Source organism: Haliotis rubra, unplaced genomic scaffold (assembly GCF_003918875.1).
Source record: "Haliotis rubra isolate DU_JTF1 unplaced genomic scaffold, ASM391887v1 Scf653, whole genome shotgun sequence".
NCBI lineage: Eukaryota > Metazoa > Mollusca > Gastropoda > Lepetellida > Haliotidae > Haliotis > Haliotis rubra.
Window position 1 is genome coordinate 215,702 of NW_025767361.1, and position 144,179 is coordinate 359,880.

Consider the following 144,179-nt stretch of genomic DNA (forward strand, 5'->3'; position numbering starts at 1 on the left):
GAACTCCATGGTGACAATCTTATCACAACATATGTGATCGTATCTGAACGGGAGATCAGATCGTGACAACAGCGCATCCAAGCGCACCAAATCGTATCGTATCACATCACCTCGTATCCAAACCAGAAATTTCAGAGAGGTTCCACCATCAGCTGCGAATGGCCAATCGAATCGTCGGACAGTGTGAACCTAGCATAACTGAGCATCAAGTGAATGATGACAAATCAACAGGCGTAGATTATACCACCAAACAGCGGAAGGCAATGGAGTAACTGATGTTCAATTTAGTTGCAAGAAACGCTGAAGAGTCGTTGATGTCTTGGGATTATGAACGAAACTTCATTGTTGTCAAATATATAACGTACACGTATGTGCCGTATACTAAAGTGAGTGAGTGAGTTAATATTTAACGTCACATCGGCAATATTTCAGCCATATCGTGACGAGAACATTTGACATTTAAATAGAATGTATATACAGATATTAGAAAAACCTGCCGACGAAGAACAGTAAAACTACTAGTGTATCACAGATATCCATTTAAAACTAGCAATGAAATCTAAAATATTGGAACTAGAAATGACAATACAATATAAAAACAGGCTGTAGATTGCTAACGACTGAAGGTAGATCACCATACTAGGGACCATGGGGACTTACAGTACATTTGCTTCCTGCATGGACCCTAGCTGGATTTACACCATCCCTTCAGCCGTCAGCAAGTTTAGACAAATTAGCCATAAGTTAAAATAACACATATTCTACGATTAAAACTAATGGTATGTTTAAATTTAGTTTGAATGTTTTGGGACTTACGTACCCCCTCAGGAGGACAATACTTTTACAGTGCTTCAACCCCCTGTGAGGATACAGCCACTAACAATCCCAGCTGCTCAATTAAACTACCAATCATAAAATATTTACGTATACTAAAGTAAATCTGTTTTACATTAGCCATAGGTCACTGTCCCTTTAAACCTTGGTTCTATACCATTACCAGCTGATTTTATGGCGAAACAATATTTGGTACGGGGTTCGCGCTAGAAAAAGGTCCTTGTCCGAAATCATGGTCACTGAACCCCACAATAGTCCGGTACTGTGGTCAGCAGCCTCCAGATGACGTCATCGTACAAGATAAAAAGTTTAATTTACGCATGAAATTTAACGAGTACAATAAACCTAGTGGTCACGTCAAAGACCCGGGTTCGATTACCCACATGGGTACAATATGTGATGCCCCAACCTCCCCCCATCTCTACAGATATTGCTACAGGGGCGTAAAACCATACCCACTCACTCATTTATCTCCCAGCATACAACAAAAGTGCGGGTATCATGTGTTCTGCGTTAATCTACTCATGTATCGAACTCCTAAGACTGCGATGGGCAAAGATTAGTCTGTGCCTAACAATCTAGTGACAATCATGAGTATCGGTCTAAGCACTTGTACACAAGAAAAACTACTAACTAACACACTGAACTGTAATAATCGTCTATTTATATTTTTTCTGAAAATATATATACAGCGATGCGTAAAATAATATTCCTTAAAAATATCAATATGGTTGAAAGGAAGCGGAAGATGTTTTTCACAGCTTTAAATTCGGTTTTCTCTTGATGATGCGAAAGCGCACTTGATTCACGTGAACTTGGTGAACATAGTTCGTCACAGTTCGTGACTCTTGACAGTTATCACCCGCTGCGTATATACAAGTACGATGAATCAGCGACATAAACAAACATCTCTTTGTAATGCTTCTATTTCCTGGTAATAATTACATGTTTTGGCGGCACATACTGGAGGTCCTATGGTATATTTCAATACACGCCACGCCTTCGCTACGGTTCAAGAGCGCTAGCGCATCATCATGAGGAATTTGAGAGGAAACTAGGTCATTGTTTGAATTTGAAACGAAGGTGATGAGGAAGTAATTTTTAGTAAACTGACTGACTGACTGAGTTTGGTTTTACGCCGCTTTTAGCAATATTCCAGCAACATCACGGCGGGGGACACCAGAAATGGCTTTACACATCGGCGTGACGAGCCAACGCTTTAACCATAAGGCTACCCCACCGCCCCTTTTAGTAAACGAGTCCAACTGTGGACAGAAGAAATGTTGGTACTGCGGCACGAAACAATATCCGTACACATTCAAACATTTCAGCATCAAGAAATAAATAAATCTGAAGTCCTTATCAAAACTTTAATCTGAGTTTAGTTATGTATTTTGAAACTCACTTTATATATAAAGATTTCACTTATATGTTATTATTATTATTATTATTATTATTATTAAAACAGTCCAAGCCACTTAACACCATTTTAGTTTATTTTTTCAACTAATTCTGAAATGTAATTAATCGTATTTCAATTAAACTGAAGTTGATAAACTGCGAAGGAGGGACATAACATTGAAAGTAAAAGATTTCCTGCTTAGTGAATAAGTTTTTAAACACCATCAGTTGAATCAGAATGCGGAATCAGAATGATGAAAAATATCAGTCAGCAATGATTCAGGGTGCGCACTTCCACCCACTCCTTTTGTTTCTTGGGCATGTTAGACACTTTCACATTTAGATGTTATCCGGAAAGGGGATGCACGGATGTGCAACCCAACCCCTTTCTTTGTTTCTTGAGGAATGCTAACACATTTTTTGGACGGTAATAAGGAGGGTGTATAATTGTAGACGTATATTAACACTGTAACATACACGTCAGGGTATGTAGTAACCCTTTATTTGCCAAAGGTTACATCTGTGCGTCATCACCATTTATAGATAGGACAAATATCGATGTCGTAATCAACATAAACAAGCCAGTTTGAAATTACAATGTATACGTTTGCTTCTCTGTGGCAAATACGATTTAGGAAGGACTTGGATTTTTACCCATTACTTTGTCGTTTAACGCCGCACTCAGCAATATTCCAGCTATATGGCGGCGGTCTGTGAATAATTCCGCCATGTAGCTGGACTATTGCTGAGTGCGGTGTAAAACTAAACTCACTCACTATAAATGATCGAGTCTGGACCAGACAAACTAGAGACCAACAACATGAGCATCGATCTGCGCATTGGGGATACGATGACATGTGTCAACCAAGTCCCATTACGTCGATGCATGGCATCTCCATCATTTCTGAGGGGAGGTGGGGTAGCCTATAGTGGTTCATGCGTTCGTTCGTCACGCCGAGACCTTCGATTCCCCACATGAGAACAATTTTTGTGAAGCCCATTCTTGGTGTCCCCCCGCCGTGATATTGCCGGAATATTGCTAAAATCGGTGCAAAACTTAACTCACTCACTATCGTTTCTGAGAAATACTGAAGATAAACAAAATAGTTTCTAATTTAATGCTTATTTTATTAATTTCTAAATCGCATAATTAGACCTTCCCATCCATAGGCGCCCCACTCTGATATATTTTTTTTTATAAGCATGACCTATATATATAAGATATAATTCTATATATAGGTCATGCTTATAAATACATTAGAGTCGGGTGCCTATGTTCCCATCTCATTGCAACCAGTGTCTATGGCAGCATGCAATGCCACGAGATGGCAACGGGTGTTTTACGAGCTGTTTACTTCCTTATTTGGTTAAAACGCACAGCTACGATTACTTAATTAGAAAACATGCGTCATTATCCATAACACGATTTGCGAAATCATTTGCTAAATATACGGTATTATCTATCCATTTTTAGGTTTGAGTCAAAGCTTCTTGTTAGCAATCCGGCAAAACCGTGACCTATGGCGAATTTCATTATGCTACTATCTAGTCGACTGCTGTTAATATCATGTTGTGTTTACAGTACTTCATTCGACTTAGCTTTATTTTGGTGATGGGCAGTTAAAAAGACATCAAGTGTTAATTTACTTGGTTTCCTTAATTGCAGTGTGTGTCATGTAATTCCTATTCAACTGTATTAACGAATGAATTTAAACTGACAATTGGAAAGAAAATGAGAACAATATTAACAATACATATCAAGATAAAATAATTTGAATAGAGTAGGTGAATAGTAAGACAAGACAGGTGATGTTTTGTCAGAAGGTCTTCAGAATGTATAGTTTTTGTTTGGCATTACTTTAACCACACATATAAATGACAGTCCGGTGTGAAATGCATAACGGGTGGGTGTGGGTGTGGGTGTGGGGTTATATGTGAGGCAAATGGTGAAATATGACACAGACCCACCATCAGTCAGTCCTTTTTAGGATTATTTAAAGTTTGTTAGGGTGAGTCCTATCTATTGAAGAAATGGTTCGACTGAAGTTGTTTATCAATGGAGTTAAGATATGTGAATAGTTGTAGGGAAATTAGTACTCACTTTGACCTATAAATTTATTCACTGTCCGCTTACGTACAAGATCATTTTGAACTGTTGTTTCCTTTGAATCGGTAGCTCGGGAGAGACTCTATTAATACGTTTTGTGCTAAATTATCTGTAGACAATGTGAATACTGTTTGTGTATGCGGAAAGAAACACTGCTGAGATAAATTATTCTGATGTCGCTTACATCATAGAGGGTCGTCGTATTTCCGCCATGCCGAATATATAAATTTTTAGTCTAATATCCCACTAAAAAACTGTCAAAATGTCGGGAAACGTGGGTATGGAAAATTTAATTCCTATTGTGAACAAACTGCAGGATGCGTTTGCTTTACTAGGAGTCCCAATTTCCCTGGATTTGCCTCAGATCGCCGTTGTTGGAAGTCAAAGTGCAGGAAAATCAAGTGTGCTTGAAAATTTTGTTGGCAGGTAAGAACTGTCACTTCCGTCTTCAAATAGTTATGTTTTGATAAAATTAGACTGTGATTTGCCATGTCATTTATTGTAGCTGTTAATTGTTCTTCCATTAGCCATAATATCACATCGTATACAATGTATGTTTATTTACATCATCTCTAGCATTTCAAATGGCGATCTTTACGAAGGGGCGTCTCCTTTGAAATCGATGTCGCAAGCCTTGTAAGACGCGCATACGCTTTCAGTGTCGGATACTATTTCAAGTTTGTCGTTGTTTATCATTTTGTCAGTGCTTCAATAATATCGCAAATATAACTCTGATTCTTTTAAAAGAAAACACTTTGTGGGTGTATATGGTTTGATCAGCTGCTAATGTTTGCTGTTCATTTTGAAGGCTTTGATATTAAACATTGTGTAACTATGGCACAAGACAAAAAATATGACACAATTTTTTCAGTAGCAGTTTGACAGCCCTCAATAACTACACCAAATTTAAAACAATATCTTCAGCATGACTGTCATTTTATGTCCAAGAAAAATCATCTTGCAAACGGAATATTGTTTTGCCTTTTTGTATAATCTGTACACAGAAGGGTAGAAACAAGTTTTTATCCAGAGTTAGTTTTCATGATATGCTACAGTGATTCTGTATACCAAATAGGACACTTGTGACCTGTCCTTCCACTGATAGTCTAAATCCAACATACTTGTGATTAGTCAAGTTTGACCACTGCAAGCTGCAAGAGGAGGATGATGTGACTGACTGTGATGGTGATTCAGCATTGTATCCTGTTTCGAGGACCAGGATAGGCTGATACTTTGAGTCTATATGCTCTAATTGTCTTTGTTGATTTAAGTATGTGTCAAAATCATTTCCATTTCCATGTGAAAATATTCAGGATACAGATAAGAGGAGGCACAAGTGACCCAGTTGTCTAAGGCATAATTCACCGTGTGACTTTGGCATGCCAGAAATCTATGATCATTGATTCACATCCACATTCGCCCCAATTTGTAGGACCGCCTCCGTGGTGTAGTGGTTAGAGTGTCCGCCCGGAGAGCGGAAGGTCGTGGGTTCGATCCCTGACCGCGTCATACCAAAAGACGTTAAAATATGGTACTTGTTGGTCCCTGCCTGGCGCTCGGCATTAATGGGTACAACAAGGACTGGTCGGCTCGGAGTCAGTATAATGAGTCAGAGTGGGGTATTCATGCTTCACTGCGGCATGGTATCTCAGTGGGCTAGTACTATAAAACCAGCTTAAGTCTGGGCTAGTACAAGCAGTCGCACCTACACATACACACGCATGCACATCGTCATATGAGCGAAATATTCTCAAGCACGACGTAAAACCCAATTTCACCTCACCTCACCCAATTTGTAGGTTTGTCCCTGCCATGCATGTGATTGTAAGTTACAATGAAAGGGGTAAATGTCTTAAGACCAACATCACTTTATGCTCTCCTGGAATTGAAAATAGCTTAATTTGCATGCCATGGCACAGTAAATATTGAAATGGCACGGATGAAATATTTTCAGTGTGTCCTATCGGCATGACTAAATTTATAAAAATGAGACTCATTTAATGGAAAATCTGATAAATTTGACGAACCCCAAAATTCAAAACCTACTTTAGCACCCTGTCAAATTGTTTATCTGTGGCATTCTCAGTCTCACAGCTTAACATGGGTGTGGCCATTTTTAATGCCAGAGCACATAACAGAAAATGTGGGTTTGTTTATGGGTCCAAGACAAATGAAACTCAACTATTCTTTCAGTCTTGATAGTATTTAAGAAATCCAGCTCTCAAATGTTTAGGTTTAAGTGATGATAACTGATCTATTAAACAATGAATTGAAATAAGGAAGAAAATTTCTATGGACTCCAAAATGTCATGTTTCTCCTAATAAAGAAGTTGACATCCGTAAAAATTCTTCCTTATTAGTATCGCTTTTAAATGCCATTCAAAGACCTGAATGAAGTGAAAAAACATATTTGTTGTGATGTTTTAAGTTTAATTGGATTGTCAAAAGGTATAGACATATAGGCATGCTTTTTTTCTTTAAAAGGCACATCTTAATTATCTGTCTGGTGCCCTATGGCACCCTTCAAAAAAATTGCATTTCCCTCTCAGCTTTCCTCTTCATTATGCTGACACTCGTTAATCCAACTTGAATACTGTTCATGCAGCATTGAACTCACTGAAGATAAGAAACAAGTTATGGCTATTAACAATGATAAACTTGTATTTGCTCAAGAAACTGGAACTGTAACTAACACAGATGAAAAAGACAGTTATTTGTACAGAAAATTTGATTTATGAGTTGTTTGTCAACCAATGTTCTGGTTCTAAATATTGGTCTTATCTTTTGTAAAATTTACAGTCGATTCTTATGTACTCAATCAGGAAATTTAATTTATGAGTTTTTTGTCAGCCAATGTTCTGTATCTAAATATTGGTCATATCTTTCGAAATCGTAAAATTTACAGTCGATTCTTATGTACTCAATCAGGCAAGGGCTGACATATTGTCAATGTCATTGTCATAAAAATATTAGCTATGTTAGTTACCTTGGTAACAGGAGAGGAGTTTTTGTTTCAAACATGTAACTTATCAGTTGGCTCAGCAGGTCTCCAGGAGACATTCACCAGACATGCTAAACTGTAAACACTTGTTTACAAACTATCTCTTTATCGTCATGTTTGAATTCTGTTAAATTGTGATAAGTGATTAAGATTTAGTCTGACAGTCAGATATGGAGGTAAATATTACCTTAACACCCGTATCTCTGTGACCGCCTCTGTGTTTACCATTGATACTCTGTGTGCGTGCGTGCGTGCGTGTGTGTGTGCATGTGTGCATGTGTATGTGTCATGTTTTATTTCAACTGTATAATATTATGTAATTTATTTTAATAATTTTATCCATCTCACTTACTTTAATGCTCTTTAAGTCTCCTATAGCCTTCTGGCAGCTTGTTCATGCACAGCTCTATGAATTTATGTATACATTATTTGTATGTACAAGATGAGACTAAAATAAACAAACAACTTTTACTATGTTCAGCAGTAGTTGAGCTTCATAATGAATGCTGATTGTGTGCTAACAGCATGATTGACAGCTATTAACACAGTGTGACTGGTGCTACCTGTTGATAACGAGCTTGCCTGACACCTCAGTAGCTGAAATGTATATCCTTCATGTCAGAGGATAGATCAAGAACATGATAAAATGACATTACCTTGCAATATAATACCACTTTCATATGGAATGAAATAATGAAAAGCTTGCATTTTAGTTATGTCCGTCTTTTTATCATGTTTGCAGTGTTCACTGAATCGTGTTTCAAAGGAACAGGACATTGGGTCCTGTAAGTTTCAGATGTCTGTCTGACCCATTGAAAATTCACAGGACCCATGGAATAAAATTAAACACACATTTCAGATTTAGCATTTCTTATAATTGGCACTGAAATTATAAATCAACATAAGATTTATTAACAGCAAACAAGTGTCACATGTCCCATATAACAACTTCTGTCAAAGTCATTGTGAAATATACAGTCAGACACTGGGGCCGGCGGGTTGTAGACTTCGATCGGACCGTTGGCAAATCTGCCGGATTTGTCAGAGGGTCAGACGCTATTCGTGAACACTGTGTTTGGTCGAAAGGACACAATTAACTCTTGTTTCCAATCATTATTATGAGATATGTGTTCCTTGGTTCATTAGTATAAGGACTGCTTGGTATCACGTATACACCAGTAGCTAAAAACCTTTTTCAAATGATACACATTACAATATTTTTTGTGTGTACCAAGTATAGGTGAAAAAATATGACATGTTTTGTGATTATCACTATGGTTTAAATTAAAATTTACACAGACTTTCATACACATCTGATGTTTCCCTTTGTAGTTCAAAACAGCTTACTTTACATTTTGTAAATTGTATAAATATGAAGGAAAGAATTCCTTATCAACCTAATTTTGAGATTGCTGTTATGATAACCAAAATATATTTTATTGTCCTTAGTATGTAGAAAAAAAGAATCTTTGTGTACAATGTTTCAGCTACCAATACATCACAATACATCAGTGTTCACAAATAGTGTCTGACCCTCTCACAAATCCGGCAGATTCGCCAACGGTCCGATAGAAGTCTACAATCCGCCGGCCCCAGTGTCTGACTGTATATTTTACAATGACTTTGACTGAAGTTGTTATATGTGACATGTGATACTTGTTTGCTGTTTATAAATCTTATGTTTGTTAATAATTTCAATGCCAATATAAGAAATATTAAATCTAAAATGTGTGTTTAATTTTATTCTATGGGTCCTGTGAATTTTCAATGGGTCAGGCAGACATCTGAATCTTACAGGACCGAAAGTCCTGTTACTTTGAAACACCATTCGTGAACACTGTACATATTGCAACATATATCAATACAATTCATTTACCAAAAACATACCTTGTCAGTATTATACCAATTCTCATGACTTTCATTGAGGTGTTAGACATGTAAAATATGGTTAGGCTTTTCCCTCAACATGTTGAAAGTATTTGAGTGTTTTGTGATGGTGTGTGGACTTGTGCATAGCATGCAGATCACAAATCAGGCAATGTCAGTCAACGTTGGGGCACGGAGAGTACTTGGATGGGTGACCGTGTTTGGCAGCTTGACTCCTGAGAGTTTCTAGGACTTCTGTCCTAACCCACAACGATGCACCAATGCGGTAACACCTTAGGCAAATTACTAAGATAAGATAAAATAAGATAAAGTTTATTGTCCCGTAAGGGAAATTTGTTTTGCATTCAAAGAGCCAATACAAGCATCTAACAGCAAATAATTTAAAGTATATATACACAATGCCAAGCTAATCAGAATATAATGTTGAATTATATCATAATCAAAGTTCATGATATAATAATCACTCGTGCCTCATCATAGATTTCACTATTACAATTTTGAAGGAAGATTTAGAAGTTTTATGCTGTATGGGACAAATGATTTTGAAGTTCTATTAGTTTTGTAAGACATAGTTTTTGAAACTGCGGCCAGAAGGCAGAAGTTCATAACATTCATTTAAAAAGTGTGATGGATCCAATTGAATGGCCAGATTTCTTCTTAAGTTTTGACTCATACTGAAAAGGTAGAAGTTCGAAATTGAAGCCGCAATTTTTTTTGGATATGTTTACAATTTTGTCAAGGCACACTGGATTGTTTGGTCCAGACTCGATTATTTACAGACCGCTGCCATATAGCTGGAATATTGGTGAGTGCGGCATAAAACTAAACTCACTCACTCACTCCAACAAATGAGCTAGAGCCAAGTTCAGAGAAGTAATGGAAAGGTCACATGGTTGCAAGACATGATGTATTTGGACCTCCACTTGTGGACACAACAAAGAAAATATTTACACTGTGTCAGGGACAGGTTGATGATTGTTTTCGTCACTTCATTAAGCTGAAGACATAAAACTTTTTTATGGGTAACGGTCGATATTCTTTGTAATTCGGTTTCAGGACTTCTGCATCAAGGTGTTCTTCAAGGTGTTGGCTTGTTATCCCCCGCAACTCGTTTTGCGGGGGGTATTAAAATGGACTCCGTCCGTGCGTCCGTCCGTCTGTCCGTGCACATTTGTCTTTTCCGGAGCAGAACTCTAAAACCGTTCAATATTTCTTCACCAAACTTTGCACATACATGGATCTGGTGGTGTACTGGTGCCTTTTGGTAGTTTTGGAATTCTGAATAAAATATTTTTGGCGTTTTCATGGCAACAAGTTCGACTTAGACTGAAATTGGTGGTAGTGCTCTTTTCCGGAGCAGAACTCTAAAACCGTTCAATATTTCTTCACCCAACTTGGCACATAGATACATCTGGTGGTGTACTGGTGCCTTTTGGTAGTTTTGGAAGTCTGAATAAAATATTTTTGACGTTTCCATGGCAAAAAGTTTGACTTAGCCTGAAATTGGTGGTAGTGCTCTTTTCCGGGTCAGAACTCTAAAACCGTTCAATGTTTCTTCACCCAACTTGGCACATAGATTGGTCTGATGGTGTACTGGTGCCTTTTGGTAGTTTGGGAATTCTGAATAATTTTTTTTTGGCATTTCCATGGCAACAAGTTTGACTGAAATTGGTGATAGTGCTCCTTTCTGGAGCAGAACTTTAAAAACCTTTCAATACTCTCCTTCCACTTTTCTATATTCACACCTAAATATTTGACATAATCATAACTTGTAGACATAATCATGAAGAGTATTTTGCCTTTGCGGGGGATATTGATGACTTTGTCTTCTTGTTTACAATGCTTTCAAGGTGTATCAATCTGTTGTTAGACATTGCCATTTTTAAATTGCTGAATAGAACTGGATTTAGTAGTTCAGATGCAGTTGGTTTCTTGGTCTGGAGAGGTAGCAGGAATATTGTTGAAATTATCATGATAAGTATCCGTTCAACATATCTCAGTGTCTACATATTGCAGTGTGTGGGTTAGAGGAGTTTTACGCCGCACTCAGCAATATTTCAGCTATATGGCGGTGGTCTGTAAATAATTGAGTCTGGACCAGACAATCCAGTGATCAACAGCATGAGCATCGATGTATACAATTGGGATACGATGACATGTGTCAACCAAGTCAGCAAGTTGACCTCCCGATCCGTTAGTCTTATGACAAGCATGGGTTACTGAAGACCAATTCTAACCCAGATCTTCACTGGTCTGCATATTGCAGAAACTAATTTGACAAATATTGCACAATTTGCAACAGAGTAAAACTATATTCACTCACTAAGAACCAAGAACAACTGATTTCCATTGCCTGCACTCTGTTCCATGTAACCATGGTAACCAAAACCATGATTATGTATTTAAGGGGAACACGATTCCTTGAAGTAGACTGGTGTGCTTGAATCACAACAATTATCATGCTAAATATTGAACTTTGACATTAGGATCACGGCAGGGATATCCTGATCTTCCTGTTTTAGTTCAAACATTGCGGAAAGATGATTGATCTTTTGAGATGAAAAGAAAATAATTCCCTTTCATATTATCTTATTAGATTACATTTAGAATGAATTGTGACTTTAATCTACAACTCATTTATCAGTATCATTGTGTTTCTGTCAAACCGGCATGAGACTGCCGTCAGTTTCTAGAGAGTAGAGCACCTGCCTGGAAAGAGAAAGGTCAGGGGTTTCGATTCGTGGTCATGTCATGATGTTAAAACATGGTACTTGTTGTCTCCCTGCCTGGATCTTGGCATTAGGGGTAGAAGAAGGATGATTTCAGAGTGCATGCAGTTTGTGAGAAAGCTGTCATGGAACTCACCACAGATAGCTAGTGTTTTGAATAATGCCTATCTGAGATATTTCAATTTTGGCGCAGTCTTAAGAAATTGCCGATAATAACAGTAATTTTCAAGCTTGATTGATGTTGATGATCATTGATCTGAAATGTGCGTGAATTACGGATCCCTTTAGCTTGAGTGACAGTTGTGTCAGTAATCAGCAAGATAGTAATCAGTAATCAGGACTTAATTGTTTGAACTGCGTTGTTGTTTATTATATGAATCTGTTTATGATTTGATAATTCAGGCTGTTCAGTTGTCGAGAACTGTTGTCTGTAATCAGGTAATTGTGATGTTTATTTATTATTATTATGATTATTGAGAAAAGATAGCCATAATACATTTGGGATTGATTTAACAAACAGCGTCTAAAATCCGAAATACGTATAACAGATAATGGTAATAATAGCAATGAAGATAATCATGATGATAATCAGATATAATGTGTGAGTGAGTGAGTGAGTGAGTGTTGTTGCTTAAGTTTGCAGTATTTTAGCAGTTTCAGTAAGTGGCATATTAATCTAACGCCACCAGTCCGGGTTGTAGACGCTGTTTGTTAAATCAATCCCAAATGTATTATGGCTATCTTTTCTCAATAATCATAATAATAATATATAGCATGTGGAACTATCAACTCCATGTATATTATCTGCCACACTTGACCACTTGATCCTTTTGGGAATTGGTTGGTTAAGATGGAGAATGTTCCTCACTGCTTCCAGGAAATGGTTTGTTGTCTTTTTTAGGAATTAGTCAATGTATTCGGTCAGCTTTCTTAAACATCATGATGAGGTTAACAGTTGCCATTTTTTGCAAGTTGTAGATCGCTCCTCTGAGGAAAAGGTTACAAACTTAGATGTGAATAAGATATTGTCGGCATGACACCGGTTTCATCATTAAGCTGCTAATTATGATGAACATTTTTCGGAGAGAGTGATGTATTTACAAAATGACCCCATGAAAATTCACCAGCCAAATGGGCCAGTGACTGTGGAGATTTACTGGCCCGATTGGATTTTTACTTGCCATGGGCTAGCGGGTGAGTTGCTATTTCGTACCCTGCTCCAGTCCACTGATTCTTGATCTTAGAAGAAACACAGGTGGTCTGGACATGTAGGCGTCACAATTTGCTATACAGAGTTGTGTACCTTGGCATTCCAGAAACCTACAACTGTGGGTTTGCCGGTTCATGCAGGTTTTACTTTCGCTCGCTCGCTCGCTCGTTACAAGTATGTTTTAGAACAATGAGAAGACCTTGAGTTTCCGGCTATCAGGCCAGTACAAACACCATCAGAGTCACGACTTTCACTGTACATCTTCCTGAGCTAATATATTTCCTGCACGGTCCAGATTTCTTTCAAAAGTGAAGTTTCATCTCAACAGGATGTGTAGCAAGTGCCAGAATCTCATCTGATGACTCCAGTTTCCTCCATACAAGGTTCTGTCAGGAGAATCCTGACCCCACTTTGACTTCCTGGTGTAGATGATGAATGTATTTTGAGCTGACCAGCCGTCAAGTTTCTTAAATTTCTGGCTACTATTTTTTTGCAGCCCTGATATCAGAAATTTCAGCCTTGGTCCTTTCAGAGCACAAATACAGTCGAGCACCGTTGTGTCGAACTCTGATAACTCGATATCTCGGTTATCTTGATATAACATCTCGGTCCCGGCAAAATCCTTTATAATTTATCACTATTCAAGCTCTTTTAACTCGATACGGAGTCTCAATATTTCAGATATCTCGATATAATTTCATGGTCCAACAAGCAAAATTATCCTTTTAACTCAATATTTACAAAGCAACTCGATATTCACCTACCTTTCATGGGCAAGTATCCCTCTGAACTGAGGTTGTTTCCACGCGTTTACACACGGTGCGGCATGAATCAAAGGGATTCGGTAATGTAAACTAATTAGGGTTAATTGAGTTGAAGGTGTCACTTGTTTGTTATTATCCCCCGCAACGCGTTTTGCGGGGGGTATTAAAATGGACTCCATCCGTGCGTGCGTCTGTTCGTCCGTGCACATCGTCTTTTCAGAGCAGAACTCTAAAACTGTTCACTATTTCTTCACCAAACTTGGCACATAGATAGATCTGGTGGTGTACTGGTGCCTTTTGGTAGTTTTGGAATTCTGAATAAAATATTTTTGGCATTTCCATGGCAACAAGTTTGACTTAGCCTGAAATTGGTGATAGTGCTCCTTTCTGGAGCAGAACTTTACAAACTTTTCAATACTCTCCTTCCACTTTTCTATATACACACCTAAATATTTGACATAATCATAACTCGTAGACATAATCATGAAGAGTATTGTGCCATTGCGGGGATATTGATGACTTTGTCTTCTTGTTTAATTTGTATTAATTACGAAGGAATTAGTTAGGAAGTACTCACTGTTACGACTAAACCTTACTGATAACGGATTATAGTTTCGAAATCAAAACATCCTGAGAATCCAATTAGAGTTTTGTGTAATCGCAGTTGAAGCGACGAATCGTTCACAAGATTTGTGGAATCGAGATGGAGGGTGAGATGAGGTATCATTCAAGATGGTCACTAACATGAGCTGTAACGTGTTTGACTGCGACTGTGAGTAAACATGTATGTACAAATATATATACATGAAATCTACTTTTGTTTTGTTTTCTTTCATAGTGATATGTGATGATATGTCCTGGTTGGGATGTCTCCGAAAGTTCGGATAACTTCGATATTTTTCTTGGTCCCATGAATGCTCGAGACAACGATGCTCGACTGTATACCTTCAGTGGCTCATAATTTTGAGTTTAGGTGTATAATATATCCACAGTATAAGGCTTGTATTAGTTACATTCAGAACTGATGAATTAAGTTCATTTTCCAGATACAGGAATCAGATGTGTTTGTCAGAATGGTTTGCTTATTACAGAGGAGGCGGAAGCCGCATTTTTTCTGAGTAGAAAATCCCTTGGAGGTATTGTGAAATTTTGAAGAGGTTTTGTATCAGAACAGAATGTCTGGTTTTAATCATGTTAATCAGGTGTACCACTTCATTTCACCGACCAACCTGTTTCTCTTCTAAACCACAACCCCTGACCAACCAACCTGTTTCTCTTCAACACCACCCTCAGTTCACCCCCCCCTACTGTTTCACTTCAACACCACCCTCTGTGCCATCCCCTCCTTCACACCACCCTCTGTGACCTTCAACACCACCCTCTGTGACCTTCAACACCAGCCTCAGTTCTATCCCCCTGACCCGTTTCACTTCAACACCACCCTCAGTTCACCCACCCCCACCCCAAATCCTGTTTCACTTCAACACCACCCTCATTTCCACCCCCTGCCCCGTTTCACTTCAACACCACTCTTAGGTCCATCTCCTCCTTCACCATGTTCACACACCCTCTGTGACCTTCAACACCACCCTCATTTCTATCCCCTGACCCGTTTCCTTCAACACCACCCTCAGTTCACCTCCCACCCCGACCCCCTGCCCCGTTTCACTTCAACACCACCCTCAGTTCACCTCCCCAACCCCCACCCCCACCCCCTGCCCCTGTTTCACTTCAACACCACCCTCATTTCCACCCCCTGCCCCGTTTCACTTCAACACCACTCTTGGTCCATCCCTTCCTTCACACCACCCTCTGTGACCTTCAACAACAAATGAAATGTAAACTAATTAGGGTAATTGAGTTGAAGGTGTCACTTGTTTGTTATACATCCCCATAACAGCGTTTATGGCGGGGGTATTAAAATGGACTCCATCCGTGCGGCGCCGCCTGTTCGTCCGCGCACATTGTCTTTTCCAGAGCAGAACTCTAAAACTGTTCACTATTTCTTCACCAAACTTGGCACATAGATAGATCTGGTGGTGTACTGGTGCCTTTGGTAGTTTTGGAATTCTGAATAAAATATTTTGGCATTTCCATGGCAACAAGTTTGACTTAGCCTGAAATTGGTGATAGTGCTCCTTCTGAGCAGAACTTTTACAAACTTTCAATACTCTCCTTCCACTTTTCTATATACACACCTAAATATTTGACATAATCATAACTCGTAGACATAATCATGAAGAGTATTGTGCCATTGCAGGGGATATTGATGACTTTGTCTTCTTGTTTAATTTGTATTAATTACGAAGGAATTAGTTAGGAAGTACTCACTGTTACGACTAAACCTTACTGATAACGGATTATAGTTTCGAAATCAAAACATCCTGAGAATCCAATGAGAGTTTTGTGTAATCGCAGTTGAGAACGGCAGATGCGTTCACAAGATTTGTGGAATCGAGAGATGGAGGGTGAGATGAGGTATCATTCAAGATGGTCACTAACATGAGCTGTAACGTGTTTGACTGCGACTGTGAGTAAACATGTATGTACAAATATATATACATGAAATCTACTTTTTGTTTTGTTTTCTTTCATAGTGATATGTGATGATATGCCCTGGTCGGATGTCTCGAAAGTTCGGATAACTGGATATTTTTTCTTGGTCCCATGAATATCGAGACAACGGTGCTCGACTGTATACCTTCAGTGGCTCATAATTTTGAGTTTAGGTGTATAATATATCCACAGTATAAGGCTTGTATTAGTTACATTCAGAACTGATGAATTAAGTTCATTTTCCAGATACAGGAATCAGATGTGTTTGTCAGAATGGTTTGCTTATTACAGAGGAGGCGGAAGCCGCATTTTTTCTGAGTAGAAAATCCCTTGGAGGTATTGTGAAATTTTGAAGAGGTTTTGTATCAGAACAGAATGTCTGGTTTTAATCATGTTAATCAGGTGTACCACTTCATTTCACTGACCAACCTGTTTCTCTTCCCGCTTCACCACAACCCCTGACCAACCAACCTGTTTCTCTTCAACACCACCCTCAGTTCACCCCCTACTGTTTCACTTCAACACCACCCTCTGTGCCATCCCCTTCCTTCACACCACCCTCTGTGACCTTCAACACCACCCTCAGTTCCACCTTCAACTCCACCCTCAGTTCCACCCCCTCCCCGTTCCACTTCAACACCACCACCCTCGCTTCCACCCCCTCCTTCAACACCACCCCTCATTTCCACCCCCTGCCCCCTCGCTTCACTTCTTTCAACACCACCCTCAGTTCCACCCCCCTCCTTCAACACCACCCTCATTTCCACCCACCTGCCCCCGTTTCACTTCAACACCACCCTCATTTCCACCCCCCCCTGCCCCTGCTTCACTACTTCAACACCACCCTCTATTTCCACCCCCTGCCCCCTGCTTCACTTCAACACCACCCTCAGTTCCACCCTGCCTGCCCCCTGCTTTCACTTCAATACCACCCTCAGTTCCATCCCTTCCTTCACACCACCCTCTGTGACCTTTCAACACCACCACCTCTGTTCCACCCCCCTCCTTCAACACCACCCTCAGTTCCACCCCTCCTGCCCCCTCGCTTTCACTTCAACACCACCCCTCAGTTCCACCCTCCTTCAACACCACCCTCATTTCCACCCCCTGCCCCGCTTTCACTTCCTTCAACACCACCCTCAGTTCCCACCCCTCCTTCAACACCACCCCTCATTTCCACCCCCCTGCCCCCCGCTTCACTTCAACACCACCCTCATTTCCACCCCCTGCCCCGTTTCACTTCAACACCACCCTCATTTCCACCCCCTGCCCCTGCTTCACTTCAACACCACCTCAGGTCCATCTCCTCCTTCACCACCCTGTTTCACACCACCCTCTGTGACCTTCAACACCACCCTCATTTCCCTATCCCCTCCTTCAACACTCACCCTCATTTCCACCCGCCCCTCGCTTCAACACCACCCCTCAGTTCCACCTCCTTCAACACCACCTTCTATTTCCACCCCTGCCCCTGCTTCCCTCTCAACACAGTCATTTCCACCCCTGCCCCCACGCTCACTTCAACACCACCCTCAGTTCCACCCCTCCTTCAACACCACCCTCATTTCCACCCCCTGCCCCCGCTTCACTTCAACACCACCCTCATTTCCACCCCTGCCCCCCCGCTTTCACTTCAACACCACCCTCAGTTCCATCCCTTCCTTCACACCACCCCTCTGTGACCTTCAACACCACCCTCTGTGACCATCAACACCACCCTCAGTTCCACCCCTCCTTCAACACCACCCTCATTTCCACCCCCTGCCCCCGTTTCACTTCAACACCACCCTCAGTTCCACCCCCCCTTCAACACCACCCTCATTTCCACCCCCTGCCCCCTCGCTTTCACTTCAACACCACCCCTCAGTTCCACCCTCCTTTCAACACCACCCTCATTTCCACCCCCCTGCCCCCGTTTCACTTCAACACCACTCTCAGTTCCATCCCTTCCTTCACACCACCCTCTGTGACCTTCAACAACAAATGAAATGTAAACATTCACCATTGAAGTCTGCGCCTGCTTCAAGGTGCTATTGATTTCTTGACATATCCAGTGTTTTCCCGTTTGGACACGACCCTCGATGCCGATCCAGCCGTTCCTCTATCACGTCTATTGATCTCATTATGAAGTCCCAGATTTCAGTGTTGTGTCCGAGATTCCAGGAGGGTATTTGTGGCTGTCCCACACGGAGGGGGCTAATACTTAGAATTAATTGCAGGCTTTTCAAGTCCTTTTCAGTGGACTCAGAATAGCTGTGATCATCCTTGGAATTGGGTGTTTATAGCTGAGGATCATGACTTCATATAAACATGGGATTTTCTTGGGATGCTGCCTTTAGCCTCCCATAGAGCCTCCCGTACAGCCTCCCATCCAGCCTCCCGTTCAGCTGCATACGGGACATCAGTTCTGTTAACTTTGGTCAAAACTGAAAATCAATAACCCAAATGTCGCAATTCATGTTTTTAAAAAAAAGATAATTAATTAATGACTTTGTAGATATGACTTGTATTTCACTGATAACATGAATAATAAAAAAAAGATCTTTAAAACAAATGTTAAAATATTCTTGAAATTACAAAAGCACTTAGTGATAAATCCCAATTTTGAAATATTTGTTGTTTCAAATCTAAAATCTGCCAATGTGGGCAATGACACTTTATTTTATAAATCCAGATATTGACTGTTTATTGGAGTTTGTCCCCACCACTGTTGTCTATTCACATTCTATGAAAGACTATGTTTAGAAGCTTTTAACAGTTAAAGTTAAAGGACCCGTGAAGATCTGTGTTAGAATTCATCTTCAATAACCCATGCTTGTCATAAGAGGCGACTAACGGGATCGGGTGGTCAGACTCGCTGACTTGGTTGACACATGTCATAGTATCCCAATTTCGTAGATCGATGTTCATGATATTGATCACTGGATTGTCTGGACTCTATTATTTACAGACTGTCGCCATATAGCTGGAATATTTCAGAGTGCGGCGCAAAACTAAACTCGCTCACTCACTAGGTAAAGCAGTCAAGTTGGCCATAGAATACATTTTATCAAGCTCAGAAGGAAGTCTGGACTCTAAACATTGTTTAGTAAGTAGGTGTGGGACAGTAGCAGTAATGACCTAGTTTGAAATGACTAATTACCGCATGCTGTGTGTCTGGTCGCTAATCTCATTAATCAGCGACGGTAGCCTTGTGTGACCTTCAAGTAAATGTTATTGGGTGCTACAAGTGATTGGCGTGTTCATTGGTCAGTTGAGTGAACAGACATCCTCGCCTTGATGCTAAGAGATGAGGCGGAGAGATGGTATTTGTCATCAGCTGGACCATGATTAGGGCTGTGAGGATTTAAAGATACTTACGATGTATCCGAGCTTACAGTCCGTTTGAGTCAGAAACGGACCGATGAATTGCAAATTTTATCATTGTACAAAATTGCCACATAAATATAAATAGCACACATTTTTCTCATTTACTAATACCCAACAGCTTTCTTATATATGAAAATTTTCTGGACTCCACCAAAAAGTTTTTTAACAAACAATCATTAAAATATTGACACAGTTCACTATTTCTTACGAGGGAGGAGTGCAGAGAAAGGGACAGCCAGGTGTTAGAGAAGCACGTGCACAAGTGCCGACAAAGTTATTGATTCATTAACCTGTGCTGTGCCGTCTCCATCCTTTCTCGCACACCTGGCTGTCCCTTTCTCTGCACTCCTCCCTCGTAACAAATAGTGAACTGTGTCAATATTTTAATGATAGTTTGTTAAACAACTTTTTTATTTTTAGGACATACATTCTGCAAAAAACTCACAGAGTTGGTCTGATGTTTTGATTATGATCAGCGTTTCATTGAGTATTTTATGTTTATTAGTTTTCGAGTTAGATTGCAATTCATCGGTCCGCTTTTGAGCCAAACGGACTTTTGGTACAGAGCTACTTGAATCGTTAGTTGGTGAGATCCTGGTACATAAAGGTTACATGGAATGATGGAAATGATTACTATATTGATGGAGGTAGCACAGCACCGTCTGTAACCATGGCATCCCAATAAGCTGTGATGATAATGGTGGACAGATACAATAAATCAAGAGCATTTCAGTTGTATTACAATGATATCATCATTTCTGTTTGTTGCGTATCATGATATCAGTGGTGTTGTCATCCTTATTGCAAGGGCGGAGGGGTGGACTAGTGGTTATAGCTTTCGCTCATCACGCCGAAGACCTGGGTTCGATTCCCCACATGGGTACATTGTGTGAAGCCCCGCTGTGATATTGCTGGAATATTGCTAAAAGGGGCATAAAACCAATCACTCACTCACCCTAATCACGATATTGAGAGATATCAGACTACACTTGTCCGTAATCCTGTAATAATTTTTCCCTTTAGCATTGTATTTGGTCGCAAACTGATTCTGTCATTGTATCCATAGCAGACCAAAAAACAAGTAAACAAATGATAACTCTTTGGTATAAATGTGGATATTCTCTATATTCTAGAATTCCCAGTACCTGTAAATATATCATGTATTAATGATAACTAATTTTATGGTTTGTGGAGAAAACGTGTATTTCATTGAGCACAGAACCAATAGATCTGTAGTAGTTTTGATAGTTAGTTTTACACTATTACATGAAGAAATTTAGAACCTAAACATGCTTAAGAAGTCCTAATTTGGAACAAGATAAATTTTTTTTTTCATTTGGCCTGTCCTGCATCTTGATACTTCAAAGTCAAGGTCCTTTTTCAAAACCTTTAACTTAGAATAGAATATGTACAAAACAATGGCAGAAAACCTGAAGGTCCCCAGATTGTGCTTTTCATTTTGACCCGTTTTAGATAACATTGCAGAGCTGAATGGAATCTGCATATAAGCGTAAAATACACAAATTAAGTCACCATAAGATAGTTAATTTTGATTTCATCCACATGCATGTGAATAATAACTCAATAGTAGAACAACACTACAATATTACCCAATACAGACATGTCTACACTTCTGTCAGATCTTTTATCACTGACATTATGCTGGCACCTGTCTACATGAACTCTACTGCAGTGTATGATGCACAGATGTGCACCTCTCTATTACTGTAACTATGACCTGTATCACTGTGATGAGCTTTGGTGACATGTGACTCATAAGGGGCAGTTCATCAACACAGGCTTTACGCCGCTTTTAGTATTCCAGAAGCTAGAAGCTACCTGAGACAGTAGAGTTATTTGTTGAAAAAATCTTATTGTTTTACAAAACTCGATAGACAAGAGATACAATTTTATGAAATAAATTGGAAAACTCTCAATGCACAATGGAAATAACATGTAAATAAATACTCAATAGGTAAAAGTATCATCTGGAGCCAAGTAGATACATATATATTACTGGAAAAATCGTTAAGAAAGATTAAAACTATTGGGATACAGTTACGCCGACAATCAGCTGAGACTGATTAGAACCTGACAGTCTGGTCCTGATTAGCTCTAGGAACATGGAGGACAGCAGTATGGACTGGGGACCTGTTGTGACCTGAACATGGAGGACAGTGTGGGACCTGAAGTAAGTGAGTGAGTGAGTTTAGTTTTATGCCACACTCAGCAATATTCCAGCTATATGGCGTCGGCCTGTAAATAATTGAGTCTGGACCAGACAATCCAGTGATCAACAGCATGAGCATCTATCTATGCAATTTATTCAACTTAGGATAAAAGTTGTTTACAAATGATCATAGTATCAAATCGCTATTATTGGTTTGTATTACAGGACAAGAAGGGTTGGTTTCTATGGTAGTCTAAGTTAACGCTCATCACGCACTGCACGTGAATTAATTTCACTGTTCCAACTACTGCGCATACCTCCTTGTAATACAAACCAATATTAAATAGTGATTTGAAGTTATGATCGTTTGTTAAAAGGAGGGGTGGGTTTCGTTTCCGGAGCATAACTCAAGAACCATTGAATATTTTTCAACAAAACTTGGTAGATATATCAAACAGAACCTTAAGTGGTGCCTTTTGCTATTTGCAGATTTTTGGCATTTTTATTTTTCCTGGTTTCCATGGAAACGATTCGGACTTAGTCCCAAAAGGGAGGGGTGGGCTTCGTTTCAGGAGCACAACTCGAAAACTTCTTAATATCTTAAAAAAAAAAGTCAAGCTGGACTTTAAGTAACTGTCAGATGATTTGTTCTTTCAAATATCTGGGGGCCGGGGGGATATGTCATCTTCTGATGACTCTTGTTTGTTAAAGGGAAATTCATCGGTATGTTTTCACTGCAAACAGACCCGTGAAGGTTCGGGTTAGAATATTGGCCTTCAGTAACCCATGCTTGTCGTAAGAGGCGAGTAACAGGATCGGGTCGTCAGGTTTGCTGACATGGTTGAGACACGTCATCGGTTCCCCATTGCGCAGATCGATGGCCATGTTGTTGATCACTAGATTGTCTGGTCCAAACTGGATTATTTACAGACCGCCACCATATAGCTGGAATATTGCTGAGTGCAGCGTAAAACTAAACTCACTCACTCAGTTCACTGCAAACAGACTATAACCCCACTTCTTGAACCTAATACCTAACCCCATTTCACCTCACCATGTTCACCACTCGAAAATATATATTTTTGTTATTTTTGAGCGAGTGAACAATGCTGAACGATACATCAGCAAATTTGCATCAATTCACAGAGATGATTTTATTCTAGGAAATATTGTTTGTGTAATTTTCACGTGATGCATGTGATAGTCTAATCCATGAGTTTGGGTAACTTGTTTGAGAGGCAGTTACAAGTTTGAGCAATAAGGAAGGATAACAACATATAGATGAACATTGTTCGAACCTACACCCGGAACATCTCTCTCACTGTAATACAGAAGTTGTTAATCCACATATTGTTAACCTCCCACGAGTTTGGGTGTTGACAAGTCTGGGACCATCGTCGGACAAAGTGTAATTCAAACCCACAGTAATATGTCGCTGGTGTTCCCAGAGGTTGCAACTTTCCAGTGACTTCGACTGTTGGTTTGGCAAAGGCCCGACCTTCTTATTAAGATCTTTCTCTTGAGAACCTCCTCTCACCCAGAAACTGTAACAGCCATCTTGTTCCAATTACAAGAGTATGCAAATGATTGCTTTACATCAGTTTCACACTTACATCATCGCCACTTGGTTGCTGAAGACGCACCTTTCTCGCATCATGATATTCAGTCATTGATCAGGGCTTCCAGACGGCAAGTGTTGTCCGTGTGGAGTATATTTGATCATAGATTGCTTCTTTTGGTTGGCAAGGTCTGTTATGATTACAGAAGCGGCCATAACGGGATGATGACTCGGTTTGAATTGCTAATGCATTTTGTGAAGGGAAATTATTTTGATATGAAGGGTATAATTTGAGGGAAGTATTTCGAAGTGGGTTAGATGCTGCACTTATCTGTCATGGTCGGGACTGGCTTGGAATTATAGGAAAGAAACGTTTTTGAATGTATTATGGTTCAAAAATGATGTTTATGTTTCTTGAGATGTATTTAAGGATTGTGGAATGTTTTTTTGTGATTTATGGAACGATAGCAGTTATATGTTGTATAAAATCGCGTTGCATTTCAAAACAAAATGTTCCTCAGATTAAATTTACAATAAATATTTTTCCAAGAATGTTTAATCAACACAAGCATGTTCACTTAGTCAAACTGGCACACTAAACAGAGAAAACTTACCAAAAGTCACCTCAAGTCGTGGCCATTTTGTCTTTTGGTGTGTCCAGTTTGACTTGTTTCCGCCCCACAGACCTATTCAGAAGGTCTCTCATTGTTGTGGCCACTGTTATGACAAAATTTCAGGATTATGAATACACAATGCCATTGGTCAAATGTAACAAATGTTATATTTGGGATTACACTTTCTCAGTAAAGTACAGATGTTACATTTGACCAGTTTCTAAATGGCATTGTGTAATCATAGCTTTTGGCCGTGGGAGCTGTGACAATTCACACTTATCAGAGGGGTACACAAAGTCCACAGTCTAGACTACCAGTTGTCCGACTTCCATTTTTGTGGAAGTCATGGTGGCTGAGCGGGTTAGGCGGCTGACTTTGTGTGCTGGCGATTAGGTGCCTGACTCTGAGGGTGTGGGTTCGACTCCTGATGGGACTCAACCCAAGAAAAGAACTAGCATCTCTATTTTACTGAGAAAATGTAATCCCCAAAATAACATAAGTTACAACTAACAATATACCCTGTATTTGTAGGACTAATGTGACCTGTACTCTGTTCCATTAAGTTTTATGGGTTGGTGTGTATGTGGTACAATATTATTGTGCATCCCTGGGGACAAAATATGTATTTTTGGTGTCCTTCCTGTAGGTGCAATGAGACGCACTTTGCCCCCTACTCCAGTACTTACCATGCGAAGTTGTGAGTAAGTGAGTGCATTTGTGGTTTAGCAATATCTTTTAGCAATATTCCAGCAATATCACGTCGGGGGACACAAGAAATGGGCTTCACACATTGTACTCGTGGGGAATCAAACCCGGGTCTTCAGTGTTACTAGCGAACGCTTTAACCACTAGGCTAACCCATCGCCCCTTAGTAACCAGGCTAAATAAAAAAAATGTTGTTCCAAGTACACGTCTTTAAAATTTAGGGTTGGTCGTTAGGATTTTCATGTTATTTTTTACATTTCTTTTAGAAGTAAATTGTTTATTCAATCAAGCTTGCGGCCATCATGGTGGCTTTCTCTATCAGAATGACCAATGTCCGTTGGTGCCAGGAAACAACAATGGTATCTGAAAGCATATTTTATCCATACCGCTTAAAAAAAATAGGGGCAGAATTCAAGAGCCGGTTGGGGAATCGGAACCACAATGGGTTTTTTTAGGCCCCATGCTGATTAACAAGTTAATATTAACACTTTCAACCAGTGAACACTGTCAATGTCAGGCACGTTATGACAGGTACATTTCTATGCCTTGATTACTGGCATTTTTGAAGTAGAAATTCCAAATTAATGGCTTCATTTTTAGGCCTCTTAAGTCCCACTTTGCATGGGGACACTCTTAGGACATGAAACCACATTGCAGTCGAGTGACCACATGGGGGACCCAGCAGATGTGGCTACAGCCAGTGATGTTTAATTCTATCCCAGTTTGATGAAGTGATTTTCACACTGAAACTCAGGGGAGCAATCTTTTAATGCTGATGACTTGTTAGATAAAGCATTGGTAGAATACATCTCAATGTGTAACTGTGAAATACTGTTCTCTGTCAGGATCCATCACTTCAACCGAAATACACGGTTACCATTGTTACGAGTGACTATCCTACTTTCCAGGGGCCCAGCAAGTGAAAGTTTGTGAATATTTTTAGATTGGTTTCTTTGCGGGGATGGTCGCTGAATCTTCGGGAAGATCCGGGTTAGAATTGGTCTTCAGCAACCCATGCTTGTTGTAAGTGACGACCAATGGGATAGGGTGGTCAGACTTGCTGAATTGGGTGATGCAGGTTTTGGTGTCCAAATTGTTGGTTATGGACTTAGTAAGGAGTTGACTGTGCTAATTGACAGGAGTTGACTGTGTTAATTGACAGGAGTTGACTGTGCTAATTGACAGGAGTTGACTGTGTTAATTGACAGGGTTGACTGTGTTAATTGACAGGAGTTGACTGTTCTAATTGTCAGGAGTTGACTTATGACTGTGCTAATTGACAGGAGTTGACTGCTAATTGACAGAGTTGACTGCTCTAATTGTCAGGAGTTGACTGTGTTAACTGACAGGAGTTGACTGTGCTAATTGACAGGAGTTGACTGCTAATTGACAGGAGTTGACTGTTCTAATTGTCAGGAGTTGACTGCTAATTGTCAGGAGTTGACTGTGACTGACTGCCTGCTTAATTGAGGAGTTGACTGTGCTAGGAGTTGACTGTTCTAATTGACAGGAGTTGACTGACTGTGCTTGTCATTGACAGGAGTTGACTGTTCTAATTGTCAGGAGTTGACTGTTCTAATTGTCAGGAGTTGACTGTTCTAATTGTCAGGAGTTGACTGTTCTAATTGACAGGAGTTGACTGTTCTAATTGTCAGGAGTTGACTGTTCTAATTGACAGGAGTTGACTGTTCTAATTGACAGGAGTTGACTGTGCTAATTAATTGACAGGAGTTGACTGTGCTAGGGAGTTGACTGTTCTCTAATTGAGGGAGTTGACTGTGCTAATTGACAGGAGTGACTGTTGACTGTGCTAATTGTCAGGAGTTGAGTTGTGCTAATTGTCACAGTTGAGCTAATTGACTGTGCTAATTGTCAGGAGTTGACTGTTCTAATTGTCAGGAGTTGACTGTTGACTGTGCTAATTGACAGGAGTTGACTGTTCTAATTGTCAGGAGTTGACTGTTGACTGTGCTAATTGACAGGAGTTGACTGTGCTAATTGACAGGAGTTGACTGCTAATTGTCAGGAGTTGACTGTTCTAATTGTCAGGAGTTGACTGTTCTAATTGTCAGGAGTTGACTGTTCTAATTGTCAGGAGTTGACTGTTCTAATTGACAGGAGTTGACTGTTCTAATTGACAGGAGTTGAGTTGACTGTGCTAATTGACAGGAGTTGACTGTGCTAATTGACAGGAGTTGACTGTGTTAATTGACAGGAGTTGACTGTTCTAATTGTCAGGAGTTGACTGCTAATTGTCAGGAGTTGACTGTTCTAATTGTCAGGAGTTGACTGTTCTAATTGTCAGGAGTTGACTGTTCTAATTGTCAGGAGTTGACTGTTCTAATTGAAAGGAGGAGTTGACTGTGCTAATTGACAGGAGTTGACTGTGCTAATTGACAGGAGTTGACTGTGTTAATTGACAGGAGTTGACTGTGCTAATTGACAGGAGTTGACTGTGCTAATTGACAGGAGTTGACTGTGTTAATTGACAGGAGTTGACTGTGTTAATTGACAGGAGTTGACTGTCTAATTGACATGAGTTGACTGTGCTAAGTGATGAGAGTTCACTGTGTTTGTCCGTCACATGATTGTCTGGTTCCATCTCAATTGTTCACTGGCCTAAAACTCAAATTCTGCACAGATGCAGCATTAAACTGTATACCAACATAATCAACAAGCCTTATGCAAAATAGATTTTGATTATTCCAGCAATATCACACATTGTACCCATCTGCTTAATCGAACCCAGGTCTTCTGTTTGATGAGCAAATGTTTTATCCACTGGGCTACCCTGATGCCCCTTAATCAGTTGTGGTAAGACTCGAGTGCATTCAAGATTTGGGAGTCTACAACATATTTGACTGAAAAATGTAACTCGTAACTTATAATGCACAAACGGTAAACATCCTTCCCTTTTATACCAATAATGCTGAATAAATATATTTATTTCTCAAATAAGTGAAGCAACATCAACAAACTTATGCTGAATAAGATGAAGTAAAATGAGCTCAAAAAAGAAAAATTGTTTTCGTTGAGGATTGGTAGTATGTTATGAAATCATAGAGCTCAGAAAAGTTTCCAACCTTTGAAGAAACATATGAAACAAACTTATCTTTTCCTATCAAAATCTTTATGGAAGTATCAAGAAGTGAGTAAAACAAATTCTTTTGAAAATTGATCCAGAGTTTCGTCTGTTGAAGTGGTAAAGGACGGTAGGAAATACTGGAATCCTGTTAAATGAATGGACCTGTTTGTGTCCCATGATAAAGTGGGACGCTGTTTCAACAAACAAATTGGAATTCTCATTTGATGAATTGAAGAACTTGCCTAGCGGCAGATAAACTTGGACAGAGTCTTCAGTATAGTGCCAGACATGGCAGGAGAATGAAAATTCTGTGATGCAGAAAAAGGTGGAAGAATTTTGGAGGAGATTATTGATTAGCTGACTGATTAACGTAAACACCCCCTGCATAGCAGAACCCACTTAGAAAATTAACACTGATGCTATAACCTACTTGAAAGAAACTACTGGCATAAATAAATAATCGTGGGGAATTTGTAAAGGGTTGCCAGTGATATTGTCAGTTCAAGGATTCACAGGATCTAATTGTCTGATTAGGGAGATTGAGAATGTTATGGCTGTACATATTGATTCTTTAGCAATTATTTTTGTGTCATTAAGTTCTTTTGTATGCATGGATTTATTAGTCATATTGACCAGAGTAAATAACGGGGGAGTTGACTGTGTTAACATAGAAATTGACTGTTAAGTAACAGAGGAGTTGACTGTGAACTAACAGAGAAATTGACTGTTATAGTGTTAACAGAGGAGTTGACTGTGAACTTACAGAGAAATTGACTGAACTAACAGAGAAATTGACTGTTATAGTGTTAAACAGAGGAGTTGACTGTGTGAACTTACAGAGAAATTGACAGAACTAACAGAGAAATTGACTGTTATAGTGTTATGTAACGGAGCGCTTGACTGTGTGAACTTACAGAGAAATTGACTGAACTAACAGAAATTGACTGTTATAGTGTTAAGACTGAACTGAACTAACAGAGAAATTGACTGTTATAGTGTTAAGTAACGGAGCTCTTGACTGTGTGAACTTACAGAGAAATTGACTGAACTAACAGAGAAATTGACTGTTATAGTGTTAAGTAACGAGCGCTTGACTGTGTGAACTTACAGAGAAATTGACTGAACTAACAGAGAAATTGACTGTTATAGTGTTAAGTAACGGAGCGCTTGACTGTGTGAACTTACAGAGAAATTGACTGAACTAACAGAGAAATTGACTGTTATAGTGTTAAGTAACGGAGCTCTTGACTGTGTGAACTTACAGAGAAATTGACTGAACTAACAGAGAAATTGACTGTTATAGTGTTAAGTAACGGACTGTGTGAACTTACAGAGAAATTGACTGAACTAACAGAGAAATTGACTGTTATAGTGTTAAGTAACATTGACTGTTATAGTGTTAAGTAACAGAGCTTGACTGTTATACTGTGAACTTACAGAGAAATTGACAGAACTAACAGAGAAATTGACTGTTATAGTGTTAAGTAACGGAGCGCTTGACTGTGTGAACTTACAGAGAAATTGACAGAACTAACAGAGAAATTGACTGTTATAGTGTTAAGTAACGGAGCGCTTGACTGTGTGAACTTACAGAGAAATTGACAGAACTAACAGAGAAATTGACTGTTATAGTGTTAAGTAACGGAGCGCTTGACTGTGTGAACTTACAGAGAAATTGACTGAACTAACAGAGAAATTGACTGTTATAGTGTTAAGTAACGGAGGTCTTGACTGTGTGAACTAACAGAATTTGACTGAACTAATAGCGATTGACTGAATCAACCGAAAACAATGATAGATAAGAAGTGGACAAATTGACTGTGAACCAACAGAAATTGACCGAAGTAACAGAGAAATTAACAGAACTAACTGAGAAATTGACTGTTAACTAACCGACGACTTGACTGTGTGAACTAACAGAAATTGACTACAAAGTAACAGCTATGAACTAACAGAGGGCTCGACTGAAATGAGAAACAGAGGAATAGATGATTATGTAACAGAGAAATGGACAATGCTAACTAACAGGAGTTGATTTAGCGCTAATGTTGAATATGAAAATGAACCCCATGCTTGATACATAGCTTCCTGTTTTAAGACTGAATTACCTAATATGTTGTAATTTTAATGTTTCACCCGGCTGACTGGATGAAGCTCTTGCTATCATCTATTGGTGTGCCAGATTCTGGTTGTCTACAATAACATTGTTGTGTGTGCCATGAATCCTGGCAGTCCTGGTTGTCGTTAGTGTTGTATCAATAACTTGTATAAATAATTGATTAATCTCAATTAATCTTAATATAATAATAATAATAATAATAATGTGTCCATTTATATAGCGCCAAACTCCACACTAGGTATGCTCATAGCGCTAACAATCAAGGCACAGCACATTATTACCCCGGATAACCCAAGCTGTCTGTTAGGCGCTAGAAGGTTATAGTCACATGACCTTTTCCACCGGGTACCCATTTTCCTCCTGGGTGAACAGAGACAATTTTGAACAAACTCACTTGCCTAAGGTGAGACCACATGTGTCACATGTGCTTTGTTGTGGGGCAGGACTCAAGTCCTAGACTCAGGAGTCAAGCTGCCAAACACGGTCACCCATCCAAGGACTCTCCAAGCTCGACGCTGCTTAACTTCACCGATTTGTGACCTGAGCTTTGAGCACAGGACCACACGCCACCACAATATCCTGACCATAAAGTCAGTGATTTGTTTCCATCATCATGTTCATGTGATGTGAGGTTATTTTTAAATTTTAATAAATTTCTGTGTAACTATGGTAACACAGGAATTAGAAACAACACTGCTGTCTGATTGAGTTTAGTTTTACGCCGCTTTTAGCAATATTCCAGCAATATCACGGCGGGCGACACCAGAAATGGGCTTCACACATTGTACCCATGTGGGGAATTGAACCCGGGTCCTCAGCGTAACGAGTGAACGCTTTAACCACTAGGCTACCCCACCGCCCCGTGTGTGCTAGACACAGGTGCTGTTGGAAATGTTGTGATTTATTGTTATGATGATTATCATGTTTATTGCTGCATTTTGATTCACATCAGAAGGATCAGTGGCTGTGTGGTTTATTCATGTTCTCATGACGCTGCAACGCATCCACTGAGGCAAAGGCGATGCGTATAATGAATATTAGATAACAAATACGAATATTTGGTAATGAATACAATTACATGTCAGGATTGATGTATTATTCATTAAGTTTAGTGAAACAACAACAAAATAAATTATTTGACAAGTTTTGACCATAATGATAGTGTTCATTTATCATGACAGTGACCAGTGACAACATTAGTGTCAAAATAAACCTGTGAAAGTGTTTCCAAGTATCCTGCCTGGCTTGGATATATTCCATTTTTCACGTCTCGCTTTTGATAAATAAAACCCAAATTCAAGTAAAAACACTCCTTTGTTAACAGGCCGCCTCCGCTATGGTTTTATTCACGAATGGTTGAGTGAATTCGATCCCATGGTAAAAGTCCTAGTTCTCAAAGACTATTAAAATAATTAAAAGTCACTGGTTGGTCCCAAACTCTGAAATGCTATTTACATTAATGGGTACAACAAGGACTTCTTATGATCATTTGCCAGAGGCAGTATAATGTATCTGAGTGGGTTATTCATGAAATGTCAAATTATGCATTGAAAATAATCTCAGTGGGCTAATTACTATTTAAAATGTTGGAGTCTGGGTTTAAAACAAATGCGCCGCGGAATATATTTATAAAAATGCCGTGCCATAATGAAATGACATCGATATTCTCGCTCAAGTTGTACTGTTTCAGTATCACCTCACCTTTGTTAACACTTCATTAATATTCAGTTCTTTTATGATCATGATTATATTTAACTTGGTTATGGTTTTATTCACCAGAATCATTGAGTAAATTGTAAACATGGTAAAAGTCCTAGTTCTCACAGACTATAAGGCAACTAATTAAAAGTCACTGAAATATCCCAAACTCTGAAATGGAGTACTTACATTTCGATGTCCAGGAAATCCACTTCTTGAGCTCATTTGCAATGATGATGTGTGTTTTTTACAAACAAAATGTTATTAATGAAATATTGTCATGTGATGTGATAATATGTTTGACTGGAAGATCATGATCATGGTTGAAACATTCAATTACACGTTGTTTTAGTTTTTGTATTTCTCTATCTAATGATGCTTCCAAGATAGTTAAAAAATGACTTTTATATCAAACTCTGGTTACCATGGTAACTGGACATGCTGGAATAAGAACCTTCTGGCAAAACCAGACTATCCTTTTTCTGCTCCAGCTTGAAGTGTTCCACGTGAACACGATGAATAATATATTGTGGTCTATTTTCAGAGATTTCTTGCCGAGAGGTTCGGGCATTGTGACAAGAAGGCCATTAGTTCTACAGCTCATCAACAACAGAGCAGGTATGTGCTGTTTCCATGTTGTTTACCCTGTTGTTGTAATTACTGTGGAGAGTTCCGAACCTGCCCTCAGACATGCTTCCAGCAGTTTTGATGCCATCTTGTTGCCTGTTATTCTGCACTCTCTTTAGTGTTTCCATGTTACTTTGGAAATAATATTCTCCAGGGTGGAGAGAATTTTCCTGCAGTTTCATTCTTTTGAATTCATTTCTGAAGATTTCCTCATTGAAAGCCATTATAATGTTAATCTATTTATGGCGTAATAGGCGTGTGATATGAATGAACTTTGTCAAAGGATTTGCTGGAATATCAAATATTATAAGTTACCATGTGTTCGTGAGCTTGATATGGAGATTTATCATGTGTCCGAGTTAAATATCAAACAAGAACGAAGTTGATATGAATGAACTTTGTCAAAGGATTTGCTGGAATATCAAATATTAATGTTTATCACAGATAACAGAATAATCTGCTGTCATTTGTTTCCTTAAAATTATTTTCAATTCTGAATTAAATATGTCAAAGACATTAAGGGTTTTATCTGGAATATATTTAAGAAAGATTATTTGAATTATCATGGCTGATCATCTCTAGTGTCTGTAAATAAAACCAGTCGTTAGGTTATTAATACAAAGAAATTAAACTGTTCGTGCGTCCTGGTAAATGTGGTTTGCTGGGGTAGCCTAGTAGTTAAAGCGTCCGCTCGTCACGCTGAAGACCCGGGTTCGATTTCCTACATGGGTACAATGAGTGAAGCCCATTTCTGATGTCCCCTGCCGTGATATTGCTGGAATATTGCTAAAAGCGGCATAAAACTAAACTAAACTCACTCACAACTGGTTTATGTCTGATTACAAACAGAAAGGACATGTCATATGTTTGAGAGTTTACTGTTTAGTAGCAATGGTTACACAGTCAAATGCCACAAATTTCTCTTGCTGTGACAGCTAGAATATTGCTGACTGAGGCATTGAAACGTTTCTCCCAATTCTCAAAAGAAAGGCATTGATATGAAAACATTAAATAATAAAAATACAAAATAAGACTGGAATAAGCAGAATGATGTTAGACATGTTACGTCATTTCTGTCACAGTATTAGGGTTGATAACAAATATTGTACTTTGACTCCACTCAGCACTGACCATGCTTTGTTGCAGCAGGTTACCCGTGACGGTCCGGGTTAGAATCGGTCTTCCGCAACCCATGCTTGTCTCAAACCGTGACGGTCTGGGTTAGAATCGGTCTTCCGCAACCCATGCTCGTCTCAAACCGTGCCGGTCTGGGTTAGAATCGGTCTTCCGCAACCCATGCTTGTCTCAAACCGTGACGGTCTGGGTTAGAATCGGTCTTCCGCAACCCATGCTTGTCTCAAACCGTGACGGTCTGGGTTAGAATTGGTCTTCCGCTACCCATGCTTGTCTCAAACCGTGACGGTCTGGGTTAGAATCGGTCTTCCGCAACCTATGCTCGTCTCAAACCGTGACGGTCTGGGTTAGAATTGGTCTTCCGCAACCCATGCTTGTCTCAAACCGTGACGGTCTGGGTTAGAATTGGTCTTCCGCAACCCATGCTTGTCTCAAACCGTGACGGTCTGGGTTAGAATTGGTCTTCCGCAACCCATGCTTGTCTCAAACTGTGACGGTCTGGGTTAGAATTGGTCTTCCGCAACCCATGCTTGTCGTAAGAGGCGACTAAAGGGATCGGGTGGTCAGGCTCGCTGACTTGGTTGACACATGTCATAGTATCCCAATTGCGCAGATCGATGCTCACGTTGATCACTGGATTGTCTGGCCCAGACTCGATTATTTACAGACCGCCGCTATATAGCTGGAATATTGCTGAATATAAACTAAACTCACTCACTCATGTTGTAGCAGGTTGATTGGATAAGAACTGGACAGGGATTTACAGGATGCGAATCCCTGCGTCCTATACACATTAAAATTGATAATGGATGCATAAAATTTATTAACGCATCCACAGGGACTCAGAAAAAGTCCAAATACTTTTTGTAAAAGTTCCAATCAAGTGACAATAAGTTATCACTGAGTTTGCTACAAGCTGGGTTATGGTATCTTTTGCAATTTATTTACTGTAACAATGTGGTGATCATGATAGACAATACAATATGATATTTTCGGTTTCCATACCGTCATTTTATGAACCTTTTTAAACCTTTTCTAAAATGTCTAGAAATCGACAATTTTGTCAAAATCTATGCATTTCTTCGCTAGATGTCAGTACCGAAGTCATTGTACCACAATATGTCCCGTACCGGTTCACCCGTAGTGTGTTGTATTTTTACAGAAAGTCGCAGACTGAATCCTTGACGTAACCTCACAGTCAGATGATTAGTCTTCAGGAATCAATAGTTTCAAATATTGTAGCTGCAAATCTCCAGGAACTTGTATTTTGGACTCTTTCTGATACACAGTGGCTGGTACACCAGGATTCTGTACAGGAAGTTTACAGAAACAACACAGGCCATTTCTGCGATTCTTTTCATCGTTATTTTTTATGTACTTTTTTTTCTCAGAATATGCTGAATTTCTACATCAGAAGGGACGGAAGTACACCGACTTCAATGATGTACGGAAGGAGATCGAGGAGGAGACGGACAAAGTTACTGGCAAAAACAAGGGTATCTCCAACATTCCAATCAACCTGCGGGTATACTCTCCAAACGGTATGTAATAACGAGTGCCATCTTTTAACTACTATTGCAGCCCAGAATCTAACCACACACCTTCCTCTTGAGAAGCAGAATACCTCCAATTAAATGATAAGGAAAAACATCCTATATAGGCTAGAATTGGTTTTCAACACCCATGCTTGTGGTAAGAAGCGATTAACAGGATCGAGTGGTCAGGCTCGCTGAATTGGTTGACACATGTCATCGTATCCTAATTGCATAGATCGATGCTCTTACGACAAACACGGGTTACTTAAGATCAATTCTAGCCCGGATCTTCACGGGTAGAGTGTGGTGTTAAATAACAAACGAATCATTGATAATGAAAAGTTGAAATAAAAAACGTGAGGTGATGAGTGCAGTAAAGTAAAAGTTTTGTCTTCAAGCATTGACAGAAATATAGGTCGAAGTTAGTCTGTGTTAGTTTATTTTGCCAAGGTTGAAGGTTGATTTATCTACCATATTAGTAGATAAGAGTGTTAAAATTTGTTTGATTTAATTTGATTCCCCACTTGGGTAATCAAATGGGTGAAGCCCATTTCTGGTGTCCCCGGCCGTGGTATTGTGGGAATATTGCTGAAAGCGGCGTAAAACTAAACTCACTATTTATGAAATCATGAAAACTATACACAGTTTGGTTTCAGGGATGTTATGGGTTTGTTTTGTTGTTGTTGTGTTGTTGTTGTTGACAGCGCTGCTCCCTGTTTCAGTGCTCAACTTGACCCTGATTGATCTGCCGGGTATGACGAAGGTCCCAGTTGGCGACCAGCCAGTGGACATTGAGATGCAGATCAGGAGCATGTTGTTTGAATTCATCGCCAAGGAGAGCTGCCTCATCCTCGCTGTGTCACCAGCCAACACAGATCTCGCAAACTCCGACGCTCTGAAAATTGCCAAGGAAGTAGATCCACAAGGTCAGATATTACTGAAGTTGTGTCAGCCGCCTGGATTATATTTGTACATGACATTCCCATTGTTCGATACTGAGCTCGAAAGACAGGGGATATCTTTCCATGGCGCTGGGGTAGCCTAGTAGTTACAGTGTTCGCTCATCATGCCAAAGACCTGGGTTTCGATTGCCAACATGGGTACAGAGTGCGAAGCCCATTTCTGGTATCCCCTGCCGTGATGTTGCTGGAATATTGCTAAAAGCGGCATAAAACCAAACTCTCTCTTGTCGTAGCCCAGTGGTTGAGTTGGAAGATTGGGTTGGACCAGTAGGTTCAAATAACATGAAAGAAAAGATCATAGTCTTTAGGGCTCCCCTTAAATTCAGAAACTGAATTCTATTGATGATACATGTTCTAGACATGATCCTGGACCCATCCACGAAGCGTTCGTAGCACTACGACATGTGTTAGCCAGTGATATAGTATAGAGTTACGATAGGTCGTAACATTCCGAAAGCTTTGTGAATCAGGACCCTGTACTGTAGCTTCCTTTTCTTTAGAAATGATGGTGAAGTTTCTCCTCTTACTCACAATACTTCCTTTCAAATATGTCCTCCCGGAGAGCGGAAGGTCGCGGGTTCGATTCCCGACCGTGTCATACCAAAAGACGTTAAAATATGGTACTTGTTGGTCCCTGCCTGGCACTCGGCATTAATGGGTACACCAAGGACTGGTCAGCTCGGAGTCAGCATAATGTGTCTGAGTGGGGTATTCATGCTTCACTGCGGCATGGTATCTCAGTGGGCTAGCACTATAAATCCAGCTTCAGTCTGGGCTAGTACAAGCAGCCGCACATACACATACACACGCATGCACGTCGTCATATGAGCGAAATATTCTCAAGCACGACGTTAAACCCAATTTCACCTCACCTCACCTCCTTTCAAATATAATCAGCATAGGCAAGTGCAGAGCTTCTTCTCAGAAGCATACTGAACATTCAAATGACTTAAATACTATTCAAGGAGGCATTAGACGTTTGATTTGTATTGACAACTAATTCTAATCGTAAACTTTCAGGAACACGAACGATTGGTGTGATTACTAAGTTGGACTTGATGGATGACGGGACGGATGCTCGGGATATCCTAGAAAACAGACTTCTGCCGCTACGGCGAGGTGAGTAGACTGGATACATACTGGGAGATACTGTGGGGCTCAGGGCCATGTTTTACTGTGAAGAGCTGTGTCCCTTAGTGTGCCAAAAATCTAAGATGGGGTTCGAGATCTTGGAATTGCCAGGAATATGTTTCCAGATATGTTTGTCAGCACCATGCTTACACTGAAGCAGCAAATGTCCAAAATTACCGAGACAGCATTCTCTCTGTTAATGACCATGAAGGTCTGGGTTAAATGAACCTTCAGTAACCCATGCTTGTCGTAAGAGGGGACTGACGGGGTTGGGTGGTCAGGGTTGCTGGCTTGGTTTACACATGTCATCAGTTCCCAATTGCGCAGATCGATGCTCATGCTGCTGATCACTGGATTGTCTGGTCCAGACTCGATTCAGACCGCCGCCATATAGCTGGAATATTGCTGAGTGTGGCGTAAAACTAAACTCACTCACTCATTCTCTCTGATAATACTGAAATAATCTCCGAAGTGGCCTCAAACCCATCTCACTCACTAACTCTATCTCACACTGACTTGTTTCACAGGATACATCGGTGTGGTGAACCGCAGTCAGCGAGATATCGAGGGCAGGAAGGATATCAGGGCCGCTCTGGCTGCTGAACGCAAGTTCTTTCTGTCTCATTCATCGTACAGGTGAGTGAGGAATACTTCCTGGGTTCTATAACCACACTGGTAAAATCTTCTGTACCGTAAACCACATTGGATGACCAAATTATTTGTTTACTTTAATAGTGGTAATATGGTTATCATGTGTCCTTCTGGCAAGGGAGGTAACTCCCACCAATACCACAAGAATTGTGTACAGACTGAAGTGCTTATGAAATTTTGTTAATAACTTGATATTTGATAGCAATAATCAACTCATCTAGATTAAGGATATTTTACTTTTTCTGATGTATGAATACAGATTTTAGAGATACCAGAAACTACATTTTAGAAATGTACATGTTAGGAATCCAGATGATAAGTGTGCATTGTGGTGCTCAGTGTGGACTGAGAATTGAAAAGGTTACTTAATAAGTATTAAGTTTTTAAAATGCTTTCACAGTATGTTTATAAGAAATTTTATCGGTGTAAGTTTGTGCATGATTTAGCATATATTTACGAAATATATGAGCAGCTTCACTCTTTGAATACACAGTGCATTTTAGTCAATTGAAACATGATTAGACTGTCAGTTGTTATATTTTCATGGTGGCTAAGGGGGTAAGATCGATGACTTTTGTGTGCAGATACCTTGCCCTGTGGGTTTGAATCCTAGATTGTGCTCAACCCAAAATAGTACTAGAATCTTTACTTTACTGAGATAACGGCTGGAATTTGATACCCTTTCGATGGATTTGTCACCATCAGTGGAGAGTAACCTCCCTTCCTCTCATTTAAAAAGAGCTCAGACTAACTGACTGATTTAATGTGTTTGTTTCAAATGACTTCTGATATCCAAATTATTATTACTGGTGAATATGTTGAAACAGCTGGAAATTGTGTCAATACTCTTCTTCAGATAATTTCAAGATTTTTTTTTCAATTTTTTGAAGTCATCGCAGACGTGTTGTGAAAAATATGCATTGACAATTGGACTGGCTACTCAAAGCTACTACCATTACTTGTTCTAAGATTCAAAATGGCAGCCATAGTTTCTGTAATAGTTTAATCTATGACTTCTTACAAAGCCATGTTTGTTTTAAGATAAACTTCATGGTTATCACGGGGCGTGGGGTAGCCAAGTGGTTAAAGCGTTCGCTCGTCACGCCGAAGACCCGGTTCGATTCCCCACAAGGGTACAATGTGTGAAGCCCATTTCTGGTGTCCCCCGCCGTGATGTTGCTGGAATATTGCTAAAAGCGGCGTAAAACCGAACTCGCTCATGGTTATCACACATCTTGGTTGTCTGCTATTATGCTGCTTCGGTGTCTAGTTTTTGTCAGACTTTTGCTTGTCAGAGCAACAATTACTGAAGACAGCTGACTTCAATGTGAAGACATCTTACTGCATGCAAAACTCTCGGACGTTGTAGGGAACACAAATGCATTACCTCCCCTGATCTGTGTGATTATTTCAGACACATGGCTGACCGCATGGGCACGCCCTTCCTGCAGAAAGTGCTGAATCAACAACTGACCAACCACATCCGCGACACACTGCCGTCGCTGCGCAACCGTCTACAGACACAGATGTTGTCCATGGAGAAGGAGGTCGACGAGTACAAGAACTTCCGGCCTGACGACCCTTCACGCAAGACCAAGGCCATGATGCAGTGAGTATGTTGGATACGTTTGGGACGAGCTGTTCAATTTTATGAAGGTGGCCAGTATGTATTTTTGTCAGCACTTGAAGAATGTTGATCATTTATCATAAGTCTTTCCCAATTTTGATCATCTTCTGACAACCAGTTTGCCCTCTCCATTTCAGAATGATCAACCAGTTTTCCACGGACTTTGAGCGTGATATTGAAGGTAGTGGGACCCATGTGAATACAGAAGACTTGTCTGGTGGCGCCAAGATTAACCGAATATTCCACGAACGGTTTCCCTTCCAGTTAGTGAAGGTAAGGTTAAATCTGCCTCATGAAAAATAAAGTATTCAAAATATTAAACCGTCGACTATCGTATGGAGTATACTGGGTAGTTTATTATGCGAGAAAGTGATTTATGGATCTTCAAACTACCTGCAGTGAATAAAAGAGATCGGGCCGGTGGGGTAGCCTAGTGGTTAAAGCGTTCGCTCGTCATGCTGAAGACCCGGGTTCGATTCCCCACATGGGTACATTGTGTGAAGCCCATTTCTGGTGTCCCCCGCCGTGATATTGCTGGAATATTGCTAAAAGCGGCATACTCACTCACTCACTAATAAAATAAATAAAAAACCCTATTATGCCCGCTAAGCTGTATATGATGACATTGGACATACAATATGATGAACCAGAAGACGAGCTGACACAATTCTGTGTGGGAGCAAAATGTGTGTGTGTCACTGTGTCTTCATTTTTGAAGTATTGCATAGTTTAAACAAAAGGCATTTGATAAACAGAATGTGAAGGTGTCAGTCATTGCTGTATGCAGGTTCACTTCTCTCTCTAACCAACAACAAAATGAGTCCTTAGTCTACCAAATGCGCGAAGTCGGAACCATATTGCTCAACTCCTAATAGGGATACTGTGCTTGCTTTTACTCTTTAGTGGGACAATGTATTTTAATGTTCATTATTTTTTTATTAAATAATGTCTCACATGATTAACACATCAAGTCACGCAAAAACTGCATCAAATTTGTATGCAAGCATCCAGATCAATCCTTCATCTTGAAACTCAGAATATCCCTATTGAATGTTGAGTAGTGTATTTTGTAACTGTGCATCATGTGCTGTGTTAATACTGATCGTGCGACAATGTATTTCCCTTTTGTTTTCAGATGGAGTTTGATGAAAGAGAACTGCGTAGGGAGATTGGCATTGTCATTAAAAATATCCATGGTATTAGGTGAGTAGTCTGAATATGGAGACATCTTGAAAAGAGAAATGTTTCTGATATGGTGCTGCTATGAGTAGTGGTGTTCCGATTAATTGAATGTTCGAAGATTGGCCGCAGTGGCCAAACGACCAAGCAATCGATCACATTTTCTCATAATCGAACACAAACGATTTTGGAACCGCTGTAATAGAGTTTGAAATAATTGATGATGGAACATATCTAGGACGTTGTCAGGGCCGGAAAACGTGTTTAATTCTTAGAAAACTCACTTCACTTTCTGAAAAGTCATGACTGAATATTTCTTGAAGAATCTTGGAAGTTTATGTTACAATGGAACTGAATAAATTTTCCACTGGATGTGAAATTAATGTAATTTGTGCAGTTTCTAAATAAAACAAAAAAACAACAGAGAACCAAATGTTTTTTTCTTTATACTTATCTGCAACTACAACCTGAATAAGAAAATTAAAAAAATGACGCTAAGCAATTTTTTTCGCTGATTGATCGTTGGTATCGAACCAATCATCAATTGTGAGATTTTAACCAATTCCCAACACTAGTTATGAGTTTCTGATCCCTGGTGTTTATTTGTGGTTTAATCCCGTTTACATCTGACCGTTACATTGAGAGATATTTCATAAATGACTTGAATACCCTGGGCCTCATTGCACAAAGCAGTTGTTGTGTCAGACCTGTGACAGATGTTTTGGTATATAGTCCATTTGGCTCAAAAGCGGACCGATGACTTGCAATCTAACTCGAAATCTAATAAACATAACATACTCAATGAAACGCTGATCATAATCAAAACATCATACCAACTCTGTGAGGTTTTTGCAGAATTTTTGTCCTAAAAATAATAAAGTTGTTTAACAAACTATCATTAAAATATTGACACAGTTCACTATTTGTTACGAGGGAGGAGTGCAGAGAAAGGGACAGCCAGGTGTTCGAGAAGCACGTTCACAGACAAAGTTATTTATTCGTTAACCTGTGCTGTGCCGTCTCCAGCCGTTCTCGAACACCTGGCTGTCCCTTTCTCTGCACTCCTTCCTCGTAACAAATAGTGAACTGTGTCAATATTTTAGTGATAGATTGTTAAACAACTTTTTAATTTTTAGGACAAAAATTCTGCAAAAACCTCACAGAGTTGGTATGATGTTTTGATTATGATCAGCGTTTCATTGAGTATTTTATGTTTATTAGTTTTTGAGTTAGAATACAATTCATCGGTCTGCTTTTGAGCCAAACGGACTATAGGTGATAACGGTGTTAGCATCTACACTGAAATTGCATCTATTCGATAAAGAAGTGAACTTGTTCTTCATGGAATTGGGTGGTGAGACTAGATGAATTTATTTATCGGATCCCAGTATAGTTGTTTGTTGCTGGCAGTCACTTGATTGTCTGGTCCATACATGAATATTTACAGAATAGCTAGAATATTGTTGAATTCAGCATTGGGAAACAGACAAGCAAGCGAACCATGCCTTGATGTGACTTACAGACTGAAATCAACATGCAATCCTAATTCACTCATTCCATCTTCCTCAGAACCGGTCTGTTCACCCCTGACATGGCTTTTGAGACGATTGTAAAGAAACAGATTCAGAGGCTGAACGTTCCGTCCGTGCAGGCTGTGGACATGGTGGTCACCGAACTCTCCAACGTGGTCAAGAAGTGTACAGAAAAGGTGAGATGTCACGTCCTAATAGTCGGTCAAAACACATGACTATGAACATCGACCATCAAGACATATTGAACCCTTGGAGTTACTCCTTAGCTGACCAGTAATGGGCATTGGCCCTACTTCTGTATTGCAATATACAGCAACAATGATCCATATCTGTGATACTTAACGCCAGAGGCCCAGATAAGCTGCATATCCGGGTAAAATACGCATTTCCAATTACGCATTGAAAAAAATAATTGTTGCGTACTAATTACGCATTTAAAATGTTAGATACGCAAAAAGTTTAAAAAAAGTGCGTACGGAATATATTTATAAAAATCGCTTGCGTAATGAAAAAGACATTGATTGCTATCAAGTTGTACTGTTAGTATAGAACAAGTGTTGTACTGTCAGTATCGGATAAGTGATTTTTTTTATGAAATCATTTCCATTATATTTAAGTTGGTTTTGATTAGGTATGACATAAGGCAGAACATACCTGCTTAGTAAACTTGCTCAATGACATAATACTTAGGTGAGTAAAATGACTGAAATATGCACATATTTGAAAGCAGTGGGTAACAGAAAATGAAATACCCACTCAACATTCATAATACCCACTCCAAAAAAATACAGTGGGTGCAGTACCCACATGAGCTAAATCTTATCTGGAGCTCTGCTTCCGCTATTTATTGCAAGCTTTCTTTCAAATCTTTGAAGGGCATTTTGAAGTGGAATGCATAAGAAAGCAAGATTTATGGTGATTAATTATTGTTTAAGTTTTTTTACTGTTCTTATGCTTTCTTTCATCTGTAAATAGTATAAACCTGACAAAAAATAGTTTCATAGTCAGACTTCCCCTGCACAGTTTAGACAACTTTGTAGTTGTCTGCCACATCTTACACAGAAATTACGGGGATGGTTACTGCAGATGTTTCCCAGTGAGATACTTCAATAAAATATGATGGCTTTGGCCGACCTTGTTTTCTGCCCTGAAACATTTTCACCACCCAGCCTATATTTATAACGTACTCGCTGTCTCCTGTTTCAGATGAGTCGCTACCCACGGTTGCGAGAGGAGATCGAGAGAATTGTAAATACAAAGATCCGGGAACGGGAACAGGTCACTAAAGACCAAATAAAGAGTCTGATTGAAATCCAGCTGGCGTACATGAACACGAATCACGAGGATTTCATTGGTTTTGCCAAGTAAGTTTACTTTTTGTCACTGACTCTAATAAAAGACTGCCTACAGCTTGTTCGGCTTGACCTGATCAAGTGAATACTAATGAATTGCATGACCGTGTCACAGCTGGTTGGGTCTATTATTGTGAAGGGGTGCACCTTTGTCAGTTGATTGTCAACATGTCCGAACAGCCGAGACAAGGTCGCCGTTTCACACCGCCAGTGTCGAGAAATCGTCAGCAATATCCTAACTTTCTTTTAAAATGAAGCTACAAACATATTGGAGTTGAACATGAAATAGAAAAAGAAAAAGTGATAATTGAACTGGGTGTAGAGAGTGACAGCGAGAGTGAATCGGATTGTTAAAGTAACTGACGTCTGTAAGTTGTAAAGTTAGTAAACCAAACTAGATAGCATATGACTGTATAAACAACTCGGATTAAAACATGAAATGATTGTGTTTTTTCAGAAGTGTTGTTTTCCGAGACAAGTTTTGTAACGAATCCATGCATGCATGTTTTGCACGAACACAACATTAATAACCATCTTTGCTCCCCTATTTAATGAAGTTAACTCGACCTGCCGTTTGTGCAATTTGACCTCCCGGGTCATGCATGTGTAGAGTAGCTCAGGTCAAGCTGAGCGAGCTGTAAGTAAGTTGACACACTGCCCTCGACTCTCCAGCGAGTCCAAGTAAGTTTACATCATGCAGTTTAATGTAGATACATTAAGATATTTGTATCGTGTGTGTGGTCATGTACATAGAGCTCAGGTCACAAATCAGCCCAAGTTATACAACATTGAGTGCGGTGAGTCCTTGGACTATTAACCTTGACTACCTTACAGGCAGCTTGGGTTATCCGGGGTAATAATAATCAGGTTCTGATTACAGCATCCAGTGAGCAAATACTCAGATGGATACTAGGCGCTATGTTAATGAATTGTTATTATTATTATCGACTCTGAGCTGGCCAGTCCTTGTGTACCCATAAAACCACGATCCAGGTAGGGTAACAACAATTTCCATCTTCTAACATTGTTGGTACACTGCAACCAGGGATTAAAACACAGACATTATATCCACAAATGTAAGAATGATTCCTGTTGCTGTGACCAGGTAAAGTGCTTGTGTTAGGGAACTTGAGAAATATAATATGCTGGATCTATCCAGTAACATTGAGGCTCTGTGATCAGAGTGCTAGTAGACAAGTATTGAGCATGCCTTTCAAAGTGTTGACATAAATGGTTTTGTGTTACAGTGCTCAGCAGAAGTCAGAGAGTCAGGTCAACAAGAAGCGATTGGGCAACCAGGTAGGCAAAAAGTATTCCTTTCTACCACTGGCAGAAATGCCTAAATAATTGACCATAAATACCGAGTTCTTTGGAATTATATTCTTTGGAATTATAAGATAAAGCTACTCTGTTTTCAATTTTGCGGTCCTTTATCGTTGATTTAAGACCGCTAAATGTAATTTAAAACCGTACAGCGTTAGCATTTAAATATTTTCGTTATTTTTTCCTGTGGAAATTCTGTGAACTTCATTGGTAGTGTGACTCCTGTGAAGGTCTAGGTTAGAATTGGTCTTCATGTACCCATAATTGTCGTAAGAGTCTAACAGGATTGGGCGGTCAGGCTCGCTGATTTGGTTGCATGTCATCGTATCCCAACCGTGTTGATCTATGATGTTGATCATTGGATTGTCTAGTCCAGCCTCAATTATTTGCAGAGGACCACTATATAGCTTGAATAGTGCTGAGTGTGATGTTAAGCAAACATGGTTGTGTGGCTGTATCATTTGTATTGTTACGAGAGTGTGTTTTTTGTAATTTGTAATAACATTGGTTAGGTGATAATAATTATGAGTCACAATGTTTAAAGTTTTAAGTGTTGGTTGTGGGTCACATTTCGTGTCATATATGTTCAGTGGCAACAGTATTTTAGCGGCACGCTTTTATGATAGCGCTCCAGAGTTACCTCCCTTGACCGGATGTTTATGTGTTGACATCGTCGTGTCGTATGTTCAACATGTTTCGAGAAAGATCTAAGTGGTTAATGATACAGCAATGCTTTGCTGGAAAGTTCAGAATCTGTGTCAGTATACAATGTATATAAAGGCTGGCTGTTGTGTGGTGCGACACACGGACTAACACATGGAATTACACGGGACTTTTCGATATCACTGGAGTTGCCCATCGTTGTTTGCCTTTCGTCCTTCGTCACATCGCCATCGTCTGACCCTGACACTTCATGCCTGACTGCTCTCATTTATAAACAAGCTCCATTTAGAATATCTGATCTCACTGTGGTTACCACGACTCTGGTGAGTTAATATTTTATATGTGACCCATTACTTTAGATTTGTGACTCAATGGCATTGTACTAGAAATCTGTATTGTGATTCATTGTAGCTTGCTCATTGTTTGCTCAATATATTATTGAATATTTTAGACTTGTCTGTGTTTTATTTTGCTGGTTCAATGGGGAGTTCTTATACCTGTTGTCACGGCAATTTATTAACCGTAACAAAATTGGGGGCTCGTCCGAACAAAATTTGTGAAAGTTTGAGAATATTTCCTACAATTGTTTGATCTGTTGCAGGTGATCCGGAAAGGCTGGCTCACCCTACACAATGTCAGCTTTATGAAGGGAGGGTCGAAGGATTTCTGGTTTGTTCTCTCTGCGGAGAACATGTCGTGGTACAAGGACGAGGAGGTAAGATCGGACCTGATGATGTAAATTATGTAAACACTGATGTCATCAGTTGACAGTAGTCATAATAATCATCAGAATAACATGGGGAGTTGTGAGGTGGCCCTGTGGTTAAAGTGTTAGCTTGTCACGCTGAAGGCCTGGGTTTATACCTCACATGGGTACCTAGTGAAGCCCATTTCTGGTGTCCCCTGCCGTGATATTGCTGGAATATTGCTATTAGCGGCGTAAAACCATACTCAGGATAATCTGAGAATTGGAAGATCATTTTAAGGATCTGCTTTCAGTTTGTATTGTAAAGTTAAAGTGATATTTAAATGTATTAAGGAACCCACATTTGTACCTGCTTGGATGGAGATTGCTGTAGCTCACCTGAATCAAAGGTTCATGATGAGATCTTTTGTAATGGCATGCTGTCCTTCATCTGGAGAAAGTAATTCATCAGCAGACTGACGAAAAAAATATGCTGCCACCAAAATTCATCGTTCCAAGATGTCTTTTTCACCCCCTAATATTTAGACTCATAGTTGTAAAAGTGCCTGGTTTTGCATCTCTAGCTGACTATATTAAGTCTCCAAACACAGTCATCTCTGAAGAATATTGAATACTGTAATCGTAGTTATTTTCGCGTGGGATTAATTTTCGCGCTTTTAGCACAAGAAGATCATGCGTCAATAATCATACCAAGCGAAATATTCATAGTCAAGTCATGACAAATTTCAGACAAATACACAAGTAGGAACAACATGCAATTTGTTTAATGCAGCCAATCAACGATTTGACCATGTGAACAACACGGGTTCATAAACAACAAACACTACTTTATGATTTCTATGTTTAATTATTGTAAGTACTGGTATACACTCTTCCTTAATTGTTGTCAGGTAATCTCGCATATGGGACAGGTGTTGTCATGTTGACACAAGTATAATCCCACCTCTCTCTCTCTTATTGTTTTAGTAAACACGATTCAATTATGGCGGCTAGCTTTGATCATTACATGTCTATTGGTTGTGAAAACTTTGTGATGGATACCATCACTCAGGTGTTTGAAATGCGCGAAAAAACAACTGCGCTAACCGGTCTTTGGTGAACTTTCCACGAAATTTGCACCCCGTGAAAATATATACGATTACAGTAGTCTGTCCCTGAAATTCTGTTTCACGGCTGTACTGTAGGTCAACTGTTCGTCACAGTGGAGGAGTAGCCTGTAGTCACTGTCGAGACCAGGTTCTGTTCCCTACACGGGGGCGGTGGGGTAGCCTAATGGTTAAAGCGTTCGCTCGTCACGCTGAAGACCCGGGTTCGATTCCCCACATGGGCACAATGTGTGAAGCCCATTTGTGGTGTCCCCCGCCGTGATATTGCTGGAATATTGCTAAAAGCGGCGTAAAACCATACCCACTCACTCACTCACTGTTCCCTACACAGGTTCAATATGTGAAACCTGCTTCTGCGGGTTCAATAAGTGAAAGCTGTTTCCCCGGTTCAATGAGTGAAACTAGTTCACATGTCTGCTGAACCTGCCGTGATATTATGGCATAAATTATCACATTCAAGTGTTCTGTATTCCCAGTGTACCTGTATGCAAAATCGCGAAATAGTACTTACATAACAAGTTTCATGAATAATTATTGAGTTTTGGAATCATGCATATTTATTCTTGTTGACGTAGTTCACATAAGTGACAAGTCAGAGTTTTGACATTTGGAAATTTGCAGTTCTGGTAAGAAAGCATCACTATTTAGGACCGGCCTCCTGTATGTCAAGTGTTAATTACATGTGCACTGTAACCATAGCAACATCCAACAAAATGACTACAGAAATGTTAGAAAAGTGTGTTCTTATTACTTCTGTAAGAAATTACAGATGAATGAATGGTTGTTATATATTATGGAATCTGAATCACTCTTGGAATAAATTGCAAGCACCCATTCCTAAATGCATCTGAACTTCAGAAAATAAAGGTGAGCTTCAGAGCCTTGTGACTCCTCAATACAGTCCAAAGATCAATTTCTGAAGATAGTGAAGTCAGTAATGTTTAATACCAAATGAGGGTTCTTTAAACTTGTGTTGGTGTGGTTTTATTTGAACTGATTGATAGATAGCAAGATGCATGAATCATTCAGTAGTAGACATTTCTGATATGAGCAGTTAACCAGAGATACCAACTATTTTGATTTTGGCATAATAGTCAAATTTTTAGCCCAATATTACACTATAGCACTTGTCCTCTTCCAAATTAATGTTTTATCACATTTTCAAGGTCTAATGCATGAAATACCATAGACAGATTTTAAGCATTCTATGCAAGACTGTACTGACCAATGAGAGCCTTGCTTTCAGTTCACATTGTGTTAAAGTATCCATTATACAGTGATACAAGGCTTCTGATTGGTTGTTATGTTTAAACACACCCTGGTCATCATATTGATAGATCTTTGTGGATTCAGGCAGGAAACTAATTGTGTATACATTGTATTCATCCCAGAACCCAAAATACTTCCTCTTTGTGGATAAAATAATTGAATAAATATCATGAAGGTTTTAATAGTGTGTGCAGCTGAGGCCAATGAATCACTTATGACTAGGCTTAACACACTCATAGAAGCAAACCTCAGATTAGAAATTCGCATAAGTTAGTCATGAAATTAGTCTTTCTTAGACAGCTGGTTACTCTTAAACTTCGGGGCGGTGGGCTAGCCTAATGGTTAAAGCATTGGCTCGTCACGCCGAAGATCCGGGTTCGAATCCCCACATGGGTACAATGTGTGAAGCCCATTTCTGGTGTCCCCAGCCATGATATTGCTGGAATATTGCTAAAAGCGGCGTAAAACCAAACTCAGTCAGTCAGTCAGTCTTAAACTTCAGTGAGGGTTGGTATCTCTGAGTTAACCAACCATGCAGAAATGAACTGTCAGAAGAAACGAAAAGTATTTTTGTTTGTTTATTTGACACTATTATTTTTGTCTGTTTAACACTCTTCACAGTAATTTTCCATCTAAATGATGATGATCTGTAATAATCAAGTCTGGACCAGACAATCCAATGATTGACATCAAGCAGCATGAAATGACTTGTATCGGAAGATGAGTTCATTAAACCACACCAAGTTACTACACACATGCTTTATTCAATTATGAAAATTATTGCAATTTATGAATAAAGAATATTTTTTAAAGTCATAAACACAGGTAAATTAACCTGAAAATGTAAATTGCAAACTATGAATTTTTTCTTCTTCTTGCGAACATGGTGGAACACTTGTATCTCCTAATTGAAGCTCCTTCAATTTAAAATCACTAATTAGTATTCACCACGAGTTACCTCCTTTTCACAAGCTGAGGAGCGAGAGGCCCCTCTACCCATGTGCCTCACTCTCTCCTTCTTAGCCCAGTGAGCTGGGCGTGAGGCGCCTGTGTCTCCGACACACTATATCCTTTGAAATATATTTAGTTAGTTACCTCGTTATAGACATCTATAGAGGTTTTAGCTAGTATCCTTCAGCGATTATATATTGATATTTAGTCGTTTTCTACAGTTTATTCACGGGGCGCCGTGTTTGTTTCAGTGGATTCACGTTGATGAAAATTCTGTACTATTGCAGATTACGTTTTATGCTGCTGCTGATCCGCCTTTAATATGATGTACTACGCCATGTTTATTATATTCACATTGCAGTTCGCGGTACTAATTTATCAATTCTACCTTTTATTAATATTTGCTGCGTTTGTACGCTTTAGCAGATAGGTCGCGTGTATGCAGACTCTAGTATGACTGATACACGGAACCCTCGCCAGTCTACTGCTGTTGGCCGACTCCCCTCCCGTGTGGTGTTCGCTAGAGTGGTGGAGAGGTGTGGGGCGTAGTCCATCGCATCTCCAAAGCATCCTGCTTCCCCAGACATCCCATCGTCGCAGCAGAAGACTAGAGGGTTTTCTACCACATCTCAACAGCCGAGACCGTTCCCATCGCGGTTTGGGCCTGTTTGATGATCAGCCGGTCATCATACCAGATGTACATCAAAGATTGACCCGATGTCGGCTCAGATCAGCATGCAGCCTGATGTACCAACGCGAGATATCGCGATGATCGTCCTGAGGGGTCCCATCATTACCAACACTAACGCAGAGCGTCGCGACACCCAGGGCAGCGTCGACCTCTGAGGAAAATCAGCGAAGTCTACTAGGACTTTCTCAGCGAGATTGTTCCAGCCGATGACCTGGACCTCTCACGATGATCAGCTGATCATCATCCCCTCGCGTCGCCACAAGAAGCGACCGGTGACAGCTACAGCGACATCAGCAGAGATCACCATGCAGCCTGATGCCTCTACACTGATGTCGGACGATTTTCCGGTGGACCCCTCCATTAACACCGCCAGATAAAGCACCCGGCGACCTCGCGTGCGCAGACCATCCCAGAAGACATGATCGCGACAAATTATGAACATCATGGATGACCACTATATCTCGCGGTAGCAGGGTCGAGCACGCCGGCGAAGGCTCCAGCGTGAACAGCACCCCAGAGGCACCCCCGTCAGCGTAGCAGCCAGGGGCGATGTCACCTTCAGCGAAGGAAGTCGCGGACCACCTTGATCTGAAGGACCTAGATGTACAGCCTTCGAAGGCCTTGGCGGAAAGGACCTAGATGTACAGCCTTGGCGAAGGCGGAAAGAACCTAGATGTACAGCCTTTCGCGAAGGACCCGGCGAAGGCAGGATAGAATCATCACCTTATCGCGGTTTCATCCCTAGATGTGGACTCGGACCATCAGACATCCACGGAAGCCTTCGAAGGTCATATCGTCGTTCCCGGACGGACGCCTTGAGGAAGCTTCAGCGAAGGCATCGCGAAGGACACCTGAATCCAGATCATCATCATCTAGAAGGACATCGAGGGACTATACAAGAGCTTCGGCTGAAACTATCAACGTTCCCCTCACAAGTCTCGAGAAGATCAACCCATAGACAAGTTGATCATCGATATCAAGTATAAGAACTACAATCGATATATTGGTTCTGTTGAATCCATGGCGAGGCGTATGTTAAAGCTGGCCTAAATAGATCTAGAGCGCGATCAATTAGACACTTATCACCAGACTTACGTAACCGACTTCTGAATATGATAAGATGATCCATGCTGACCCTACTTAGGCAAAGCGCTTACGCCGATCCACATCCTGTTAAACACAGAGGCTGTTCACGAAGCAAAGCTCATATATATATTTATATATATATATATACTAATCGAGACTTTGACTTCGACACCTTCGCGATGGTCGCCGAAGGCTAAAGTGTTCTCCAAGTCTACTTCACCCAGAAGATCTAGAAGGGATAGCCGAGAACTTCACGAAGTCTCGGCGTTCACCGAGGAAGTCTCCTCCAAGGTTTCCATATACTAGCCACTTTCGTCATATATAGCTACTTCGTCCAGTCCGTTCAAGGCGTCGTCATAAGTTGATTATCAACTGTATGCCAGATGCGATCTATAAGCCTACGCGAAGATAATTGCTCAGGCTATTTACAACACAGAACGTCGCTGTATTATTAGTCAACGACATTTCATAGATCTTCACAGAAATCAACTATTCGGTATAAATTGCTAATATACAATCCCGGACTGACGATACGATTATCTACATGCGTGACCATTACATATCTGCAGACAATTCAATATCGAAAATTGAACAGCAGCCTTGTTACAGCGAGTATAACTCTTAATCGTCAAAGTTTCTGAGAAGAAATATGTACAACAAGTTCAACGTTAATTCTACAATTATGGCGATACATTCATGTATACAGTCTACAAGCTCACAACTTGCAAGTTGTTTATACCCTTATATATAAGGGAAGTCGAATTATATTCAAAACTGAAATTACTTTCACGACAACCAGGAAAATAACCTACCAGCATAAAATTACAGGCCCGAGATATTTGGCCGGAGGTTTCAGCGATTACCATTAACCCTCGAAACACGTGGGTCACTTTCGGATAACCGGGGCTTCACGGTGAAGACCGGCGTTTATGCTAATATCAGCGGCTGACAAGAATTTATTCAAGGTGGGTTTTTCCGCTACACGGTGACATCACAGGCGAATTATTATACAGAATCAAAATGCCTTGTTCTGATTGGACCGGCGAGGACAACGACCTACACAGAGGTCGATCTCAATTCACAGTTCAAGACTTCGTCACAAGTGACAACTATATATCAGTGAGCGAAAGCAAGCCTCATTACAGTCCAGTTAACCTGAACATTCATGATTAGACTGCCTTTCTTCAAGTTAGAGACCTCCCCTGTCAAGTTAAGGCGAGGGATCGGCAGTCAGGCGATTTTACATAAAGTTCAAGCGAGGACAGACACACCTGGTTGTGCACCTACATCGTCCAAGGACTTAGCAGCGAATTACCTAGGCGAAGATACAAGTGGATCTAAATCCACAGCGTTTCAGAACTACAGCTGAATTTCATCAAGCGACTAACACAACTAGATGGTTAGTAAACCTACTAAACTTCTGTTTGGAGAATAAAAGCGAAAATTTCACGTAACCTGGGGATATGAATATAGTGCTCAACACCTCACAAGTGAGGTTTATGAACACGCCTGGATGACATACTTGGACCCCATGATCGCGATGATTCTATCAAGTTGGCCAGCAAGAGCACTGTAAATTTATCTCCACCAAACCAAACAGGAGGAAAAATGCAACAGATTATTTCCTCTATCATCAACTTACGCAGAGTGAAGTCTCATGTACTATATCTCCATTTGGATCAGAACTGTCATACTAACGTGCATATGCGGATGGACCTATTCCGACCCTCCATGAGCTTAATACTCATGATATTATAAGCTTAACTTCTACAATTGTTCTACACAAATGTGATTGAAATAATGGAGGGTTATTTCTGGAAATCCGATATGGTGGTTGCAAACCATTATCTGAGAGATATCACCACCGAGGGGCGTCTCAGGTATACACCAATTCGATCCCATGGTCCTCTCACAACAGCTGACAGTTCCTCGGAGAAGATAAGTCAATCTAACAGATTTTTACTTATCTTATAACAATACTAAATAGCTTCATGCTATGTATAATTTACTTAAGTTCCTTTTATCATCACAGTACTATGATTATTACATCATACAATATATAAGTTAACAACTCTACAGAGTTTGTTATTATATATATTTACCTTAAGTTATTCATATCTTAAGAGTAATACTATGGTTACATGATAAATGCATTAGCTAACAAACTCTACAGAGTTTTTGGCTATTTTATACATAGCTTAAGTTAATTAAGCTAACAAACTCTGGGAGTTTTACTATTATATAGGTAACTTAAGCTAATTATACCTTAAGCATAGTACTATACTCATATTATTAAAATATATTGGCTAACAAACTCTAAGGAGTTTTGCTATTATATAGGTAGCTTAAGCTTATTCATATCTTAAGCTTAGTACTATGTTTATATCATATAAGTAGATTAGCTAACAAACTCTAAAGAGTTTTTGCTATAAGTATCATCATATTTCTAAGCAATATGGTTATATTATAACATGTATTAGCTAACAAACTCTACAGAGTTTTAGCTATTATATATGTAACTTAAGCTTATTCATATCTTAAGCGCCAGTACTATGTTTATATCATATAGGTATATTAGCTATCAAAACTCTAAAAGAGGGTTTTGCTATTATATATTTTGCTTAAGTTTCATCATATTTTAAGCTTTATGGTTACATTATAACATGTATTAGCTAACAAACTCTACTGGAGTTCTTGCTATTATATATGTAGCTTAAGTTTTCCTTCATAAGCTCAATACTAGGTTTATATCATAGCTAACAAACTCTAAAAGGGTTGTTTTCGCTATTATACAATTAGCTTAAGTTTCATCATATCTTAAGCAGTATGTTTACATTATAAAGGTATTAGCTAACAAAACTCGACGGAGTTTTGTTATTATATATATATAGCTTAAGTTTCATCATAACTTAAGCTCAGTACTATGTTTTTAACATAAAAAGTATATTAGTTAATAAACTCTAAGGAGTTTATTTTGCTATATACTTTTAGCTTAAGTCTAATCTTAAGCTTAGTACTATGGTTACACTATAAACATATTAGCTAACCCTACAGAGTTTTGCTATATATATGTAGCTTAAGTTAATTATATCTTAAGCTCAGTACTATACTAATATTATAAATATATATTAGCTAACAAACTCTACAGAGTTTGGCTATTATATATGTAGCTTAAGTTAATTATAGCTTAAGCACAGTACTATACTCATATTATAAAATATATTAGCTAACAAACTCTACAGAGTTTGGCTATTATATATGTAGCTTAAGTTAATTATAGCTTAAGCACAGTACTATACTCATATTATAAAATATATTAGCTAACAAACTCTACAGAGTTTTTGCTATTATATATGTAGCTAAAGCTTATTCATATCTTAAGCTCAGCATTATATCTATATCATATAAGTATATTAACTAACAAACTCTAAAGAGTTTGCTATTATATAATTAGCTTAAGTTTAATCATATCTTAAGCTTAGTACTATGTTATATCTTAAAGTATTTTAGCTAACAAACTCTAAGGAGTTTATACTAGCATATTAACAAGCTTAAGTCTATTAGTCTTAAGCATTGTATTAATGTTATATATACTTTATCATAATAAGTACATGATAATAACCTTTATATGGCAGCTGATAAGTTAGCAGCAGGAATTCATCAGTTCAGTGCCTTTATGAAGTTCCCATAGGGTTATTACAATCATCACAGTTCAAATCACTAATTATTAAAAATCCAAAGTATTAGATATTCCCACCTCCGTTCATTAGGGATGCTACAAGCAAAAGAGCATGAGTCAGGATAAGGAAAAATATGTAATTTTTGGAGTAAAATTGATATTTTATACTTATCCTGACTCATGAGGTCAGCCCTCCCATCCTCCCAAATAACACTTTGGATTTCCCTGTAAATTCAAATGTTGGGCTCAGTATATGAGGAGAGAGTGAGGCACATGGGTAGAGGTGAAGCCCTCGTTCCCAGCTTGTGAGAAAAGGAGGTAACTCGTGGTGAATACTAATTAGTGATTTTAAATTGAAGGGAGCTTCAATTAGGGAGATACAAGTGTTCCACTATGTTCGCAAGAAGAAGAAGACAAGCAAAAAGAGCATGAGTCAGGATAAGTATAAAATATCAATTTTACTCCAAAAATTACATTTTTTTATTAATTTTAGAGTTTGTGTTTGCACATGTGTGTAGCCAATTTTTTGTATGTTTTCACTAACTGTGTGTTGAACTAATTCTTTCCCTGCCATTTTCCGTGCTTCAATATTCCCTGATGGTTTGAAATCTTGCATAGATCTTTATAAAGTTACTATCTAGAAGTAATTTGCAGCTGGTGCTACAATATGGCTGAATTTGGAAAAGGATGCATGTTGAAAATATCATACTTATATTATACCTATACTGAACAACAAAAGATAGGGATCATGAATATTTTTGGGGATATTTGTATGAAATTGTGTGTTCAGTATTTACTGCCAAAAATATCCCTGAATGTATTTATGTTCTGTAACTTATTTTGTTCAGTATATACACATATATATATCTGATATATGTATCTAAAGATATTTCTTTGATATGGAAAAAATCATTTCTGTCTTGTTCTTTCTTGAAGTTAGTTTTCTGTTTGTCTCGATCTTTTCTCTGATCACAGAATCCCCATTCCAAGAGTAGCAGCGTGTTTTGACATTTCAAAGATTTCACAGCATTCAAGCTTCCACTGCTTCTTTCATGGGTCATAAAAGCTTATTTTTGGGGGGAAATATGATTTTTTTGTATTTGTTTTTTAAAAAGATTCTTGGCATATTCTGTATCAGCATATCAAAATGCAAGAGACAAAAAGTATTAATCAAAAGCGTCAGATTTGTGGGATTTTATTTTTAAAGTTTAAAATATATATGAAAATTGTAAAAATTGAATTACAAACATGATATCCTTTTTTTTTAAAGACATTAAATTTTGGGGTTAACAAATTGCGTCCACTCAAAGAATTTGTCGAGTGAATCAAATAAGCAAATGGCGACCAATTTTCAATGTAACTGTATGCTTTAAATCTTCTTTTTGCATGTGAATTGTCAATTAAATTAAAAGGGGATAGCTGAGAGATAGGGAAAGTGAATTTGGTAATAATTTTTTGTGTGTGGGGGTGTATCATTTGTTTATTCAAACAATATTTTTGGATATTGTCACAATATATGACCCATGATTGTGTCCCATCCATTGTCACCGTTCCTCACACATTCTCATATCCTGCTGGACTCCATGTGGGAGTTATCCCCCTTGACTTCACTCCCGACTTCCTTTCAGGAAAAAGAAAAGAAATATATGCTCCCGCTGGACAACCTGAAACTGCGCGATGTCGACGGGGGGATATTTTCCCGCCACCCCACATTCGCTCTTTTCAATACTGATGCTAGGTATATCATTTTAGATGGGCGCCATTTCTCACCATTTTGCCCTGAATATTGTCATGCTAAATTTAGCATGCGATTCTGCTGTAGACGTTATCTGTTCTAATCATGCCCTTGTAACTTTTCGTTCTCTCTACGTGTGTTGCGTTGTAATAATTCCGTACTAGCTTGCATGATTGGTATACACCTGTTAGAGCATGCTGTGGTGGCCTGGTGGACAAGCAACTGGTTTGTTCATCGTTAAATGAAAGATAGATACAGACACCGATTGCTCATGTCTCATTTTAGAATTAGCCTCATTCTGAAAATTGTTGAACCAGTTTGATATTTAAATATCGGTAGTTTGGATCAAGGTCAAGGTCAAGGCCATTGATGCCTTGAAGAAGTGAAAACATCTGCCCCCCATTTTGATGATTCAAAAGCAAAACACAAAATGCAAGTAATTCTTCCCTTAAAGGAAAAATCGTTCTGTCCTGACGCACTTGCTTAATACGATTCAATTTAAATATTGTTTATCTTTCATATGGTGGAAATTCTGGTTGTCTTCGGATGTATATACATGTATATTTCTTTAGTGTCCTTGTGCTTTCCTTTGCACAAAACGAGGGAGGCAGCCTGCATTGCATGAGCAAATCTTCCACCAATGACTTCAGGAATTGCATTCAATATTGAAAACTTGACGAAACATAAAAACTAATCGTAATTGTGTTTACTCTGTTTATATTTCTGAACTTAATGTGTTCTTTTATCATCTGAAAAATCTGGAACCTGCTTTGGTCAGATGGGCTTACTGTCTGGAATCTGACCTTGGGGAAAGTTTGACCTTGACATCAAATCATAATTGATGTAATGTACGGTTGTTGAAACCGTTTGACCTTCAATTTCAAATATATATATATGTGGTTTTGACGATATAGGTACTATTTTTCGTCATGTTTTCTTTGAGTTCATTCCGAGGCTTTTTCCTCCCCAGCTTTCTGTGTTGTTTCACTTCCTGTTCTGGTGCACTGTGGGAGATGTCAGCATGACAGCCATGTTGTGACATCACATGCTTGTATTTTAGGAGAAAGATAAGAAGTATATGTTAAACCTGGACAATTTGAAGATTCGAGACCTTGAGGCAGGATTTATGTCCAAGAAATTTCCTTTTGCCCTCTTCAATCCTGATTCCAGGTAGAACCGCTTCTTCTCATAACATACAGACGTTTAGATCTAGAACCGGCCCTCCAACCAAGAGGTCCCGTTTGTTCGGGAACAGTTTACAAAAATGCACATGCGTTTGTGCTTGTTTCATATTTGTCTTTCCCGGTGCCTATGACATGTAGAGAGCATGAATTATACAAAAATATAAACTTGTGTATTTGTACTGTGAAACCTTCCAATCCATATAATTATATATGCAGGGAAATCATTCAGATTTGCAGTTCATAGGAAAACATTAAAGTCATGACCTTGTCATAAGGTTCCCGGAAGTAATTGAAGTAAAGATTTTACTGGGGACACCTCATATAAGAACATTTCCTCGATTTTATTACTTTTTCAGTGGACGTTCTTTAAAATCAGTGCCAAATTTGGAAAATAAATCTTTGGAATAATTTGGATGAAAGTTATTCAGTGTTTTTGAAAATAACCGATCTGAAACTGCTATCGTCTGGATTAATGGGGTTTCACTATTCAATGTCACTGCTCCAAATGTCTTCATTATTGGAAATGTCAAGTGCATGTTTTTGAAAACTTATGCACAGTCTGCATGAGCATTTTTACTAAACTGTTCGCTTATAAAACGTATGTCTGTGAGCTTGAGTGTTGTTGATGTTGTTTTCAGACTCTTATTTTGTTGTTTCGTAACTTCCCTTGAACAGGAACGAGAAAAGCGCTACATGCTGCCCCTTGATGGGTTAAGGTTGCGAGATATTGAAGGGGGCTTTCTCTCACACAAACATATGTTTGCATTGTTTAACCCTGAGACCAGGTAGGTATAAGGATGCCTGTAACCATAGTAACCAGAAAAGCAAATGGCTCTGTGGCACTCGCTGTGAGTGTGGACTTGGCTTTGGTTCCTGCTGATAATATCTCATTTCTCTGATGGCATCAAATCTGAGTTTTACCTCTCTTCATAACTGTTACTCTTTCGGGGTTTCTTGTAATCACAGAAAATAATTCTTCCATTGGACGCCCCCCAACAAAATGACACTTTTTAAAAAAAAAATTGTTTGTCTTGAGCACCCAACCAGACATTCTGAAACCAAAACAGGAAAAAAAAAAAGATGCAACCCTTGCATGTGACCAATTACATAGCTGGTCTGTGAGAATGCGCATTCATGGTCAGTGTTTCAGATATAAAGAAAATTGTCATTTGTTTGAGACACTGGTGTTAATTCCATGATTGAAAGTTGGTTGAAACTGAGAAAATTTGACTTAATATGAATCCAGCGAATGTATTTTGGAGTCAGATTTCAGTGTTTTTGCAGGGCTCTAGGGTTCAGGATCACAATTCACAAAGTGATCATAACGCTATGGTGATCGTAACTCCCAATATTTTAACATAGGCTCACGACAGTCTTAGCGCTATGGTGATCGTAACTCCCATACTTTAACATAGACTTACGACAGTCTTAGTGCTATGGTGATCGTAACTCCCATACTTTAACATAGACTTACGACAGTCTTAGCGGTATGGTGATCGTAACTCCCATGCTTTAACATAGACTTACGACAGTCTTAGCGGTATGGTGATCGTAACTCCCATGCTTTAACATAGGCTCCCGACAGTCTTAGCGCTATGGTGATCGTAACTCCCATGCTTTAACATAGTCTTACGACAGTCTTAGCGGTATGGTGATCATAACTCCCATACTTTAACATAGGCTCACGACAGTCTTAGCGCTATGGTGATCGTATCTCCCATACTTTAACATAGGCTCACGACAGTCTTAACGCTATGGTGATTGTAACTCCCATACTTTAACATAGGCTCACCACAGTCTTAGCGCTATGGTGATCGTAACTCCCATACTTTAACATAGGCTCAAGACAGTCTTAACGCTATGGTGATCGTAACTCCCATACTTTACTCCCATACTTTAACATAGGCTCAAGACAGTCTTAGCTATGGTGATCGTTAAATCTCCCATACTTTAACATAGGCTCAAGACAGTCTTAGCTCTATGGTGATCGTAACTCCCATACTTTAACATAGACTCAAGACAGTCTTAGCGCTATGGTGATCGTAACTCCCATACTTTAACATAGGCTCACGACAGTCTTAACGCTATGGTGATCGTAACTCCCATACTTTAACATAGGCTCACGACAGTCTTAAGCTATGGTGATCGTAAACTCCCATACTTTAACATAGGCTCCACGACAGTCTTAGCTATGCTATGGTGATCGTAGACTCCTTATACTTTAACATAGGCTCACGACAGTCTTAGCGCTATGGTGATCGTAACTCCCATACTTTAACATAGGCTCAAGACAGTCTTAGCGCTATGGTGATCGTAACTCCCATACTTTAACATAGGCTCACGACAGTCTTAGCGCTATGGTGATCGTAACTCCCATACTTTAACATAGGCTCACGACAGTCTTAGCGATATGGTGATCGTAACTCCCATACTTTAACATAGGCTCACGACAGTCTTAGCGCTATGAAAGCTTTGTGAAATGGGGCCCTGGAATTTTAATTTTACAAATATTACGTCTTGTTTCTATGTGAACTTTTCCTTGAAGTAATAGTTATTCTGTTTGTTTTAAGTATCCTTACTTGCATCTGATGTTTTCATCGTTTTGAACACTCGAGCAATAATTATGCAAATGATTAATGAACCCAGACTGTGTCATTGGCCAACACTTGATAGTCCCAAATATGGTCATGAAGATTGGTACAACTAAAACGTGATGCCCAAAGACACATTGCAGTTTCTGGTTTTCTTTTGCTGTGGTTCCTGAAGAACTAAAACATCATCTGTTTAGACCCGTGTATAACCTCCTCTGACTTTCACTCAGTCAGTTAGGCACTTCATCTTTCACTAATTGTAACCATGGTAGCCTTAGCATGATCGTTGGCAACTCACACCTGGCTAGATACACACCTGGCTAGATACAGAATGTTTGAAGTAGAGTAGTGTTGTCATCATGCATTTCTGCCTTGAGTTTGTGATAGTGTAGTTCTGTTCTGTTTTTGGTGTGTGTTTTGTGCTCAGCTTGCTGAGTTATTTGATCATATAGCAGCAATTTGATCATGTATCAGTTATTATAACAGCTATTTGATCATGTAACAGCTGTTTGATCATGTTTGGCCATGTAACCACTGTTTGATCATTTTGATCACTTCACAGCTGCTTGATCAAATTTGATCATTTCACAGCTGTTTGATCATGTTTGATAATTTCAGTGGTTTGACCATGTTTGATCATTTCACAGTGGTTTGATCATTTCACAGTGGTTTGACTGTTTGATCATTTCACAGCTGTTTGTTAATTTCACAATGGTTTGATCATGTTGATCATTTCATCAGTGATCATTTCACAGCTGTTTGTCATTCAACAGCAGTTTAACAGCTGTAATAAGAGCTGTTTTCACAAAAAAGATGTATCACCTTACGCGATGTTCCACACAATGTGTGCTGTAGCGCAAGGTGTTGAGAGCTGAAACAGAGTACTCTCAACATTTCCTGAGGATGATATTGAAGATAACTGTCATGGTCATTAGGTAATGTTGGTTCAGCTGCTTTTCTGGAACAGGAACAAGACTACCCTGATAAACAACCTTCAATAAGGTTGTATAACCACAGCAAATAACCATCACAGGATACACTGATGTATCCAGTACATTCTAAATGTGTCAACAAAGGTCAACAAGACTTACTGTTACTGCCTTCTTAAATGTGCTTTAGTTATAGTGCTTTAGCTAGTTGTGCTTTAGCTAGAGCACGTACATATACCAGTTTCTGTATTGCAATACTGTTGGATAATAATACAATAGTTAAGTTACAATTGCAATACTGTTCTCAGCAATATAATTGCAATATTCACGAATATTTTCACTTCTTTTGCGAATGGGGTTTATTTGGTAGGAATGAATGCCATTGTCTTTCCACACTGTCGATTTGCCGGCTGTATTTGGCATCAGTTGGTATATGATATTAAAACTGAACCTGATCTCTCCAAGATTCAACAAACATACGGAAATTCTTTATTTTGGAATGAACCACGCTGGGTTGATTTTAACATCATCTCAACAGCATTAATTATGGGAACATCTTCTACAGCATCTGACCCGTGAAGGTCCGGGTTAGAATTGATCTTCAGTAAACCATGCTTGTTGTAAGAGGCGACTAACGGGATCGGGAGGTCAAGCTCGCGGACTTGGTTGACAGATGTCATCGTATCCCAATTGCGTAGATCAATGCTCATGCTGTTGATCCCTGGATTGTCTGGTCCAGGCTCAATTATTTACAGACCGCCGCCATATAGCTGGAATATTGCTGAGTACGGCGTACTCACTCACTCACTCTACAGCATCTGTGGACAAGGGTTGAGCAATCGTCTAAGTGTTATTCACTGTGAACCATGCACCTTGGTGAGTGCCAAGTATGTTAGGAACCTGTGATTATGGGTTCAAATCCCACATTCTCCATGATTATGTTTCATGGTTTGTCAGCACCAAACCCATGCCTCCATGATAAACATCTACTGTCTACATCAGTTGGGTTTTTATCCCATATCAAGAGGCGGTGGGTTGCCTAGTGGTTAAAGTCTTCGCTCGTCACGCCGAAAACCCGGGTTCGATTCCCACATGGGTACATCGTGTGAAGCCCATTTCTGGTGTCCCCTGCCATGATATTGCAGGAGTATTGCTAAAAGCGGCATAAAACTAAACCTCACTCACTCACTCTCTCTCATATCAAGCTGACGTCCCTTAAGATGTGATTGAAATGCTATTGTAAGAGGCGTCAAACAAAACACTCATCATAAAATTTAAAATGGCAATGGGTGCATTCAAATATGAAGTGGGAAGTTTGAAGTTTGTTCAGTTAAATCAGGCAGTATGAAAATGGCTGACATGTCGGCCATTTTGAAAACAAACGAGTTCCCCTAATTGATGTTTGAAAGAGGAGGTTGTTACTACTGTGGTCGTGTTCTGTTGTGTTCATCAGTTGTGTTCATCGTTATAGTCACATTGTATCGGCTCTATTGGCGATTTCATTTGCCGGATGTTTATAAGCATAATTATTTGCCAAACTTATTTTTCAGCAACGTGTTTGTAATAATTGATGATAATTCAACTCATCATGTGTTTTAACTTAAATACTTTAATTTGAATTTAATTTGTAATAGCCTCATCATTCTGAGAATAAATGATGACTCATAAACATGATTGAAACTGAGAACTATTAGATAAGATAGAGGTCAAATGTACAGGCTCTTTATTTGAGTTATAACATTTCTGTTCTATTCTTAGTTTGGTTGAATAACGTTCAAGAAATTCACTGTATTTTGACAGTTTAAAAACTGTTTAAGAAACTTTCAACATATTGAAGATTCAGTGATATCAAAGATCCGTCTATGAATGTAAAATTATTTATTTAGATATAAAATCAATTATTTTTGTCTGTCATACCATGAATTTATTGTTTGAAACCTAAATCAAGTAAGAATATTGTTGTTTTATCTGTTGATGTTAATAAGTGTAATTATTTGAAGAGTGTAACACTAACAGGGGAGGTGACTCTACATGTGTGACCTTGCAGGAATGTCTACAAGGATTACAAGCAGCTTGAGTTGTCCGCTGAGAACCAGGAAGACATCGACTCCTGGAAGGCGTCATTTCTACGAGCTGGAGTATACCCGGAGAGACAGTCCGAGGAAGGGTCATCTTCGGTTAGTTGTGACACATTCTGGTGCAGTGATGACTGAGAATTACGCAATTTAATTTGCATATAGTGTGACCAGACTTCAGTTTTTTGTGAACAAATTTATACTGCTTTCATACTCTGACCTGGGGTAGCTGGTGGACCAACAGACAAAATGGTACGGTTTATTTGCATGAGCATCTTGTAGATAAGTACCTTTGACTTATACTCAACAAAAGAAGTTAAGGACCACCCCAATATTCAATATTTGGATCGTAATATGAACAGTTAAATACTTGTTGAGTATATGTAACAATGGTGAGCAAGCATAGTTTTCCCTGGGAGCCATAATGTTAGCCATTTGTTAACAGGGGCTGTGAGGTAGGCTAGTGGTTAAAGTGTTCACTCGTCATGCAGAAGATCTGGGTTCGATTCCCCACATGGGTACAATGTGTGAAGCCCATTTCTGGTGTCCCCCGACCACCTCCGTGGTGTAGTGGTTAGAGCGTCCGCCCGGGGAGCAGAAGGTCGCGGGTTCGATCCCCGACAGCGTCATACCAAAAGACGTTAAAATATGGTACTTGTTGGTCCCTGTCTGGCGCTCGGCATTAATGGGTACAACAAGGACTGGTCGGCTCGGAGTCAGTATAATGTGTCTGAGTGGGGTATTCATGCTTCACTGCGGCATGGTATCTCAGTGGGCTAGCACTATAAAACCAGCTTAAGTCTGGGCTAGTACAAGCAGCCGCACATACACATACACACGCATGCACGTTGTCTTATGAGCGAAATATTCTCAAGCACGACGTTAAACCCAATTTCACCTCATCTCGCCTCTGGTGTCCCCCACTCTGATATAGCGGGAATGTCGCTAAAAGTTGCGTAAAACCATACTACCTAACATCTTAACAATGGGAACAAATGCCTGTACTATTCAAGTGGATCTATACAAGAAGCACAATGTTCTAGTTCAGCATCTTACCAGTAATGGCAAGAAGTGAATCTGGACAAATGCAAGTCCTGGCTTTAGGATAATTAGCGCTTGGCATTATAAGGATCATTCTGGAATCGGAGAGAAAGAAATATTTCAAATTTTCAATAAGGTTAGTTCTTCAATCTCATGCGGTGTACTGAGAATTTTTTTCACCAGTCAGAAAGTGAAGATATAGGACATAGTTTGCAATGGAAGAGGCACACAGTAAACTATATATATAATGAACATGGTTATAGTGATACAATGGATACAATGAACTGTTTCTGGGATCCTGGACCACAGGCAAATTGTATCGCAAATAGGGTTGCACAACAAAGAGAAAATGACCAGTCTTCACATATAAAGCTGATAAAGGTTTCACATATCGTGCTTCCGCTTCTGTTCGAAAAATATTTTTAATATCAAAATAAAATATCGCCATCATCAAAGGTAGACACCCATTTCCTCACAGGGTTGTGCTCTCAGATTTCCAAACTCATATTTAATAATTACTCACGTATAATATATTTAATTCAACATTTTAAGCGCAAATTGTGGCATGTCAAATCGTTCTTCGCCTCCATTACCCCTGCCAGCTTCTGGTTCAACGGTCATTTTCTCTTTGTTGCGCAACAATATTTGTGCTACAATTTGCCTGTGCCTGGACACATGCTATATGTTTTAGTCAAAAAACTTATTGGGTTGGTGAGGTAGCCTATGAAGCATTTACTAGTCACGCAGAAGACCCGGGTTCGATTCCCCTCATGGGTACTATGTGTGAAGCCCATTTCTGGTGTCTCCTACCATGATATTGCTGGAATATTGCTAAAAGTGGCGTAAAACTAAACGCACTCACTCAAAATGCTTATAACAAACTTACAGCTACAAGGAGCTGAAATTAGTGGCCCCTTTGACTGCGTGATATCACTGGATTACTGTGTTGTGCACACTGTTCTATGGACACTGTTTTGTATTTGTACAGAGCAAGGATGATATTGGTTCCATGGACCCTCAGCTGGAACGCCAGGTGGAGACAATCCGAATCTGGTCGACTCCTACATGAAGATCATCAACAAGACACAGAGAGATCTGGTGCCGAAGACCATGATGCACATGATCGTCAACAACGTGAGTGAGATCCAGTGGTGTAAAGATAGACAGACATACAGATAGATACAGACATACAGATAGATAGACATACAGATAGATAGACAGACATACAGATAGATAGACAGACATACAGACAGATAGACAGACATACAGATAGATAGACAGACATACAGATAGATAGACAGACATACAGATAGATAGACAGACATACAGATAGATAGACACACATACAGATAGATAGACAGACATACAGATAGATAGACAGACATACAGACAGATAGATAGATACAGACATACAGATAGATAGATAGACAGTCATACAGATAGATAGATAGACAGACATACAGATAGATAGACATACAGATAGATAGACAGACATACAGATAGATAGACAGAGACATACAGATAGATAGACAGACATACAGATAGATAGACAGACATACAGATAGATAGACAGACATACAGATAGATAGATAGACATACATATAGATAGACAGACATACAGACAGATAGATAGACAGACATACAGATAGATAGATAGACAGACATACAGATAGATAGACATACAGATAGATAGACAGACATACAGATAGATAGACAGACATACAGATAGATAGACAGACATACAGATAGATAGACATACAGATAGATAGACAGACATACAGATAGATAGACAGATAGACAGACATACAGATAGATAGACAGACATATAGACAGACATACAGATAGATAGACAGACAGACATACAGATAGATAGACAGACATACAGATAGATAGATAGACACAGATACAGATAGATAGACAGACATACAGATAGACAGACATACAGATAGATAGACAGACATACAGATAGACAGACATACAGATAGACAGACATACAGATAGATAGACAGACATACAGATAGATAGACAGACATACAGATAGATAGACAGACAGATAGACAGACATACAGATAGATAGAGACAGACATACAGAGATAGATACATAGACAGACAGATAGATAGACAGACAGATATACAGATAGATAGACAGACATACAGATAGATAGACAGACATACAGATAGATAGACAGACATACAGATAGATAGACAGACATACAGATAGATAGACAGACATACAGAGACATACAGATAGACAGACATACAGATAGATAGACAGACATACAGATAGATAGACAGACATACAGATAGATAGACAGACATACAGATAGATAGACAGACATACAGATAGATAGACAGACATACAGATAGATAGACAGACAGACATACAGATAGATAGACATACAGATAGATAGACAGACATACAGATAGATAGACAGACATACAGATAGATAGACAAACATACAGATAGATAGACAGACATACAGATAGATAGACAGACCGACAGAAAGAAAGACACACACACAACAGAACATAATGATGTTCCGTGTGATTCCAAAATTATAATATGTATTAATTACAATGATATTTTTATGATAAATTTTCAATATTTTGCGGATGCCAGTTAAATCTGCCTCGCATTTCCCTTCTGATCAAAACTACTGTTGAAATTTGTCTTGTACTTACGCTTGACAGTCTTGCTGTTAATCAGCTGTTGCGATTGTGTGTATGAGAAAGCGATGTTAGTGCTTAAATATCCTAAATCTGTGTTAATGTACACAACGTACAGTAGTCCCAATGGTTCATTCATTAGACCCATGAAGATCTGGGTTAGAATTGATCTTCAGTAAAGCATGCTTGTCGTAAGAGGTGACTAACGGATCGGGTGGTCAGGCTTGCTGGCTTGGTTGACAGTGACACATGTCATCGGTTCCCAATTGTGTAAATCGATGCTCATGCTGTTCATCACTGGATTGTTTGGCCCTGACTCAATCATTTACAGACCGCCATATAGCTGGAATATTGCTGATTGCGGCGTAAAACTAAACTCCTTTGCACAAGTTGTTATTGTTGTTAGGGGCGGTGGGGTAGCCTAGTGGTTAAAGCGTTGGCTCGTCACTCCAAAGACCCGGGTTCGAATCCCCACATGGGGACAATGTGTGAAGCCCATTTCTGGTGTTCCCTGCCGTGATGTTGCTGGAATATTGCTAAAAGCCGCGTAAAACCAAACTCAGTCAGTCAGTCAGTATTGTTGTTGTACAAGAGTTATTCCCCCTTGATCACAGATCAGAAATCTTCCCTAAAAAGGGTCCACATTCATGATAAACAGACATTTATTTTAATGTTTCTTCTTTAGTAAATAATTTAACACCTTCATTTACAATCTTGAGACTAATTTATTGATCTGAATGCATCATGAATCAAAACTCAGGCCTATAAATTGGAATAAACAAATGATTTAATCTCTGTCTGAAACTTGCTGATGCTTTGTGTTTTCAGTTGAAAGAGTTCATCAACACAGACCTTCTGGCTCATCTCTACTCATCTGGAGACCAGGTAAACAGATAACCAACATCCGCCAATGTAACAGAGTTACGAGGTGGGGTAGCCCAGTAGTTAAAGTGTTTGCTAATAACAGTAATGATTCAGGTTCTGTTCTCCATGTGTGAACAGTTTGTGAAACTCGAACATGGTGTTTTCTTCTCTGATATGGCTTGGATATTGCTAAAACAGGCGAAAAATCATACTTCCTAGAGGATCAGGTTTTTAATAACCATGAAGATCACGTAAAGAACTGAACTTCAGCAATCCTTGCTTGTCCTGTGGTCAGGATCGGTAGGTGTAAGTTGTTTATTACAGTTGCGATCGTGTGGTCAGGCTCCCTGAGTTGGTTGATGCATGTCACTGTTTCCCAGCTGCGTAGATCGATGCTCATGATGTCAAATTCTGGGGGCGGTGGGGTAGCCTAGTGGTTAAAGCGTTCGCTCGTCACGCCGAAGACCCGGGTTCGATTCCCCACATGGGTACAATGTGTGAAGCCCATTTCTGGTGTCCCCCGCCGTGATATTGCTGGAATATTGCTAAAAAGCGGCGTAAAACCATACTCACTCACTCACTCACTCAAATTCTGGGTTGTCTGGTCGGGATCTGATTATTTACAGGCTGATGTCGAAAAGTTTTAGTATTGCTGAGCACGGTATTTAACAAAAAGCATTTTTTTAAGTCTCCACGTCAGTTGGGTTCATTTGTTGCTATATATATTCGTACGTGGATGTTGATTTCTCATATGAATGATGATACATCCCTCTTTAGCTGATGAGATGCTGATAATTAGGTCTTAAGTCAGAAGCTAATGTTTAAACTGGAATGACAAATTTCATGTTAGTGTAGCAAAATGAATGTTATGACTTTGTAGAGGTAAGCTATATTTCATTGAGAACAGGACCAAAATAGAGAAAGGTTTCAAAGAAACTTCGAAGACTTGATTTCAGGAACTGGTGCATGTTGAAATTAGCCAAGTGAACCTGACTTAACAAACTTGTGCTAATAATGGTTCCGATTAATTATGGATGTATGTAATTAGGAAAATATATCTAACATCCTTGATCAATTTCAGTAGTACTTTTGAATTTTTGCTTCACTGACATGATCGCAAAGAATGGAATCACTTCACATCTGAAAAAATTCCTTTCTTCACATATCTGAAGATTGATTCTGCGCCTGTCTATTTTAGGATCTTCATTGATCATCTTTCTCTTTTCTCAATTATAAAATAAAAGCCAATATTCAAAACTTGTACCTAAGTCTCCAGTGTTTTCAATACAGGGGAAATCATTTAATCTTCTTTTGTATAATTCAGCCGACTGACACACCTTGAAGCGTAGTGATGTAACACTTGCAACTTTCTAATTCCGCGTGTACTGATATATTGCACTGTTTGCCAGCTTTCTTTCAGTGAGTGAGTTGGATTTTACGCCACTTTCAGCTGTATTCCAGCAATATCAAGGCAGGAGACACCAGACATGGGCTTCACAAATTTTACACATATGGGGAAATGAGCTGGGACTTTGGCCCTTTGTTTTAACCACAAGGCTACCCTGCCTCCCCAGCTTTCTCTGAAGTTTTTGGATTTTGGATTCTGTGACTTCTTCAGACATCGACATATCTGGTCCTGTGTTGAAATCAGCTTCATCTGGTTATCTCTACTATTGGCAGTAGTATTTCCAACACCTGTACACTTGCATTCTCTTCCCACAGAGGTTACTTGTCATATCTTCCTACGAACCTCTGTTCCATATTTCCCGGTTGTCGCGGCAAAAGATCGCAAAACGAATTATCTCCCTTCTTTCTATCCAATCAGAACAGGTGTCTCATCGACTTAGATTCAACTTGACTAACACAAGCAAATGTGGGGCCAAAAATATCCCCCATCTGCCAGGGACTTGTGTTGATGTTACACACAAGACGTTTAATGGCTAGCTTGTCCGTTGTCAACGAGGGCGATGGAGACGCCACTGATCCGCCATAACATGACTGAGTTCTGTCTAGAAGAAACGTTTGCGCATCGCGCAGGGGAAGAAGTTTAGTTTTCTCAAAGCATACGGAAATTACCGAGGCCTTGCGAATGATCACTTTTGAAATAACATCGCTGATTGCACAACTAAATCTGATTGCCTCCAATCACGAGTCTTGAACGCTCACACCATGAAAGGGCCATATTAGAACAGAGGTTACGTAGGAAGATATGACAGGAGTAACCTCTGTGGGAAGAGAATGGTACACTTGTAGAAGATGTAATTCTGGAAATTGTGTCCAGATCACATAGTGTTACTGGAGACATAAGTGTCTCAGTTGTCTAAGATGTGGCAGTTCACTGTGAAGAGTTGCTTCCCTTTGGCTAAACGTCTAGCTGAGACTGTGGGTTTGAATTGATCTGATTGTGTCTCTAAGTTTGTCAGTGCTCACATGTGTACATGGGTTCCTGCGTTCCTGCGTTCCATTGTCTTGAGATTATGGTTGTCTCAAAGTGAAGTTTGGTCCTTGTTATTACTTGTTTATTCACCATTGTGTGTTATGTGAAGCCTCAGATAGCTTGAACTATTCATGTTGGTCTTTCAACTTACACACAAAAGTGTTCGACTGTATTTCGAAAATTATTTATAATTATTATTAGTATGAGAATATTATTCTGTTATAAAACTGTCGAGGACACTGATGTGTATTGAAAGTTCCAAAACAAGACTGTTGTCTTCTGTAGTCGTCACTGATGGAGGAATCACCCGAAGAGGCACAGCGTCGAGATGAGATGCTGAGAATGTACCACGCAACAAAAGAGGCTCTCAGCATCATTGGCGACGTCTCTACGGGCACCACGTACACCCCAACACCACCCCCGGTGGACAACGACTGGCTGAAGGCTGAGCCTAACGCTGGAGGAGGAGGCTCTGGAGGAGGGGTCATGCCGTTTAACGGGTGAGTTTACAGACAGAGCTTCCACAAGGGCCTCTGCACCTCTTGGTCCCGATCCACAAAGAGTTCATAACGTTACGACCTGTCGTATCTCTATAGTTTATCGAATGTCGTAGCACTAAGAACATTTAGTGGATGGGGACCCGGTTGAGTTTCTGGTGAAAATATGTCGCAAGAACCACACTTATATTAGGATGTGGTCAGATGTAACTTTCTATCTCCTGTTGTCGTGCAGTCGTGTTGTTGTGTATGATTTGAAAGTAAAACCAAGAATCGTAGGCTTAAGCTCATTGTCTTCTTTTGAAAGGGCATCTTACAAAAGAAAATGGAAATTAATTCTCTTTATGACACATCGCCTGTCGATTGCAACAAGGGAGCACAGATACAGTATGGAACAATGTTGATTGTAAACTTGAATTACATTGTAATGAGAACATTGTTTCCATTTCATAATAAGAAAATGTGAACATGCAAAAACAGATTAGGTTACTATTCTGTTGAAATTATCACGTTTCCTTGTAAATGAACATCTTATGTGGGATTTAGTTTCAGAAAATAATATTTATTACACTTCTTTACAAAAATGTTAACACTGAGTTTTATTTCAATATAGCCCTTTTGACTGCCCAGGACCTATTTTAAACATACCTATCTATAAGAAGTTGAATGCTTTATATGGATTTAACTGCCAGGAATTGGGATTGGGCAGTGGCACCAGACCAACAGATATACAACTGTTGTTGAAGTGCTCATGCTATCATAGTTTTGTTTCTGATCGGTTTTCTGGGACTCTGACTAACTGGCATCTGGAAAGTCAATGAGAATATCAAAAGATATCATTGACGATTCAGAATGACCTCTGCTGATATCGTGATGTTATTGTATAGAATCCAACAGGCCTTGATGTGTCTCCAAAGGGAAAAATATCTTGAGCATACCACATAAGTTCTGGTATCTGTTTGTTGGAGTTGAATACAAATTTTGGTACAGAAAGAATGATTTTTCTCGATAAGATTCTTTCAAGTTATATTTCTTGTAAATGTTCTGTTTTCTTGGAAATTTGAAACATACTTTAAAATTCAAATACATGTATTTTAAAAGTGTAAAATGTCATAAGTTAGTGTAAAGTTCAGTAGATCTGATCATGAAACACATGTGATAAAAGTGGTCTCACTTAGGTATAGAGTTTGTTCAAAATTGCCTCCGTTCACCCAGCAGAAAATGGGTACCCAGTGGGATAAGTCATGTGACTATAACCTTCTAGCTCTTAACAGGCGGCTTGGGTTATCCAGGGTAATAATGTGCTGTGCCTTGATTGTTGGCGCTATGAACATACCTAGTGTGGAGTTTGGCGCTATGAACATACCTAGTGTGGAGTTTGGCGCTATATAAATGGACACATTCTTATTGTTTTCATTACTTGATCATTATGATCTTTTGAAACCTGATACATGTTTACATTTGAATTATTTCTACTGGTGTATTTTGTTAACTATCAATGTTTTGTTTGCTTTTCATTTCCCCATGTAATTATGATTTGTATAATGATATTTCTGATTTAAAAACTCAATTGCTTGTTTCCCCACATTTCATTTGCACTCACATCTGCAGAATAAATTAAATGTTTGGAATTCTTCTTTGGTCACAATGTATTACAAAAGTCAAGAGATCCTATTTACCTTTAAATTTGAATTTTATTTAATTTTAAAGCTGATGATTCAAATTATTTGACATGAGTAGATATCATGGACACACAAAAAATCCTCAATTTCAAATACAGTTCGATATTTCCTCTGATTCAATTTCTCTTTTGTTTTATTACATTTTTTGTCTGTTTATTCTCATGTCACCTGTTTGTTTATTTGCTTGTCTCTTGCTTTCTTTCATGACTTGTTAAACCCTCCTCATTTCAAATGCTGTTCAAAAGTTTCGTTTTATTTCGTTTTATTATGTTCACTTATCACTTATTTGGTCTCACATTCCTCACGTCACATTTTCTTCTCTTCCTTCCTTCTATAACACTTTGCTACCTCCAATCTAATGCCTGCACCATCTCTCCATTGTCCTGCCATCTCCCTTGCAGTCGACCACCGTCTCCCGCCAGAAACCGACCACCTCCCCCAGTCCCCAACCGCCCTGGCGACTCTGGCAGTCTCCCACAGCCGCTAATGCCCATGAGGTCAGGGCCATCCATTCCGTCTCGCCCGGCCCCCCAGGCACCCAGTGCACCATCGGTACCGGCGTAAGTACAACACCTGGCTTAGTGATGCAGAGTCAGAGGGGCATCGTATGTTGATGGAGGATATAAGGAGCCCATGTGAAATGATGTTCTGTGATAAGGACAAGGTGTCTGTTGACATTAAGCACTTGATAATAAAACCTCACTAAGACTGTTTGTCAGGAAGCTTGCAGTACCTTCTAAAAGCTGTCAAATTATACATAAACTAATTATTTTTTAAAAAACGCTAAAAAACAGACATCTAAAAAGACAAAAAACAATTTCCATCTTCTCTGGAAGTCTTATCTGCTAATGACACACACTCCATTTTTGAAATTTTGATCTCATCATCACTAGAGGAGTTACCTCCCTTGGTTTGAAATACGGAACCAATCGCACTACTGTGTTACTGACTGCAAAAAAACCTTGAATAATTACCTTCTTTGGCTTCAGTGTAAACTCTGTTCTTGTGGGGATGTTAATTAAATATGGAACCTGAACATGGGTGAGTTTGTCACCTCACATACAAACGATGCCTCTCTTGATCTCGCTCATCATTCCTGCAGTGATAGCCTCGTCAGGTAAGAGCAATAGTAGATCCGTCCTTCGTGATACGGAGTTTTAAGACTGACAAAATACTTCAGAAGTTTGCCACCATCGCCAAGGAACTCAATGACGATGACCCCGACAGTGGCATCGCCAAGGAACTCAATGACGATGCCCCCGCCGGTTGCGCCCCGGGACTTGTTGCCAGCCCCTCTCATGGCAACGAGGGCAGCACCGTCGCCACCCCTCTCTCCTAAACGCCAGGCGCCAAACATTCCGTCGTAAGTCTGGCTCATGAGGTTTGACTTCTCCTTGAACAATGGGGAACAGGTTTTGACTTTACAAGCTAGAAATACTTGGTGTTGACGTAGACAAGAATGTTCAGCTTGTAAAGTCCTGTACATCCAGAACTCACCCCTGACTTAGTTTTAGAGGCATTTCGTCTGTGCTTTGTCTGCCCGACTCTCAACATGGTTTGGGTATGTGAGGCAAGGGTTAGTGTTCCAATCGTTATGGACACCAGAAATGGGTTTACAAATTGTACCCACCCTTGCAGAACCAGGCTAGAATTGATCTTCAGTAACCCATTCTTGTTGTAAGAGGCGACTAACAGGATTGGGTGGTCAGGCTCGCTGACTTGGTTGACACATGTCATTGTATCCCAATTATTAGATCGATGCTCATGCTGTTGATCACTGGGTTGTCTGGGCCAGACTGGACTCCCATATAGCTGGGATATTGATGAGCGGGACGTTTCACAACGAACAAGCATCAAGCAACAAACTCATGTCTTCTGTATCACAACAATGTTTTGGCCATTGTGATGGTGGTGGTGGTGGTGGTGGTGGTGATGATGATGATGATGATGATGATGATGATGATGATGATGATGATGATTGTCACCATTCACATTCAAGGGTCATGTTTGAACAACTTGAATAAAAACTACTTGTATTGACAATTTGCTTGAGTGAGTTTAGTTGTACGAGGGGTTGAGGTGGTGGTGTTTTAGCCTGGTGGTTAAGGTATCTGCTCATCACACTGAAGACCCGGGTTCAATTTGCCACGTGTACAATATGTGAAGCCCGTTTCTGGTGTCCCCAGCCATCGGTACAGAACGGCAAGCTGATTTGTGTTATTTGCAAGATTGCAGGTATTTTAACGAATCATGACAAATTATCTTATGATGAATGAACACTGGTGGTCCTATTGTCAAGTGATGTTGCTGGGGGTTCTTTGTAGAAAAACCGCCCTGATGTTGCTGGAATATTGCTAAAAGCGGCGTAAAACCAAACTCAGTCAGTCAGTCTTTGTAGAAAAGGGGTGTAAAAACCCAACTCACTCACTATCATGCTTGAAGGGTGGACATAGATGATTGGAGTGGTGTTCATGATATCAATCCCTGGTTTGGTTGATCCTGATTCAGTTATTAATAGAGGACATCACATAGATGGAATATTGTTAAGTGTGCAGCATTTAACAACTAAGAAAGTTATAATGCATTCTTAATGAAAGGGGCGGTGGGTTAGCCTAGTGGTTAAAGTGTTCGCTCGTCACGCTGAAGACCCGGGTTCGATTCCCCACATGGGTACAATGTCCCCCGCCGTGATATTGCTGGAATATTGCTAAAAGCGGCGTAAAACTAAACTCTTTCTGAAAGAAATGGTTGAAAATTGTTGCCAAAGTGCAGAGAGTTTAAATTATCTCCCTTTGGTCACTGAGAAAAAGGCCAACTGTATGCGTGAAATACAATGTATGTCGTAGCTTGAATATTGCTGACAGCAGAATTAATCCCAACTGATTAGATCTGAATGGCTAGGAATAATGATAATTTTACAACACAAATCTGATAGTCGATATATGTTCACAGTATATTGAAGTGAAACTAATCTTGTTCTTGTTTGTTTTGCTCAGACGCCCAGGAGGTAATTCTCAAGGGAGTATCCGAGGCGCCGCCCCCAAGATCCCTGGTCGACCCACAATACCAGCTAGACCTCAGTAGACCTGTGACGAGTAGACAGATAGACCGATGGACACCGCAATAGGCAGTAGACCATAGTGATTATGCAAATGTACTGTAGGGAAGAAACCAGAAGGGTTTTCATATGTAAATAACTCGCTACCATTATTTGTGATGCAACTTTGTCTGGGTGAAGAAAACAATGTCAAAACATAGTCGAAGAAATTTTTTACGAGTTTTTTTACACGTCACCCAGCTGTCTTTTCAGTCAGATTAAGTTGAGTTTGTTCATAGTGTATATTTATTGTATGTAACTGAAACTTAGTTTGTAGAGAATGACAAATATTGGTTTCAACTCTTTGAGGAAAAAATACATTTGAATTGCATTTTGATAATGCATGTGATCATCTGTTTTGAAGGAGAATGTGTAATTTTGATGGTTTGAATATTTGTTTCTCTGTGGACATGAATAATCTGGTCTTCCTGAACCAAGGAGCTGATCCAACTTAGTTGTCTACTAGCAGATGGACTAAAGTTGAAAAATTGTGTCACTGTTTGTTACAGCTTGACCAGCTTGACCTGATCAAGTAAATACTAATGCATTGCGCGACCGTGTCACAACTGGTTGGGTCTATTATTGTGAAGGGGTGCACCTTTGTCAGTCGATTGTCAACATGTCCGAACAGCCAAGACAAAGTGGCCGTTTGACATCTCAGTGTCGAGAAATCGTCAGCAATGTCCTAACTTTCTTAAGCTTAAAAAAAGAAGCTACATATGGTTTAATGTTTCCGATTCTGGCTTTTTAGGCAGCTCGCTGCAACATTAATAACATTCTCTGCTCCCCTATTTAATGAAGTTAACTCGACCTGCCGTTTGTTCCATTTGACCTCCCGGGTCATGCATATGTAGAGTAGCTCAGGTCAAGCTGAACAATCATTACATGTTGTGCAACATCTTTCACGAGTACAGTCAGCAAATATACATAGATTTAGATTAGAGAGTTAATGAAGAACTTTGATCTACCAGTATCATATTAAGCTACCGGTAGCTACCAGTATCTGTAGGCACTAGAAAGTTATTTATTGAAATTTATCTAATGTAGGCCAAGGTCCTTAGCTTGAACTAGGTCAAGGTCATTGATGCAACCTTGGCCAAAGTCATTACCATGGTCATGGTAAAGGTCATTGGCATGGTCTGGGTCAAGGTCATTGCCATTATCTGGGCCAGGCTAACCTTTTGCAAGGTCAAACTTTGTGTAACAGTTGTACGAGGTATTTAATGTCTTGCGTGATGCTAAATAAAGTTCATATGAGTATAATTCACCTCTGTTACATTTCGTGATTCAATGTCAATGGTGTTTATATTCTTTGAATGTGTTTGCTTGGCGTGATGCAAGACAGTAGACATATATGTATACGTTGTTTGTGTACTGTTGAATCTGTTACCATGGTTACCCAAACTTGTTTGTACATTCTGTATGTGTTGTATATTTTGCATATTTGCACACCACTGTGAACGTAGAGATATGTACAGTACTTGTCATCCGGTATGGAATTGTTGTCTGTTGCAAATAGATAAAAGTTTATCGTCAGTGTGATGAAGATCGCCATGTCATTTTGCATCAGCCAACAGGATATTTTTGATTCAAAGAACAATGTTCCTGATTTTTTGTTAGATGTATACATATATTCTAGATTAAAGAGATCATGACTTCAATTATCTGTCAGATCATAATCATTCTACTGTTTTTATGCTATATCGTGCAACATCAAGAACTATTACTGCTTTATGAACCTTTTATATTCCGCTTCTGTTTTGTTAGCTTCTAATATTACGCTTTAGTAGTATTATCTGATGCATGTTTTGAAAGGATTTCATTAATTCAGTGTAAATATCAGTCATTACAAGCATAATTCATTTATTCTTCCAGGGAAATTGATCACTTTGAAAATCATGTTAATTTTCATTCATTTAATCTTATTTTCTGCTTATTGCTTTTTACTGAGCTTACGCACACAGTTATCTCCCTTGAATTTTGAATACCTGCAGAAGGTATGATCATTTATTGTAGGTGGATGGTGAGTGTAAAATAAGGTCATGAAAAAATAAATCACAACTAAAGGCATAAAAAAAAATAATAATAATCTGGTTAATTTTGCAAATGAAAAATTATGCATTAGTTAGAGAATTTCGTCTGGGGGTCATTTCTGTGATAGTCCTGATTGCAAGGTTCAGATATTGTTAGAGAAGATATCAAAAGAAATTGATAAACAATAGATCCAATAAATTTGTTTGAAACATCTGTACAGTAGAATATATCCAGACTCCATTGCTGGACCGTTACCTGTGCAAAGCTCTGCAGTATGTAGAGGCAAGGAGGCAAAACGTTGCTGCATGGAGCTTGGCATTTATAGCTTTAAGACTATTAGGTGACATTAGTGTTGATCACACAGAAAGGACTTCGAGGGATGTGCTGAATTTTCATTTGTTACTGGAGTTTTGAGCAGGAAGTCTGTATGTTAATCTGTTTTTGACCAAAAATTCTGTAAACTGGGCTGGTATAAATTCATATCACCACAATTTACATATTTAGCTTCCTGTTCTAGTAACCACGCCCTGGCCAGCTTCTTCATCAACCTGCTAGAAATTAAGATAAGTGCCCCAAAGTAAAACCCTTATTTAAAACATTTCTGGTGTATGTTATGGGTTCTTAACTGAAAACATCAGAAGGGGGTTATTATTGCCTTGTAACTATTTTCAGAAAAGTTCTTGTTTTTAATGTTGTTTCTTCAACACTGCTCATATTCTGAAAACTTTTGTTACTTTTAAAAAATCTGTTCTCAGCTTTTAAGTGCCCAGAATGCTTATGACGGATAATAGGGTAATTGCCATTTCTTTGGAGTTAGACTTGCTGGCTATCTGGGTTGACTATTTCTTTGATAGGGTTCAGCTTGAAGAATGTGAGAATTGGTTTGAATTTTGTCAAATTTATCAGGATTCTGACAAGAAACAAAATGAATCTGAAATGAGGAAATAGATTAAGAAATGTGAGTAATTGTAATGTTTTTAAGATAAGAAACAAGGAGCAGTATATATTTTGTATTAAGCCTTGAGGATTTCTTGCTAGTATACTGAGATCATTACATCATCAAGTTTGGTGGTTTGAAGGCATATCATTATTGTAATATTATAACAGTGTAGGTCGAAGGTGTGATGTCATAACATGATTATGATTACCTCATGCATGTATGTGACATGACTGGAAGAATTATCATACCAGTGATATAACTATTAATAGATCAATCAGTACTACACATGTAAGATTGAGGGAAAAATCTTCTCAACATTGCAGTTTAATACATGAAAACATTGATTTCATTTCATGAAAATCTAATGGACATTAATTACCTGCTTTGTATAAAGATGTCAACAGAAAGGGAACTCTCGACATGGTTGTCTGCTATAAATAGAATTATATAGATCACAGTGTAAAATAATGCAACCACTTGCTCATGTGTTCATTGCAGTGCATGTTTTGCATGAAATCAAACTTCTCAACTGAAAGTACTCTTGTATAGACATTATTTTGTTTTTATTTATCAGATTCTTAAAAACTAAAACTCATAGGTGAGAGAACAGATAGGTGAGAGAACAGGAAGGTGTTTCATACCTTGTACTTTTATCAAACTGTTTTAAAATGTTAAATAAAAATATATGCTTGAAAAAAATTCGGCACCATTACTACATATTTGTATGTGCCAAACTGTATATGTCTCTTTTGGAAAAACAAAGAATATTGACCTTTTTTGAAAATGTCTAAAAACTGTTACCTTCTGAAACGTTTGTACAAGAACACAGTGTACTGTTTCAGTGGGTGACAAGTCTCTGTGTGTGATGTAAAGAGGTACCGCAGGCAAATGAAATACGGTCCAGAGACGAATACTAAAGTTTCAAAACTTATTATTATTACTTCTGTATTTCAACAAAAGGAAAAAGTGTGAAGTAAATCATTGCTTTGTCAGGAAATTATTTCAGGGAGGTAAGGGTAATGACGTACTGAACCTTTTCCTTGATGTGTAGATCTTGACTAAGCGGTCCTGGTACAGACTAATGTGTGATAAAGGATCATGTTTTTAATTATGTGACACCCTATCTTCTTTGTTGGCTCTGATTGTGAGACAATGTTTTATTGTTTTATATGCTTGCAATATTAATACATATATTATATATGAACAAGATAAAACAGTATTGGTATCTTGGAAAAATATTGGTCAGTGAAGTTATTTGAATTATGCTAATTTATTAATTTTGCAATATAATTTATTTCCTTGACGCTTGACACAAAGATTGTATTGTAAGTTTTTCAGTATTTTATTTACAATAATAGCTAAAATGAACTTATGGGACCTATATATAGTTTTATAAAGCTGAACGTTTATTTAATAGTAAGGGCATTTGGGTTTGTTAATACCATTGAGCTTGCTGTATGGCTGAAGCCTTTGTTCATAGTGCCAAAGACTAATGTTCAGTCAAGGTTGACATGGATACAAGGCCTGGTGATCCCACTATGCTGCAATATTACCATTGAATCAGTTAGCCAAATTCATTCATTCATTTGGTAATTATTAAGGAAAATCACAAATGATTGTTGATTACCTTACTCATCTGTTGAGCGCCCAGAAATCAGCACCTACATGTTTTGAAGACGAGTGTTAAATATTAGATGATACGCTTTCGGTATTTGGTATTGTCGGACATTATTTTGAAATATTGATATAATGATTTTTTAATGATTGTAATTGTTGATCTAAAATAAGTGACTCCGTTGAAGTGTTTGATTCTGGGCACTTGTCACATTGATAATAGCAGGGACTATAAAATGACAAGAATATTTCATAGTCTCTGATTATTGTAAACCAATTTGAGATATTTATTTATATGGAAATGGTGAACATCATGCTGAAACTGTAGAAGGGTACTAGAAGATTTTGAAAACATGAGACATCTGATAGTGTGTGAGCCACAGCCACCATGGAAGGGATCTGGAGATTCAGCGAAATGATAATAGCATTGCCAGAATATTTAGTTGTCCTTGTGGTCATCATGCTTGACCGCTGTCTGACCAGTGGCTGTAGCTAGATGATGATGGAGGTGCCATCTGACTGTACCGTTTATAGATTTGTCTGAATGTCAGAAGTTGTACAGAATGTTAATAAATATACTGCATTGGAACCTCGTGTGGTCTGTCTTTCTCTGGTGATTCCAGGTAAATACATTGGTGTCCGGAAACCTGGGGTTGTTATGGGGTGACAAAGTGGATTTGATGGTCAGTTTTGGTGACGTAATTGATTGTATGTCATCGTATTTATGATATCACTCAATGGATTGTATGGAGGCTTGTTTGTTTCACACCGCACTCAGCAACATTCCAGCTATATGGCGGCGGTTTGTGAATAATCCAGTCTGGACCAGACAATTCAGTGATCAACAGTATGAACATTCATCTAGGCAATTGGGATACAGACACACAGTTTATTCAACATTTTAGGCCAAACGGCCTATAGTACAGATACATATTTTCAAAGTTTACATACTTATCACGTTTTACATCTGTATATAAATGCATTTTTCAGAAAACAAGCAACAGAGGTAATAACAGAGGGTACGATGACATGTGTCAATCAAGTCAACAAACCTGACCACCCGATCCTGTCGCATCTTATGACAAGCATGGGTTGCTGAAGATCAATTGTAATCCGGATCTTCACGGATGGCCTTTTAGTGCCACAGTCTAATTATACGTATTACATTTACTACCGGTATATTATAATCTACCAAGGAGAAGGTGTTATCTGCTATGGATTATTTTATCGTGAAAATTAAGAAAAACCCAAACAAATGAAAACAAACCACGAAAACAAACCATATATTTAAATACTCTATATACAATTAAATATATTCATATAAACTATATCGAGTGTTTGTAAAATCCGTCCAAAAAGGATCGCAACTTAATAAGACGATATCACAATCTGAGTTACGATGCACACGTTTGTTGGGAGTGACACACACACGATTGTAATACAAGGAGATGAGAAAGTGTCTTCCCGGTGCATGAAAGCCGCATCGACGTAGACGATAAATATATTTAAATTGTGGCACAAATATGCTTTCACAGGATTGCATGGTCCTGACTTGAGACATTAAACCAAAGGCCTTTTTTAATTTCAGTGTGCACAGACCCATGAGAATATAACACATCTCGAACTGCAGAAATTCTGCTGGCTTGACAAAGTTCTTTACAGCTCTTTCTCAACATCATGACACGAAGGACCGGGCTGTTATGAAACGTAATGGAAAGTGTACGATTGTTTCATGTTTCATGGACAAATAAAGAGCTGACTTACCTTTAGATTTAGCTGCGATAGAAACAGAATTTAGAATGGCACCAGCGCCATTGTGGAGAAGACCCGTGAAGATCCAGGTTAAAATTAATCTTCATCAACCCATGCTTGTTGTAAGAGGCGACTAACGGGATCGGGTGGTCAGGCTCGCTGACTTGGTTGACACATGTCATCGGTTCCCAACTGCGCAGATAGGTGCTCATGCTGTTGATCACTGGATTGTCTGATCCAGACTCGATTATTTACAGACCGTCGCCATATAGCTGGAATATTGCTGAGTGCGGCGTAAAACAACAAACCAACAACCATTGTGGTAGTAATGTGTGAAGATTCGAGGCTAATATTTTTCGTCTGCCGTTCTGCATTTAGGAAACATAAACCTGTGTATATCAATTGACATAAAATGGTCAAGTACTTCCTGAAACCCTTTATTTTCACCAGACAAGATGGACATTGTACCTCTTTTACGCAGGTACAACTCTCCCCAAAACTTGGGTCTTTGTAAGATCAAATGGTATAACGTAAAACACAGCTATACTGTGACACGATGTAAGTATTCGATGCAGTCACATTGGTTGAGAGTCATTATATTTGACTGGACCGTGGAAATCTGGACTTCTTTACTCTGCATACATACGTTTTCTTCCAAACCGAAAGTTATTTAAAAAATACAATGGTTTTTTGGCGATAAGTAAAGTTTCGTCAACATTTATCCTAAAAACCCTTCTTTATGAATAATTGCTGACAACTATTCCATAAGGGACATTGAAGTATTTTCGCAATATCAATATGTTTTAGATTTAACAACGAGTATAATACGCCGTCTTTCAACACTGTAAAAACCTAAAAACAAACATTACAAATGTACGTCCGTGTGTTTCAAAACTCGGTAAATTCAAATAGAAAAAAACAAAATAGCACGAAACACTGAACACTGATGTCATCTCATGAAAGCCAAACACTTAACACAACAAGTCCAAAGTCAAATGGGAATCTCCGAAATGAAAACGAAACACAATATATACAGGAAATCGAAAACTATTCCCGCCTCTGTGCAATATATTCCCCTGCTTTGAAAAGTTTTTGATTTTTTTCTCAAGAAAAACAATTTGAGATTATGGATATTTTGAGGGATATTTCTGTGGTGTGCTAAGTCTTCACTAAAATAGTACTACACAGAAATTCATGGTTCTCGAACTTCAGTATACAGGGTTAGGTTTGGGATACTGAATTTTCAGTTTACTTTTCATCCGTTATCATTTGATTTTTGGCGTTTAAGCATGTTTTTTCTGTATTCCGTGTTTTTTGCGAGACGCTGTTGTCAATAGTCAGAGATTTATGTCGATTTCGTTTCTTTTCCCAAAATGTAAGTGAGAATGGAAACGAAATGCTAACACGTCGAACATGTTTTGTGTCCCCTCCAAGCTGGCGTATGTCCTGTCAATGAGTGAGTGAGTGAAGTTTAGTTTTACGCCGCACTCAGCAATATTCCAGCTATATGGCGGCGGTCTGTAAATAATCGAGTCTGGACCAGACAATCCAGTGATCAACAGCATGAGCATCGATCTGCGCAATTGGGTACCGATGACATGTGCCAACCAAGTCAGCGAGTCTGACCACCCGATCCCGTTAGTCGCCTCTTACGACAAGCACAGTCGCCTTTTGTGGCAAGCATGGGTTGCTGAAGACCTATTCTACCCCGGATCTTCACGGGTCCCTGTTAATGAAGATGCGATGAAGTCATAACGCAAGGACACGAAATGTTGAAGATTTATGCTACATTCATGTTTATTTTTCCTTTAAATATTTGATAAGATCTTTTTTCGACCGTTAGCCACGTGAAACCAGGCATGTTGGCAGGCTACATAGACTATTACGGCCTTCTCAATGAGTACGGGGCGGTGGGAGTAGCTTAGTGGTTAAAGCGTTCGCTCGTCACGCTGAAGACCCGGGTTCAATTCCCCACATGGGAACAAAGGGTGAAGCTAATTTCTCGCTGCGATATTGCTGGAATATTGCTAAAAGCGGCGTGAAGCCTTATTCAATTTCTGGTCAGGTAATCAGAAGTTCATTTGCTCTCTGGTCGGAGACTTTTCAACTTGACCACGGAGTGCTCCAAAAGAGCCTGTCGAACGTCTTTCCTCGTACATTAACTCGACATCGATAATGTTTAGCTGACCTCACCCTCTGTATCAACACAGCATTATCAAGCATCCTGCCACTCAGCCTGAAACTGATCTGAATGATATTAATATTTGATGTATACTCCGCAGGTAGCTGACATACACATTAAATATACAGTTCCCCTGTACGCACTGGCCATGTGTTGTTTTGAAATAATTTTTTAACAAATTAATCTCATTATGCACTTAGTAAAACAATGGGGACCGAAGCTGAAGACACCGATGTAAAGATAGGGGCTGAGTGAGTTTAGTTTTACGCCGCACTCAGCAATATTCCAGTTATATGGCGGCGGTCTGTAAATAATCGAGTCTGGACCAGACAATCCAGTGATCAACAGCTTGAACATCGATCTGCGCAATTGGGTACCGATGACATGTGCCAACCAAGTCAGCGAGCCTGACCACCCGATCCCGTTAGTCGCCTCTTACGACAAGATAGTCGCCTTTTGTGGCAAGCATGGGTTGCTGAAGATCTATTCTACCCCGGATCTTCACGGGTCCCTGTTAATGAAGATGCGATGAAGTCATAACGCAAGGACACGCAATATTGAAGATTTATTCTACATTCATGTTTATTTTTCCTTTAAGCATTTGATAAGATCTTTTTTCGACCGTTAGCCACGTAAAACCATTCATGTTGGCAGGCTACATAAACTATTACGGCCTTCTCAATGAGTACGGGGCGGTGGGAGTAGCTTAGTGGTTAAAGCGTTCGCTCGTCACGCTGAAGACCCGGGTTCAATTCCCCACATGGGAACAAAGGGTGAAGCTAATTTCTCGCTGCGATATTGCTGGAATATTGCTAAAAGCGGCGTAAAGCCTTATTCAATTTCTGGTCAGTTAACCAGAAGTTCATTTGCTCTCTGGTCGGAGACTTTATCCACTTGACCACGGAGTGCTCCAAAGAGCCTGTCGAACGTCTTTCCTCGTACATTAACTCGACATCGATAATGTTTAGCTGACCTCACCCTCTATATCAACACAGCATTATCAAGCATCCTGCCACCCAGCCTGAAACTAATCTGAATGATATTAATATTTGATGTATATTCCGCAGGTAGCTGACATACACATTAAATATACAGTTCCCCTGTAATCACTGGCCATGTGTTGTTTTGAAATAAGTTTTTTAACAAATTAATCTCATTATGCACTTAGTAAAACAATGGGGGACCGAAGCTGAAGACACCGATGTAAAGATAGGGGCGATGGGGTAGCCTAGTGGTCAAAGCATTCGCTCGTCACGCCGAAGGCCCGGGTTTGATTCCCCACATGGGTACAACGTGTGAAGTCCGTTTCAGGTGTCCACCGCTGATGTTGCTAAAGCGGCGAAAAACCATACTCACTCACTTGTACATTTGGCACACTTTACTGAGTGAGTTTAGTTTTACGCCACTTTTAGCAACATTCCAGCAATATCTCGGCGTGGGGACACCAGAAATTGTGCCCATGTGGGGAATCGAACCCGGGCTTTTGGCGTGACGAGCGAACGCTTGAACCACTAGGCTACCCCACCATCGTGTAATGTGGGAGAAAACCCGAAGTCTTTGGCAGTTATGGAAGTCTCAAAGATTTTCGGCAATGTAAAATGAATTCGGGAAAGAACAATGTATGCCATATTTGGTCTAGAAAGCGAATTTGCATCATCAACAAATCCTGGATGCTGCATTTGCACTAAGGAGAAATCACGAGAATCGGTTTATTCTATTAGAAATATTTGATTAATTCTCCGACTTACAATGTAATGGCTGATAAAAATGTGTGAATTATTTTGCATAATGAACTGCGGTTGAATTAGTCTACAGTTTTAAAATGCAGTTTGAGAATGGCAAGTGAATTTATGGTTCAGAACCGAAAGAACAATAGCGTGACGTCATCACATTGGTTAAAATTGGAAGATGGCACAGCATCAAAAGGGAATGAATTTCGTGCATTTAACAAACTGTAAGTAAAAAGAAAGACGGAATTTCATTTTACGCCTAGGGTAATTATTACTGTAAGTACGAAAAAAAAACACGGTCGCGAACGAGAACCCCTGGAAGCCAAACACATCATGCTATACTATTTTGTCCGCTGGAAAACTCCATTAATAAAACATTGGGCACCAGATACTGTAATTAGATTTTAAATATTCAAATCTCTTCACATTCTTGTCGAAATAGCACTATTGTTTCGGTGGTCCGAAAAAGGAAGTTTTTAATTGCCAGTACCATGTAGAAATTAATCAAAGACATTAAGCAATAAATAACCAAACTTAGAATTGGTGTTTATGGGTCAAGGTCATTTGCAGAGGCGTTAGAGTGAGTGAGGTGGGATAACGCTGATTTAAACTGTATTTCAGATATGTTAGGGCGTGTCAACCTAATGGAAGTCATCGAACGATAACCTGAGAGTTGAAGACCTAAAGAATCACGTGATCTGTATACGTCACAATGGAATTCGTTGGATGAATGCGACAACAGGGTTATGATCGGATTATGTTGCATAATGGTCAAATATCCAGTTCCCTTCCTCTAATTTACCCACCTGGGTTATATTAGGAGTGCAGTGAAAGCGCTTCGTTTGTCTCATATTTGGATCTTAGTGTTAAGTTTCGGAGAGACAAAAGAATCCCCATAAGACTGTATGACAAGAGGAATGGCTTCATCTTTTAAAAGACCCGTGAATATCCGGGTTAGAATTGGTCTTCAGCAACCCATGCTTGTCGTAAGAGGTGACTAACGGGATCGGGTGGTCAGGCTCACTGACTTGATTGACACTTGTCATCGGTTCCCAATTGCGTAGATCGATGCTCATGCTGTTGATCACTGTATTGTCTGGTCCAGACTCGATTATTTACAGACCGCTGTCATATAGCTGGAATATTGCTGAGTTTAACAGCAAACAAACAAAAATGAACTTTCAAAGTGAACTTTCCTTTTATGTCGTGCACTGTTCCAGCAGTTACTGCTTGTTGTTTACATTTCACAAGTTTTGAGGTAGAGTCGGGCAAATTCTTTCTAAAAAACCGATTTTGATCAATGTCATAACATTCAAGGTTTTAGTAAAACTTTCAAACTAGACATGCGGAATGCATTTCCAAAGTTGACGCATCAGTGACGAAGATGCAATTCATATGTCAAATACAATTCCCTATTTTGACTTGTGCTATAGTCTCGTGTAGTTTTGTCCAGGAGGACAATTGACTTGCCTTTGCGTGCGTTTGTGAGGGGTGCCGTAGGTGGGACATGATACGCTCACCTGGTATCAGCACTGTTTGATTCATAAACACATCTAAAGTTAAAATATAAATCGTACAACGGAATCTGCTTTCTATTATTATCATTATTATTACTTTTGAAATATTTTGTTGCTTTGATATATAATTACAAGTCAGGAAATAATCATTGACTGGGTGTTAATGAAGAGTGAGTGAGTTTGGTTTTACGCCACTTGTAGCAAAAATCCAGCAATATCAGAGCAGGTACACCTGAAATGGGCGTTACACATTGTACGTGTACATGTGGGGAATCGAACCGAGGTCTTCTGCGTGAACGCTTTAGCCACTCGACTACCCCAACGCTCCGTTTATGAAGAAAATATGCTCAAAGAACGATATGATAAAACATTAAATATATTTTAGGAAAACGTCGGTGTTTTCGTTTAGTGATTGTCGACTGTCCAAAAACACTTTCCAAGCCTACTTTTCAATGATTGTTGAGTCAAGTTCTGAGGTTTTCTTTCTTTCTCCTATAGCTTTACAATAAAAAGTTGCGAGAACGTAGGTAGGTATCGAAATGTGTTGATTAAATAGCACCTGTAAACACCTTTTGAATGTGATTTGAATGTATTTTTGTCTTTGCGATAGCTAACTCAGATGAAAGGAAAACAACGGGCGTTTACAAGATAGTCACGAAAGCAGACGTAACATATTATCAATTCTCGTCAAATATCTGTTGACGCATCTGAAAGATATGACCAGTTCAATTCACATTTGGCGATTTACGATGCGATAACCTTTAAACCATTTTTATGACAGGTATTGTGACGCGCGCACTGCTGTTTGCATGGAAAACACGTGGAGGTACTCATTGTAACCCGATATTCACATGTCAGGACAACTGTTAAATAAACACCAGTGATTCGCACGAGCGAATCGTGCACAACGGCACAGGACGGGTCCAGTGTTGAGACATCAGAGCACGTGCAGATCGTGCTTCTCGCTCACAATGTGCGAACCGAGTCGTTGTCCAGGCATGGGATTCTGATGAAGGAAATGGATGTGCTACCTTTGTTTTTTCTTTGTCAAATCACAAATGATGTGAAAACCATTTAATTATACGGAATTATGATTTAAATGAAGTAAGACTAGTTGAACGTGATATATGTTTTAAAGCGTGTAAGGTTTAAATTTACTACATGTCCACGGTGGTGTAGTAGTGGTTAAAGCGTCATGACCCGGGTTCGATTCCCCACATACGGTGTTATGATTTAAATGAAGTAAGACTAGTTGAACGTGATATATGTTTTAAAGCGTGTTAGGTTTAAATTTACTACATGTCCAGGGTGGTGTAGTAGTGGTTAAAGCGTCATGACCCGGGTTCGATTCCCCACATGGGTACAATGTGTTAAGCACATTTCTGGTGTCCCCCGCCGTGATACTGCTGGAATATTGCTAAAAGCAACGTAAAACTAAACTCACTCACTCACCCTTCATCCATCCCACACCATGAGAACATGCAAACATCTTCTTCAACATGGCATGATGTATTCACACGTGTTTGTGTCGTGAGTTGCCTGTAAAGATAGAACATGTGGTAATTTACTCAATATGTTGTAATGTTTTAATTTTTTTTCACAGAATCGTCATGCAAAATAAATTGAACTGTTGTTTGGACAAAATGGATGTGTACATTTGTGGTTGACAGCTTCGGTACCCGTGAAGATCCGGGTTAGAATTTGTCTTCAGCAACCCATGCTTGTAACGGGGTACTAACGGGATCGGGTGGTCAGGCTCTACATGGCTTGGTTGTGATCGTATCGATGCTCATGTTAATGTATCAATTTACACACTATAGTACTGTCGGAAATAGAAAAAACTGTATTTTCTCATTTATCTCTACAATTTTTGTAGTTGATATGTGAAAGTGTGAAATATCTGTTAAACTAAGTTCGGCCTGACTACAGTCTCAGTGGTAGAGAGATAGGAAACGGAGAAAAAGGACTTTACTGAGGGGAAATTAGTGCAGAAATGAGCAATGCGGTTTTTTTCTAAGTTCAAAAAGACTTATTTGGAACACACCATGGCTTTATGCAAATTAGTGTGCGACGATATTGTATTACGAAGGACACTTTTTAAATGCCTAATTGAAATTAGACATAGATTCATTATAAACGATAGCTGACGTAAAAAATAATAACTTTTATGCCGAAACTATTAAGGATGTAGCTACCATGCAGTCTCACTGTCACTATAAAAAGAAACAGATAGGAGGGGTCGTCTCAAAAGCAAAACCTGGGGTCGGGTTGGGGGATAGAGATATCAGCTAAGATAAGATAATCCTTTAGGGCAATTATACTGGGGAGGTACACGGCACGTCATAACAATTTACAAATAATATCCAGTCCTGTCCATCTTCGGGTGGTCATGCCACCTATATACTACGATGCGGTTCTATGGTTTTCGGGTATCATATTCTTTTACATATGTCAACATAAACTTTATGAAAGAAAGACACGTACAGTCCGTTTGAGTCAGAAACGGACCGATGAATTGCAAATTTTATCATTGTACAAAATTGCCACATAAATATAAATAGTACACATGTTTATCATTTACTAATACCCAACAGCTTTCTTATATTTGAAAATTTTCCGTACTCCTCCAAAAAAGTTCTTTAAGAAACTATCATTAAAATTTTGACACAGTTCACTATTTGTTACGAGGGAGGAGTGCAGAGAAAGGGACAGCCAGGTGTTCGAGAAAGGATGGAGACGGCACAGCACAGGCTAATGAATCAATAACTTGGTGGGCACTTGTGCACGTGCTTCTCGAACACCTGGCTGTCCCTTTCTCTGCACTCCTCCCTCGTAACAAATAGTGAACTGTGTCAAAATTTTAATGATAGTTTAATTTTAATGCCGAGCGACCTTCCGCTCTCCGGGCGGACGCTCTAACCACTACACCACGGAGGCGGTCGCCCCCGTAGTGGGTTATTTCGACATATGCTATTTGCAATTGTGTAAATTTTAGGGATACAGAGTAAACAGCCTAAAAACAGTTTGATTCTATTTCCGACAGTACTTTAGTTAGACTTAGCATGTCAAGAAATAACAACATTGAGCCATAGTGAATGGGTGCGTACGGTTTTGCAATATTCCAGCAATAATATGGCGGGGGACACCAGAAATGGGACTCACCCATTGCATCCATGTGGACAATCGAACCGGGATCTGCGGCCACCTTTTGTTTTACTTGGTTATTGAGAATCATATTCCAAATCCATTTGGTCGGTTGCTGAGTTAAACATGAAGGAAATGATTTTTTATCGAGATAAATACAGAAAATGCATTTAAAAAAAATAACTTGACATACTCGGTCACAAGCAGAAATGATATTCACCATTATGTGTTATTATACATGTAATTTCTTTCGAGAGAATGGTCGGTGGGGTAGCCTAGTGGTCAAAGCGTTTTCGCTCGCCCCCGATCGTGATGTTGCTGGAATATTGCTAAAAGCGGCATAAAACTCACTAAATCTTCCGAGAGGTGTATTTGTGTGTAAAAGCATATACGGTATATAACAATTACAAAATACCCTCATTATTATACATAAATGACTTACTAAGTTTATGGAACCCAAATGCATACACATGTCCTTTATAAAACGCCAAGTGGGAGAGCGAGCAAGCTGTAAAAGGATTTCCAAATTTGATCATGCTTTCTGATTCACAGGTTTCCTTCTGTGGAAGGACTGGTTTATAGATGTTTTACCACATGTCATTATACGGCGACTAACAACATTCATTCACTCCCACTCCTTCTCGTGACACGTCTCTTGTAACCATCATTAAAAACGACGTTTCAATATTTTCAAGTATTACATGAATATAATCTTCAACCAAACGTGCATTACGCTATACATGCCTTCCAAGCTTTTTTGTCAAAAAATCCTTTTGCGCAGATTATTCTGAGACGATTAAAACACTGCATGATTAAAACGTGAATTTCGCCATTGCGAGTCATTTCAGATATCACCGAGATTAATTCTCTTTTGGCTATAGAAAATCTCTTTCAATGAAATGGGAATTTTGGTTTTTCATCCAATTGGAACTCATTTTACTTGCAAAAGCATTATCGTTTCAAGACATAAACGACACATTCGTATTACGATTATTAATTTCTGGAAGAAAAGGTGCCTAAGAAATCCTACAAACAGTAACTGTGAGATCGATGGACCTTGACAGGAGAAGTATAATTCTGGGACATCACAATGGTCCCACCACAATGGAGCTGCCCTGAATATGACTTACGGTTCCAAAGATATCCTACCATTTCATATTACAAGCATAGAACAATGCCGAAGAGAACGAACGCACATTACTGCAGGGATGCTGATGGAGAAGGTGGTGTTGGAATGACTGACAAGCATCACGCAAATGATTGTAATGGCACCGTGCCATTTTCTCTCAGACTAATGATTCTGTGTTACTCTGTATTAGAAGCTGAAAGCGTGATGGAAGGCAAGAAATGAAGGTTGAACCGTTGCCTCTTTCTTCTAAGGAACCAGAGGAAGTTGAGAAAAGCGTCTTCAGACTCGGCATCTCCGAGCTCAAAGCTGGGCACTAGCTAAACATTCATAAAAGATTTCTAATCCCCTTTTCGCGACTAAGTCGAAAATCAATTAGGTTATTGAATAACGGCCAAGAATTAGTGTTCTGACATTGAGAAGCGAAGCGGTGGTCACGCACTTCGTAGTCTCGTGGCTACAGGCGTGGACTTTGCTGGACAGGTGACCTTCCTTGCTGGATGACCCACGGGGTGGATGTGGTTGCTGGAGGTTTAACGAGGAGGGCGTTGTTAAAGCCGCAATGGCAGTGTCAAGGTTACGTCAAGTGTCAAGGTCATATTATGTGGCAGTTGTATATAGAGCTGCACACATACTCTCCATCTGGATCACATTTAGTAAAAGAACCTTCGCTTACGCTGCCTCAACCTTATAGAATGAGCTGCCTACACCCCTCAAAATAGCCTTCCTTCAAAAATAATCTCTTTATCATATAATGTCATTCATAAAATTACTCTAAAAATAGAAGCAAATCGTACGTGAATGTATACTGAACATCATTGAAAACGCACCAACTGTATTAGTTTGGATTTCCAAGAGCATAAATGAGCAATTGGTGTAAATTTTACATACTTTTGTAGTCCAATGATTGGTGAAGAAAAGAAACAAGAACCAATCCAGCAAAACAGTGAAGTTTTAATTCAGCTGACCATGAAAGAAAGATGGAGTCAAATTGGAAAGTCAGTAACGTGTATGACCACCGTTAGCAGCAACAAAAGCTGTGCAACGTCTCCTCATTGAACTGATAAGTCTCTGAATAATGTTTTGAGGCACTCTTGTTGCAAGGCATTCTCAAGTTCCCCAAGGTTGTTGATCTGTGGGCGACGTGAGAGGCGTTGGCCGATGTAATCCCATAAGTGTTCAATGGGAGACAAATCTGGTGACAATGCAGGCCATGGAAGTAGAGGGATGTTGTTGTTTGTCAGAAACTGTGTTGCAACACGTGCAGTGTGCGCTCGAGCATTGTCCTGCTGGAATGTGTGCAGATCTTGATGTTGGTTAAAGAAGGGAACGACGTTGTTCTGAAGAATGGCGTCACGGTAGTAAAGGGCATTCACTCTGCCACGACAAACTACCAGAGCGGTTTTATGATGATAACTGAACCCTCCCCACACCATAATGCTGCCTCCACTCTACCGATCTGTTTGCACAACACAGTCCTGATGGTAACGTTCTCCCCGTCGACGCCATACCCGTAGACGCCCGTAAGCATTTCGCAAGTGAAAACGTGACTCGTCGGAGAACACAACGCCATGCCAACGTCGTAACAACCACAAACGATGCTGTTCAGCCCATAGTCGGCGTTCACGGCGGTGTCTATCAGTCAGGATGGGTCCAACATAAGGGCGTCGACACCGTAATCCTGCCGCACGGAGACGGCGTCGGACGGTGGAAGCACTAATTAAACCACGTCGGCCTTGGACAGCGTTGACGGTTCTGGCAGCCGGCAACGTACGATCCCGAATATGGCGCCGAACAATGTCTCGATCTTGGCGAGGAGTGGTAACACGTGGCTGGCCAGGACGTTGGCGGTCCCTGGTGGTTCCTGTTTGTTGGTACCTATTGGCAAATCTTATGATGGTGGAATGATGGCAACCAAAGCGTCTGGCAATAAGCCTGCTTGATGTGCCAACCTGCAACATGCCCAACGCCCGTTCTCGTTCCTCTGGTGGCAATCTTGGCATTGCAAAATAAACTTTACTTGCAAAGGTACAGATAAAATGAAAACGGTTTTTTGCCGACGGTCATTTATACCCCTAATCAGCATGTTTTACGCATGCAATTTGTGCTTTTCGTGTGTGTTGTGCATGAATTTTGTTGTTGTCATGTGATGTGTTCCATGATGTGTTCGGGCAATCCGTTCTTTACTGTACAACATTATTTATTGTCTTTTGTGTTATTAACAACATTTCCAAAGTTCATTTTCACTCTCAAAACAATCCTATTACCATATTTCAAAATTTACAGGTGGTGCTTTTTCAATGATGTTCAGTATATATGAAGAGAACCGAACATTCGCGTAGGAATACTTAGCGGTACACCAAGGTGAAGGTCGTTCATGACGGCGCCAAATGGTTTGACTAGTCTAATACAGTGCAAACATAACTCATGCTTAAAATAAGATCTTTCTGTCTAAAAAAGAACAACAAAATCGGGCAGGATTTTCTTGGCAGTGTTTTTATTTTCATTGCGGGTCACCTCATCAATATCAGTTTTAGGATTCGCATATCGTGTATAGAGTTTTGTGAAAGTAGTTCGTGGATTGACGTAATTTGCATAGTTGGATACCGAGTTTATCAGATTGCTTTATTGCACCGATAACACCCTCCATTAGATGATATAAAAAACATTTCTTTCAAAAGACATTTTCTAAAAATCACCTTGTCTGAGTAGCGCACAGAACATACTACTGTGCTACACAATGCATATATCATTATCATTATTTCGTTATTGTGGGTAAATGGGTTTGAACCGACATGTATTTCATACATACCGTGTGTTAACTTAATGTGGGAAAGCCCGAAGTGACAGAGGTTGAAGCTTTAACAATCATGTTAAACCCGTCAGTATGTCACCAATAATGGGTGCAGACAGTCCATGGGACATAATTGGGGTGCAGCTGGGGCTCGAACCCGAACCAGATGCAGACGTATTGATCACTCGACCCAATAGTTCCCTTCCTAGTAACTTTAAACCGGATTGCGTTCAGTGTAATGATAAATAACTCGGATACCCGAAATTTTGGGACTGGTCATATATACTCTTAAAAAAGATGGAACTTCATTTTTAATTTACGATTGAAAACATTGGGAGATATATCGGAGTCAGTCAATGTTGATATGATAATAATGAATGTTTAGAGAGTGCATCACCTCTTGAAAGAGTGAGTGAGTGAGTTTAGTTTTACGCCACACTGAGCAATATTCCAGCTATATGGCGGCGGTCTGTAAATAATGGAGTCTGGACCAGACAATCGAGTGATCAACAGCATGAGCATCGACTGAGCAATTGGGATACAATGACACGTGTCAACCAGGTCAGCGAGCCTGACCACCCGATCCCGTCAGTCGCCTCTTGTATTCAGGACACAGAACAGTTGTAACCAGCTTTACGCTTGTTATACCAAGTCACTGAACCTGACCACCCGATCCCGTCAGTCGCCTCTTACGACAAGCATGGGTTACTGAAGATCTGTTCTAACCCGGACCTTCACGGGTCGCTCTTGAAAGATGATTGGTGTATGACGTGAAATTTGCATGCGTACGATTTTCACTTTCAAACAGAAAAAAACCCGGCTTGAAACAAACACTAACAACTGTGTGATGCAAGATGATTGTCAAAATTAATGGTCTTCAGTGATTTATCGACCTTCTTGAAAGCTGTCAAAATCAAGAAAATGACACTCCATGCACGTGTATGGAGCTACTGCGTTCTGCACGTGCATTCCATGCGTTGTGTTTAGGAGTGGTGATAAAGAGAAATGGTGGTGCGTTCATATGATGTTTGTCTTTGAAAAGTTTGTTAACGCCTATCCAAATTGAAAGTTCAGGGCTTGTAAGTCTCGTGAGGCGCCACTTCCGGTACTAAGCTGGTTCCCGTCTCCCTTTGCGCGCGCTAACTTGCGATATGCGAGACTGGGTCCAGCTTACTTCCTGTACCAGATTTCCGATGACAAGCGTATATTCAAGAAAGAGTTCTGGTTCCAAATTGCGCGATCACCAAATATGGCTTTACTAGAATGTGCCAGGTGTACAACCATGGCTGTTGACAGTCGTAATAGTTGGCTAATTGGGGAATGGATAGATCTGAAATTTATTATTCCTGCAAGGATTAGCGGCCCCTTACTGTCACCGAAAGTACTAAGGTCTCGCGAAGTTTAGTGACCTACTTACGGGCCATATTCTACCAGTTGTTGAATCCAATGAACCTGAAATTCACTTTCAGTTTCCACAGTTCTTGGTGTCCCTGGAGATATATTGCTGACATGTCACTGGATGCACGTATCCGGTGTCTCATTCACAGTCCGCAATGCCAAAGCTGTCATGCTGCCTTACTGAGGAGTCTCATAAACGATTACTCATATTGTACCAACGAAAACATTTGGTTCCACTTTCGGCTAAATTAGATACTCTGGCAAATATCAGTCTCGGCTTGTAATGAATGCAAAAAAATAGTTTCCCAGCTTAAATTGGGCAAACAAAAATATTCTGCTCTTAAAAGGAAATCCAAGAATCTTGAGACACAGACGCCTCCAATGCTAAACTAAACGCCATTGTTTGTTCAGCGATCACATCTCGGCTAAGTTTATTTCTGAGTTTGTTCCATCTGGGGAAAGAGCCAGTCTTGGAACCGCCTCTGAGATCAGGTCCGGCACGTCAACAGACACAACGCCTATACGTGATGCCAGTGTTTTTACGTTGAGTCAAAAGTTATTTAAACTCGAGACATTGGCCCTTCTGGCTCGTACAGTAATCGCTCGAAACGCCGCTAGGGGAGATTACCCACGGATCAGATTAAGGACACAATCCTTTGGTCGCCATCTTTCTCAAGAGTGTCCAGTTTTAGAGCCACCGGCCATTTTGATTCTCGCCTTCGTAATCCGTCTCTGCGATCCTTTTCCCACTCCACTGAACTATGACCTTATGGGCGTGATATCTAAGGGAAAATTCGCAGTTCTGATCGTATCGATCTCCCGGGAGTAATCTTTGTTAATCGTGACTAAAAAGCAGAAATGACCGCTCCCGGAGCAGTGGGATTTTCTCGGTAACAATACATTATTGTTCACAGCGACTCATACCGAAACGTTCCGACAAACCTAGACGTATTAGTTAGGTTCCAGGCAAAACCTGCTCCCAGTTTTATTAGAGGCAGGGGATTAAACGCACAATATCGTAAAAAGGAAATTGATTTTTATGTCAGGAAATTCAAAAAGGCCAGAGGCTATTTGGATCCTCGAATCATATGAGAAACTGGTTTGCCATAAAGAGCAAAATGAATATAGTATTTCAGTATTTAGAATAATATGTAAGTATAAGAAAGGACACGTCCCTGATATTGACGTTGGTGAGATAATGTTGCAAAACGGGTTTAGAATATACAAAGGATCATTGCCTTTAAAGCAAAAATAGTAAATTTAATGCCTGAAATCAGAGTAATATTTTCAATTACATGCGAGCCCGGGGTGATTTCCTGACCTGGGTCATTTTGCAGATGAGCACAACTGGAAACTGAACAGACTCGTAACTGAAACACAACCCTCTGTAGCTTCCAATATTTCAGAGTCGGAAACGTTTCCGAGAACATTTGCTTCAACGTTAAACCCTAAAAAGTGAGTAGGTTATGCCGCTTTTAGCAATATTCCAACAATATCACGTCAGGGGACACCAGAAATGGCTTCACACATTAAACCAATGTACAAGAACCCGGGTCTTCGGCGTGACGAGCGAAAGCTTTAATCCCCAGGCTACCTCACAACCCCAAACCCTAAGGAGACACTTTTTCAACACTAGTGGACCCCGTTATTTCGGTTACCTCGTAATCAGGACAAACATAACGGAACATCTGTGCAATTCGGTTATAACGAACTCAAAGTGACCGTGAATTTGAGTTCGTTATAACCATAGTTCCCTATACGCTTTTCAACCAAAATAAGTGGGTGGCACGAAGAACAACCCAGTTCGTTATATCCGTTATTTCGCTGTGAGCGTGTTCGTTATAAACGTACTTTTCTGTATAACTGAAGAACATTATTACATTCGGAAAGGACAGAGTAATCGCCCTTTGTGGCCAACAGGATCAGCATAATTTCAGAATTGATCTCAAGAAGTAAAGAAAGGAATAAGAATTAGCCTTATTTGCATATTTCCTGTTTGGGATTTTAAAATCATATCTTATACTTTGTGAAACCAACGTAATATATAAAACAAATGTAGTCAATGGAACCAATAAACAAATGCATCCAATGGAACAAGGTCAACCAATGGAACAAATACATCCAATGAAACAAGGTAACCAATGGAACAAGGTAACTATTGTAACCAATGAAACAAGGTAACCAATGGAACAAATACATCCAATGAAACAAGGTAACCAATGGAACAAGGTAACCATTGTAACCAATGAAACAAGGTAACCAATAGAACAAATATATCTAATGAAACAAGGTAACCAATGGAACAAATACATCCAATGAAACAAGGTAACCATTGTAACCAATGAAACAAGGTAACCATTGTAACCAATGAAACAAGGTAACCAATAGAACAAATACATCTAATGAAACAAGGTAACCAATGGAACAAATACATCCAATGAAACAAGGTAACCAATGGTACAAGGTAACCATTGTAACCAATGAAACAAGGTAACCAATAGAACAAATACATCTAATGAAACAAGGTAACCAATGGAACAAATACATCTAATGAAACAAGGTAACCAATGGAACAAATACATCTAATGAAACAAGGTAACCAATGGAACAAATGCATCTAATGAAACAAGGCAACCAATGAAACAAATACATCTAATGAAATAAGGTAACCAATGGCACAAGGTAACCACTGTAACCAATGAAACAAGGTAACCAATAGAACAAATACATCTAATGAAACAAGGTAGCCAATGGAAAAATTCATCCAATGAAACAAGGTAACCAATGAAAAAATACATCCAATGAAACAAGGTAACCAATGACACAAGGTAACCATTGTAACCAATGAAACAAGGTAACCAATGAAACAAATACATCTAATGAAACAAGGTAACCAATGGAACAAATACATCCAATGAAACAAGGTAACCAATGGAACAAGGTAACCATTGTAACCAATGAAACAAGGTAACCAATAGAACAAATACATCTAATGAAACAAGGTAACCAATGGAACAAATACATCTAATGAAACAAGGTAACCAATGGAACAAATACATCTAATGAAACAAGGTAACCAATGGAACAAATACATCCAATGAAACAAGGTAACCAATAACCAATGAAACAAGGTACAAATATATCTAATGAAACAAGGTAACCAATGGAACAAATACATCCAATGAAACAAGGTAACCAAGGTGAAACAAGGTAACCATTGTAACCAATGAAACAAGGTAACCAATAGAACAAATACATCTAATGAAACAAGGTAACCAATGGAACAAATACATCTAATGAAACAAGGTAACCAATGGTACAAAGGTAACCATCTAACCAATGAAACAAGGTAACCAATAAACAAATACATCTAATGAAACAAGGTAACCAATGGAACAAATATGAAACAAGGTAACCAATGAAACAAGGTAACCATTGTAATGAAACAAGGTAACCAATGAAACATCTAATGAAACAAGGTAACCAATGGAACAAATACATCTAATGAAACAAGGTAACCAATGGAACAAATAACCAATGAAACAAGGGTAACCAATAGAACAAATACATCTAATGAAACAAGGCAAAGCCAATGGAAACAAATACATCTAATGAAACAAGGTAACCAATGTAACAAATGCATCTAATGAAACAAGGTAACCAATGTAATCTAATGAAACAAGGTAACCAATGGAACAAATACATCTAATGAAACAAGGTAACCAATGGAACAAATACATCTAATGAAACAAGGTAAACCAATGAACAAATACATCTAATGAAACAAGGTAACCAATGGAACAAATACATCTAATGAAACAAGGTAACCAATGAAACAAATACATCTAATGAAACAAGGTAACCAATGGAACAAATACATCTAATGAAACAAGGTAACCAATGGAACAAATACATCTAATGAAACAAGGTAACCAATGGAACAAATACATCTAATGAAACAAGGTAACCAATGGAACAAATACATCTAATGAAACAAGGTAACCAATGGAACAAATACATCCAATGAAACAAGGTAACCATGGAATAACAAATAACATCTAATGAAAACAAGGTAACCAATAGAACAAATACATCTAATGAAACAAGGTAACCAATGGAACAAATACATCTAATGAAACAAGGTAACCAATGAAACAAATACATCTAATGAAACAAGGTAACCAATAGAACAAATACATCTAATGAAACAAGGCAACCAATGAAACAAATACATCTAATGAAACAAGGTAACCAATGGAACAAATACATCTAATGAAACAAGGTAACCAATGGAACAAATACATCTAATGAAACAAGGCAACCAATGGAACAAATACATCTAATGAAACAAGGTAACCAATAGAACAAATACATCTAATGAAACAAGGCAACCAATGGAACAAATGCATCTGGAATGAACAACCAATAATGAAACAAGGCAACCAAATAGAACAAATACATCTAATGAAACAAAGGTAACTAATGAGAACAAATGCATCTAATGAATGGAAACAAAAATGAAACAAGGTCAAATACATCTAATGAAGGCAAATAGTAAATGAAACAAGGCAAACCAATAGAAATCAAATACATCTAATGAAACAATGGGTAACCAATAGAACAAATACATCTAATGAAACAAGGTAACCAATATAACAAATACATCTAATGAAAAGAAACAAGGCAACCTAATGGAACAAATACATCTAATGAAACAAGGTAACCAATAGAACAAATACATCTAATGAAACAAGGTAACCAATAGAACAAATACATCTAAATGAACAAATAATCTAGTAAACAATATATAACAAATACATCTAATGAAACAAGGCAACCAATAGAACAAATACATCTAATGAAACAAGGTAACCAATAGAACAAATACATCTAATGAAACAAAGTAACCAATAGAACAAATACATCTAATGAAACAAGGTAACCAATAGAACAAATACATCTAATGAAACAAAGTAACCAATATAACAAATACATCTAATGAAACAAGGTAACCAATAGAACAAATACATCTAATGAAACAAGGTAACCAATAGAACAAATACATCTAATAAAACAAGGCAACCAATGGAACAAATACATCCAATGAAACAAAGTAACCAATAGAACAAATACATCTAATGAAACAAAGTAACCAATATAACAAATACATCTAATAAAACAAGGCAACCAATGGAACAAATACATCTAATAAAACAAGGCAACCAATAGAACAAATACATCTAATAAAACAAGGCAACCAATGGAACAAATACATGTACATCGAATGAAACACTGACTGACTGAATTTGGTTTTTCGCCGCTTTTAGCAATATTCCAGCAACATCACGGCGGGGGACACCAGAAATATGGCTTCACAAATTGTACCCATGTGGGGATTCGACCCGGGTCTTCGGCGTGACGAGCCAACGCTTTAACCACTGGGCTACCCCACCGCCCTCTAATGAAACAAGGATACCAATGGAACAAATGCATCTAATGAAACAAGGTAACCAATGGAACAACGTATCCAGCGTAACAAATATAACAAATGTAACCAATGTAACAAATGCATCATCTAATGTAACCAATGTTAGAAATGGAACAAGGTAATAAATGAAACAAATATAACAAATGTAACCAGTGTAACAAATGCATCATCCAATGTAACCAATGTTAGAAATGGAACAAGGTAATAAATGAAACAAATATAACAAATGTAACCAATGTAACAAATGCATCATCCAATGTAACCAGTGTTAGAAATGGAACAAGGTAATAAATGAAACAAATATAACAAATGTAACCAGTGTAACAAATGCATCATCCAATGTAACCAATGTTAGAAATGGAACAAGGTAATAAATGAAACAAATGTTGCAAATGTAAGAAATGAAACAAATAAAACAAATGTAACCAGTGTAACAAATTGGCGGAATGTAGCCAATGCAAGCAAGGAGGAGAAGTAGCATGTCCCTATCGTTATACCACATGATAGAACATCCAGGAGAGGGGAATAAAGACTAGATTAAAACACCAAACATATTACATTGTACTATAATTCTGCACACATGTGCACATGAAATTTTATTGATTTCGTTACACAGGAAATTCTCTGTAGATGTTTGCCAAGGAATGGAGGATATTGTGCTTGTGATAAAAAGATCATAGAGAAGAAACAATTTGTTTTGAGTTCATTAGTTTCAGTACTGATGTGAAAGTTGAGATTATTTTGTATTTTTCCCGAATACTTTAATCTAATTAATTTAAATTTAAGTCATTTTCTGTAAACCACCAGTAAAGGTAAAAGGCCTTCTCTGAAAGCTGAAGCACTGTTGGCGTCTGTTGCCATTAGCAACGTTTCATCCTTCCGACGACGGAGCACCCAAAAACGCAGCTTCACTCACTGTGACCATATTGAGAGTCAAACCCGTATCTTCGGGTAAGAAGTGGAAGCTTTCACCACTGTGCTTCTAAATAAGCCGTACCACATCTGCAGCAGAGCATGCATATCGCAATCCATAAATATTATTCTATCCTACATCATTCATTTTTTCAACGGAAACAAAAATATTATATTATTTACAACTTTAGCATGCTTTAGTAAACCTTGCCAAACATGGCAATGATGCTGATTGCGCGACATCGTATTCCGATGGTGGACATGTTATCAATCGCCCAAACTCTATGATAAACAGGTCTCCATGAATAGGAATAGTGTTCGAAACATATTTGAGACATCTTGTAGAAATAATCCTCGTCATTCAACTAAAGCGGCATCTTAACTGTTCCCCAGTGAATTTCGTTATGCGAGGTTTTCAGGAGACGCGTGGAGATCCATCCAGGTAAGGATTGATCGTCAGCAACGCATGTTTGTCATAATAGGCGACTCAATGATCAGGTGATTGTTGTTGCCAATCACTGGATTGTCTGGTCCAGAATTGTTTTCATAATTATGTACAGACCACTATCCTATAACTTAAATATTGCTTAGGGCAGCGACAAATAAACAAACAAACAAACAAACAAACAAACAAAAAGTCATATTAGTGACGGCAGGAAACTTGTGAATATTTCGTAGTAGTTGCCAGCTGCAGCATGTGATTGAATTTTATTGCTTGGTAAAAGATATCAAATGCTGTTGTCGACAGATTTGACCAGCAATCAATAGCTGTGAGTTGACCTTTCCAGAATGATGTTGCACAAAATTAGAGTAATCGACCCGAAGTTGTTGTGTACACGAACACAACATACTTCATCTTTCGAGAAGTTTCTGGATGGTGCTACTTGCAGACGACTGGCTGTACTGACTAAAGAGGACAGTTCGAGTTTCTTACTTACTTTGACACAGTGCGGTATGGACACCTGATCTGAGGCAGTGGAAATCCTGTCAGCTTCCAACACAATTCTTTATTCAAGAGCTGAGACAGGTCTCTTGCAAGAGATGTAACGTGACAATGATCTGAACATTCCTGGGTGCACTGACGATAACTCTAGGGCCTCTTCCTGGATGTTGCTGCCACGTCCTTGGACCACTGATAGTTGGATTAGAAACCTAAAACTGTGAACTTGAATAAAATTTACTAAATTCACAATTCTGTGTGAACATTCATGGGTGCACTGACAATAATTCTGAGTTTACAAGTTGCCCTCTGCTTTACATAACACACGCACGCGCGCACACGCACACAGACACGTACAGACACACGCGCAAAGTCACACACGCACACACAGTCACGCACGCACGCACGCTCACACACACACACACACACACACACAAACAGTGACAGACACACCTCCATAGATATTAATGTTATATATTCAATCGTGAAAACGGAACACTGATTATGATATCCCAGTAGCATAAGTAAGAACAACACAAAACATCACAGAAGTACGTGGCCATCGTCACTGGTTCCCAAGACAGAAATACACAAATGTTTATTGTTTTCAGACAAATTACAATCCCGGTTTCTGCCTCCATACCCAGTTCTTCCCTCGTCAGAACCATAGGACATATTATGGAGAAGTGATTTATCATTATGACGGGGATTTTAAAATTATTTTAAAATATTTAAATTATAATTTATAATATATTCAAATCTTATGCGCATGGTTTTAATACAAACATATTGTTTTTGCTGATAAAGCTGAAAAATATATAAACTCCATGGAAAGTAAGCCTTAAACACAACATCCCATAATGTTACGGTGAGGTGTTCATTCTATCAGCCCCTTGTTCCGCCTGTTCTAGACTCGATTGCAGATTACATTGTCACAAACTCAAATGGCTTTATAGAGTTGTGTCCCTTGTGCGTGCCAGGAACCTATGCTTCCATATCTTATAGGCATACTGGTCAGTCAGCACCACACCTGTTTTCACTGGTTTCAGTAAAATGGTCAAAATTTCAGACCTGTCAAACTCCCTCCCAAATCAACCTGACACGCAACGCGGAGTTCAGCTGTAACCACTCACCCAACACCAGGCAACTGACCGAGACCAAGCAGGTCCAAGAGACTGTATCGAAGTGCCAATGAACTTGTGAAGGGAAACATAGCCGATTTGTCTCGTATGAATTCACAGTTTTGTGTCTTTGTTTCGTTATAACATGGTAAGATAATTAAACTCTGACAGATTGCGTCTAGCACACACAAGGCCTAATCAGTTCTTACCGTTATGTAAAGACATATTAAACACGTTCGGGGCCGAGCTTCATTTAGTATCGACCCTTGTCGAGGGTTCATTATTTGTTATATTTTCCTGTCATGAAATTCCTACAATGACAAACGGGACGCCAAAGGCCACTAAAGGCTCAACAGCGATTACTCTCATTGAAATTTCAGCGAGCAGACGACAGATCACGCCGGATATATAGACAGACAGCACAAAAACACGATTAGTGTTTGCCAGTTGGCGGTTTGTATGGGAAACGGTCCTGTGTGTTGATAATCTTCAGTGGTTGCTCGTCATCGGCGCAGAAGAGCTTGATTAAGATACTCGGAAATAAGCAAATACTCAAGTGAAGTACAGTTGTGTTGGTGCAGACGACACAGTGGCTTAATTGCAAGAACGAGTCAAGGGGGTGGTAATCCTCAACATCCGACAGTAATCGACTCGAACGATAGTCGGGACTTCCACGTCCGTCCATCATTGCCAAGTCATTAGCGTAATGACTTCAAATTGCACTGGCAACATGAAAACAGCCAGCGGGTAGCCAGGAATCCGCGCACGCGATCTACACGCGACCAGCGATGGGAGTCAATTGAGCCGGACAGAGAAAGCGAGATGGGTGGAGTTAGCGGACTGGCGTTTGTTGGGGCAAACTACCGTAATTCTATCACCATCCAAGCCTGAATAACTTCACTTTTTTCATTAGCCATTCGGGCCATTTACGAAATGGCGGGTCTGTTTGCTGATGGTCGTGTTACTTATAACGAAAACACTAACGCTAGTTCAGAGACCGGCGTTGTGTCTCGTGTTGGAAGGTTCGGGTGGGATTCGATATTCTCCATCGTTTTTGTCCGCTAAAAGATTTGTTTTAATCAAATTGACGTAATGTTGTCATAGCCAGAGGGGGGATAACTCTATCTTGCACGTGCGGCATTGATCTTTCTGTCTCGTCTGAAGATGCCCTCAAGGGAGATAATTCAGAGTCACCTGCGACGAGAGCGGGAACCGTAGCGGAAGAAGCGGTTGCAATGGTGCTCAAGGGACCGGTTACGTTGGACGATGGATTAAACCGAGAATCGCCGATAGAAGCGGAAAAGGAAATTGATTGTATCCAAATTCACGGCTGGTCGACAACAGAGTGATAGCAGTGGTAATGGTAGCCGACAACGACTTTCATTAGGCTCAGTGCGACTCTCTAGGTCAGCCTGGCGCTGATGCCTCAATGACGATGCGGGTTGAAAGCCCGAATCAATTTAGATCTTTTTGTTTTAATTGTGATTAAATCAATTAATATTTAATTTCTAATTTGAGATATGGGTCAGCATTAGATGGAAGTTTGATAGTGAACAATACTTTTGAGGAGAGCTGAACAGATTTTGAACAAAAGTCACGAATGAATGATATGTTTTGTGGCAGCATAGTTTGGTTTTGATTGATGAACATAGATACACCAAGTAGACACATGGGGTTCGTGGAACATTCAAATTCAAATTTAATTTTCAGGACATCGTGGGACGTTTTCAAAAGCTTTGAAAATAAGACGGAAAATGAGCATGGATAACTAACTTCCCCGAACTTGACTCAAGCTGAAGGACAAGTCTGACAAGTCGGATATATAGGAGAAGACAAGGCTGACAAGTCGGATATATAGGAGAAGACAAGTCTGACAAGTCGGATATATAGGAGACGTGTGATGCAACAACGCTTAAGCCGGTGTATTTTAAAAAGCATGATAATAATACATGGTAATGGCATTTTTCAAAGATTTGTCACAAAACATGGTATCATTTAAAGGGCTTGTCATTTTCTAAATACCAAGTTTCTCTGGCCACTGGACTTGTTTCTGTTTCCGAGTCTTGCTTCTGACCAACGAGGAGAAGGTCACTGATGACGGTCATATATGTGGAGAAGGTCATTGTGTAACGCTCACAAAGTGATGAGAATGATGTCACTGACCAGGGCTTCTCACACCGCAGGCCAGCAGGCTACTGCTACACTCTTACAACATGATAAGTGAGTGAGTGAGTGAGTGAGTGAGTGAGTTTAGTTTTACGCCGCACTCAGCAATATCCCAGCTATATGGCGGCGGTCTGTAAATAATCGAGTCTGGACCAGACAATCCAGTGATCAACAGCATGAACATAGATCTGCGCAATTTGGAACCGATGACATGTGTCAACCAAGTCAGCGAAACTGACCACCCGATCCCGTCAGTCGCCTCTTACGAAAAGCATAGTCGCTTTTTATGGCAAGCACATGGGTTGCTGAAGACCTGTTCTACCCCGGATCTTCACGGGTCACAACATGATAAGAAAGCTATTACTCCTTTGAGTGGCATTGTACAATTGGGAAGTACACTACTGACGAATGTATGGATAACAACGAGAGGCTTGTCACTGGTGAGGGCTTCTCAGCCACCAGCAGGCGCGTAGCAAGCAAGATAGGTTGCAAAGTTTTATATTTAGATAGCGTTAGGGCTTGCGCAACTTTCATAGCAAAAATCATGTGTAAGTCGGGGCTTTTTTATATAATGGTAGCTACCCCCCTGACCAGGTCAGCAGGGGCCGATGGCACAGAGCGACCTTGGCGCTACTTGTACGACTTTCTTAAGTCTATGTTAGGGTAGGGAGTCACGATAATCTTATCGCTAAGATCGCGTTGTGCATGTAAACCCAGGTTACTGTTTAACTCGCAGGCAGGCAGGTAGATATATTCGCTTTTTTCAGACTTCAGAAGATGTGGATATGTTCAGTTCAGTGTGTCAGAGGAGATGGTGATTGTGTCATGAATGGGAATTCGCAATATTTCTGGATTACAAACAGAGACTAAGCAAATGTGCTATACATCTGGTCAAGAACCATGTTGAAGTGAATATAGAAGCTCTGCAAAAGAATATCCAGAATATTCAAACAAGAATAAATTAGATATTTTGTCAATAAATATACATATCAAAATCAAACCTAGCACTGCAACTCGTCTTTTGGGATGAAAAATGTTTCCTAAATATGAAAAGATTCCATACATCAATTTGTTTTCATGTTGTACAAAAAGGACTGACTCGAAAGGTGAGTGAGTGAAAATGCTTTTACGCCGCTTTTAGCAGTATTCCAGCAATATCACGGCGGGGAAGACCAGAAATGGACTTCACACATTGTACCCAGGGGAAATGAACCCGGGTCTTCGGCGTGGCGAGCGGACGCTTTAACCACTCAGGCTACCCCACCGCCCGACTCGAAAGAACCAATGCATTTACGGAATGGTAGAACAGGATTCGGTATGAGTATAAAACCCGCCCTTTTAGGTTGATGGGATAAACGTGGTCTTATTTCTTCCACCAAGGAAGATCTTGTCAGTATAGACGGTTGCCCAGTGGTCTGCTGCGCAGTAATGTGCTATGCCAAGTTGCGCCCCTTAGCCGTGCCACAATCCGCGGATCCTGGTATCGTAAGTACTAAATGTGTCAGCATGACATTCGTGGTGGTTGGTTTCATCAAACGTCTCAGACCCCATCCTTTTCTTTTAACTAAGGGGCAGTGGGGTAGCCTAGTGGTTAAAGCGTTCGCTCGTCACGCCGGAGACCCGGGTTCGAATCCCCACAATAACTAGAAACAGGTTCAAAATGACATAAAACCCGACTCATTCACGCACCACGTGTTTTTTTGTTCGTTGTCCAGCCAAATGGCGGCGGTCTGTAAATAATCGAGTCTGGACCAGACAATCCAGTGATCAACAGCATGAGCACACCATAAAATGACCAGACAACGCAATGAGAGAAATGGTACACTTATTCCGTCTTCATAATCATAATCGTATGTGTGTGGTGAGGTGAAATTGGGTTTAACGTCGTGCTTGAGAATATTTCGCTCATATGAGTACGTGCATGCGTGTGTATGTGTATGTGCGGCTGCTTGTACTAGCCCAGACTGAAGCTGGTTTTATAGTGCTAGCCCACTGAGATACCATGCCGCAGTGAAGCATGAGTACCCCACTCAGACACATTATACTGACTCCGAGCCGACCAGTCCTTTTTGAACCCCTTAATGCAGAGCGCCAGACAGGGACCAACAAGTACCATATTTTAACGTCTTTTGGTATGACGCGGTCGGGGATCGAACCCGCGACCTTCCGCTCTCCGGGCGGACGCTCTAACCACTACACCACGGAGGCGGTCTTAATCGTATGTGTAGTTACATAAACTAAGTTGAAATATATTACAACAAACGAGCTTTACATAACAAATACCTGCTAATTTATCGTCATAAACGTACAAAAACACCCGAATTTCGAAGTGGAATTTTTACGGGACAAATCGGTAAACGTTTAACGAAATAAGTGTTTTATAACGTGCTGGCATGTTTCTGGGAATCGAACTCACGACCAGCCGATTCATGTAACTCAAACCACTTAACCACCAATGTCACAATGTCCGCAAAGCTTTTAGAAAGGAAGAAATGAATGGAGGTCGCCAAAGCATGTAAAATGTCTAACTTCAAAATATAAAAACGTCTAATTAAAAACAATTGAAAATGTTGTGCAATGGCGTAGAACGATGATAAAATCACAGAATAATTACAATGCATTAATTATTTATCAATACAGCGCACGTGCAAAACATGTTGTATTGTTCGGCTAACTGGATCGTAGAAGTGCCACCTTCGTTAAAGAGTCTCTATCTGTCGCCGACATGCCTGTGCCTGCCTTCTTGGCGTGGCCCAAAATATCCGAACAAGTTGATACCAAGGGCAATCACGCAACCCAAATGCAGTATGCACGAACGTTAAAGCTTGATTAATTTCTTCCGTGTTCGACTCACGACACACCTGCGCCGTGTACAATTCTTTGTTGTTAGGTAAACAGTCTCTGATAAAGGTCATCTTGAATTATGACCCGTGCAGGAGGAAGATTAAGATGGCGCTATTCAAGAAGGGCTTAAGTTATTGCTTGGAATCAGTTGCTTTTGATGGAAGACCAAGATTCGCTGATCCGCATTGTCGGACAAGGTTTTGGCTTGCATGCAGAAGATGCTGTTGAAAGCACGGTATGAAATCCGCTTACGATGTTCGCTCATGCGTGTTGAGGCTGCGGAAGACGTGGAAGCATTCAGAACACACGGTACATTAAGAACTGCATCTCGGGGGCGATGTATCTGATTCATGAAGGGAGTATTGTTCTTCCGTCGGACTTTAGGCTTTGCTGTGTAAATAAATGAGTAGGTGATTCTGATTTTATGCCGCATTTTGCATTCTGATGTTGCTCGTTTTTTATATTTCTACGTGCTTATTCCTAGATACCTACCAAGAGGTGAAATTATGTATATCATGCTACTGTAGGCCTACACAAATGAACTGAGTTCATGTGCGCGTGAGTGTGCGTGTGCGTATGCGTGTATGTGCGTCCGGACAGTATGGACGGCCACACACGCGCGCGCACGCGCGCACGCACAAACACACACAGACACGTGTATGCAAAGATAATATATATTTGTTATCTTTGTGTACACGTTTAAAATCTATATACACACATCATTTTCTATTTTATATGCATATAATATTTTTTTCAAAGATAGACGTATTACGTATCTCTAGAACACGTTACATATCATTTTAGTTTTCACCTTTTTCGAGTTCAGTTTGGATTGGGAAGAGTGTCCTATACAGACACAAATAACGTAACCGTCTTATTTGATGACGTGGATACACCGTTTCTATAAATAATGTACACCGTTGCTCTTTAAGGGTTCAACCAGGTACGCCATAAGTTGGTCTCCTATGAAAAGTAACCCAGCAAGATAATTACTTCATGCTCTTGGAACTTCACGAAGACGATATGTAGTACTTCTAGAAAAATAGTCACGATATGGCGGAAATACTGCCGATGTGACTTGAAATCTTAACTCACTCACTCACTTCTAGAAAAATATAAAATATGAAAAAGTTTAATAAAAAAACACAAAAAAACAACAAAAAACAAACGTATTAAAGATGCTGTAAAATGAGATAACAAAATATAATCGCCAGAATGGGAGTTCCCTTGAACATTCGGAACATACGTGTTCAAAAGCGTGGTGGCATGTGGTCTTGTGCATCGAGCTCAGGGCACAAATCAATTGAAGTTAAGCAACGTTGGGCGTGGAGAGTCCCTGGATGGGTGACCGTGTTTGGAAGCTTGACTCCTGAGAGTTTCAAGGACTTCAGTCCTGCCCCACAACGATGCACATGTGATACATGTGGTCTTCTCACCTTAGGCAAGTGAGTTTGTTCAAAGTTTGACACACACTGGGGACACGATGACACACTGGCATATCAGTGACACATTGTCGGGACATGACGACTCACAATCGGCATATGATGTCATACAATCGACACATGATATACAACCGACACATGATGACATACAATAGACACATAACGACACACATTCGACACATGGTGACATACATTCGACACATGATGACATACACTCGACACATGACATACACTCGGCACATGAAGACACACAATCGGCATATGATATACAACCGACACCTGATGACATACAACCGGACGAGACACACGATGACATACAATCGACACATGACAAACAATCGACACATGATGACATACACTCGACACATGAAGACACACAATCGGCACAAGCATTTAGGATATGCCGACACATAGTTGGCACATCGTTACACAGAATAGGGTAAGGACGAAAGCCTGCACACGATGACACAATCTGGATACGATGACACACAACCTGCACACGATGACACAATCGGCACATGATGCCACACAGTCGGGACATGGCAATCGGAACAGGACGACAAATATCCGGTCATGCCACAGAGTCGGGCCCTGGTGACACACAATCGGGACCTGATTACAGAGAGTCACATACACTCGGGACACACAGTTGATCATGCTTACTGGAACCATCGTATTGTTTTCTCACATAGGCTCACACAAATCGATTAATGCTGTATATTGATCATATATGTAAAGTGATTTCGGGTAGGAATATCGGTGTCCTGGCCCTGCTCGCTGTCTTGCTTGATTCTTGTTGTGTGGATATCGATCTGTGCTCGTGGTGTCAATCAGTGGCTTGTCTGGTTCAGGCTCGGTTTATCGCCGTACATATGGGATACAGTTGAATGCGGCATTAAACAACATGCAAGCACAAGCCAGGGTACATTGGATCTGTTCTCCCGACTCTGTTGATCACAATACACATGTTCTGCTCACACTACACATGTTCTGTTCACACTACACATGTTCTGCTCACAATTTAATGCTCTGCTCACACCACACATGTTCTGCTCTCAATACACATGTTCTGCTCAATACACATGTTCTGCTCTCGTACATATGTTCTGCTCTCACTACACATTTTCTGCTCGCACTACAAATCCTCTGCTGACACTACAAATGTTCTGTTCACAATACACATGTTCTGCTCACACAACACATGTTCTGCTGACACTACAAATGTTCTGCTCACAATACACATGTTCTGCTCACACAACACATGTTCTGCTCTCGTACACATGTTCTGCTCTCACTACACATTTTCTGCTCGCACTACAAATCCTCTGCTGACACTACAAATGTTCTGCTCTCGTACACATGTTCTGCTCTCACTACACATGTTCTGCTCGCACTACAAATCCTCTGCTGACACTACAAATGTTCTGCTCTCGTACACATGTTCTGCTCTCCCTACACATGTTCTGCTCGCACTACAAATCCTCTGCTGACACTACAAATGTTCTGCTCTCGTACACATGTTCTGCTCTCACTACACATGTTCTGCTTCTTCTGCTCACACTACAAATCCTCTGCTGACACTACAAATGTTCTGCTCACACAACACATGTTCTGCTCTCACTGTACATGTTCTGCTCACACTACAAACCCTCTGCTGACACTATAAATCTTCTGCTCTCGTACACATGTTCTGCTCTCACTACACATGTTCTGCTCTCACCACACATGTTCTGTTCTCGTACACATATTCTGCTCACAATACACATGTTCTGCTCACACAACACATGTTCTGCTCTCGTACACATGTTCTGCTCTCACTACACATGTTCTGCTCGCACTACAAATCCTCTGCTGACACTACAAATGTTCTGCTATCGTACACATGTTCTGCTCTCACTACACATGTTCTGCTCGCACTACAAATCCTCTGCTGACACTACAAATGTTCTGCTCTAGTACACATGTTCTGCTCGCACTACAAATCCTCTGCTGACAATACAAATGTTCTGCTCTCGTACACATGTTCTGCTCTCACTACACATGTTCTGCTCACATTACAAATCCTCTGCTGACACTACAAATGTTCTGCTCACAATACACATGTTCTGCTCACACAACACATGTTCTGCTCTCACTGCACATGTTCTGCTCTCCCTACACATGTTCTGCTCTCCCTACACATGTTCTGCTCTCACCACATATTCTGCTCTCACTGCACATGTTCTGCTCACACCACACATGTTCTGCTCAAACTACAAATCCTCTGCTGACACTACAAATTAATGTTCTGCTCACAATACACATGTTCTGCTAACACAACACATGTTCTGCTATCGTACACATGTTCTGCTCTCACTACACATTTTCTGCTCGCACTACAAATCCTCTGCTGACACTACAAATGTTCTGCTCTCCTACACATGTTCTGCTCTCACTACACATGTTCTGCTCGCACTACAAATCCTCTGCTGACACTACAAATGTTCTGCTCCTGTACACATGTTCTGCTCTACCTTACACATGTTCTGCCTGCACTACAAATCCTCTGCTGACACTACATACATGTTCTGCTCTCGTGCGCATGTTCTGCTCTCCCTACACATGTTCTGCTCTCCTTACACATGTTCTTGCTCTCTTACACATGTTCTGTTCTCACTGCACATGTTCTGCTCACACCACACATGTTCTTGCCTACACTACAAATCCCTCTGCTGACACTACAAATTAATGTTCTGCTCACAATACACATGTTCTGCTCTCACAACACATGTTCTGCTGCTGCACTACAAATTCTGCTCTGCACACACTACATTAAATGTTCTGCTCACTCCATGTTCTGCTCTCACACATGTTCTGCTCTACACTACACATGTTCTGCTCTCACCACACATGTTCTGCTCTCACTACACATGTTCTGCTCACAATACACATGTTCTGCTCACACTACACATGTTCTGCTCTCGTACACATGTTCTGCTCTCACTACACATGTTCTGCTCACACTACAAATCCTCTGCTGACACTACAAATGTTCTGCTCCACACCACACATGTTCTGCTCTCACTACACATGTTCTGCTCACACTACAAATCCTCTGCTGACACTACAAATGTTCTGCTCTCGTACACATGTTCTGCTCGCACTACAAATCCTCTGCTGACACTACAAATGTTCTGTTCTCGTACACATGTTCTGCTCTCACTACACATGTTCTGCTCGCACTACAAATCCTCTGCTGACACTACAAATGTTCTGCTCACAATACACATGTTCTGCTCACACAACACATGTTCTGCTCTCACTGCACATGTTCTGCTCTCCCTACACATGTTCTGCTCTCACTACACATGTTCTGCTCTCACCACATGTTCTGCTCTCACTGCACATGTTCTGCTCACACTACAAATCCTCTGCTGACACTACAAATCCTCTGCTGACACTACAAATTAATGTTCTGCTCACACACACATGTTCTGCTCTCACTACACATGTTCTGCCTCGCACTACAAATCTTCTGCTGACACTACAAATGTTCTGCTCCTCACTACACATGTTCTGCTCTCACTACACATGTTCTGCTATCACTACAAATCCTCTGCTGACACTACAAATGTTCTGCTCTCACACACATGTTCTGCTCTCACTACACATGTTCTGCTCTCACAACACGTTCTGCTCACACCTCAAATGTTCTGCTGACACTACACAAATGTTCTGCTCACACAACACATGTTCTGCTCTCACTGTACATGTTCTGCTCACACTACAAATCCTCTGCTGACACTACAAATGTTCAGCTCTCGTACACATGTTCTGCTCTCACTACACATGTTCTGCTCTCACTACACATGTTCTGCTCTCACTACACATGTTCTGCTCACAATACACATGTTCTGCTCTCACACAACACATGTTCTGCTCTCGTACACATGTTCTGCTCTCACTACACATGTTCTGCTCTGCACTACAAAATCCTCTGCTGACACAACAAATGTTCTGCTCTCGTACACATACATGTTCTGCTCTCACCTCACACATTTTCTGCTTGCACTACAAATCCTCTGCTGACACTACAAATGTTCTGCTCTCGTACACATGTTCTGCTCTCACTACACATGTTCTGCTCGCACTACAAATCCTCTGCTGACACTACAAATGTTCTGCTCTCGTACACATGTTCTGCTCTCACTACACATGTTCTGCTCGCACTACAAATCCTCTGCTGACACTACAAATGTTCTGCTCTCGTACACATGTTCTGCTCTCACTACACATGTTCTGCTCTCACTACACATGTTCTGCTCACACTACAAATCCTCTGCTGACACTACAAATGTTCTGCTCACACAACACATGTTCTGCTCTCACTGTACATGTTCTGCTCACACTACAAACCCTCTGCTGACACTATAAATCTTCTGCCTGCACACATGTGTTCTGCTCTCACTACACATGTTCTGCTCTCACCACACATGTTCTGTTCTCGTACACATATTCTGCTCACACTACACATGTTCTGCTCACACAACACATGTTCTGCTCTCGTACACATGTTCTGCTCTCACTACACATGTTCTGCTCGCACTACAAATCCTCTGCTGACACTACAAATGTTCTGCTATCGTACACATGTTCTGCTCTCACTACACATGTTCTGCTCGCACTACAAATCCTCTGCTGACACTACAAATGTTCTGCTCTAGTACACATGTTCTGCTCGCACTACAAATCCTCTGCTGACACTACAAATGTTCTGCTCTCGTACACATGTTCTGCTCTCACTACACATGTTCTGCTCACATTACAAATCCTCTGCTGACACTACAAATGTTCTGCTCACACAACACATGTTCTGCTCACACAACACATGTTCTGCTCTCACTGCACATGTTCTGCTCTCCCTACACATGTTCTGCTCTCCCTACACATGTTCTGCTCTCACCACATATTCTGCTCTCACTGCACATGTTCTGCTCACACCACACATGTTCTGCTCAAACTACAAATCCTCTGCTGACACTACAAATTAATGTTCTGCTCACAATACACATGTTCTGCTAACACAACACATGTTCTGCTATCGTACACATGTTCTGCTCTCACTACACATTTTCTGCTCGCACTACAAATCCTCTGCTGACACTACAAATGTTCTGCTCTCCTACACATGTTCTGCTCTCACTACACATGTTCTGCTCGCACTACAAATCCTCTGCTGACACTACAAATGTTCTGCTCTCGTACACATGTTCTGCTCTACCTACACATGTTCTGCTCGCACTACAAATCCTCTGCTGACACTACAAATGTTCTGCTCTCGTACGCATGTTCTGCTCTCCCTACACATGTTCTGCTCTCCTTACACATGTTCTGCTCTCACCACATGTTCTGCTCTCACTGCACATGTTCTGCTCACAATACACATGTTCTGCTCAAACTACAAATCCTCTGCTGACACTACAAATTAATGTTCTGCTCACAATACACATGTTCTGCTCACACAACACATGTTCTGCTCTCACTGCACATGTTCTGCTATCACTGCACATGTTCTGCTCACAATACACATGTTCTGCTCACATTACACATGTTCTGCTCTCACTGCACATGTTCTGCTCTCACCACACGTTCTGCTCACACTACAAATCCTCTGCTGACACTACAAATGTTCTGCTCACACAACACATGTTCTGCTCTCACCACACATGTTCTGCTCACACTACAAATCCTCTGCTGACACTACAAATGTTCTGCTCTCGTACACATGTTCTGCTCTCACTACACATGTTCTGCTCACACTAGAAATCCTCTGCTGACACTACAAATGTTCTGCTCTCGTACGCATGTTCTGCTCTCCCTACACATGTTCTGCTCTCCTTACACATGTTCTGCTCTCACCAAATGTTCTGCTCTCACTGCACATGTTCTGCTCACAATACACATGTTCTGCTCAAACTACAAATCCTCTGCTGACACTACAAATTAATGTTCTGCTCACAATACACATGTTCTGCTCACACAACACATGTTCTGCTCTCACTGCACATGTTCTGCTATCACTGCACATGTTCTGCTCACAATACACATGTTCTGCTCTACATTACACACGTTCTGCTCTCACTGCACATGTTCTGCTCTCACCACATGTTCTGCTCACACTAGAAATCCTCTGCTGACACTACAAATGTTCAGCTCTCGTACACATGTTCTGCTCACACTACACATGTTCTGCTCTCACTACACATGTTCTGCTCTCGTACACATGTTCTGCTCACAATACACATGTTCTGCTCCACACTTCACATGTTCTGCTCTGCACACATGTGTTCTGCTCACACTACACATGTTCTGCCTACACTACAAATCCTCTGCTGACACTACAAATGTTCTCTGCTCTCTCTACACATGTTCTGCTCTCACTACACATGTTCTGCTCGCACTACAAATCCTCTGCTGACACTACAAATGTTCTGCTCTAGTACACATGTTCTGCTCGCACTACAAATCCTCTGCTGACACTACAAATGTTCTGTTCTCGTACACATGTTCTGCTCTCACTACACATGTTCTGCTCGCACTACAAATCCTCTGCTGACACTACAAATGTTCTGCTCACAATACACATGTTCTGCTCAAACAACACATGTTCTGCTCTCACTGCACATGTTCTGCTCTCCCTACACATGTTCTGCTCTCCCTACACATGTTCTGCTCTCACCACATGTTCTGCTCTCACTGCACATGTTCTGCTCTCACTACACATGTTCTGCTAACACTACAAATCCTCTGCTGACACTACAAATTAACGTTCTGCTCACAATACACATGTTCTGCTCACACTACACATGTTCTGCTCTCACTGCACATGTTCTGCTCTCACTGCACATGTTCTGCTCACACATACACATGTTCTGCTCACACTACACATGTTCTGCTCTCACTGCACATGTTCTGCTCTCACCACACGTTCTGCTCACACTACAAATCCTCTGCTGACACTACAAATGTTCTGCTCACAATACACATGTTCTGCTCACACTACACATGTTCTGCTCACACAACACATGTTCTGCTCACACTACATATGTTCTGCTCTCAATACACATGTTCTGCTCTCACTGCACATGTTCTGCTCTCACCACATGTTCTGCTCTCACCACATGTTCTGCTCTCCGTACACATGTTCTGCTCTCACCAAATGTTCTGCTCACACTACACATGTTCTGCTCTCAACACACATGCTTTGCTCTCACTACATATGTTCTGCTCTCACTACACATGTTCTGCTCTCACCACATGTTCTGCTCACACTACACATGTTCTGCTCTCACCACACATGTTCTGCTATCACTACATATGTTCTGCTCTCACTACACATGTTCTGCTCTCACTGCACATGTTCTGCTCTCACTACAGATGTTTTGCTCTCTCTATACATGTTCTGCTCACACAACACACGTTCTGCTCTCACTACACATGTTCTGCTCTCTCTACACATGTTCTGTTCTCTCCACACGTTCTGCTCATCCAACATATGTTCTGCTCTCACCACACATGTTCTGCTCTCACAACACGTTCTGCTCACACCACCCATGTTCTGCTCGCACTACACATGTTCTGCTCTCACTACACATGTTCTGCTTCCACTACACATGTTCTGCTCTCACCACACATGTTCTGCTCTCCCTACACATGTTCTGCTCGCACTACAAATCCTCTGCTGACACTACAAATGTTCTGCTCACAATACAAATGTTCTGCTCACACAACACATGTTCTGCTCTCACTGCACATGTTCTGCTCTCCCTACACATGTTCTGCTCTCTCTACACATGTTCTGCTCTCACCACATGTTCTGCTCTCACTGCACATGTTCTGCTCTCACTACACATGTTTTGCTCACACTACAAACCCTCTGCTGACACTACAAATTAATGTTCTGCTCACAATACACATGTTCTGCTCTCACTGCACATGTTCTGCTCACACTACATATGTTCTGCTCTCACTACACATGTTCTGCTCTCATCACATGTTCTGCTCACTCTACACATGTTCTGCTCTCACCAAACATGTTCTGCTCTCACTACACACGTTCTGCTCTCACTACACATGTTCTGCTCTCACTGCACATGTTCTACTCTCACTACAGATGTTCTGCTCTCACTACACACGTTCTGCTCTCACTACACATGTTCTGCTCTCACTGCACATGTTCTACTCTCACTACAGATGTTCTGCTCTCTCTCCACATGTTCTTCTCTCACCACACGTTCTGCTCTCACTACACATGTTCTGCTCTCACTACACATGTTCTGCTCTCTCTACACATGTTCTGCTCTTACCACACGTTCTGCTCACACAACACATGTTCTGCTCTCACCACACATGTTCTGCTCTCACTACACATGTTCTGCTTACACTACAAATCCTCTGCTGACACTCACAAACATGTTCTGCTCACACTACACATGTTCTTGCCTCAAACAACACATGTTCTGCTCTCACTGCACATGTTCTGCCTCACTACACATGTTCTGCTCTCACTGCACATGTTCTGCTCACCACATGTTCTGCTCTCACTGCACATGTTCTGCTCTCACACTACACATGTTCTGCTCACACACTACAAATCCCTCTGCTGACACTACAAATTAACGTTCTGCTCACACATACACATGTTCTGCCTCACACAACACATGTTCTGCTCTCACTGCACATGTTCTGCTATCACAAAACGTTCTGCTCTACACTACAAATCTCTCTGCTGACACTACAAATGTTCTGCTTCTCAATACACATGTTCTTGCTCACACAACACATGTTCTGCTCCTCACTGCACATGTTCTGCTCTCACAACACATGTTCTGCTTCTCACTACATATGTTCTTGCTCTCACTGCCACTCACATGCTCTGCTCACACTACACATCCTCTGCTGACACTACAAATGTTCTGCTCTCACTACACATGTTCTGCTCAAACAACACATGTTCTGTTCACTGCTCACTGCACATGTTCTGCTCTCACTACACATGTTCTGCTCTCTCCTCACACATGTTCTGTGCTCTCACCACATGTTCTGCTCTCACAGCACATGTTCTGCTCTCACTACACATGTTCTGCTAACACTACAAATCCTCTGCTGACACTACAAATTAACGTTCTGCTCACAATACACATGTTCTGCTCACACTACACATGTTCTGCTCTCACTGCACATGTTCTGCTCTCACCACACGTTCTGCTCACACTACAAATCCTCTGCTGACACTACAAATGTTCTCTGCTCACACATACACATGTTCTGTTCTGCTCACACTACACATGTTCTGCCTCTCACAACACATGTTCTGCTCTCACTACACATGTTCTGCTCTCACTACACATGTTCTGCTCACACTACACATGTTCTGCTCTCACACTACACATGTTCTGCTCTCACTGCACATGTTCTGCTCTCACCACACGTTCTGCTCACACTACAAATCCTCTGCTGACACTACAAATGTTCTGCTCACAATACACATGTTCTGCTCACACTACACATGTTCTGCTCTCACACAACACATGTTCTGCTCTCACCACATGTTCTGCTCTCACCACATGTTCTGCTCTCCGTACACATGTTCTGCTCTCACCAAATGTTCTGCTCACACTACACATGTTCTGCTCTCAACACACATGCTTTGCTCTCACTACATATGTTCTGCTCTCACTACACATGTTCTGCTCTCACCACATGTTCTGCTCACACTACACATGTTCTGCTCTCACCACACATGTTCTGCTCACACTACATATGTTCTGCTCTCACTACACATGTTCTGCTCTCACTGCACATGTTCTGCTCTCACTACAGATGTTTTGCTCTCTCTATACATGTTCTGCTCACACAACACACGTTCTGCTCTCACTACACATGTTCTGCTCTCACTACACATGTTCTGCTCTCTCTACACATGTTCTGTTCTCTCCACATGCGTTCTGCTCATCCAACATATGTTCTGCTCTCACCACACATGTTCTGCTCTCACAACATCGTTCTCTCCTCACACCACAATCTAATGTTCTGCTCTCACCACACATGTTCTGCTCTCTCACTACACATGTTCTGCTCCCACCACACATGTTCTGCTCTCCCTACACATCTCTGCTCGCACTACAAATCCCTCTGCTCCTGACACTACACATGTTCTCTGCTCTCCACACACACATGTTCTGCTCACACAACACACATGTTCCTGCTGCACTGTACATGTTCTTGCTCCTCCCTACACATGTTCTGCTCTCCCTGTTCACATGTTCTGCTCTCACCACATGTTCTGCTCTCACTGCACATGTTCTGCTCTCACTACACATGTTTTGCTCTCTCACTACAAATCATCTGCTCCTCACTGCACATGTTCTGTTCTCACTCACACACACATGTTCTGCTCCTCACTGCACATGTTCTTGCTCTCCCTACACATACCCTCTGCTCTCCTACACATGTTCTGTTCTGCCTCACAATACATGTTCTGCTCTCACTGCACATGTTCTGCTTCACACTTCATATGTTCTGCTCTCACTACACATGTTCTGCTCCTCATCACATGTTCTGCTCACTCTACACATGTTCTGCTCTCACCAAACATGTTCTGCTCTCACTACACACGTTCTGCTCTCACTACACATGTTCTGCTCTCACTGCACATGTTCTACTCTCACTACAGATGTTCTGCTCTCACTACACACGTTCTGCTCTCACTCACACATGTTCTGCTCTCACTGCACATGTTCTACTCTCACTACAGATGTTCTGCTCTCTCTCCACATGTTCTTCTCTCACCACACGTTCTGCTCTCACTACACATGTTCTGCTCTCACTACACATGTTCTGCTCTCTCTACACATGTTCTGCTCTTACCACACGTTCTGCTCACACAACACATGTTCTGCTCTCACCACACATGTTCTGCTCTCACTACACATGTTCTGCTCTCACTGCACATGTTCTGCTCTCACTACACATGTTCTGCTCTCACTACATATGTTCTGCTCTCACTACACATGTTCTGCTCTCACTGCACATGTTCTGCTCTCACTACACATGTTCTGCTCTCACTGCACATGTTCTGCTCTCTCTACACTTGTTCTGCTCTCACTGAACATGTTCTGCTCTCACCACACGTTCTGCTCTCACTACACATGCTCTGCTCTCACCACATTTTCTGCTCTCACAACACATGTTCTGCTCTCACAACACATGTTCTGCTTTCACTACACATATTCGTGCTCTCACTGCACTTGTTCTGCTCTCACTGCACATGTTCTGCTCTCACTACACATGTTCTGCTCTCACCTCACGTTCTGCTCACACTACATATGTTCTGCTCTCACTACACATGTTCTGCTCTCACTGCACATATTCTGCTCTCACCACATGTTCTGCTCACACTGCATATGTTCTGCTCTCACTACACATGTTCTGCTCTCACTACACATGTTCTGCTCTCCCTACATATGTTCTGCTCGCACTACAAATCCTCTGCTGACACTACAAATGTTCTGCTCACACTACACATGTTCTGCTCACACAACACATGTTCTGCTCTCACTGCACATGTTCTGCTCTCACTACACATGTTCCTCCTGCTCTCACTACATGTTCTGCTCACTCTACTCATGTTCTGCACACAACACATGTTCTGCTCTCACTGCACATGTTCTGCTCCTCACTTACACATGTTCTGCTCTCACTACATGTTCTGCTCTCACACAACACATGTTCTGCTCTCACTGCACATGTTCTGCTCTCACTGCACATCTTCTGCTCACACTACATATGTTCTGCTCACACTACACACATGTTCTGCTCACACTACACATGTTCTGCTCACACAACACATGTTCTGCTCTCACAGCACATGTTCTGCTCTCACTGCACATGTTCTGCTCACACTACACATGTTCTGCTCACACTACACATGTTCTGCTCACACAACACATGTTCTTGTTCTCACAGCACATGTTCTGCTCTCACTGCACATGTTCTGCTCTCACTGCACATGTTCTGCTCTCACAATACACATGTTCTGCTCACACTACACATGTTCTGCTCACACAACACATGTTCTGCTCTCACCACACATGTTCTGCTCTCACTGCACATGTTCTGCTCTCACCACACATGTTCTGCTCACACTACATATGTTCTGCTCTCACTACACAGATGTTCTTGCTCTCTCTACACATGTTCTGCTCACACTACACATGTTCTTGCTCTCACCACACATGTTCTGCTCTCACTGCACTTGTTCTGCTCTGCTCTCACCACATGTTCTGCTCACACTACATATGTTCTGGTCTCACTGCACATGTTCTGCTCTCACTGCACATGTTCTGCTCTCACCACACGTTCTGCTCTCACCACACATGTTTTGCTCTCACCGCAAGTTCTGCTCTCACTGCACAGGTTCTGCTCAAACTACATATGTTCTCCTCTCACTACACATGTTCTGCTCACACCACACATGTTCTGCTCTCATCACACATGTTCTGCTCACACTACAGATGTTCTGCTCTCACTACACATGTTCTGCTCTCACTGCATATGTTCTGCTCTCACTGCACATGTTCTGCTATCACTGCACATGTTCTGCTCACAATACACATGTTCTGCTCTCACTACACATGTTCTGCTCTCACTGCACATGTTCTGCTCTCCCTACACATGTTCTGTTCCTCTACATGTTCTGCTCATCACTCACACATGTTCTGCTCTCACTGCACATGTTCTGCTCTCACTACACATGTTTTGCTCACACTACAAATCCTCTGCTGACACTACAAATTAATGTTCTTCTCACAATACACATGTTCTGCTCTCACCACATGTTCTGCTCACACTACATATGTTCTGCTCTCACTACACATGTTCTGCTCTCACTACATGTTCTGCTCACTCTACTCATGTTCTGCTCTCGCCACACATGTTCTGCTCTCACTACATATGTTCTGCTCTCACAACGCATGTTTTGCTCTCACCACATGTTCTGCTCACTCTACACATGTTCTGCTCTCACCACACATGTTCTGCTTTCACTACATATGTTCTGTTCTCACCACACATGTTCTGCTCCCTCACTGCACATGTTCTACACTCCTCACTACAGATGTTCTGCTCCTCTCTCCACATGTTCTCTGCTCCTCACCACACATATGTTCTGCTCTCACTACACATGTTCTGCCTCACTCACTTTCACACATGTTCTGCTCCTCTCTCACATGTTCTGCTCTCACCATCACATGTTCTGCTCCCACTACACATGTTCTGCTCCTCCCCACACATGTTCTGCCTCTCACATACTCCACACATGTTCTGCTCTCACTGCACATGTTCTGCTCTCACTCACACATGTTTTGTTCCCACACTCACAAATCTCTGCTGACATACTACAAATTAATGTTCTTGCTCTCACAATACACATGTTCTGCTCCTCACTGCACATGTTCTGCTCTCACACACACATGTTCTGCTCTCCCTACACATGTCTCTGCTCTCTCACCACATGTTCTGCTCTCACTGCACATGTTCTGCTTCACACTACATATGTTCTGCTCTCACTACACATGTTCTGCTCTCATCACATGTTCTGCTTCCACTCTACACATGTTCCTTGCTCACCAAACATGTTCTGCTCCCTCACTACACATGTTCTGTTCTCACTACACATGTTCTGCCTCACTGCCCATGTTCTTGCTCCCTCACACAGATGTTCTGCTCACTCACACACACGTTCTGTTCCTCACTACACATGTTCTGCTTCCTCACTGCACATGTTCTGTTTCCCCACTCACTACAGATGTTCTGCTCTCTCTCCACATGTTCTTGCTCTCACCACACGTTCTGCTCTCACTACACATGTTCTGCTCTCACTCACACATGTTCTGCTCTCTCTACACATGTTCTGTTGCTCTCACTACACATGTTCTGCTCACACAACACATGTTCTGCTCTCACCACACATGTTCTGCTGTCACTACACATGTTCTGCTCTCACTGCACATGTTCTTGCTCCTCACAACACATGTTCTGCTCTCACTACATATGTTCTGTTTCCTCTTCACCACACATGTTCTGCTCTCACTGCACATGTTCTGCTCTCACTCACACATGTTCTGCTCTCACTGCACATGTTCTGCTCTCCTCTACACTTGTTCTGCTCTCACTGAACATGTTCTGCTCTCACCACACGTTCTGCTCTCACTACACATGCTCTGCTCCTCACCACATTTGCTCACAACACATGTTCTCTGCCTCACAACACATGTTCTGCTTTCACTACACATATTCTGCTCTCACTGCACTTTGTTCTGTTCCTCACTGCACATGTTCTGCTCTCACTCACACATGTTCTGTTCTCACCTCACGTGCCTCTGCTCCACACACATACATATGTTCTGCTCCTCACTACACATGTTCTGCTCCTCACTGCACATATTCTGCTTCCTCACCACATGTTCTGCTCACATTACATATGTTCTGCTCTCACACAACACATGTTCTGCTCTCACTGCACATGTTTTGCCTCCCTACATATGTTCTGCCTGCACTACAAATCCTCTGCTGACACTACAAATGTTCTGCTCACACATACACATAAATTCTGTTCTGCTCACACAACACACATGTTCTGCTCTCACTGCACATGTTCTGCCTCCTCACTGCACATCTTCTGCTCACACTACACATGTTCTGCTCACCACACTACACATGTTCTGCTCTCACACTACACATGTTCTGCTCCTGCACACAACACATGTTCTGCTCTCACAGCACATGTTCTGCTGCTCTCACTGACATGTTCTGCTCTCACACTACACATGTTCTGCTCTCACACTCTCCTGCTCTCACACATGTTCCTTCACTCAACTAACACATGTTCTGCTCTCACACATTTCAGCACATGTTCTGCTCTCACACACATGTTCTGCCTTTCTCACTGCACATCTTGTTCTGCTCACACACACACATGTTCTGCTCACACTACACATGTTCTGCTCACACAACACATGTTCTGCTTCACCACACATGTTCTGCTCTCACTGCACTTTGTTCTTGCTCTCACCACATGTTCTGCTCTACACTACATATGTTCTGCTCTCACTACAGATGTTCTGCTTCCTCTACACATGTTCTGCTCACACTACACATGTTCTGCTCTCACCACACATGTTCTGCTCTCACTGCACTCATGCAGACTTGTTCTGCCACGCACCACATGTTCTGCTCCTCACACTACATATGTTCTGGTCTCACTGCACATGTTCTCTTGCTCTCTCACTGCACATGTTCTGCTCTCACCACACGTTCTGCTCTCACCACACATGTTTTGTTCTCCTCACTGCAGTTCTGCTCTCACTGCACAGGTTCTGCTCAAACTACACATATGTGTTCCCTCCCTCACTCACACACATGTTCTGCTCACACCACACATGTTCTGCTCTCATCACACATGTTCTGCTCACACTACAGATGTTCTGCTCTCACTACACATGTTCCTCTTGCTCTCACTGCATATGTTCTGTTCTCACTGCACATGTTCTGCTATCACTGCACATGTTCTCTGCTCATTACACACACATACCTTCTGTTCTCACTCACACATGTTCTGCTCTCACTGCACATGTTCTGCTCTCACACATATGTTCTGCTCTCCCCACACATGTTCTGCTCTCACCACATGTTCTGCTCCTCTACTGCACATGTTCTGCTCTCACTACACATGTTCTTTGCTCTCACACTACAAATCCTCTGTTCTCACACTCACAAATTAATGTTCTTTCTCACTACACATGTTCTTGCTTCCTCACCACATGTTCTTGCTCACACATTACATATGTTCTTGCTCTCACCACACATGTTCTGCTCTCACTACATGTTCCTGCTCTCACTCTACTCATGTTCTGTTTCCTCACCACACATGTTCTGCTCCTCACTACATATGTTCTGCTCTCACACACGCATTGCTCTTTGTTCCCTCACCACATGTTCTGCCTCACTTACACACATGTTCTTGCTCTCACCACACATGTTCTGCTTTCACTGCATATGTTCCTGTTCTCACCACACATGTTCTGCTCTCACTGCACATGTTCTTGTTCTACTCACACATACACATGTTCTGTTTCTCTCTCTCACACATGTTCTGTTTCCTCTCACCACAAGTTCTGCTTCTCACACACACATGTTCTGCTCTCACCACACATGTTCTCTCTCTCTCACACATGTTCTGCTCTCACCACAGATGTTCTGTTCTCACTACACATGTTCCTGCTCCTCACTACACATGTCTCTGCTCCTCACTCACACATGTTCTGCTCTCACCACATATGTTCTGCTCCTCACCACATTCTGCTCACACACCACATATGTTCTGTTCTCACTGCACATGTTCTGTTCTCACCACACATTCTGTTTCACTCATGCATGTTCTGTTTCTCACTGCACATGTTCTTGCTCTCACAACACATGTTCTGCTCACCACACACATGTTCTGCTCTCACTACATATGTTCTGCTCTCACTGCACATGTTCTGCTCTCACTACACATGTTCTGCTCTCACTGCACATGTTCTGCTCTCTCTACACTTGTTCTGCTCTCACTGCACATGTTCTGCTCTCACCACATGTTCTGCTCTCACTACACATGTTCTGCTCTCACTGCACATGTTCTGCTCTCACTGCACATGTTCTGCTCTCACTACACATGTTCTGCTCTCACCTCACGTTCTGCTCACACTACATATGTTCTGCTCTCACTACACATGTTCTGCTCTCACCACATGTTCTGCTCACTCTACATATGTTCTGCTCTGAATACACATGTTCTGTTCTCCCTACATATGTTCTGTTCACACTACAAATCCTCTGCTGACACTACAAATGTTCTGCTCACAATACACATGTTCTGCTCTCACTACACATGTTCTGCTCTCACTGCACATGTTCTGCTCTCACTGCACATGTTTTTTCTCTCACTGCACATGTTCTGCTCTCACCACACGTTCTGCTCACACTACAAATCCTCTGCTGACACTACAAATGTTCTGCTCACAATACACATGTTCTGCTCACACAACACATGTTCTGCTCTCACTGCACATGTTCTGCTCTCACTACACATATTCTGCTCACACTACACATGTTCTGCTCACACTACACATGTTCTGCTCTCACAACACATGTTCTGCTCTCACAGCACATGTTCTGCTCTCACTGCACATGTTCTGCTCACACTACACATGTTCTGCTCTCACTACACATGTTCTGCTCTCACTACACATGTTCTGCTCTCACTGCACTTGTTCTGCTCTCACCACATGTTCTGCTCACACTACATATGTTCTGGTCTCACTGCACATGTTCTACTCTCATTGCACATGTTCTGCTCTCACCACACGTTCTGCTCTCACTACACATGTTTTGCTCTCACCACACGTTCTGCTCTCACTGCACATGTTCTGGTCAAACTACATATGTTCTCCTCTCACTACACATGTTCTGCTCACACCACACATGTTCTGCTCTCACCACACATGTTCTGCTCACACTACACATGTTCTGCTCTCACTACAAATGTTCTGCTCACACTACATATGTTCTTCTCTCTCCACACATGTTTTGCTCACACTACAAATGTTCTGTTCACGCTATACATGTTCTGCTCTCACTACATATGTTCTTCGTTGACAGGTTTTTATAGTTTGCTATTGCTCATTATGCATAAAATTAATTGTTCTCGTCACGATATGGCTGAAATATTGCCGATGTGACGTTAAAATTTAACTCACTCACTCTTCTGACTCTACACATGCTTTGTTCACACTACAAATGCTCTGCTCACACTATACATGGTAATCTTACACTACACGTGTTCTCCCCACACTGTAAGTGTTCTGCTGACACTACAAATGTTCTGCTCACAATACACATGTTCTGCTGACACTACACATGTTCTCCTCACACTACACATGTTCTGCTGACACTACACATGTTCTGCTGACACTACAAATGTTCTGCTCACACTACATATGTTCTGCTTTCACTACACATGTTCTGCTCACACTACACATGTTCTGCTCTCACCACACGTTCTGCTCTCACTGCACATGTTCTGCTCTCACCACACGTTCTGCTCGCACCACACATGTTCTGCTCTCACTACACATGTTCTGCTGTCACTACACGTTCTGCTCTCACCACACGTTCTGCTCTCACTGCACATGTTCTGCTCTCACCACACGTTCTGCTCTCACCACACATGTTTTGCTCTCACCACACGTTCTGCTCTCACTGCACATGTTCTGCTCACACTACAAATGTTCTGCTCTCACTACAAATGCTCTGCTCACACTATACATGTTCTGTTCTCACCACACATGTTCTGCTCTCACCACACATGTTCTGCTCTCACTGCACATGTTCTGCTCTCACTACACATGTTCTGCTCTCACTACACATGTTCTGCTCTCACCACACATGTTCTGCTCTCACCACACATGTTCTGCTCTCACCACACATGCTCTGCTCACACTACACATGTTCTGCTCACACTACAAATGTTCTGCTCTCACTACACATGTTCTGCTCACACTACAAATGTTTAGTTTCTGCTCCATATCTTCCTACATTCCTATACCCTCTTCTTCGAACCCCCAAATATTTACAGTTCCCGATTTTGTGTATTTAAACAAACCTTGAAAACCCTTATTTGAACCATAAATAATATATACAAATCTTTTCAGGTTTGTACAGCTTCACAATTTGTGGTAAGCCGAAGCAGGAACAAGCATTTTAATTGTATGTACGATATTGCTTTCCTTCACCATTTATGCAAGGGCTTCTCAATATTCCGTCAACTTCACCCTGTCCTTATTCTGTCGGTCACTGGTATCCCTCGGTTAATATCTTCCGATCAAGTCAAAAACTGTTAAAACAGAAAAAAACACCTTACAACAACTCATCTTCACCAATAGTGACCTAGTGTGGTCGTTCAACATACATTGCGATTTGATTATTTCAAGAACGGCGATAAGTACGTATTTAAAATATTTTCTCATGAATCCGAATCATGCATAATGTTTTTGTTATCTCATTGGAATCTACATCTGATAAGTTTTCCTTACCTCGCATACCTACTCTCCGAACCCTCCCCGTCAAGCAAACGACGACCGTTAGAACCAATCCGCTAAATTAGAACCAGGCAGGGTCACGTGACTCATTTGTCGTCATGGCGTCGCGAGCTTGGGAAGTAACAGCAAAGTGGGGTCATCGCTCACAGTGTTTGATAAATTAACTTCTGTCTCTAGTGGCTCAACTCATCAATATGAAACCGACTCGACGGTACGCGGGGCAATCAGTATTTGCAAATATCGCCCATCCAAGGGACGGGGAAATTATGGAAAATCTATAGTTTCTAGCCACGGATAAAGGAAAAAATTGAAAACTCTCATCAAATAACGCGCGGTCTGGCGAGATATAAAACAAGAGTTTTGGAAGTCAAACAAGAAAATTGGGATAAAAGTTTCAATTAGATGAAAATGACGGGGCACTAAGTTGATTAGTCGTTGAAATGAGGTCCAGTAATCCTTGTATTTACTTGAGCTATTTGTAATACCATTCGGCCCAGCAGTTATCAAATTAATTGAACGGTTATTAAATATATGTAGCAGAACCTCTCAATTCGATTTAATTCCAATATCGTGAATATTTCGACTTATTTCCCGTCAGACGGTCTCTGAGAGAGGTGTTGCCGTTGGGTTTTGTTTTCTCGCTCGTATTGAGCTACATCGCGCCAGAAATCAGGCATTTCGGAATTGTACTGTATAGATAGGTGCCAAGGCTTTTTACACAGGTAGGTGAAAATATTTTCAACTGTTCTAATTTTTCATTTTGAGTCATTTTAAAATTAAATTAGACATCTAACCGGATACGATAACATACCCTTAATCTGATTTCATAACAATACGAAATTCGACGTCGTGAATCTAAATGTTTCAAGTCAATTACGCAATGGCATACAATGGCATTTCAAAACCAAAATCATTTAAAATTTAAATATGTTAAAGTAAAACGAATTAATTGCACATCCAGTTCTTATTCAGATATCAGGACAGGTATTAAAGGAATCAGTGTAAAATGATTTAAAATTGGCAATGGCCTTAAAGGACAGAGGTTGTTTGTATATTTTCAGAAAAAAATGTAACATCCTGATAAGGTATGTTGTATGAGTGGGACAACTTGAGGCGTTGGGTTGAGCGAGACCTCGTGTCTATTTCAGCAATAAAGATTGATAAGTTTGTCACACAGAAAGACAAATGATATTCTTTTCGTTGTTTGACATTAACAAAGCTACCGTTACATCCTTCTCAACAGTGTGTTCCGCGGCATAGCCTACCCACGGTGCTGTTGGAATGTGTCACCTTTCATAGCTATGCAGCGATCGAACAGTCGACGAATGTTGAACAGTGTGTTGAAAGGGGTGGAATACTCCAAGCAGTGATACCGTGTACCGAGCTGATACTAAATCAGTTAAAACGATAAAATTATGATGCGAAAAAAATGTTTGGGTAAATGATTTTTTGTGAATTAGTTAAAAGAAATTGAGATTTTTAAATAGTGTAACTTTTCATATCGAAAGAACATTGTATCATTAAGATTGATGAGAGTACCCAAATAGTTCCTTACATTCAAGAGTTCAAGGTGTCAATGGGTGAATAAAAATAATATTGTTTACGTTTTATTAAAAACGAATTTAAATAATCACATTTAGTTAGCGATGTCTCTATGTTTCTGAATAAAGTGATAAAACGAAGATCACGGTGCGTCTAGGGCTGGAGTTACTGCCCCTTGAATTATGGTCTCCATTGTCATAGTAATTAGGCGATTACAAATTAATTATTAGTCCGACAGGCTGCTAATTGATAAAAGGCGGAAGTGTTTGTCTGATAGTTTGATCTCTTAAACGTAATGCTTTCTTTTGATTACCGTGAGCATTTAACTAGATGTTCTCAGCTCTTCAGGAGTGTAGTATAAAAAAGGTACCAGTTTATATGTTCAGATAGAGGTAATAGTGAAGCTTATACTGAACCCCTCCTCTCTATACCCCCTCCAAAAATAATAATGATAATGATGATGATGATGATGATGATGATGATGATTTATACACAATGTAACGTTATGTAAATAAATAAATAAATAAATAAATAAATAAATAAATAAATAAATAAATAAATAAATAAATAAATAAATAAATAAATAAATAAATAAATAAATAAATAAATAAATAAATACTGCGCGATTCCATTTTATATAAAAAAGCCCAATATGTCAGCAAGAACCATTGTATATTGTCAACTTCCATGACAGTATTTTGCTGCGGAAATTCTTAATGTAATTTCATGAATAACGGGCTCGCTTAGGCATACATATAAACTCATTTTGTCAATTATTTACGCACTTATAAAAAGAACGGTATTTCTCCCACCACACCTATTGGGGCAGAATTTGAGAAGGAATCAATGGTGCCTGTATACATGTTTAATCCCACATGCATCCAATACTATCAAAGACTGTGACAAACCAAGGTACTGTAGTTTCGTTTTAAATTAAATATCCCAGTATACATACTCGCTGATAAATAGTTTGACTAATTTGTTAAAATCATTTAATGACAATTTTATAGACTTTCGTTTTCGATTTGTCGTGACGTATTTTACTGATATACGAGAATTATGCATAGATAATTATGTTTTAAGCATGAAAGTAATCGCATTTTATATTATGGAATTATTTGTTGAACTTTATTTGTTCTGTTTAATCTATACACGTTAAGAAAATTAAATACGTTTTACAGGAACACTGTCTGAGTATATAAAATTGAGAATATAAAATTATAAGCTGTTTCTTTCAAATTGACAAGGACAAGAAAGTATACACTTCGAAAATTAGTTTGACAAAAAAATTAAAATTATTAAATTATTACGATGCTGAAGTCGATCGCTGACACACAACAAACTTAGGGTTCACAGCACAAGGGTGATGCCTTTATCAAATACATCCTTTACAATCAAATGTCTTACCTGTTCCATTTTTAAACTCCATAAAACATAGACGGATGTTGTCGTTGCCCAGTAGTTTTTAAAGCTCAAAAAGGAATTCTAAATGAATTTTATAACAATTAAACACAGTAGTAAGAGTCGTATATTTTACTTCTCACAACGGGGAGTATGTCTTCCTGACACGCCCCCTACTATTCAATCAATAAACATAAGTCATACATACATTATTTGTTTTAAACATATTTCATTGTCCAAAAAAAAGGGTTTGGGCACAAGAGTACCACTTCTCTCTAAATGCAGTTAAATATAATATTACATAATGGGAATGTACAATTTACAGTGGAAGCTTGACATTGTGGAATACTGTATATATACATAAAAATAAATATGTCTATAAAATATATATTACAGGATATATATACTACCCATCAAATGTTTAGACTCACTAGTGTAAATGTAGCCACTTACTTCAGTCAATTGTTCTAAACTAGATTTTGCAAAATATTCCATACTGTTTAAAGGTACTGTTTACACATGAACTGATGTATTGAAAAACAGTTCGTAACGTTTTCATGAGTTCAATAAATTGAATGCATGATGCTCATGCAATTCATCTGCATAATTTGGTTTGCAGTTGGTTCCCCAAGTTAGTGGGTTTGCAGTTGGTTCCCCAAATTCATCTTCGATGTAACCACATATATATACATAACATATAGTGAGTGCTTTAAGTGAGTCTAAACTTTTGATGGGTAGTACTAGTATACAATGTGCTGGAAAGTGAAAGGTGTGCATCTCATACATGTGCAAATATACAGTCTACTGTTTATATATAGATTGAACTATGATTAACAGGTTTGATGCAATAATATTTTATTTACTGCTGAATCTGTTTATAATTTAACGAATCCCCCGGGGAATAAGTAAACAAAAAACTTTAAATACACAACCTATGCCATATGCTATAATCAAACTGTAGATGTTGATGTATTCGTATCAAGTGCATTTGATGCATAAAATGTGTTGAAATCTAATGAGGAAATTGTCTATATAAGAAAATAAAAGTTGTCTTGAGAAGAGGGTAGAGTTGCCCTTGAACTGTTATAGTTTTACCTCATTTAACCTTGCAACGTGATTATTTTATGCTTAAATATGCTGAACTGAACGAAACAAATCTACTTGTGATGTAAGTTGAATTAAGTAAAATGAAATATTCAGAAAAAGGTACATACTTTTTCTTCAATCGAAACTAAGTAGATAAAAAGGCACTGGAGATTTTACGATATTCGACAGTTAAAAATGAATTTTATCGTATTTCAATCGTCTGTCCTCAACGGAATATACACGTATAAATTAAACTGACAATTTAACCCGGTTTAGTTTAAGTCCCCATTCAATCAATCACAGAAAAAAACGCTTGTGTAACCATGATTGTCATTATTTGAAATATTTGAAATGAATAATACTAATTTCGCCTGTGTTTACAAATAAATAACACGCTTTATAACTTTGAACGTAATTGAGGGAGGGAAACGCAGGTCATAAAAACACAGTAAATGGTAAATTGATAAAAAATATGAAAAATGTGCGAAAGTAATAATGTAAAAAAGTGGGATACCCTTAATTCAATAGCAAAGCTATCACATTACTCTCACGGAATCTGAATATGATTCGATGAATTTCGGTGCGAACTGAATTAAAATTCACTCTGTTTCGACTGTAAAAAATGAGAAAAAATCTGATCAAAATGCGTTCACAACATGTAGATGAAAGTGTCTTAGAAATGCCAATTGAGAGGCAAGGGGGGTCGCGGCTAAGCATATAAGTCATGAAGATTTGACTTCACATTTCAATTGCCTCCCCACAAGTTGGATCAATTTGAAGCTGAATTACGATCAATCTTTACATTTTTTGCTCAGACACGTTACTGAGTTGAGCTCAATCAAGATTTTTTACAACGAAAGTATGATTTTTCAATCAGAGACTAGCCGAAGTGGCAAACTTTTCGAGGAAAAAGACTCCTGTTTTTCATATTATACGAAAACGTAATTAGTTCGGTTACACTAATCAGACAGGGCTCCCAATATAGACGCAAATTGAGAAATAATTAATGAGAAATTAATGAATATTTCAGAACAAGGCACCCTCTGGGGTGGGCTGTGTCAAGAGCTTGTCATATGCATATCTCGGGTCTTTTATCACATGTACTCTTGTGTGATTGTTTTCTGTACTGTCAGAGACGAAGGTGATGCCATGGTATCTTGTAATCTATTTCAGTCGCCCGCACGTGTTTGACATGTTCCGTCCTTGTCAATTTCACTTTGTGATGTTTATTTCATTAGCGGGCCGCTGTGATGTATGTTTCAAGTAGCGTTGATGAATGACGCTCTCTGATTGTTTCCACACCAGTTTTGTGTATTGTAGGTATTTGTGGTGCCTACTTGACCGTAATCTAGTTTGTCTCGTATTCCTTCTCACACGTATGTTTTGGAGATATATATAAATATGTCATAGGGTGATGAAACGAATAATCAACCAAGCACAATATATCAACTATTGTTTATATTACATATATATATTTTTGCTCTTGTTCCTTTTCATTATTGTTTTATTATACATACCTTTTTGTAACTACCAACTGAGGTTCTGTGTCCAAACAAAAACGTTAACTTGATTTTTAGGCATAAATCTTGAACAATATGTACTGTGAAAAAGGCTCGACAGCAGGGCGCCAAACGGTGGCATCCCCAAAATCTTACAGATAAATTCATGTAAAAACTATAAAAAAATAAAATAAATAGATAAGATTTATGACGAGGATGAAAATGAGGAATGAATGAGCAAAGTTTAACACCACCTTCAACAGTATTGCAACCCTTTATGAGAAAGGGCTTCCAAGACTTGACCCATGAGGGACACATTACCCGCCCATTCGGCATGACGAGCCAACATTCTCCAACGACCAATTACCTTGATAACAGTGACGATAAATATAATCATGATTTGCGATAAGAAGAACGATGATAACATTAAACGGTTTTAGATCATTACTGTAAAGTACTGCTATAACGACCTCAAAGGGATCATTAATTTGAGTTCGTTATAACAGTTGTTCGTTATACGCATTTCGACCAGAATATACGCCATAAGCGTACTATATGGTATGACAAAAATAATTATGATTATAAACATGATAATAATAGAGAGAGTGGTGGTTATACAACAACACCAGCGTTGATATTGCTGCTGCTGCTACTACTACTACTACTACTACTACTACTACTGCTACTACTACTACTACTACTACTACTACTACTGCTACTACTACTACTACTGCTACTACTGCTACTACTACTACTGCTACTACTACTGCTACTGCTACTACTGCTGCTACTGCTACTGCTGCTGCTGCTGCTGCTACTGCTGCTGCTACTGCTGCTGCTACTACTGCTGCTGCTACTACTGCTGCTACTGCTGCTGCTGCTGCTGCTGCTACTACTCACTGCTGCTGCTGCTGCTGCTGCTGCTGCTGCTACTACTGCTACTGCTGCTGCTGCTGCTACTGCTGCTGCTGCTGCTACTGCTGCTGCTACTGCTGCTACTACTGCTGCTGCTACTACTGCTGCTGCTACTGCTGCTGCTACTGCTGCTGCTACTGCTACTGCTACTGCTGCTACTACTACTACTGCTACTACTGCTACTACTACTACTGCTACTACTACTGCTACTACTACTGCTGCTGCTGCTGATGTTATTATTATTCAAAATATTCGTCTTTTCAGGATCTCAACAAAGGATGTCAATTACAAACTATCGACTGACTTGAGATTATCACAAAAGTGATTATGATTATAAACATAATAATAGCAGAGATAGTAGCGGTTATACTGCTCAACGACACCAACGCTGACACTACTACTACTACTACTACTACTACTACTTGGCGGTGGGGTAGCCTAGTGGTTAAGGCGTTCGCTCGTCACGCCGAGGACCCGGCTTCGATTCCCATCATGGGTACAATGTGTGAAGCCCATTTCTGGTGTCCCCCACCGTGATATTGCTGGAATATTGCTAAAAGCGGCGTAAAATTTAAACTCACTCACTCACTCACTACTACTATTACCACTATTACTGTTGCTGCTGCTGCTGCTGATTATGATGATGTTATTATTATTCAACATCGTCTTTTTAGGATCTCAACAAAGGATTTCAATTAAATTACAAACTGTCGATTGACTTGAAATTATCGTAATAATTTCAATTGAGAATTATACGAACCTATTGATTCTTGTTACTAAATGAATTTTTCCACATCCTATTTTCACGTTTTCTACACATGTATACTTAGTTTTGATTGACAAAGATTTTAGTCCCTAGACCGAAACGTTCATGTTAGATTATACTAAAGAGGTTGAGTCTACTTTGTGCATTTAGTCAAATTTACAAAAATACAATTCACCGTATGGCCGTACAGTATTGTATATATTTCAGTAACCAAACATATTATTTAGTAGTCTAGTTCACAATAATATACTACAATAAAATAAATTAACATCAAAAAATGTTTCACACAGAATATGTATATCTGTCACCGATTGTTAAAAACATATGACTTGACATACCTGTCGTTAAGCATAAAAGACGTAAGAATTACATTACAAGATATCATGGTTTCATATTGAAATCGACTCTGCCATGAACATGTTCAATAATAACACAAAACCTGAAGTGCATTATGAATGTAAATTATATATGCGTACTATGGAATATTACGTTTTGTATGGAAACCGTAACCCAGAACGACCGTGGAAGCCAGAAAATGCTTCCGACGTTATTTGATATATGAGGCGTGCATCTACACTACAGCTGTTCATAGTTGCCATGGAAATACGTGTAAATAAATGTCGGTATTAATGTACATATACTCATGGAAACGAATAAAGGAACACACAAAAGTGCAAGTGTTCCTATACTCTTTTCGGGTTTCTTGTCATGCTTTATATTGCACTGTGGGTGAAAATCTGGAAATAAATAAAGAACAATTGTACTTTCATGTTTTCCGGTGTCCGTTTCCATGAGTACATAACAGTGTGTGTATTATAGATATGTTGTATTCGGAGAAATGGTTTATCGCAATGGTTTTGCAGTTGTTATTACTAAAAAGCACAACTACTATATAACTATGAAATAAATTGTTCATATTTTGAGTTTGCTTAAGTAAATAACGGAAAAATATTTAAAAAACGAATAACATAACGACGATGATGATGACGATGATTAAGCCAATATTTCCTATTATATATTTTTTCAATGAAGCAAATCGATTAATATTACATTTGCAAAACAATTTATCAATGGTCATTAAGATAGTTTTCCCACATTGAATGACAGTAGCATCAAGCTTGAAATGAACAAATGTGCTTTATTGACTTTTGAATTAACACATGGAAATAAATCGGATACAGCATAATTTTACTGTTATCAAACACGGTGACAAGTTGGTCCCACCCCGCACCCTTAAGATCACAAACATTTTAACGGAGGCAAATTGAGGTCAGCACGTAAAGTCCCCCTCGACGTGGGATCAGTTAAATATCCTTGAATTGCGACCGGTAAATTATCAAATCATGGCACTGCGGTCCTTCCTCGCCTCCGCTCCTATCATAGACACGAGCAAATGAAGAAATTAATTAAGGACGATTATTAAACACTCGGCTCTTCCCCTGGGTATTAACGCTGAACTGTTTATCTTTACCCGTCGGTGAGAGATGCCATAAAACTATTTCCGATTTAATCACCCAGAAAGTTTAAAAATTCATACTTTCAGATTTAACCTTTCTAAGTCTCCCAACCGGAGAGGCCCTCAGATGAGTATATTGTTCTAGATTTAGGCAAGTGGAACCGCGCTTATTGAGAGACGCTCGCCCATCTGGGGTGAAAGACGGCAAACGCAAGGTTCACCCTTGTTGCCAGAGCGCATTGGGGATGCGCGGGGTAATCCCCTGGAATCGGCCTAATGAGTATTCATTGCTGGAATTATCACACAAAAGAGGGGCCTTTGTCTGAAGACACCCATGAATACATTGGCTCATTCAATTTTCCGAGATGTATTTTCTCTACGAACCGAGACGGTACCGCCACAGTCGACGATGTTGCATCTCGCCCCGACTATGCAGCAAGGCGGGAGAAGTTAACCAAGCACACTGCTTTTGTTACTGGCTAGTCTTTGACGTCATCTCTGCCGTGAAGAACCTTTGTGGTGGCGTTTGTTCATCCTGATTCTGAGCAAACAGATCACACGGCAGTATCCAAACTGCCTATCGGTGCTAAAAGGAGAATAAAAAAATGACACATCCCTTTCCGTTCGCGGCAAAGTTTAATTTTTATCTGTCTGTTCGGAGCGTCGAACGCCATATGCGAGACGCGCTGCTCGCTAATTAACTCAGTTTGCGCATCAGAAACTAATTAATTTCTTCGGTCACATAGTCTGGGCTTTCACCCACCCAAGACCCCCAGAGCACCGAACAAGCCCAGAAAGTCCGTCCCCTCGGTACCCCCGACCCCCACGCAAACAGATCGATACTCCCGATATTCAACCAGCGGCTCTCTGTGGTCACTTAGATTCACGTAGACACGGGATGGTCAGTCTCCCGACGAAGGTGGGTAACAGAGAGGACGTTTCTTCTGGAAGTGTAACGGGGTGGATTTGGTAAACTGATAGGGAGCCGGGTGAATGATGCAAGAATACATAGGACAAGATTGATCTATGTGTATAGCATGATACACTTAGTTGTTGATCAGTAGGGACAAGTAGGCATGCTTTTAGTAGAACTTTCTTATGGACGAAAAAAGGGTGTTGTCGCTTTTATTGTTGGGCTTTTGTGTTAACATTCTATATTTTACAGGAAGTATGTTAATCAAATTTCTCATTGTTCGATCACCTAAAGTGATCTTATTTATGTATTTATTATTTATTTAACGTTACATTGTGTATAAGTCATCATCATCATCATCATCATCATCATTATTGTCTTCTTTTTGGAGGGGGTATAGAGGGGAGGGGATCAGTATAAGCTTCACTATTACCTCTATCTGAACATATATAAACTGGTACTTTTTTATATTACACTTCTGAAGAGCTAAGTACATATACATTTTGTAGTTAAAAATGCACACGGTAATCAAATGAAAATATTATGTTATAGAAATCAAACTATCAGATTTATTATTTATTTATTTAAAAATTTGTGTGCTGAGTTGAGTTGGGCTTTGTCACATCGGCACTTTTCCAGCCATATAGTGACGAGAACAAGTCTGTATTAAAAAACATTTCAAGTAAAAGTCCTAATGAGTTTTATTTAAAAAACATAATATTCATTACATTGTCAAATTAAAACAGAAAATGTCATAGCACCAAATTCAAAAGCACGCAATTTGTTATTCACATTACACAGTTACAATTTATGATACAAATCAACTTCCTTCAGGTAGTTCACAGTCAGATGCCCGCTCACGCGGGAGAATAGATCTTCCAAATTTGTCGCATCATAATGTGAATCCCTTGCAATCGAAAAGACCACACATTCAAGCAGAGTATACTTGATGGCGAACACCTCATCGCAAAAGACACACATGGGAGATCCATCCACATCCGTTTTCAGCAGATAGTCATGAGTAAAGCGACTGTGGCCAATACGACATCGTCCTAGAATTAGCCCATCACGCCTTGACTGACAACCTAGGTATAACCAATTGTTTGGCTTCAATTCTTGAAGTTTATTTCTTCCAACTTGGGTGTCCCAACTTTTTTCATGAGGTCCCGAGTATAACTTGTGATAGTTGGCTTGAAATCACTGTACGGGAAAAGTTTCTGTGTGGTGGTTTGGGCTGGGAATGGGGAGGAGTAGTAACTCTCTATACAAGCTGACTGAGTATTGCCAAGGTGACGCTTGGTCCGTACAGATGTCTGTGAACATAATTTGGAGTCGTCATTAATAACCGATACATACTTTCCCGATCCGGACCTTTTTTAATTGTACAAAATGGTTTTCAGTCTGTGAATCTTGATTTGGCATATCTGACCGTTAACCAATGCACTCTTCCAGATCTATCAAAACTAAACTACTGAATATAATTCCCAAAATTCTTAAAATGTTGGGCTGAGGTGGCCTAGCCGCCATCGCTATTCACCTGCAACCCAGGTTCGATTTCCCAATATGTACACATGGGTTTTCTTAACAGAGGATGTCCGCACATAAATTGATCACAGTTCAAACGATGTTTTCTTTAATGAAATATCATCTACAGATAACAGCGGTGAGGCGGAGGAGAATCTGCAGGTTCAGTTCACAGCGTTTGATACTGTGACGAACGATCCGATACAAATCGATCAGCCCTAATCTCTCGGAAATGTTGACGTTTCATAAAACGCCCCTGTAAAAGACAGACAATAATAAAACTCTCGAGTCATTAATGAATCCATTTTCATAGAGTGTTATATTGGTTTTAAATGCGTGTTGATTCATCCGTAAGCTTTGTTTGAACTCAAATCCCTCACTTCCGTCACCGGAAATTACTGGTTCGAGATTATTTCAAGCCACTTCCGGTGAAGCCGCCGGTGCGTTTAGGATTCACGGGCGACCGCCATTTCTGATCCTAAAAGGCGCAGCACTTCCTTTCATGTCGTTGTACTCGAGCGTCGGTCAATATTGTGCACACCCCTTGAGCAATCGACAAGTTCATTTTTTATTCAGGAGCAGGTATATCGGCTAACAAATAGACTTTCAATTACAAACACGCCGAACAAATTCAGAGACTATTGATCATATTAAAAGAGGTGGTTAGAGGTTAATGCGTTAGATGGTGACAGGAAGTAGAGCTTGTTGTTCTGGTGGCTGATGGATATTTAATGGTCGGTATTCTTCAGATTTAGGAAATCAAGCGGTCAGTTTATGTCATCCTGAAGGAAGTACTAGTTGTTTAAATGACATGTCTCGCTATCATGTAATATCCTTTAGACTACCAACGTCCTCGTAGGGGAATTGAGATATGTTCTTGATGTAAAGAATGTTTATTCATTGGGCATATGACAAAATAGATTCCCGCTGAGATATTTGAGATTTCAGCTACGGTAACTTTAACAACTGTCGAAGGCAACTAAGTGTACAGCAGCGATAACGAAGTGTGCTGTTACGGTAACTGAGTGTGTTGCTATGGTAACTGAGTGTGCTGTTATGGTAACTGAGTGTGTTGCTACGGTAACTGAGTGTGCTGCTACGGTAACTGAGTGTGCTGCTACGGTAACTGAGTGTGTTGATACGGTAACTGAGTGTGTTGATACGGTAACTGAGTGTGTTGCTACGGTAACTGAGTGTGCTGGTAACTGAGTACGGTAACTGAGTGTGCTGCTACGGTAACTGAGTGTGCTGCTACGGTAACTGAGTGTGCTGCTACGGTAACTGAGTGTGTTGCTACGGTAACTGAGTGTGCTGCTACGGTAACTGAGTGTGCTGCTACGGTAACTGAGTGTGTTGCTACGGTAACTGAGTGTGCTGTTATGGTAACTGAGTGTGTTGCTACGGTAACTGAGTGTGCTGCTACGGTAACTGAGTGTGCTGCTACGGTAACTGAGTGTGCTGCTACGGTAACTGAGTGTGCTGCTACGGTAACTGAGTGTGCTGCTACGGTAACTGAGTGTGTTGCTACGGTAACTGAGTGTGTTGATACGGTAACTGAGTGTGCTGTTATGGTAACTGGTGTGCTGCTACGGTCACTGAGTGTGTGTGTTATGGTAACTGGGTGTGCTGCTACGGTAACTGAGTGTGCTGTTATGGTAACTGAGTGTGCTGTTATGGTAACTGAGTGTGCTGCTACGGTAACTGAGTGTGCTACCACGGTAACTGGGTGTGCTGTTATGGTAACTGAGTGTGTTGCTACGGTAACTGAGTGTGCTGCTACGGTAACTGGGTGTGCTGCTACGGTAATAGTCTGTCTCACAGTCCCTGAACCACATTAATTTCCCTACTGCCAAACCCTCTCTACAGTGCTAAAGCCCCAAATAAAGCAAATCTAGATTTCTTCAGGTTCTCTGGTCTCCCTAGGGCTCCTAGGTAACTGAGTGTGCCGCTACCACCAGTATAATTTCCAATACTATTAACCACAAACCGATCAGCAATAATTGCTGTCGAAACAGTATCAGTGACAGTGGTAGTAGCAGCAGTTTGTTGCTTAACGCCGCACTCAGCAATATCCCAGCCATATGACAACGGTCCCTAAATAATCGAATTTGGACCAGACAATCCAGTTTGCCATGTGTCACCCGATCTCGTTAGTCGCCTCTTACGACAAGAGTGGGTTGCTAAAGACCAGTTCTAACCCTGAAGATGTTCACAGGTAGAAGTAGTAGCATCAGTAGTAGTAGCAGTAACAGCAGCGATGGTAGTAGTAGGAGTATTGTAGTAGCAGCAGCAGGAAGAGTAGTAGCAGCAGCAGGAAGAGTAGTAGCAGCAGCAATGATAGTTGTAGAAGGAAAGGTACATGTATTAGGAATAGTAATAGTAGCAGCAGTAGTAATAACAGTAGCAGTTGTAGTAGTAGTAGCAGCAGCAACAACAGTAGTAGTAGTAGTAGCAACAGCAGCAGTAGTAATAATAGTAGCAGTGGTAGTAGTTGTAGCAGTAGTAGTAGTAGTAGTAGCACCAGCAGTAGTAGTAGTGGTAGCAGCAGTAGTAGTAGTAGTAGTAGCAGCAGCAGCAGCAGCAGCAGTAGTAGTAGTGAGTAGCAGCAGCAACAGTAGTAAGTAGTAATAATGAGTAGCAGTGGTAGTAGTAGTAGTGGTAGTGGTAGTAGTAGTATAGTAGCACCAGCAGCAGCAGCGGTAGTAGTAGTAGTAGCAGCAGCAGCAGTAGTAGTAGTAGTAGTAGCAGCAGCAGCAGTTAGCAGCAGCAGTAGTGAGTAGTAGTAGTAGTGGTTAGCAGCAGCAGTAGTAGTAGTAGTAGTAGCAGCAGCAGCAGCAGTAGCAGTGGTAGTAGTAGTAGCAGCAGTGCAGTAGTAGCAGCAGGCAGCAGGCAGTAGTAGTAGTAGCACCAGCAGCAGCAGTAGTAGTAGTAGTAGTAGTAGTAGC

The 144,179-nt window shown here is 40.1% G+C and overlaps 1 protein-coding gene and 1 long non-coding RNA gene across 2 annotated transcripts; both read left to right on the plus strand.

The window, feature by feature from the left end:
• The first annotated feature begins 4,363 nt into the window (after positions 1-4,363).
• LOC124257239 (dynamin-1-like) lies at positions 4,364-76,236 on the plus strand. The gene is given in 21 exon segments (XM_046691251.1): positions 4,364-4,768; positions 32,352-32,425; positions 34,960-35,109; positions 35,826-36,029; positions 37,086-37,184; positions 37,724-37,832; positions 39,262-39,456; positions 39,612-39,747; positions 40,610-40,677; positions 42,223-42,361; positions 43,392-43,549; positions 44,785-44,836; positions 46,125-46,238; positions 57,807-57,916; positions 63,498-63,627; positions 65,555-65,609; positions 65,612-65,700; positions 68,062-68,118; positions 70,820-71,034; positions 73,115-73,273; positions 75,710-76,236. Coding segments are annotated over 21 exon segments (2,565 nt in total). The 5' UTR covers positions 4,364-4,604; the 3' UTR covers positions 75,798-76,236.
• A 326-nt stretch (positions 76,237-76,562) lies between these two features.
• Positions 76,563-94,546, plus strand: LOC124257238. The gene is made up of 3 exons (XR_006893218.1): positions 76,563-79,454; positions 88,044-88,047; positions 94,531-94,546. It is a non-coding gene; the product is annotated as an uncharacterized LOC124257238 (long non-coding RNA).
• Positions 94,547-144,179: the final 49,633 nt, after the last annotated feature.